A 144,179-nucleotide genomic window follows, 5' to 3' on the forward strand; every position below is an offset into this window, starting at 1 on the left:
CACGCATAATTATTTTAACTTAATTTTTGAAAAAGGATTCTCGGAATATATGTTAAGGACGGTGATTACGGAAAACCATTTTATAAATGCTTTTTATATAAATTTGAATCAAAGTACAGTTATATGTAGCGACAGCTCATATTATGAAATTTTAATTAAAAATATCTTTAAGAAAAATAACATCGATTTCCTATCCATGAATCATGTATCTCTCATTTGAGGAACATTGGCATTCACCTTTTTCGTTTTTAAAGAAAAGCTTTTTAATTTGCTTTATTACATAAGTAATTTGAGATACGATAATCTTTGGTTGTTATTATTATTATTATTAACTGTCGTTTAGTTACTAATTTATTATAATATGGATGGTTATTTTAGTATAATGAAGATTACAATGTAATGTAGAATATTTTTTAGTTATACATTACTTTTAGGAGTGGGGAGACACCGGTATTATATGTAATTAAACATATGTTTTCATTTGGATTATTTGAAACGTATTAAAATATTGATTGTTTATTAAAAAAACAAGCATTTAATACTATTTCTGTTTAACTTCCTTTGCTTTTAATATTATCAGATGCAGTTTTTAAATCTTACATGAATTTTATTTTATTATTGTTGATAAATAACGCACCCTAATTGTAAATTTGAGACAGTAAATTTGTCAAACTGTTAAGTAGTTTTATATGAAGACATGGATAAAATCATATGGTTATATATATATATATATATATTTAAAATTTCACATTTAATCGTTAAAATGTGCGATTTTTAAGTTTTGAAAAAATGTTTAAAAAGGCAGAGAACTACATTTCATAATGCTCAATAAATTTTTGAATGGTGAAACAACACTATTGTCAAATATTACGTTAACGGATTTATACATTAACAGTTTAGTTGTGGGGAAAAAAAACACAACAGTGTGTTTTACACTATTGACAGTGATTTGGCGGATATGTATTAAAAGCTCATATTTTTGGCTTCATTTAATTGCAATAAATTAATATTAAAAGTGACTAGAATAAATTAAACTTTTTTTTTATCCCGTCAGACTATGTAGTTTGAAAATTTGAGTGGATTTATCCTACTGGGCTACCGTAGAAAAAATTCCTCATCCTGTCTTTAAGTGGATTGTTATTATCCACTGGAACATGTAAATGGATAAAAAGAAATAAATATGTATCTTTTATGCAAAATGGTATAGAACTATTTGCTAAATAAAATTGTAAATAAAATAAAATCCAAATTAGTAAAAACGTGACTAGAGTAGACTAACTCTTTTTAATCCCGTCAGATTAAATAGTTTTAAAAGTTTGAGTGGATTAATCCATCTAGGCAACAATAGGAATCCTGTCTTGAAGTGGATTATTATCACCCATTGGAAAATTTACAGGATGAAACGAAAAAAATTGTATATTTGGCTTCATTTAATGGCAATAAATTAAAAATGATAGTGGCTAGAGTCATCTGATCCCCCCCTTCTTTTTTTATCTCGTCTGACAATATAGCTTTAAAGTTCGAGTGGATTTATCCAACGAGGAAACAGTGGAAAAAATTTCTCATCTTGTCTTAAAGTGGATTGATGTTATCCGCTGGATAATGTAAATGGATAAAAAGAAATTAAAATAACTTATATGCCAAAGTGATACAGAAATATTTCTTAAAATTCAATTGAATGGAAATCTAATTCAAATTAATGAAATTTTAAGTGATTAGAGTAGATTAACTTTTTTTAATCCCGTCATACTAAACAGTTTTTAAAGTTTGAGTGGATTAATCCAATTGGGCAATAATAGGAATCCTGCTTTAAAGTGGATTATTATCATTCACTGAAAAATGTTTGGGATGAAAAGAAAATATGAATTTTGGCTTCATTTAATAGCAATAAATTAAAATGACTAAAGTAAAACCCACTTTTTTTTAAACCCGTTATACTATATAGCTTTAAAGTTTGAGTGAATTTATCTTACTAGGCAACAGTAGAAATATTTTCGCAATTTATCTTTAAGGGGATTGTTATTACCCACTTTAAGACAGGATGAGAAATGGATATTGACAGGACGTCTATAAAGTGGATTGATTAGTATCATCCACTAGAAAATGTATGGGATGAAAAGGCGAAAAAAAATGCAAGAATAATGTAATATATATAATGATTTACTAAAATCATACTGTTAACCACTCAACTACATTTTTTCTAATTTATGTGTACTTATATAAAGAAGCATTAAAAATATCACTTAAAATGTCAATAGCCTTTCTTATAAATTTTCATTTTCATATAAAAGTTACGAAAAGATAAAAATGAATTGAAGTTGAAAGAGATAGAGTTGCGTAAAATTTTTTATTTCAGACTTGAATTTCTTCATTTCGCTTCATCTCATTATAAATTAGTTTTAAAAATCTTAATGCATGATAGAAAGTAATTCAAGATTTTTTGCTAACTTTCATTGAAATTTTGGAATTAAATTCTTTAGAAATATGAAGAAGTAATTAAATAAAAACAAATATTTACAAATTTCTTAATACTTGTGTTATACATTTCTAAAATTGTCAATTATAATTTGAAAACTTCTTTTTTTACGTTACAGCAATTCCTATTTTATCCGTAGAATATTTTATTAGCGTATTTAGCTTCAAAAAAATTCCCTCATTCAAAATTTTAATTTATTTTAGATTTTTACACACTAGAACTACATTGTTAATTTAGAGAAAAAAAATTAAAAGATTTATAAAAAAAATGGAATGATGTAAGAAAATACTTGTAAAAATGAGCTTTAAAAACTAAAATATAATAGAATAAATTATTAATGTATAACAGGTCACACTACATTGAAAATGTAAATTTATGTGGCTATAGGATAATAAAAATGTCAGCTGTTGCCGGATAAAATAGACGCAACTGTCTTCTGTGGCGCTGAACATGTTAATTTTATGTCAGCCGATTGCAAAGCGGTTGTAATCATCAAGACCAAATGATTATCTTCAAATGCTTTTAATCTGAGTATAAAAGCATTGTTTAATTCCATTGTTACTTTGTTCACATTATCATATGCATTTAAATTTATATTATCATATGCATAAGTAACTTATGCATCAGTAACTTATGCAAGAGAATCGGGAATCACCGTGTAAGTAGCAGGGGTTGGTTTGCGAGAATCGTAGCCTAACGAATCAGGAATAGCTGTGTATCGAACAGACGGTGGGTCCCTCAATAAAAGAGCTTCTTTGGGGAAATGAACGCATTTACGAACGCACCAGAAGAAACCAACTAGACCAAATATAGTGAGAGATGTACCGAAGAATATAACCGATCCAAAGACACCGGTATGTTGGTGCCAAAGTGGGAACCGAGCCGGGGTAATGGAAACTACCTTGTTAGTTTGGTCAGTTGTTTTCCAGGTTATTTCAGGAGAGTATTTGGTGATAATGGGCTTAATAGGATTCAGGATTTCAATCGGGCTGATTTCGGAAGACATCGGTAACTCTGGAGATGTAATCGGTGGTGGTATTACCCTGCTTGGTGATGTGTAGTTGGTATTAAATCTTTCAGATTTCCAAGATCCCTCGTCACTTTTTGCATTCGGAGTTGTAGACACAGTTGTCAATCTTAGTGCTGAATCAAAATTATCGTCATCATCATTCAGCAACATATCATTCTCAGACCAACATTCTGTATGGCTTACGCTGTATTGAGCCGTGCATTCAGAGCTTCGCGTAACAGCACATAGTTGTCCATTTTCTTCCCAAGCAACAAGAACACTCTGAAGACTAGGCAGCTTGCTCGTAAACTTACGATTAGCCCTGCGCCATTTTGTGGTATTATGATTAAATGTCCATAGTTCTATTAAGCTTTTATCATCCAACCATAACCACATATTTTCAGATCCAAGTTTAAAAGATAATGAAAGTCCTTTATCACTTTGATTAAGGTCTGGCCATACAGTAGTCAAGTTATCAGATGCCATAACAACCCAATCTATTCCTGAGGCATTGGTATACATTATTCGGGTGTAAATACCGAATTTTTCAACCATAACTAATTCGCCATCGTCCCATATCCAGGTGTTCACAACTCCAAGAGGAGTTGACCAATTGACATTATCCATTATTGGCATATCTCGGCTTACTGTCCAATGGGCTTCTTCAGAATCCAGCAAATATAGTGTCTCTCTAAGGGGATCGATTCCAAAAAGGTTACCATTCATACACCAGGTGGCATCTTTATCCACGTAACCAAGGCTAAAATCATCAGTGTCAACAAATTGCCAGTGTTGCCACGGTAAGTGGAGTACTAATGATGCATTCTTGCCAACTAAAGCTACATATTTCTTTGGATCACCGCAAGCTACTTTCCAAGGTTCTGAAGCGGCTGTTCCATTTGGAAGGGGTAGTAAAGACCATGATAAGTTAGTGGCGTTGAACCACCACAAGTTCCCATTTCCTACACCCCAAATATTGCCTTGAATGTCTTTGTAAGCTGAGAGGGCTCGAAGCTCACACGGAGATTCAGTGTATAAATCACTTTCTTGTGCCACTGTAAATAAAAAATTTCGAAATTACTATTTAAATATACATAATATACATAAAAAACAACAACAGCAGTATCTAAGGAATGGCATAAAATACAAAATACAATGAAAAATACTCAAGAATCGACAACAAAAATTGAAATTTGCAGTTTACCAGTTATTACGTGATACTTAATAATATATTCCATGCATTTATTTTTTAGATTCCTTATAATCTTTGTTTTTTGTTTTCAATTTATAGATTACTCCAAATTCTAATGAAATTTGGCACACACGTGCCTTGACAGTCAAATTAATTTCTGCAAAGTTTCAGACCAAAAAATAAAAGTTGCTATATTATGAGAGCCATCGTTGGAATTCGAACCTCGATTGCCTCACTGGGAGGTGAACTTCTTATCCATTGAGCCACTGCGTTTCGATGGAAATTGCGAAATTACAATAACACGAGCCGTGATGGCTCAGGGAGTATCGGATTCGAATCCCAGCGATGGCTGGTCGATACGAATTCCTCATCTGGCCTGCACCGATCACAGTGCTGACGTCAAATATCCTCAGTGGTAGACAGATCATGGGTTTGAGTTCCCTTGTCGTCAGGCTAACCGTAGGAGATTTTCGTGGTTTTAGTCTCAATGTAACGCAAATGCGGGTTAGTTACATCAAAAAGTCCTCCACGAAGGCGAATTTCTCCCAATACTTAATCCAGGAGTTCCCTTGTCTTCTGGATTAAGTTCAAAACTATAAGGCTACGGAGTGGAACAGTAGTTGTCGTTAACCCAAAATTTGGGTCTTCTGTTCAACGACGGCTATAAAAAGTTACAATCACGGAATTAAAAAATAGTGAATCATATAATGAACTAAATGAATATGCAGGAGTTCTGTAATCACCGCCCTTGATATAAGTTTCATATTCTTTGTCAAAACTAAACTTAAAAAAAAATATTCTCATTAAAGGTCGAAAGTGTATAAGAAAACGATGAAAAAACAATTGCTTTAAGAGGCTCTCGTATCACTTGTGAGGAAGTTGGAATATAAAACACCAAAACCAGTTTAATTACCTGATGAAACTTAGAAGTCTGTTTAACACTAATCTTTCACCTCTTTTTCTTTCTTCGGTTATTATCATTTGTTATTTTTTGTACTACCTTTCTCAGTGTGATTCGTTATATTTTTATAATGTTTTTTCGATCTAAAATATATTTATTTGCGAATCCTACGGTGTATACTTTATTTCATAAAACTCTTACTCCTATTCTAAAAATTTATATCAATAGCAGTCATAACAGAACATCCTGTATGCTTAACCAAACAATATCACATCTTTTAAATTCATGAAATTTGAATCCAGGAAAATTATAAAACCAAACCATCGCATGCGATCTGGAATAGTTTTAAAAGACTTGTCGAAAATTACGCAAGACTTTTTGAAAAGAATTATTGTAAATAAAACATTGCAAATAAAAAATTCAAAATAAATTAAAAACATACAAGACTCTACAGAAAAAATTGTATTTATTTTGTTTCTTTAACTGTCCTTTTTCACAATTCACTTCCAAAAATTCTCCTCCCCTCTTATTCGAAAAAAAACCTTTTTTATTGTCTAGCCTAACTTTTTCAAAAAATAAATTTTTGAACAATCTATTTTCTGAATAGATTTGAATTTGACAAATAAAGTTTAATTAGTTAAATAATAATCCAGATACATCTAACTTACAGTTAATGAAATCGAATTTGCTTAGACATTTTGACAAAATACCCTTGATTAATGCTAATTCAATACTAATATGTTTTCAATATAAAGGAAATCGATTAATTTCTAGATTCTTTTAGAATTTGTAGAAAGTCATTAAGCTAAGTTTTAAGAATAGAATTTAAAAATAAAATTATTGAACTATTATTTACTTACTGTAAAACTGTAAATTTAAAAACTTAAAATCGTTAAACTGCTAATTAAAAACTGCTTTAAGAATTAACGTGATGTATCCGTTTGAAATGTGTAATCATGAAATTCAAATTAGTCGTCACCTTTTTTTTAAAACTTGAAATAAATTCTTAAATAGTATATAAAGGTTTTTTAAAGAAAATAATCTAAGACGTACTGTTGAAAATAAATTAGTAATTTAACGGAGAGAAAATGTTCCTAATATGAGAACCCAGATTGAAGGCAACCTTACAGCAAACGTTGTATTTTTATTTTCATTTGGTTTTCTAATTAATCCTTTTTTAAACTTTGTATAAATATTAGTATACCAAACTTGTTTCCTTAATGATTAAATAAAGGCATGCAAAAAAATAAACTTTTCAGAATCTCATTTTTCAGCTTTTATTGTAAACCTTGTTTTTGGCTTCTTTTTCTTTTAGCTTTGCTCATGCTCTCAAATGCAACATTTTGCTTGTGTTGAAAACTTAGTGATTAATCAGAACAACCTTTATAAACTTTCTTTAACCTCAAAATGTTAAGGAAAGGCCGACCGACCTGAGTAGGGGTTAGGGAACTGCCCTTGCATCAGAAAGGTTCTGGGTTCGAATCCCGAGCAAGGCATGCATGTTCTTTCCTTCTCCGTGTCTGTACTTACTGTGGGAGCAACGTTGGCCCACCTAATATGGTGCCCCTGAACAAATCTGCCTTGTAAATGCCTTAATTGACGAAAAATGTTAACACAGCTGGGCATTGGAAAAAAAAGTGTTAAGGAAAGTATATAAAAGCCTGTTCAAATCAACCTTGTTTCAAAGATTATCATAAAATCGAAAATAATCCTTGAGAAGATGTATTTTTCCTCGGATTGAGAACGCTTCTTACTTTTGATTTGCGAATGAGGATTCAACCTCGATTTCAGAAGGTTTTTCTGGCCTTGTTTTACAAAGGCAGATTCAACCTCGATATAAAAGGGTTGTTTGAGCAAGTTTCATGTGAACCTCTTAATTAAATTTACCAGCATAGCTAAATTTAATATTGTTTCAAGCTTGCATGGTTTGTTTACTAATCATTATGGTTGGGTTTTATGATGAAGGTTGTTGCTTACATTAAAATCAACCTTGCACTGTTATCAGGGAAACTCTTTTTAAAATAAAGAGTAGAATATAAGAGTCATTATAATGTTAATTATAATTACATCTAAAATACATGGAACTATCATTAGAAGTCGACCACAGTTTTGAGGAATCAATAGCATTGCAACGTTATTAGACAAACATTGGTACAATTTTATTATTTAAATATTTCTATATGATTCTCTTTGTAAAAATGCAATTAGATTTAACTTCGTAGTTCGGGGTTTATAATTAGAATGCTTTTAGTGTGTAGGTACAATAGCGTATGACAAAGTTATGTAGGTAACTTATTTTACCTATTCACTTCCCTCAATCGTTTTTTTTTAAATTTTTAACCAAAGTATACTATAAAAGGGAGAAATTTTAGTTTTAACTGTGTTGTGATAACCGATTATATTATATCGAATATATATTTATTCTTCCTAGAAATCAAATAAAAATGAAATCGCTTTGTCATTATTATTTTTAAAATCCATAAAAATAATTTGAATATTGTTAGTTATTCTTTTACAATGAAACCTTAATGTAATTTGGATTCAGAATTTCGAATTTATGAGTATTGGCGAAAATTTCTATGAGAAAAATTTAAGTTATTAATGATTTTTAATCAGTAATTTAAAAAAAGAGCGAAATTTTTATTTTGTCTTAAAGTAATTCTTTTTTATTATGTTTTCGTGTCTAAGAGCTAAAATACTTTAAAAAACTAAATCTAAAACTGAAAAGGTAAAATAATCGAACGATAGTTTATTTAATTTTAAAACATTTAGATACTGAACTTATGTTGTTTCTAATGACACTTGGACAAGCCAAGCTCGCCAGTCACTGGCCACAGCAGGGGTGAAAGTGCGTCTTTACCCAGAACCCCACGAATAGATAGAAAAACCACTCATTCGTGCATCCACTTCTTCAATTTAGACACAGATATGAAGGGGAAGGAAATTTTCATCAGTTCCCCAAATCCATAGTGACCGACAGATTTACAGATTTAGACCATATATTAAAGACACCACATATTACAGATTTAGGCGTACATTGAAAATACTTGGTAGGTCTTAGCGGAGTCGAGGATCGAACCTAGGTGCCTCCGGACCAGAATCCGGTTCTCTAATCAATGTTCTACCGCGGACCTAAAACAAACTCAGAAATTTTAAATGCATTAATCTAATAATCTTTAGTGAATATCCGTCTGATACAAATACGTTAATTATTTGTTTTGTTAAGAATTATTTTTCGTTACCAGCTTTTATAATAATTCAGCGTAGTATTCATTATGCAAAAAAGTATTCAAGAGAATTTTTTAAAAATTACTGTTATATTCTCAATGCTTTGCTTACTAAGATTGTTATTTTTAGTACCAAAACTATTTATTCTTCAAGTTTTTAAAATAATTTAGTGATAAATTAGCTTATCATTAAAATTACTGTAAATAAATAGGAAAAAAAACTTTACTCTCAAAAATCCTACTGCAGTAGTAGTAAGAGAAATAAAAACGTTTGGAAAAAGTTCGAAGAGCCACTATTTACTAGCATTTGAGATAGAACAGACTGATCGAATAAGGAGAAACTTAAAAATGCAAAGCAAACGATACAAAGTTCTTTTTAAAACGCAAAAGGCCATTTGTGCCACCTGCTGCCATTCAATGAAATTATAGAAATGTTTTGTAATATCGATTTCAAATAATGACTGTGGCATTATTCCTTTAAAACACATTTTGTTCCAATTTAAAGGAACAGCAGATTATACCTTTTGATTTAAAAAAAGGGGTTATTTGTATGATATTTTCTTTGAATTTAGATTGTTATAATGTAGAAACAAATAAATGAGCTTTTATTTTTGTTACTAAAGCAATCGCTGCAGCTGCTTTTCCTGAAAAAATAACGGAAAGTTGATGCAATATTTATCACATTTGAAAAATGTGTTGCTGCCATGCGTATTATTTTCTAACACACACACATATATATATATATATATATATATATATATATATATATATATATATATATATATATATATATATATATATATATATATATATATATATATATATATATATATATATATACATATATATATATATACATATATATATATATACATATATATATATACATATATATATACATACATATATATATATATATATATATATATATATATATATATATATATATATATATATATATATATATATATATATATATATATATATATATATATATATATATATATATATATATATATATATATATATATATATATATATATATATATATATATATATATATATATATATGCTTTCATTTTTTTAACAAGTAAACTTTTGAGGTTTTCATAAAGAAGAGTAATATAATATTCCGCATTTAATTTGTGAACTGATGTTTACTTAAAATATGGGTATTCTAATATGTGTAGAAGATCAGATTTGGCAAAAGAAAAATAGATTTTTTTTTGTTGATAAATCACATAATGCGATACGTGGTCCTTTTTTTTCTTTTCTTTTTTACTGTTATTAGGATAACCTTAAAAATTCCAATAAATCTGCTTGTTTTTCATTTTCAGATAATAATTGAATCGTTTTCAGTTTTTCTCTTTTTTTGAAGTAATTAGAGTTTTTTATTTAGAAAAATCAAGCTCCACAAAAACTATTTTAAAATTAATAATCTCTAAAATATGAATTAATGTTTCAAAGACAAATTATAGGATTAGCTACTATTCTTTTATTTTTTTTATGAAAAAGCACATACGTGCATTTTTTTTTAGCTATTTCACTATAATCTAATAAGAAAGCAGGATAATTCCTATCTTCTTATGGAATAATTGTTTTCATTCGTAAGAATTTGGAATTTAAAAAAAAAATTCAATTATTCAACTGTAATAGATTTTTTCCCAACAATATATATTCCTCAGAAGTGATAGTTAATGTTATAAATAGCAAATACATATGACTTGCAAACAATGAAACTTGGTACGAGAATAAATTTACAAACCTTGTTTTATGTAAATTATGATTAAGAAATGATAATGATGATTAAGATATATGATTAAGATATATGATTAAGAAATTGATTAAGAAATTGATATAATTAGAAAAAGGAAATTCATAGAATGATTATGATTCAAATTAAGAAAATTCATAGAATGATTATGTTTTTTTCAATTTTTTTTATATTTCCAATGAGCTGCACAATCGGTAAGTAGACCTAGTGTGTTCTCCAGAGGCGATATTCACTCTTTCAGGACCACCACAATTGGTGAGACACCGATGGTCTTGTTAATTTGGACGTCTAGTTTCTGCCACACTAGATGGCAGCACCAAGACGTTTTTGGATGCTAAAGTGCACTAGGAATTTAATTTTGCCGGAAATGCCAAGAGCCAATAAGGCCCTCCTGGGATCTTTTACATGCCGCATAATCATACTACATGACTTCTGCATCCAGAAAATCCGGTGTCTGGGGCGGGGATCGAACCCGCAGACTTGGGCTCAGAAGGCCGACAACTAGAATGATTATGTCTTTACCATAATATTTCTAACTATATAAATATTAACAAGACCATGTTTTAATTTGAATCCAAATTTGAATTAAAAAAGTTTTAAAATAAATAAGGAAAGAATTAATGATGCAATTTTTATTTTTCGAAAAGCTTTTGAAACTTATCTCGATTTAAGTTTGGATGATGGCGCAAAGGTTGATCACAATTTCTTTTTGCTGCAAATTGCAAGTTCTATAGTGCAACTTTTTGTCATTCTTATTCATTCCAACAATTTGTCCCATTTCGAAGACTGGAATGCATTCACTCGAAGCATTAAAAACGGAAAAATTCGACCACATAATTTTGTTTCTTTTTTAGTCGAAAAAGAAATAGTCAAGGAGCAGTGATCTATAAACGATGAATATTTTGAAAATAAAAGTAACGCATATGGAAAAATGAACTTCTGAAAAGTATAAATCGCTTAAAGATGGGCAATCCCCTCTTATTTCGAGTTCAGTAAATAAAAGCTGAATAAATATAGGAAAAAAGCACAATTTTGGAAACATGCACTGAATATTGACATAAATCACGCATTCGGAAAAAAATCATATGGTTGGGGCACAGGAGAGAAAATTCAAATAGTACCCATTCTTCATTTTTGTAGGAGGGGTTGAAAAAAGAAGTAAACAAAATAAGTTCACATAGAAAAGCTTGGAAAGAAAAATATAGAACCTATCTGTCAAAGATTCTATGACTAAAGGATGTATATTTTGAGTTTCAGTCATATAGCATTCAAATATTGATTTCGAACATTTATATTCCATGCAGAAACCTATTTCGAATGGTAATGCAGGAAATGGAATAAAGATTTCTAAGGCTTATTAAATGGCGAAGAAATAGAATTTTAGCATTTTACCACATTGAAATGATTTTGGAATAGCTTAAAGTAATATATATGGAATAGCTTAAAGTAATAATAATTTCAAATTTCCTTCGATATATTTTTTTTTATTTAAATGACAAAAACTAGAACATATTATTTATGCTAACTCACGATTCTGTTTCGAAAATTCATTTGCAATGTATACACTGAGAAAAAGTGTATGGTCGAAACTGTCAGAATATGGTAAAATTTATTTACCGTGATTCTGGCTCTATGGGAACACCAAAAACTCGATAATTTTTGTCATGATTTGTGGTATTATTAACAATTCTCGGTCATGATTTGTGGTATTATTAACAATAAAATATGGTTATATGATATGTGATATAATTTGGTATACCTTAGAGGATTCATAAAAACCATTTAGCCTGAAAAATATACTTTTTAGTTTAATATATTTTACTGAATGTATGGTAATACGAACTGTAATTTTGAAACCTAGAATTTTTGAACAACGGTTACCACACGAACGGAAAAATTACCTAGGGAATGGTTTAAATACCGATATTTTGATTTCATTAGCAAGAGTTCATTAACATTTTTTTTGCCAGAATTTTTTTACATGTAACATAAAAGGCGATGGACCATAGGCTGCGGATTGAACCATTGATGATTATAGAATATTGATAGAAAAGTTTTTTTTTATCCTATTCTATATATTCTACTATAGAAAAGGTCTTTTTATTCATAGAGATAAAATTTTTTAGACGAAATGATTTAAGAACTTGACGTAATTTGCAACTAAATAACTAATAGAAAATTCTTTTCCTCATGAAAAAATTATTGATTTTGATCAGAACTAGAGTGTAGATGTACAGTATGAATCTTTTTTTACTGAATATCAAAATTTAAACAGAGCAAACAAATGATCAAATTTGCAGTTTAGTATTTAATATTTCTATTAATATTTCTGTTTAAGGAAAAAAAAAACTTTTGATTTAGGAAAACGCCCTAAACTATCTAAATTTTAAACACTGGTCAACTGAAAAAAAAAAAAAAAAAAAAAAAAAAAAAAAAAAAAAAAAAAAAAATATATATATATATATATATATATATATATATATATATATATATATATATATATATATATATATATATATATATATATATATATATATATATATATATATATATATATATATGTATTAGAAAATATTAATTCCCTTATTCCAGAGCGAGCTTTTACATTTTTAAAAAAAAAACTTTGATATAAGACTTTTTTTTTAAAATGATAATTATTATCTTGTTGCCAAGTTAATTTCAAAAGCTCCTTTTTTCTGACACTTTAGATACGTATTTGCAAGGTAGAGAGAAACATAGAGTTTTCATTTTCCTGAAAAACTTGTCACGCTTTGTTTGAGTTCTAAAAACGATTAAAGTATCGTTTTAGATACGACAGATGTTTTTGACAACTTTTCTCTTCATTTACTAAAAAAAAAAAAATTTTTTTTTTCAATGTTTCGTTTGTAAAACAATTTTTTTAGTTTAGTCAACTAATATTAAAAAAGAAGCTAACACACGCTATTATTATTATATTAACTGCAAAAATAAGTGAAAACAAATCTAGATATATTTAAATGCTCGAATCAGTTTAAATAATTGTGTAAAATTTTTAGATTTTATTTATAAAGTCAAGCAGAAGAAGAAAAAACATTTGTTTTTAAAATTGTATTAATTTACTGATGGCATTCAAAATAAATTACAATAAGGATTTCCTATATGCAAGAGCAAAAAAAATTTCGTTGCTGTTTTAGAAAATGTTATTTTTCTCAAAGAAATATTTATTCTTGCCTTGCAAATTTCTCAAAGGAAATAAAATATAAAAATATAATTTATAATTAATGCCCATTTGCATATTTAAATAACGAAGTCTTTGTTAATCAAGAAAATTATTAGCTTAATTGAATTTGCATATTTAAATATGTGACTGAAATAAGTTAGTTGTTAGAAAGTTTCATAACTAGAATAATATTATTACATTATTAGAAACGTAGTATACAGCTTTTCCTAATTTATAGATTGGATTGGAAAAAAAATTATTATTAAAATAAATGTTTTTGCTAAAGGATATGACTAAGCTGATTTTTGGTATTTTCTATTCATTCCTAATAACAATTTTCCTTACACTTTAAAAAGAAATATATTAGCAGTCTATTGTACTTTTTTCATTTTCAATAGCACTTATCAATGTAAATTATACTAGATTCATCTGCATATTAAACTTATTTTAATAAAATTCGTTATTTGTTATTTTAATAAAAAATACAATGACAATTTTAGTATAATAAAAATTTTGCTCAGATTAAAAATTATACGAAGCATTTTAAGACGGCGCTCAACTTTGATTTTAAGAGAATTCATTCAATTTTAATAGCTAAGAATCAGTTTTAGGTAAAAACGGATAACGTAAAATTGATAAGTTTGAATTTTTTCAATAATTTTTATCATATTGATAAAAATGCAAATTACGAACATGTTTCTCATTGCAAACGTTAAAAAAATAATTAAGCAAATAAAAATTTCAAAAGCACGCATAAAGAATAGATTAAACTTTTGATTCTAAACATTAGCATAAATTTATTTTGAAATATTATGTACAGTTTGCAAAGAAAAAAAAAGAAAACAACGGACCACCCTAAATAAGTTTTGATCTAATCATCGAATCTTCAAGGTTTGGAACTCTATCTCAATGGTTGGAGTGGCTTACTAAGTATGCTAATTAATTCGTGCAGAAGTTATTTTAAGTTACGAATTCGGATTTCTGTTCCCTATATATGGGGAGTAGACTCAAACTGGTCAATATGGTCATGAGTCAAAGTCAAAGTCTGGACTCCTTAATTTCAATTTGACTTTTTGCGTATTTAGTCATATCCTGGGAACTTTTTAAGCAAATTGGAAAATTTTTATCCAATTATAAAGTTCCTTTTTTTTTTAGTTTGCTGTATTCTATTTTTTCCAAAAAAAATAAAATAAAATATTTTTCCTCATAAGCTTTTTTCAAAAAATAAGAAGATTTCTTTAAATAGCCAAATTTGCTTAACACTTAATTAAAAAATATTTAGGTTTTTATTTTGAAAACAAATCTCCGTTTTGTTCTGATATAATCAATCCTAAACAAGTTTATTCTAATTTCCACTTTTCCCCCAAAGCAAACTATTAACTGTTTGCTAAAGAATTGTTCAGAAATAAATAATGATAATAATTAAAAATCATCCAAAATTGGAAAAGAGCCAAATGAAACGTGTAATCAAAATAAATATCGATATTTTCAAATCTCCTAAAAGTGGTAATATTTCTTTTCCCAGTTAAGAATGATATTTAAACGGTTGAGGCTGTAGTTGTTATCAGCCTTTTTTTTCCCACTACCAGTCTTCAAGTGAATGTTTGGCAATTAATCTTCCGTCAGAAGTGATTATATATCTCATGACGGGTAATTACTGTCAAAGGAGGAAAAAAAATATTAAAGTTTTCGAATCAAATTAATTTTCGAAGGAAAATATTGTCTTAAAAGTTTTGTGGTGTTGAGGTGGACATAATCTAATAAATCGTCTTTAATAAATAAATTCTCTTTAATAAATCTTCTGGAAATAAATTACGAAATTAATGAACGAAATTGTAAGTGTGGTTTCTTTTATAAAAAGTTTTGTTTTCCTACAGACTTGAAGAATGAACAGATAAATAATATTTGAATTAAAGCTTTTAAATTAAAGAGTTTATGAAACTCTCACGATTGTCATTGAGAAAGTTGCGATTAAAAACCTTAAACGAATTTGCTTTAGATTTCTATTTTTTTAATTTATTTTTTAAAGCTGAGATAGATAACTAGGTAAATGTGATAGGTTGTGATAGGTCAAAACCGAATTCCATAAGATATCATTACCTTTCGATATCAATAGCTTTAAATTACCTTCTTATACTTATCATTTCTAAATTTATTAAATTCAAGACTTTGTTCTTAATAAAAAATGAGAGCAACTAATATTTTGTTGTTCAGCTACTAGTTAAACGAAAGATATTGAGAATTTAAAATTTATTATTCATCATTCGTCGGCGAAAAACTTACATACTGAAATGTAACTTAAAACGTTCAATTCTGTATCATTCATTATATTTGATAACCGGCGTTAAATAGCTGATCCAATTCTGAGTTTACAACTATCAATGTTCAACACCGTAAACATGTAATTTTGAACCCAACCTAGAAGACAAGGGAACTCCTGGATCAAGTATTTGGACAAACGTGGAGGACTTTTCAGCACTTGCGTTGCATGAAGCGGAAAACCACGAAAACCTTCGAAGGTAAATCCTCCGGGAACTGTCTTAAAATAATTTCGGTAAAAAGAATTTTCTGCGATTACTGGATGAAGCAAGAAATTGCTTCTTCTCAGAATTTTTCAGGGTTCCAAAAATCCCATTTTTCGAAATTTTGACACAATTGCCTTGGTTAATGGTACTTATTTATAAAAGCTCAAAAATTTAATATATATATATAAAAAAAACAGGTTCAAACACGTAAATAAGTTATTTTCCACAGTACAGAATAAAATATATTATTTCGGTAAGATTAGAAAACTTTCTTTCAAAAGAATTCCAAACCCATCAACCCTTTCTTTTTCCAGTAATAATATATATAAATAGATAGAGTTCATTAAATATTGTGTATTCACGTCTTGAAAAACAAACTATACGTAAAGCAAAGATATTGCTCTAGGGATATTTTAGTTTTTATGAATACTCCAAATATTATTTTAAGGAAATTCTACTGCTGAGTTAACTAGAATCCCTTTCAATAGGGATTTCCATAATTTACCCCCTCACTGAATACGATGAATCGAAATCTATCTTATCGCGAATTCAGCGCTCCATTCTCTTTTAAAGAAGGATTTTCATTTTATCAACTAAGAAACCTTTAGCTGAAAAGATTTTTTTTCTTCTCAAACATAAAAAAACAAAACAATTAGAATACTTTTGATTGGTTATTTTAAACTATTAGATCACATTGAATTGTAAATTACATAATTTCGAATATAAAAAAACATTAAATACCAAATAAAATGTAATTTCTTATCATAATTGTTTATAACTCGAGTGATATTTTAATCAAACATTGCTACTGGCAACAATTTAATTACAATTAAACACGTAAACGACGGGATTTTATGCAATATTTTGGTTATTTCGGTACATTATATACAATAAACTATCACGAAAACATAGTGATCAGTAAATAAGTACTTGAAAAAAATTGTTGTTTAAGAGAACCATCTCTCCTAAGGAATGACGCCACGATATACCAACTACACTGTTAGAAATTTCTGGGGAAAAATGGTGAAATAACAATTTATTGAATGGTTATTTTACCATATTTAATCAAAACAGTCAAATAACCATACATAAAATGGTAATCAAACTGTTAAGTTTGAGAAGAACTGCTTATTAACTGTTTCACCTAATACGGTTTAATAACCTGAATTTTATAGCATCAACTAAAACCACCTAATGAAGTTATTTAGTTCTTTGAAATCGAGTACATATCATAGCCGAGAGGGCTTATCTGTCAATCTCATAACCAGCAGAACTGGAGTTCGAGTCGTAGTGTTGACACCACAATATTTCCTCCATTCCCTTCAACACATGAAGAATTTCCAGTGTCCGGCATTCTCCAATGCTCATTCCCTTACGACAGTGTTTCCCAAACTTATGAATTTTGTGTACCCTTTCCAAATTTTTCGTAACACTGTGTACCCCTAATAAAGAAATTAATGTATTTTTTACTATAAAAAATGCACAAAAGTGAAAAATCACAACTGGCTGTTGACACCACTAATTATTAACTGTTAACTCTGCAAAAAATAGCCAATAAAAAAATACGTAATCGTAAATTTTCATGGCTAGTTTTGTTTATAAATATAAATTTTTGACATATGTTGCAAGATATTTTGCATAACGCGTACCCCCGTTAAACTGTTCCCGTACCCCTGGGGGTACGCGTACCACACTTTGGGAAACACTGCCTTACGAAATGTCGAGCTCCTATGACTAGTTAGGTAAATATTTTTTTTCACGTTTTTGAAAAATGCTAGTTGTAAATGGTTAAAAAAGAATATAGTTTTGCATTCATGATTTTATAGTTGTAGTTGTAGTTCATTTACGTCGCACTAGAGCTATACAATGGGCCATTGGCGACCGTCTGGGATTCCTGAGGATGATCCGAAGACATGCCATCACAATTTTGATCCTCCTGCAGAGAGGATGATCCTCTACTGGATGATAGGATGAGAGGATGATACTTTTGATCCTCCTCCGCTTCGGTATCCCGACGACCTGCACGCGAAGTCGAACACTTTACGGTAGAGCAGTTTAACGAGGTTATACCGCACACCCTCGGTCCCTACGCAGACTGATCCAAGTGGTCACCTACCCGCACTATAAAACTATTAGACAGTATAAAAAACGCAACAACAAAAAATGCTTTCAAAACTCTTTGGGACTAAAAAGTATCTCAAGTCCATACATGGAGGAAAACATTCATTTAAAATTACAGTACCTACTGAACTATTAGAAAACACGAGCTCTTAATTTTTTTTATACCTGACGTTGAACAGTCGACCCAATTCTTCTGGCTTAAGACTACTAATGGTCAACTCCGTAGCATTGTAATTTTGAACCCAATCCAAAAGACAAGGGAACTTCAGGATCAAGCATTGGGAGAAATTTTGCCTTCGTAGAGGACTTTTAAATGGAACTAACCCGCATTTGCGTTACATGGTGAGGAAAAGCACGAGGTTAGGCTAACGGCAAGGGGACTCTAACCCATGATCTGTCTACCACTGAGAATATTTTACGTTACCACTGTGGTCGTTGCGAGCCGGGTGAGGAATTTGTATCGACTAGTCATCACTGGGATTCGAGCCCGATTCAACTCATGAGAAGGCCAACGCCTTATCCCCTGATATACCCCGGCTCCATACACTTTTTTGCTTTTTTCACGATTATGTTTGAAATAGCAAAATGTTTATCATGTAAAATATTGAAAGATTAGAACAATTTTGTTACATTATTTGGCACTAACCAGCGTTTTTTCGTAATGGTGGACAAAATTAAAAGTGATAAATATCTTTAAAGGTAGGTAGGAACTTTATTTAAGTCGCACTAAAGCTGCCCAATGGGCTATTGGCGACGGTTTGGGAAACATCCCTGAGCATGATCCGATGACATGTCGTCGCCATTTTGATCCACTGCAGAGGGATAGCCCGACAACCTGAGCACGAAATCGAGCATTTTACAGCAGAACAGTTTAACGAGGGCCTATACCGCTCACCCTCGGTGCCTGCGCAGGCAGCTCAAAGTGGTCACCCACCCGCTTACTAACCGCAGCCAGTGATGCTTGACTTCGGTGTTCTACTGGGAACCATGAATTTACGATCAGACCACTGAAGAGTTGGTTGTAAAATAATAAGAAACATAAATGTTGATTTTGAGAGCTAACTGAAGAAGCTTTGTTTAGCTCATCTCAACAATAAAAATATTTCGAATTACTTGAAAATAGTTTTAAAAAAAGATAGGCAGTCATTTAGATGCTACAATAAGTACCGCCATGTCTACTAAACGAAGAGAAGTTCACGATTTCTGTGTACCATTAACACAGATGATGGCACAATAACTACTTTTAGCTCTGTCTCAGTAGAGATGATAGTATTTCTTATAGTACCAAAACTGCTGTCCATTTTGTTTTTAAAAAAATTCCGGTTTTTTACGATGTTTTCTACTTTATTGTTTAACTATTGATTATATACTAACTAAAAACCAAAATTAAATTTAACAAATTATGAATTTTATTGTGGCATAAAGAATAAATATATTTTATTTTTAATCATAACTATTCATATATGGAAATTAAATTAGGAATTAAAATGAATAAAGCGGAAATACGTATAAAAGCTTTGCAAATGTGAGTTTTATTTTTATTTCTTCATTGATTTCCGCAGTAATTATTGAGAAGAATTTTCAAGCAGCAAACATAAAGAATCAAAGAAGATTTAAAATAGAATTCTCAAACTCAATTATTTCTTAAGAACATAAAAGATGAAGGAAATCTTATTTATAGCCTTTCCGAATAATACTCATTCGGTGTGTTTGAAATTTTCTGGCTACCTAATGAGCTTAAGTTTTACTTTGAAGGCACGCAAATTTCCTTTAAAATATGATGATTTATTGGAAATTTATAAAGATAATACATCCTATTTAATAAAGAGACTTAAAGCTTAGTAATGTAAATATTTTAACGAAACCACTACTGAATATTATTATATGGAGAAGCTTAATTTTATTTATAAAGGCTTAGTTATTCATAGAATATAAAGCATGAAAAGTTTTGGAATAAATTACGAGTAAATTTAAATACAATATCAATAATGGAACTTCCCAGAATATCTAGCCAGTAGTGGAGTAAACATAAGCAGAAGGATACACCGGAAGTTTTCAAGATTCCGTTCCAGTTTTAAAATCTTTGTTTTACACTCAGTTAATATTGCATTGCCACCCAAAATTCACCCACGCCAATGACTCAGGCTAATTTAGTCCTACACGTTGATTCCTAGTTACACTAGAGAGATTTTGCATGTTCACGCAGCATTAGGCTCGTTCACGCATATACGTTCTGCGCAAGCTCTATTGATAGAACCGAGTTTTTTCAGCAGTAACTGCTCTGTGCAGAAATTACGTTCGTGAACGTACGAGATGTTAAACAAAAAATGATACAATTCTTTTAAGGAAGATATTGTGAACAAGCCGCATCATGTTTGATTCAGATCCAATAGAATTCAAAAGAAAGATCCTAATTTATTAACATGAATTCATTATTTATTACTCATTATTCATCATTCATAATTTCATTTCGTTTGATCTTTTAATTAAGTAATATCAATTTATCGCATATTAAAATTTGACGATTTAGTTGATTTTTTAAATTGCAGAAGAAAATGCTTAACTGACTTTTTTTAATATTTAATTAAACTAATTGATAAGCTTCATTTAACTGAAATTTAATTTACAAATGAAGAGCTTGCAGCAATATAATCATGTGTCTCATTTTAAAATTGTCCGAAAAAGAATATTTGGCAACAACAAAAAAATACCACGTTTCTATGATGACAATAATATTTTTATGTAAAATGTTCTGTTATGCAGACAGTAAAAAATTCTGGATCAAACTGCGGTAAAAAGTACCCGCCTGCCGATATTTTTTACGATGAAATCCATTTTTACCGTAACATGTTACGAAAGAAAGAATCTAACATGAATCCCTCTAATTAAATAAAAATTTCTGTAAAAATTACGGTATAATATCTTATGGTAAAAATGGATTTTACGGATGAAGTACCCAAAGTGCCACCGGAATTTGATCCGAAATTTTTTACTGTGTAATGGAAATATCGCTAACTTACAGTACCTGTCTTGAAACAACATTAAAAAGCAGTTTGGTGTAAAAATTTCACTTCTGGATAAGGTCAAGCTCATATTACTGTACTGCTTCAAATCCTTCAAATGTATCAGTGTTAAAAATAAAATACATTAAATAAAAGAATTGAGAAAATCTCTAACATGTGTCTTAATAGTTTCCTTTCCGTTTTTTAACATTTTCCTTTATTAAACCTTGAGCTGTACAAGAAAGCGTCTGAAAAATATTTTCTTCTGCAAACGAAAATAAAACAAACGGAATAAAATTGATAAAATATGCCAAGGCATTTTTAAAATTGAACAATAGCTTATACATTATGAAAACATGATAAAAAGAAGATGAACATGGAAAATATTTTACACTTTTAAAAGAAAAATGTCCAAACTAATATATAGAAGACCACAAGCAGTTTCAAAAGAAGAAAAACATCTTTTCAAGCTGCAGGAAATGGTAAGACGGATGGCATCGCTTTTTTTCTGACGCGTTGAATCCATCTAGTTTACCGGGAAAATATTTCGCCTTCCCTGTACTAGCACGATTGTTACATCGGTTCAATTTTCGTGACTTGGTTCAAGCTTCTTTGCAGTCCTGTTCAATCAATCACACCATTTCGCTATAAATAATTCGAAAAAAAAATTTCTATCTCGCGGATTCTGGTAGTGGGGAGTTTTTGATAAATCAAATTTACTAGAAAGCTGGAAAAAAGGGTAGTTTTCTTTTTTTTTTAAATATGTTCTTTATAAGATCGTTAGTTTCAGAAACGCCACTTCGCAGAATTTAAGGAATACATAAGAATTCTTATTTCTAAATTTTAGACAGAATTTATTGTAATTCAAGCATCTAAACTGTAACTTGTTGCAATATCGTTTTTCTGCTCACATTCAACAATTTCTTCAAAAATGTGATTGTTGTTGTTTATTTTATGTCACACTAGAGCTGCACAATGGGCTATTGGCGACGGTATGGGAAATGAGGATGATCCGAAGACAAGCCATCACAATTTTGATCCTCAGCAGAGGGGATGGCAGCCCCGCTTCGGTAGCCTGGCGACCTGCACGCGAAGTCGAGCACTTTACTGTAGAACAGTTTAGCGAGGACCAATACCACCCACCCTCGGTCCCTACGCAGACTCATCCAAGTGGTCACCCACCCGCTCGTGCTTGACTTCGGTGATCTGCTGGGAACCGTGTCTTAACGATCAGTCCACTGCGGGACTCAAAAATGTGAATAAGCAATTTTATTTGAGTCAATGTAAATACAAGTGTCTTTTGATGAAGAAAAGGCGAAATAAAGTTCCTATATGGTAGATAAAACTAAAAAAATAATATAAATGTTTATATATTCCTCGTCTTCTTTCAAGGCACTACAGCCTATTACAGGTCAAAGCTGTGGCAAGTAGTCTTTTTCATATAGTCCTATCCGTAGCAAGACTCTTCCAGTTTCACTTATTGTCTGTATGAGGCATGATGGCTCAGGGGATAGAGCATTCGCCTTCCAATGAGGTGAACCGGGTTCGAATTCCAGTGATGGCTGGTCGATACGAACTCCGCTCCCTGCTTGCACCGACCATAGTGATGACGCAAAATATCCTCAGTGGTAGACGGATCATGGGATAGAGTCCCCTTGCCGACAGGTTAATCTTGGGAGGTCTTCATGGTTTTCCTGTCCATGTAACGCAAATGCGAGTTAGTTCTATCAAAGTCCTCCACGAAGTCTAGTTTATCCTTATACTCGATCCAGGATCCCTTGCCTTCCGGGGGGGGGGTCAAATTTAGTTAAGTAGTTGAACATTGATAGTCATAAACTCAGAATTGGGACGGCTGATCAACGCCAGTTATAAAATAAAATAAAATTGATTATAATTAATATCTTTTTATAAAATGTAAATATTTATTTAATATGTTAATAATGAATTATTATATTAATATAATTAGAATGCTAAACTAAAAACTTTCACAATTTATATTTTTTAATATTACCCGTCAAAAGCTTACATACGTTTCTCGAAAAATCTTTCGCTCTATTCTTATTTTTCTATTTTTAAGATCTAAAATAAATATGGCGAAAAAAAAGAATTTCAATTTAATAACCATTTCATCAAATAACTTGAGTGTTTCGATAAAAAAATGTAATCAATTTATAATATACTAACTAGTAGTTTATCTATTCAAATTAAATGAACACGATAGTTTTAACTAGTACATTAAAATAACCATCGTATAAAGGGCACTTTACATAAATTTAAATAAAACTTAAGTTTGGCGAAAGATTGAATAATGGAAAAACTCAAATAATATATAAAGACGAATACACATTAAAATTTTATTCTATAGATATAATTATTTCTAAAGCCATTAGTAAGAACAACTCAAGAGTGCTAGTTATGAATAAAAAATGTTTGGGATTGTTTCTTCAAAAAAATAAAAATAAAAATAACTAAAGCTTCTTTAATTTATGCGCATCATCGAGAAAATAAAAAAAGGTCTAAACTTATAAATGAAGACTTATATACCTGAGTGATTTTTTTTTCTTCTGAACAACATCTTAATGGCATTATTAATTAAGAATAATATTTTCCTTTTAATTTCTAGTTGAACACGAATGAGCAGTCATTAACTAAAAAGTCCGTTCGTAAAGTATCATAAACATTAATTAGATGAGAGCGAAGAAAGAATAAAATGTCAAGAGGCTACGATGAAAAAAAAATTGTAATTGGAAAATAAATGTTTTTAAATAAAAGTATTGTCGGAAGTGGTTTTTAGCCCTTTAACAGGCATTTTTCAAACATCTACTTTTGTTTTTTTTTTTAATTTAAAAAATAACCTTATGAGAATTTTTTTAACCTTTTTTAAAGTAATCAATACTGTACATACTACTTAAGAAATTTTTTTCTTCGTATTCTGACAAAATAGTACAATCATATAAATAAAACAGAATAAATAAGAATAAAACGACTTAATAAAAGAAAAGTAATAAATACATAAGCAATTTATTTTCGGAGCGCAATGACATTGTTTTGGAAATAAAGCAGTTAAAAATTGCAATCCAATTCTATTTAGGCTTGTGGCATTGGCAATGGTATTGCCTATGGCATTGGCTATAGCTCGGGGGGGGGATTGAAATAAAGAAAAACTTAGTGCCTAATATTTTCATTAATATGAAGTAGCACATGGACAAACATAAATTTAAATAATTATGAGAATAATTAACAGAGATGTTCGCTTGTGTTTGCTGCTGGCTTATTTCTATGAAATTCGAAAATGTTACCTTGTAACTGTTTATGGTTTTTCTTATTCGGTTAACATACGTACAAATAGCACTGTTCAGGGTTCTCCACGTAAAAAGTCGAATTTCGACCTCTTGTCTTCTCCACATAGCAAAATCAGTTTTTTCATGCTATTTTATAGAGAAATAGTGTACTAAGGAGAAACATTTCTGAAATTTTGCCCACTTGCAAAACTGCCAATGGGTTAATTTGCATATTTACTAGCTCATTCTGTGCACTTAAGCTATACGATGAGCAGTTAGAACTTTTTTACGTTACAAGATAAAGATCTAATTGAATAGCTGTTGTATCTGAAAAAAAATCAGTATGGGCTGAAAGAATATACCTGTCAAAAAAAACTGTTAGTGGTTAGAAGAAAATTAAGTAAAAGGTTAAACCAAATATGCAAAAATAATATTCTTTCATTAATATTGTTTTAAAGAAACGAATATAATCTTTAGAATTATTTTGCACTGTTTCACTCTTAATTTTACTGAAAATAATTAAGGAAATATTTGTACAATATTAAAATTTTTAGAGCTCAGGTTCAGGTTTTGAGTTTTAAAAATTGATGTTTGCAGTTTTTGTTAGGTATGTTAGATAATATTATATCTTAGTAATTTTTTTAAAAAGATATACTTTGAATAAAATATTCATACTTTTATACGTCTACAGTAGTTTTTCATAACGAAATTTATTTTAGCTCTTCGAAGTCTAATTAAAGTAAAGAAAAAACTTGACGAAATTCATCATGCATTTATCGTTTATAGCTTAGGAGAATAAAATTTTAAAATTGGAAACAAAAGCATGAAAAAAGATAATTAATCATTTGTTACCAAACATATAAATATTACTTCGATAGAGTTTTATGTTTGAAATACGTTTTACAAAGAGCTAAACTCAAATTTAATATTTTAATAGAGGAGTACAGTATCTTTAGCATTTGCCTAAAAAATTTTAATTTCAAAATATGCTGTTAAATATTTTAATTTTATTTAAAAAGCACAAAGTTTTGTTTTGTCATGTATTGGTATCTGACTAGGGCAATAACATTATTTTCGGCAAAGTTTTCGAAATTGAATTCATTAGAAAATTAGAAACCATATATTTCAGCTTTCTAAAAATACTTTACTTTTGATTGTACTCTAATTATTTACCAACTTAGAGCAGTTTTTCTGCAATGTGATAACAGTGGATATTCTAATGATTTTAAGTCTTTAAAAATGCGTTTATCTCAAACTCAGATTTTTTTTCATATTTTACACCACCTTGAACGCAATATCTAATGTTGTTTTTAAAATAATTATCTACACTTTTTATGAGTGTTTATGATTATAGAATACATGTTTTGAACAAGAATAAGAGGAAAAAAAAGCAGAATTTCATTTTTTATGTATGTTCTTTCGTAAAGACAAGCGCAGAAACTTTTAAGAATTTGCTTTTTTAACTACATTGATTCCTAACTCAGTTGTATACGAACTTGTTTTTAATATAATGGCTTAAAATATAGTTGACAGTTTAAAATATAGTTATAGTTCTAAATAAAATTCTGAAAGATTTTTTTGTTCTATCCGGTGCAAATTTTTTTTACAGTGTTTAGCGTACATACAAAAAAGTGCATATTTTTATCAAAAAATGGCCGTTTAAAAAATAATGATATTTATTTGCCAGTTTTATAAGCTTTTACACACAATAAGGCAAACAAATTAGTTTTTTTAACATCTTATATTAATATGTAAAAAAAGAGTTGTCGAAAGTAGTCAGATACCTTAAACAAAATGCATTGAATCTAAATTTCACGCTTTGTACCAATAAGTTTTGAGACGATATTGTAGCAAATATATTTCAAATACAAAATGAATATTCTAAATACGTTTAGCCGCATACTTATTTATGCGACTTAATAACTTTCTTTTTAAATAGTAAGGGCAACAATCCTTTTTATGAAGACCTGCCTGATGAAATATCATTATCGAAGAGTTTTGACAATAATCTCCTGCATATTGATGCGGCATACACGTACTCTGACATCTATATCAGTTATTAATACTCTTCTCAGTCTGATAATAAAACTAATACAGTGGTGATAAAGCTTTTCAGGTCGATTTGCCTTGTTGCAACTTGAATATTTATAAAGGAGAATGAATAAAGTTTGGCACAGGATAGCGATGAGTCACTTTTGTTCTAACCGTGATATTTTTATTAAGCTGTTAATAAGTGCTGTTTTCATATAGATACTTTACATAATAATACTATAAGTTATTCCTCTAGGTGATAGCACAAACCATATAATTATTTTATTACCTATAAGCACTAATAAAAAACGTATCATCAAAACTACAAGAATATGAAAAAATGTACCGTAGTGTTGGCTCCATGGGAGCACCAAAAATTCGGTAATTTTTACCGAAGCGCTTTGGTAATGATTTAGGTAAAATTAATGATAAAATTGGTTTTCATAACATACATAGTAAACTACAGGACCACATTGTGTACCCCCTAATAAGCCTATAATTATTTCCTCTGTTAGGGTACACTAGTACCCGATAATATAATACGTGGTCCAATATAAATATTATGGGTCAATATTAAGGTAAGATATCAGACGATGCGTTGAAACAGAATATTAATTTCGAATTTCCTCATTTTAAAGTTAATAAATACACTATTATATATACACATACATATTAAACTTGATTGTCATATTGTGCACTCCTAATAAGCCTATAATTATTTCCTCTAGTAGGGTACACTAGTATCTGGTAATATAATACGTGGTTCAATATAAATATTATGGGTCAATATTAAGGTACGATATCGGGTTATGTGTTATAACAGGAAATGTGATAAAATTTGGTAAATCTGATAATTTCATCATGATACCTAGGAGCATGGCATTAAGAACCATTTTTTCGGTTAAATTAATTTTTCAAGTTTGTACTTTTTACAAAATGTGTGATATTAAGAACTATAATTTGAAAAACCAGATTTTTTGGTAAACCATTATTATATGGATAAAAACATTACCAAATAAATGATTTAAATACCGTACATTTTATTTTTTAATACCAGAATTGTGTTTTTTTTACGAGAAATGTCATTACTATTCTGTACGGCAATTTTACCGGAATTTTTTTCTCCGTGTTATATTAAGACTCAGGTTGCTAGTCATACACCACAATATAACTACGCACGAAACTGAGTATTAATACATTAAATGCTAAAATGAATAATTTGTTTAATTATTATCAGTTTAGTTCACCTCTATAAACAAACATTTAAATACTTTTGGGTTTTTGAAAATTAAGTTGTATTCAAATCAAAATTTAGTAACGTTTTTGAAAAAATCTTCATTACATATATTTTAATTTGTATTATCGTTCTTTATAATAATAAATAATGGAGAACAAATAATTATATAATAGAGGGTAAACATTGTAGTAAAACAATTATTGAAAACAGTAGCATGACATGAGATAAAAGCAAAGGTGTTAGTAAATGCGTAATAGCTTGCTATGTTTTTGTTTCAACTCTGTTTTAGACTTCTTTGTTTGATTAAATTTAAAGCAATAATTTATTTCACACATACAAACAAACATGCCAAGAATTAATTTTCCCTCAACAGTCTTTCAGAAATGAGGATTGTTATTTTCCAATTTCTTTTTAGCTGTTTCACTCGCAATCACTGAACAAATTTTTGTTAAATAGATATAAAAATATTTTAATAACAGAGAAATTTTTTAAATTGTTTTCGATAATTTACAAAAGTATCGGCACTAATTTTTGAAAATAAAAGTCCGATTTTGAATCATATGTTCATTTAAAGCACCGAGAAATCATTTATTTCACTTTGAAAAAAAATCTGCCTATCAAACCAGACTGTAAAAAATTCCGAATCAAATTACGGTAAAAAGTACCAGCATTCAGTGTGGTGGACTTTTTTGCTGTAAAATCTGTTTTTATCTGAGCATGTTACAGAATAATTACAAGGAAATTACTGAATTATTATAATTAAATATCACTGTAAAAATATATAATATTCTACTGTAAAAACTAATTTTGCGGTAAAATGAATTTTACGAATGACACACCAAAAGTGTCGGTACTTTTTACCGTAATTTGATCCAGAATTTTTTACAGTGTAGAAATTAAACTCAAAAACAATATTACTTAAATTATTTGTGTTTATAAAAGTGGAAACAACAACATTCTTTGTTTTGGTACTTTCCTCACAAAATACATGTTACCTCTTTTTTGAAGTTAAGCGTTTGAATAGTTTACTTCCAAAAAAAAAGCACTTTTCTATCTTTATTTTACAAGGTATTTTCCTATAGAAATCTTGTCACGATTACCGTAATTCTTCCTTAATTGCTTTCATCTCATGCACTTTAACGTGCTCATAATTCAGAATAAAGCCTTTAAATTTGCAGTAATGAACCAAGAGAAAATAAGGTCTCTAGAGCAGGAACTGGATAAGCTTTGCTAATTTAATAGTTGTTGGTTATTCTATTTGTAGAGCCTGCTGTTTTCTTATGGTTTGTGTTATTTGAGTTGGGAATAAACTTGAAAGTATATATTCTGATAAGTTTGGATTTCCTTTTGCATAAAGTTGTACAATTTTACTAGTTTTAGAGAAAAGTAAAATTAAATATGATTCCTTGCACTAAATGTAGAATTGATTTATTTAAATGTGTGGGGATGATGAATATTTCTATTGTTTCCCTAAAAATTAATAAATCAAACATTCTTCTTGAGATAGAAAATCATGGTAGCTATCTTGATTACACAAAAAATACAGAGGAAGAACACTGAACCTACTACACTATTTACAAGAATATCATGTTTTAATATACAGGAAGCTCCCGTGCCACAGGCCCTGTGTTCGATCCTCGGGCCGGAAAAGTTTGACTTAGCCTTTCATCCCATCAGTGGACCGATAAATGAGCATCAAGCATGCTTGGGAACTAAGCACTGGGGGTTCCGCTTTCGGCTACCTGACTGGAACATCTGTTCCTGCACCCCAGAGCCCAAGGTCAAGAAAACTGAGATGGGTACAGTAGACCTTGGCCCTCTATGGGCTGTCGCACCACTGAGTTTAGTTTTAACATATAAGAAGGGTAATAGTATTACCACAAGGTTAGTAATTTTGAAGCGTATTCATCTATAACATCGCACTAAATTCAAGAATACCAGTATTTATTATTCAATATCACCACATTGTTAGCACTTTTGGAGCGTATTCAACCATAATATTGTACTAAATGCAAGAATGTCAGGTTTTAATATTTAAGGAAAGAAATAATATCACCACACAGTTAGAAGTTTTGGTGCGTGATTCATGTTTTAATATACTAGAGGAGTAATAGTATTACCACACGGTTAGGAATTTTAAAGCGTATTCATCTATAACATCGCCATAAATTCAAGATTATCAGTATTTATTATTCAATGATATTAATAATATCACCACTCTGTTAACATTTTGGAGTGTATTCAACCTTAATATTGTTAAAAATGCAAGAATGCCTGGTTTTAATATTTAAGAAAGGAAATAATATCACCACACTGTTAGAAGTTTTGGTGCGTGTTCAACTTCAATACCGTATTCAATACAAGAATGTTAGTTTTTATTATTCAATAATGTTAATAATATGACCACACTATTGGAAAATTATGATCATATTCACCCTTAATATCGTACGAAACACAAAAATGTTAGGTTTTGTTATACAAGAGTTATAATATCACCATTCTTTTTGAAACAATGGCGCGTGATCAAAAAGAATATCGTTTATAATCACTACAATCTTAAAATCGTTCTAAGTTGAATGCTTTACTATACTTCGTTCCCTTTGTAATCTGATAACGTTGTTCAACTTTATTCGAAACATGGTTCAATTTGACACACTGTTAAAATTCTCTCAAATTTGCATCGTATTGAGATTTGAGGTACGACACAGTTCAGCATTGAACCTACTTTTCAGAAAATGCAGATGAAAGTGACATGATAGGGCTTGTATATGAGTGATTCTTCTTTTAAAAAAAGAAGAGTGGGTGATCTAATTAAATGATAAAAAAAACCTTGGAGTAGATTGTTTATAATTCATCGATAACTCTTTCCACTGGACTGAGTCCTTTTCTTTCCAATCCAAGTAATGTTCACTTAGAAGAAAAGTTCATGCGCTATAAGAGAGTTCCTTTGTCTTTTGAGTTGCTTCAATTTTCCAAACTACGGAATTGGACAATCTCTGTCAGATGAATGATTTGATAAGCATTCGTAATAAAAGACAAAGGAGTAATAAAATAAAACAATAGCATCAAATTTATAGTGCAGATAAATTATTTTATGCTGACATAAAATCTAAAAGAGGATAAGCATTTCCCTGCGCGAAGTTATATATTAATTTGTTGCCTGAATGCGACGACATTAGAATCTCTGCTTATTTGGATCGATGTGAAGGCTGTGATTTGTTTAGACACCTGTGCATTTCTCAAAAGCTATATCACACTAGGGATTGTGTTACGAGGAAAATACATTTATCCATTAAGTATTGGTCTACTTCTGAATGGCTTTATATTATCATACTTATTACTCTAATTTGTAATTCTTTTAACTGAGAAAAATATTGTAATAATCGAGTAATGATCGAAAAAATTAATTATAGATTTAAAGTTTTAATTATAAAAATATGTAGTTTAAAATTAAAATTAAATAATTAATTAATTTAAAATTAAGTTCATCATTAATAATTCACCGATAAATTCATCACTAATAATTTTTCATCTCTCTTAGCTAACTTATTTTTGCACTATTATGAAAAAAAAAGTCATACACTTAACATTAAATTTGTTTTTAGGTTTATTGATGATTTAATTATCGTTAGTTTTCAGGATTATACAATTTTATTAAATAATATTTACCCCGAGGAATTAATTTTGCTTTGTAATCGTGAAGATAATATTAATTTTATTTTTTTTGGATTTGGGTATTATAAACGATATCTGCTTTGTTGATTTATACGATAAAGGAAATGATTTTAATTTTAATATAAATAAACTGATTACTTGGAATTCTAATGTTTCTAAAAACATCTATTTAAATATTATTTTTAATCAAATGAATAGAATTAAAAGAATATGCAGTAACGTTTAATTATCCGAAAAAGAAAAAAAATCGACAAACTCTTTTGAAATTTGATAAAAAAATGGATCCCAACTAAAGTAATTAAATTCTACGTAAAATTATTGAGCAATTGTATGTTATTGTAAATAAATTTACTAAAAACTTCTTTGTTAATTTATATAATATTTACCATGTGCAAATCCATTTCGGGCAAATCCATGGCTAAAAATATGCGCAAAAAAAGCAATTCATGTTTCTGTTACGAAAATATTTTCAGTCTTGAATATTTTCCAGTTCACGTAAGTTCATTTGAATTCGCTATTCGCTTTATAGATTTCGTTTTATGTTTTTTTCTTCTCTTTTTAAACATTTTTTTCTGTTTTTTACGTGATATTTATTATTTAATGTATTCTATTCGATTTTGTTTCAAAAAAGTTTTTGAGTGCTCCTCACACTGTTGTATTGATATATTTTGCTTTGGCTATATTGATGCAATATTAGAAAGCACTCTTTTTTGTGGATATAATCGTGTGAGCTGATGAAGAGATTATATCATTTTTTAAGGATTTTTATTATTTTTTTTAAATAATTTTGTTTTTCTCCTTTTTCATTATTCTGTAATTTTTTCCATGTTTTCTCTACATTTTATATATATTACATTTTATATATATATATATATATATATATATATATATATATATATATATATATATATATATATATATATATATATATATATATATATATATATATATATATATATATATATATATATATATATATATATATATATATATATATATATATATATATATATATATATATATATATATACATACATATTATTACTATTATTATTATTATATATTTGGTCTTAGCGATTATATTTCTTTTTATTTTTGGATAAAATAAAGTTACATTTATTGCAATTTTCAAACTTAAACCAATTGCAGTATCATTTAAACATTTATACTTTTAATTCACGTTTTTTAATATTGCGCTGAGAAAACAATTCCATTAAAATTGCCTCAATATATAGTAATGGCATTTCTGGTACAAGAAAATTCCAGTTAACAAAACAAAAATATATGGTATTTGAACCATACATTTGGTTATTTTTCCGTTCATATGGTAACGGTTGGCTGAAAATTCTGGCTTTCAAAATTATAGTTCCCATCACCACACGTTTAGTAAAAAATTCGAAACTGAAAAGTAAATTTAATCGAATAAATGTTTATTATGTCACGATTTATTGTATCATGAAAAATTTAGCAAATTTAATCACATATTCTAAAACTATATTTCATCGTTAGTTTTACCAGAATCATTTCCAAAACGCTTCAATATAAATGATAATACTGAGCTTTTTGGTGTTCCCATATGGGCAGAGACACGATAAATTTGAACCATATTCTAGTAGTTTTAACCATACTTTTTTTTCTCTATATTTTAAAAAGTTTTATAATTCCTGAGCATCACACAATAAAAAAAAATACAAATATAACCTTGATTATTTACTTTTGAAACGTCATTTAAGATAAAACTCTTAATTCAATAACCAGCAACCAGGTACGCATTAACTTCATTATTAAGTCCACAACTCGTAATTTAAGCTTTGTTCTCAAGTAATTTAATCTACAAAGCATTTTTAATCAAGCAGAATATCGACGGCCAATTTTTTTCAGCTCAATTTTGACGATATTTAATGGCAGTAACAATTTTAACTTGACAACTTCGTAATCTTTTTTTACCGACAAATAATCCCTTTAGACTTTTACTATATAGTAGTATGGGTTCTTTGTTGGCAAGTGATTTACGAGGGTGTTGGTGGAAAGTAATTCTTCGTGAAGGTGATGTTTCGAACGAAATAAAAAAGAAAGAATCTTTATATCCCTTCAGGGTACTTTAACACGATAATCAACTGCCTACTGCACAAAAGGCGTAAAGAAAGTAATTGTCTGTAACCGTGTAATACTTTTAATCTTCTCAGTTTGATTTATTTTTGTTATTTTGATCGATAAATTATACAGAAACGTAAAGCACTCTTCACACAATGGAGAATATGATAAAGATCGCTTTAATTTTATTTATTACAACATTTATTAAGGAGTTAATTTAATTCAAGTAAAATATAATATAAATTAATAAAATAATGTTCATGATTCTGAGATGCTTTTAATGTAGATTCATGGATCGAAATTATATTGGTTTTCTGTAGCCATTTTGTAATATTAATATATAGTGTGATTTATTAAAAATGAAAAATAACTGTCATAAATTAATATGAAATATTATTATTTTAGTAATATTAATAATAGAATTATTATTTATTATAATAGTAATAATAATAATAGTATGAATATTAATAATAGTAATAGAATTCTGGTAAAAGTGCTGTACTGTATGATAATGACATTTCAGGCAATAGCAAAAAAACTATAATTCCGGATAATGAAGCCAAAATATATGTTACTTAAACCATTCATTTGGTAATTTTTCAGTTCATATGACAGTGATTTACCGGAAATTTTGGTTTATTAAGTTATATTTTTATTGCAACACATTTTACAAGTACCGTTCCGAATCAATGATTTTACAAGTACCGTACCGAATCAATGATGAAAATTACGATACATCAGATTTTGTGTAACGTAACATGCTCCGGTAAAAATATACTTAACGGTGGAAAGTGCTGCTGGTACCCAGATTGCTGATACTTTTTACCGCAATCTTATCCAAAAACTTTTACCGTGCAATAGCATTTGCAAAGATTTACATTTCATGAAAATAATAAATTATTTTTATTCGATATTTAAATTTTTTTTCCAATTCACTGAACTCATCTATTTATTTCAAGAAATACATTTATGTAATTTTCACTTTAACCCACTTGTGAAGCGTGTTGTAATTGTCATGAATAATTTATTTTTAAATTTTCGAAAAAAAAATACGTTAGTCTTAAAAATTAATGAACCATTTCTATTTTCATACACTAAAAACACACTTGATAGAAGAAAATGTACTACACTTGACCATGGAATCATCCTACTATATTTTTTTTACTTGTTCGCGTTATAGATTAGGTTTATTTAAATTGAAATTTAGTTTTACACATATTGAAATTATAATTAAATCTGTGCATATAGGGTGGACTGTGCTGAGAAAACTGTATGGTCAAAACTAAAAGAATATGGTAAAAGTTATTGTGTTTCTGGCTCTATGGAAACACAAAAAAGCACGATAATTTTTTCTCGAAGCTCTTTTGTAAAGATTTTTTATAAACTTAACAATAAAATAAAGTTTTATTACTATGCAGTTTGATAGTAAATGTGGTAAAATTTGAATTAATCTCAGAATGATACTATTAATAACTGAATAACTATAAACCAAATGAATAACTATTTATTTGGCTAAATTTACCTTTCAGTTTTGTATTTTTACTAAATGTACGATAGTAAAGATTAAAATTTTGAAAATCAAAATAATATTAACCGTTACGGTAAACCATTATGACAGGACCACTGAAATTACCAAATGAAAGGTGTAAATGCTGTGTATTTTAGTTTTATTACCAGAAATATGGTTTTATGCCATACAAGTACGATAAATTTACCAAAAAATTTCATTTGTTTATGATTCAACATCAAACAATATTACTAACAAAAATTAAAGGATAAATGCATATGGGAAAATTGCTTCCTCATTTTATTATTACCGAACACTATTTTCTACCTATTTTGATTTAAAACTTATTTATATCCCTTATCTAATCACGAAATAATTTATTGTCGAACTTTTGTCGATTTGCTCGAATTTACGTTATTGTTTAATATTACGTAAACTGAATTTTAGTTTGATTTTGTATATGACAAATTCATTTGTAATCGAAAAATATCTATTCATTTAAGCTACACAGGAAAAACATCCACATGAAAAAAAAATATCTCTAACAAACAGCAGGATGAATACAAATGGAAATTTTTTTACTTTAATTTATTATTTATCAGACACTATTTTCAAAGTATTTCAATTCAGAATACACTTATGACCCTTGTTTTATCATATTTAAATTATTTATTGTTAAGCGTGCGATATGCTCGTGTTTACGTTTTACGTAAACGGAAATTCACTTTGATTACAAACGTGATAAAATCTGCGAATCTGGGCTATATATATAAAACAACAACATGAAGAAAATATTTCTGACCAATAGAAGGATAAATACAAACAACGGACTAGAAATGAAAAGTAACAGAGTGAAAAAAAGTATTTCTAACAAATAGAACGATGAATACAAATAATGGGCTAAAAAGTAACAATAAGAAAGAAATATTCCTCACAAATAGGAAGATAAATACAAACAATGACTATGCATGAAATGCAACAACGTGAAAAAATATCTTTACAAAATAGAAGAATAAGTACAAATAATGAGCTATACATGAAAAGCAACAGCGTGAAAAAATATCTTTACCAAATAGAAGAATAAATACAAATAATGGGCGATAACATGAAAAGTAACAGCGTGAAAAATATCTTTACGAAATAGAAGAATAAATACAAATAATGGGCTATACATTAAAAGAAACAAAGTGAAAAAAATATCTTTACCAATTAGAAGAATAAATTCAAATAATGAGTTATACATGAAAAGCGACAACGTGAAAAAAATATCTTTACCAAATAGAAGAATAAATGCAAATAATGGGCTATACATGAGAAGCAACAACGTTAATAAATGTTCCTAGCAAATTGAAAGATAAATGCAAATAATAGTCTATGCAAGCAAAGCAACAACGTGAAAAACATATTTATTATATTAAAATATATATTAGGCAATATTTTCTATGTATTTTGATTTTTAACACATTTATGACCCTAGTCGCATCATATTAAAATTATTTATTGTTAAACTTGTGATACGCATTTATGAGTCATTGAAGTTTTATTACATATCAATTTTTAATTTTGTGAACGTAGCACAGATATTTTATTGGTTTATTCTCGACAGTTCAATAAAAGAAAGAGACAAAAAATCGTTGCTTTTAAGTGTTCTTAAAAAGCAGAATTCCATCCCTAAAATAGAAGTAGAAATAGAAGTAAATAGAAATCAATGATTCATCACTGGCTTCGGAAAAGGGTTGTTGATTTGAAAAATAGTTCGATTTTCTAGAACTGGAGTGATAAGCAAACTAAAGTTAGTTTGGTCCTTTATTACACGTACTGAATAATTAAAGTACGTAATCTGAAAGCGAATTTAATAAACTAGAGGATTCTTGAACCATCCTGTCGAATTTAATAAAAATTCTTCATTGATGCATGTAATTTAAATTTTAATTAAAAGACAAAATGAATTTTTTTCTGAAGGAAAAGTGTGTGCTTTGAAATAATTTACCTATGTAATATTTTTTTATTTAAGCCTACAATGATGTCATATATGGTTTATGTTAATTATTTGGAATTTTTAGCACATGTGTTATTTAAAGACAAATGAATGGCCGTTATTCTCTTAGAGGAACCATAAAAATTTGGTATAGCATTATTATCTCCTAATAATTATTTATTTTTAATTATTTATGGTAAGAGGTATTACTGGTAGTATGGTAATTGGTGTTGCTTTACTATATATCAAATAAACTAATATAGATACCTATTTACACTCTATAGATACTGTGATAATATGTATTTTAAGGACCTTCAAAAGGGATAAGTACTAGAGAAAATTGCTTGATTGTAGTAAATTTTGAACAACAACATCATGCCAAATGATTCTGAACACAATCTTTGGGATGAACTTCAAAATGCATTTAGATTAATTTAGTAACGTAAAGCCACCGGGAAAAGAACAACAAATAGCAATAAATAAATTAAGTTCGAATTATTAAAGCTTTATTAATCGTTTCGATTTATGTCTTGGGCATAATTTTGAAATGAAATGTTGAAAATTATAGAAAAATAACAATAACATAAACAACATAAACAACATAAACATAAACAACATAAACATAAACAACATAAACAACATAAACATAAACAACATAAACAACATAAACATAAACAACATAAACATAAACAACATAAACATAAACAACATAAACATAAACAACATAAACATAAACAACATAAACATAAACAACATAAACATAAACAACATAAACAACATAAACAACATAAACAACATAAACATAAACAACATAAACATAAACAACATAAACATAAACAACATAAACATAAACAACATAAACATAAACAACATAAACATAAACAACATAAACATAAACAAAATAAGCGTTAGCAACATAAACATCAACAACATAAACATCAACAACATAAACATCAACAACATAAACATCAGCAACATAAACATCAGCAACATAAACGTCATTTACATACATACATACATACATACATACATACATACATACATACATACATACATACATACATACATACATACATACATACATACATACATACATACATACATACATACATACATACATATCAATTTGTCTATTTACAGGTATCTATTTACAGCAATTAAACTGTTTAAAAAATAAAATAATATATAGCTGACTCAAGATTTTTCAAAATAAAAATAATTTCTGTAAATTGGATTCGGTTTGTTCACATAAAAAAAGAGAAAAAAAGTTTATACAAAACGAAAAACGCAATAAATATTCATAACTTTTCGAAGAGTAAATTTTTTCCCTCCAGAAATTAGATTTCATCAAGTTTGTTTCTACCCATGTATTTATAGCAAAAAATAAAACTTTTGAACAAAATGAAAACTATTCTAAAGATTCATCGTTTGTCAAAATGTAATTATATTTCTGCAAAGAATTTCATCAGTTTTCGCTCATGCCCCTCATAAATACCATACATGAAAAAAAGAAGAAAGACACCATACAATTAAATTAAAGTTTTCGTAACAATAATAAAAAAAAAACTTTTTTTTTCAATTACTTAAATAAACTGAAACGTAGATGTAGTTCTGAATGTTTTTTAAAATTATTCTTGTATTTTTTTATTCAAAACTAGTATGTGGACTTCCAAAAGCCACTTTACATTTACAGTATATGCTTTTTTCCTAAATAATCAAACTATCATAAATTTTTTACTAGATTCAGGTATGGAATCTTTGCTGGCTAATCAAAGAAATTTCTTGTATTAAATTTAATATGGATTTTTATACTTTTAAAGGTGATTTTTTAAAAAAAAATTTAAGGAAAAGTTTTTTTTTTTGTTACACCCAGGAGCAATTCGTGAGATAGCAGTTAGGGAATCTTCCCATAACATTCTAATAAATTTATTATATTTTATTTTGTAACTGATGAAGCATTTTTTGTTGTTGTTTTGTTCTTTGAACTGTAGTTTTGTTTGTTGATAAAACGTTTCAGATGCACTGTTTGAATTTTCGTTCTAAAAATATTGTAAAATGACAGGAGTCATATATCATTTCTGTAAATTGACAGGAGTCATATATCATATCAACTGGAAAGTTTAGAACCAACTCTTAACTTTTATGGTTTTGAAGCCATTTACAACTGGTATGGTTTCAAAACTGTAATAATAAAATTTAGGCAGACATTATGATTAGGTTAAGTGAGACGTATTGTTAGGTTATGGACATTGGAGACCAGTTGTGGTTGAATTGTGTTTTGCCAAATTAACCTGGTAGTGCCCTTTGTCATGAGTGATGGGAAATATTAGACTTTTTTGTGTTAAGTGTACGTGAAGGAGAGTTTTGTATTTCAATTGTTCTGGGTCGCCAATTGAGGAATGCAGGACAATGTAAACGCTTCATGAGTTAACGAATGAAAAAAATACTGTGGTGTCAATTCTGGGATTCGAACTTCCGTTCAGCCGGTCATGAGATTGACACATTAGCCCTCTCGGTAATAATATGTACCCTGCTGCCATGAACTAAGCGGCCACATAAGATGAGCCTGATTGATGCAAGTAAAATTCTGGCTGTTTAACCGTATTAGGTGAAAACAGTAAATAAACGATTTTTCTCACCAGTTTAAATACCATCTTTTTTATAGTTATTTGACTGTTTTTGTTGAATATAGAAAATTGTAATTAAAAAAATTTTGCAGAGTATTTTCTAACTGCGTGATACACCTGTAGAATCGTAATTGGAATTTTTTATGTTTTGTGCAGATAATATCATGAACAAAGTATGTTATATAATTCTTGATTTTAATTAGTTAATAACTAATGTCAACTAATTCCTTTAAATAACTAAAGCCAAAAAATGTTAGAAGTCGCATATACTAAAGAATTAGAAGCAAAAACGCTTACGTATAAGTCATTTTAATTATTAATATGGAATAAGGAAAGCGGAAAAAAAAGCATCAAAACGAGTTTGATCGCCGGATGAAATTTGGTGATGTTTAATTTCTTTTCTTGATTGATTGATTTTTGAAATTTTGCAATGTTCAAGCAAATTTTGATGTCTTCAATCTTGTCCTCCTCCTAAATGAATAAGATTTCGATATCGTTTTCGTTTTTTCCTAAATTAAATATTAATTTGCGATACCAAATAAGCACGCTCTTTTTAATTCAAATTTAGAAAAAAATTATATAAAGTTTAAAAAAAACATAGATAAAGGGTTTTGATTACAGATTATCAAATGTAAAATCAAATAAAATTTTTTTTGACAGACTGAAAGAAATGTGCTTATTTTATTTTATCTATCTTTAACTTAAAGAAATTTGCTTATTTCATTTTGTCTATTTTTAAATGAAGGAAATTTGTTTATTTTATTTTATTTATTTATTGTACTTCATTTTTTTAAATTCATTTTTATCGCCAATTGGGATTGTTCTTGTTAATTTGAAAGAAAAGTATTCAAGTCTTACTATTCGTCTATCTATCATCAGTATTTTGATTTATTCATTTGATTTTTATCATTTATTTAACTTTTGTTAATTATAGAATATAATAAATAATATTTTTTTCCTTATTAATCGCCAATTATTAAATAACTATTTTAAAAAAGATTAAAAGATTAATCGGAAGTTTAATTATAATACTAGCATTCATTATTTTTTAATATGCCGAGTAAACGTATTTAACTAACTAAAATACATTTACCATAGCAGCTAAATTTCGAAGATTGATTTATCTCGCTCAGATTTTATCTTAAGGTTATTTTCGGCGAAAAGTTTTTTCCAGCCAAACATCATCATCCTTCCTATGAAACTCCAATATTGATTCCGACAATATTTGCTGCGATCCAAATGGTTTGGGACATATTTAGCTCAGCATTTACATGTAAAACAGATCTATATTTAAACTCGCTTAATGACCGATCTAGGATCATTTTCAAGGAATAAATTCCAACTTAAATTTATTAAAGATCCAATCGTCTGATAACTCATTCAGTTAACTTAATTAACATTCTTTTCTGCGCCGTGATATGTTCCGAATAATTTGGGAAATTTGCGGTTTGGTCGTCATTATTTTAAATATTTTGTAATGAGCCATTTATCGTCGCCAATAGCTATTCATTTTTCTCCTATTTGGATGTAAAAGATTGCCATTCTTTCTAATTGGGTTTCATATTCTAAGTCAAATTGTGTTTGTACTTACATTAACAAAACGATATTCTTAAATATGTTTGGAGGAGAACTAATTATCTAAAATAACTTTAAAAGAAGAAATTTTCATGCAAAGGGAAATTATTTTTTACGTATGTTCATAAATTGTTATGCTTTCAATGAAACTATATCCGTACAAACCTTTATCTGATTCTGATAAAATTAAAATAGAATAGTGAATCCAATTTATGATAGTGGGAAGCAGTAACTTTTTAAATTCATATTTTTGAAGTTAAATGTTTTGGTATTTAAAAGAATTTTGTGTTAAATTTAATGACATTTATTATTTTTAAACACGGAACAAGTAAAAAATTAGTAATTTATATTTTTTGATTCAGTAAAAGAAACTCAAAATTAAATTTTAAATCTCGAAAAATGTTCAAATGATCAGAGTTGAAAATAACAGAATTCATTCCCAAAATACTAAATTCCAGTCACAAAAATATACTTGGAAAGAAAAAAATATCCTCAGAAATTTGAATTCCAGTTTTATGAATTTATTCTTTTAGTTTTGTTAGATTGAAAAAAATAAAAGAATTCTCAGGAAAATGAATTACAGGTTTATGAATTTATTCACTTAGTTTTGTTACATTGAAAAAAATAATTCTCAAATTGAATTCCAGGTTTAGAACTTATTCTCTTGGTTTTGTTATATTGGAAAGAGTAATTCTCAGAAAATTAAATTCCTCGTTTATGAATTTATACACTTGGTTTTGTTAGATTTAAAAAAAAGAATAATTCAAAAATTGAATTCCAGGTTTATGAATTTATTCACTTGGTTTTATATTGAAAAAAAGAAAAGAATTATCCGAAAATTGAATTCCAGGTTTATGTAATTATTTATTTTGGTGGATTGAATTACTGATTTTGATTCGTGGAAATAGGTTTTCTTTTAAATTTCATTATTCAGTAGATTAGGTTGAGAGTTCTCAGAATAAAATATTTCAAATTCTCTCCTTCAAAGGCACTTAACTTAAAAGATCAAATTGAAAATTTAATAAATAAAAACAAATAAAAAGATAATATATAATTATATTTCACAATTAACCTTAAAATTTGTTACACCATTACGTGAAATTGTACATTTCGCATTCTTTTTTCAATTACATTAGGTAAAACTCAAAGGCAAAAAAATGTTTAATGTGAAAAATTATAACAGTCAAAATAAGAATTTTAATTAAGATAGAATAAATATTTCTTCTAATTGAGTTTATATTCAAAATAAACAATTGTTTTATAGAAATTAACAAAGAAATATTTGTAAATGTGTTAAGTGACCATTGATTATCATTGAATTTTAAAAATTAGTACATAAAACAAGCTTGAACAAAAATTATATCAATATCTGTTTATATGTTTCGAACAAAATTATATTTGATTAACCCAAAAGTTTTTATACATTTCTAAAAAAACCAAAAAATAATATATGAATATATGAATTGGGATGCAATAAATTTTGTAAAGTACATTTTTAAAGAATTATTTGCAACTATTGATTTAAAATTTACATTTTCTTCCGTTATGTTTAAGATTCCAAAGCGTAAATCAATTCAAATATAATCAATTTTAAGGAAAAAACTGAAAGATAAAGTTTAAATCCTGAGGCATTTTCCAAGAATCAAAATTAAAAAATACGAAAATCCCAGAGCGAAATCAAATTCCATACTTATACAATTATTTGATTTGATTTTGTACCATTGAATTACGGAGCAAGGAAATAGTAATTTTCATAGATTTTATAATTATTTAAATTAAGCTTTTTTGTTTTAAAATGCTTTGTATACCTCTGATTTTAACAACATCAGATATAAACTCCAAGAATAAAACTTTTCAATATCAAAAATTAAATAGACTTAAATAATATGCTTAAAAATTTGTGTTATTTTTTTTTACTTGGATTTAATATTCAAAACTAAGTAATTCTCTATTTAAATTAGGAAGGTGATATTTCTAAATATTCTTTCTTAAAAAGCAAAAATATATTTAACATATGTTTATATAGCTTTATGTTTTTAATAACTGCACCAGTAAAGTTAAAATCATGGTATTTCGTTCCAAGCTAAAATAAAAAAAGAGTAATGATCCCAGTTCATGATAATAAAAATATATTTTTTCTGAAAGTATGTTGTAGAAGTTTCATACACGACCATTAAATTAAAATTTTATTCACTCACATTTAGTATTTTAAAATATGAAACGCTTGAAATTATAATGCAGATATTATATACAAAAAGTTCTGTCAAAAATTCATTCTAATTTAATTTACTTTTTTAATTGAAAATATTTTAAAATAATAATTTACTTTTCTATTTTAAGCAATAATATTTTTTAAAAATGCCTGTAATATAGCAGCCAGAATTTTCGGAAACTAACAAAACGCATTTTAAAATCTTTGTTATTTCTTAGTTTTTTTTTCAAAATTCTTGCTTAAAGAAAATTAACTGAATTTGTTTAAATCAACTATTTTCTTTTGCGTATATATATAACAAAAATGACTAAAATAATTAAAATTTGTCTGCAAAACTATCACTGCCAGAATCTGTTATAAAAACTAAACTTACCTAACATAATCAAAATCTGGATGTATAATACAGATAAAAACTATTTACAAAAAAAAATCTGTTAAAAATTCATTTTAATTTAACCAACTTTTTCAATTGAAAATAATTTTAAATAATATTTATTTTAAAAATTTAAACGCTACTACATTTCAAAAATGTAATTAATCCCTATACCGCCTGTTTTATAGCAACCAGAATTTTCGGTAGCTAATTAAACACATTTCAAAATCCTTGTTGTCTTTTGATTTTTTTTTCAAAATTCATGTTAGCATAAAATTAACTGAATTATTATTTTAAATTAATAATTTTCTTTTGCTTATATATATGCAGAACAATTACAAATTTTGTTTAAAAAAACAGTAAAAAGCTTACAAATTTTGTTAAAAAAAAAAAGACTGAAATAGATAGTAAATGAGTATATTTAAGAATTATAAATGACTTTTCTGCTTTTTCTCTCAACAAAAATGGGATGAAAAATAATCTGCAGATACTAGGATAATCTGCAGTGCCCTTTACCGGTTTCCAGAGTTTCTACTACCGGTATCAAATGCAACCGATTTACATTTTTCAATTTCAAACAAAATTAAAGTTTAATTCCAAATCTCTAGACGTTCTTCGAATAACCGAAACTCAAAAATCTTAATATAAAGAAATATATTTTTGTTACGAACGAAATTAAGAAACCTGATAATCTTGGAAAGAAATTGAATTTCAGGTTTATGAGTTCCTTTATTTGATTACGTTGTACTACTGAACTTTCCAACTTGTGGAAAGTTCAGTTCGTGAAAGTCTTTTCTATTCGTATGTTTTGTAAATTGATTAGATTCACTACTTTTTATGGTAAATAATTCTTAAAAGACGTTATATTTTAAATTATATTAATATTGCTATTTTAGAAATAACATCAAAAAACTTCAATATAAATAAATTTTTGAAAATTATTTGCAACTAAACTACCTATAAAAATAACATATATATTATTTATCTAAAGGGAAATATTATATTTAATTTCCAGGTTTCATATAATTTGAAACATTCTTAAAGTATTGAAATTTTCCCGTATCATAGTAAAATTGGAGCATGTTTTTTGAAGCATATGTTTAGATTGAAAATTACACTGGGGGACAAATTTTTTGTTGCATTTATGCGGGAGTGGATAATTCGGGAGTGGATATTTCAAATCTGCAATCAATTTTGCTCCTAAAGCTACAGATTTATTATGAAATGATATTTTTTGTCTGTTTTTTTGCTGAAATGTCTCAATTTAAAACTATTATATATAACTATTATATATAACAAGAGATAGTGCAGATGATGGGACCAACTTCTAGAGAAGTTAGGGCTCATCATCAGGATTAAAATTGCATATAAACCCATGCCTGAAAAGTCAGGATACGCGGCAAAGGGCGCATTCCTATTATGACTCATTCAAAAGGTACGTAGAAAAATTTCAAAATAGGAAGGGTTCCTAGCGGCGTATAGGACAATTTAATCCTCAATTGTAACCCTCATGATGTGCCCTAACTACCCAAGAAGTTTGTCATGACATTTATGAGACCACTTGTTATATATAGCGTATTTAAACTTCTACATTTCGAAAAAAAAGACTGAAATTGGCATTAAAAAACTGGAGTTTAGAGAAGGAAACCGCCTTCAGATTTGAAATCAGAGTTATAAAAGTTCTTTTTTCAAGTATCTAAGATCAGTTAAAAAAATCTCAAACGACAAAAAACGAAATAAAGTTGTTTCCCTTTGTTACTTGAAAAAAGAATAATATTTTACTGAAAAATAGCTACAGAAAAAAAAACTTTGAGGAGATCGCAAAAACCAATTTTTCATAATTTTCAATTTTAACAAGAGCAGAATGGAGTATTTGATATTACTCGTGTTGAAAAATGGTAATTAGGAGGAATTTTTTTTTTGGATTGAAGCAATCGTCAGAATCTTCATTTCGAAATGTTTTAAATATACTCACTCTTACTATAAAAGGCACTTTCATTATCAACATTAAAAAAAGAAAATTTTCTGACAATGAAATATCCAAAAATATCACTTATTTTCATCAGACGTAATTATCAATACTGTGATTTTTACATTTGTTAAGATCCTGAGTTAAAATCTAAAACAACTCTTCATTTTCTTTCTTCATGAATTGATTATTCCCTCATTAAGCTTAAAGAGCTTATCTAATACTTTTTTAGTCGAAATAGAACATATCTTATTTACATCGAGAATAAACGTATGGTTAAAACTACCGAAATAAGGTCAAATTTACCATGTTTCTGGTTCTATGGAAATACCAAAAACCTCGGTAATATTTACTGATGCGCTTTGGTTTCGGTGAAATTATCAATAAAATAAGATTTCGTAATAATTTATTAAATTTTGTAAATTTGGTACTTTTATTACGATACCTTAGAGTATGGCATACAAATCATTTGTTAGGTCAACCAGAATTTCTGTTAAACCGTTACCATATGAACGAAAAAACTGCCAAATGAATGTTTTGAATATCGTATATGTTGGTTTTATAAACTAGAATCGTTTTTTTTTTACCAAAAAAATTTTATTGCCATGCAGTGAGATAATTATACCAGAATTTTTTCCGTGCATCATTAAGCCTAAAATAAAAAAATAATATGCATTTGAATTTCTTTGCATAATTAACTTTATACTGAGTATAACTTTTATAAGAGACGTGGTGACTTATTTCTTAGAAAAACAACTAAAATAGATGGGTTGTCATTAGATTTTAAAGTCTCTATTAGTGTCAAATAGCTGGAATTAAAACGTCTTACCAGAAATGCTTCGAATGCATTTTTGCTATAATTTTGCGTTAAAGCTATATTTTCTACTGATTGTTAATATCCTGTCAACTTGTATTATAAATTTTTTGAATTACTAGGAAGTTCGACTCAAATGAAAGTTCAAATTTAAGAAAAAAATCTTTTAATATTGCAAAAACTTTTGAAGGAATATGAGTTTCAGTAACAACTTATGCAAAGTTATGTATAGGGGCGAATTATCACTTCAATTTACAACTCTATAGCTGCATTTCTGTGAGCTGTGGTTTTTTTTATAATTGCGTATCTAAAGAAATTTGTTGTCTTATAAACGTGATTAAATAATATTACTCTATATATTTTTTAAGGAATACCAGTTTTATATTGTAATAGTAATTCATTGCATATATATTCATGTGTCATTCAAGTAGCAAAATATTTATAACCACACTGTAAAAAATTCCGGTAAAAAGTACCAGCACGTGCCGGTACTTTTTTATATACATTTACATGTCTACTGGAACATGTTACGAAACAAAAAGTCTGATGTACCGTAATTTTTACAGTATTAATGACTGAATCTCTGATAATTAAATAAATATTACAGTAAAAATTACGATTATAATATTTTACAGTAAAAATGGAATCTACGGTAATATGGATTTTATGGATTGGGCACCAGAACGCGCGTATTTCAGACTGTTATTTTGATCCAGAATTTTTTTACAATGCAATAATTGTGTGCAATTTCAACTAACAACTTACCACTTTTCTTCCAAAATCTTAATAACAATCTCTACACTGCAATATTCCTGTAATTTAATATTTTATATCAATAAAGTCCATGACGACAAGAATGCCAAATTACTATTAAGTTAGAGATGCATTAAATCAATTTAATCATCTCAAACCCATTTCATCTTGTAAGATTGAAGTGAACATAGGTTTTGAAGTAATCACTTTATGATCAATATGGAGTATTAATGATGGTTAATAACCACTAAGAAGGATTGTGAAACTTTCAGCTTGATGAGGCTTAACTTCAAATGATATTCCGTTGAGAGACGAAAGTGACTATGAAAACGAATTGATAAGAGGCATGGATTTGATTCCAGTTGAGGTTTAGAATTGTGGTAACGGGTTGTTACGAATATGATTGATGCACGTTAATTGTCCACTAAGTTGCATTATTCAGTTTCAAACTTAGTAATCATCTATGAATATTATGAAGCTTGCTTATAAATGATGATTAGGTTGTGAGTTAGAAACTTTCGGGAGATTAAGCTCTAAGCATCTGAAGATTTTTGCGTTAAAGGATTGTTGTTTCTCTGTATGACATGTTTCAAACTGTTTTAAAAGTGAGTGAATGTTATTTCTTCATGAAATTTTGTTATAGTCATTTTTTTTAAATAAAAAGAGGAAAATGGAATAAAATTAAAATAGAATGAAGGAAAAACAACAATAATTCTTATCACTCTATTATTTTGTAATTATTATTTTATTCTGATTAAATATAACATTAAAATCTAAAATTTATTCTGTAATAAGAGCATGATTTATCGTGCTAAAGTGGTTATTAAACCAAAACGTATCTTCTTGTAGTACACTATCGTGTTAAACTATACAAGCCTAAATTTAGTATATAATCTACCGTTTCTATATAAGCTCAGAACATCTGCGATCATGGCCAAAGCATATTTTATTTTCTTATTAAAAAATGATTATAAAAATGAAATGAAAAATATTAATTTAAATTCTAATATTTTCAAAATAACTATTTTGAACGTTTTTTGTTGTTGTTAAAATGTATGTAAAATAAAGTTTTTGTTAAAATACATATAAAATAAAGTGTTTAAATCAAAGTATGGGCTATTAAATCATTATTACTGTAGTAAAATTTAATTTGATAAATATACTTTAGTGATATTCATTGTAGTGCGTTTTCTTGCCCAACATGTTTGTGTTTGACTTTTAAAATGTTTCTTTTTTAAAAAAAATTGCTGAATCTTCTTAAATTTCAACATTGTAACTTATATATTAATAATAATTAAAATGATTAGAACTTAGTTAAATTGATATAATTCATATGTATTTTCAACATACTTTGAATTTTGAAGTGTCTTTAAATTCAATGTAATAGTTATGCTATCAGCCTCTTGTCTGACAAAATCAGTGTTTGGATAATTTTGCTTTTTTGAGTGTTGAATCATTATCATCTTAATTTTAAATTACAATTCATTGTATCAAGCTCTTACTATATTTATAATAATTTCAAGGATAAATGGTTTAAACAATTTATCATATTTTTTCAGCATTTTTGATGTCTTCAAGTAATATTAACATATTTGTTTTTATCAGGATATGATATATTTTTGCGTAAGCGTACAAGATTAATATTGTTAAATGGTTTGAAATAAATATTAAATTATAGATATACATTTCTCAGAATGGTTAAAGATACAAACGGATATTAAATTGTTCATATTACTAAATTATTAGAAATAAATATTGAATGATTCATAATGGTTAAAAGTATTTGTAAATGTACATTAAATTATTTATATTTATACAATATAATTCATGTAGATACGATTGATACATGGATAATAGGATCAATTTTTGTGCAATATGACATTCTCATTGGTATTATATGATTCCAATTTTATCACACTTAATTTTGTGTTGGTCTCAATATTAATTTCTAAAGATCTCCTTTGTACAAAACCATATAATAATAAGTGTCTTCATTATGCGGAGCAGAAAGTCTTCTTATAAAATATAAGACAGACTTTCGTGTTTAATTTATATTATTTTTCTTACTATGATTAATAATGTTTATAAATCTTACGCAAATGTATACAAGTTAACCAAAAAATCTACGATATCAAAAACCATTTAAAGAAGGAGGAATAATACAGAAATGTATGATATTTTAGCTTTTGATTGAAAAACCAAAATTATTATTCTTACAAAATTTTAAAAAAAATTACTGAAAATTTACTAACTATGGAATTGCTAACCAAGCAAAAACAAGAAAATAATGTTTTCAAATAACTACCATAAGCGATTTTCATAGAAATATTTCAGTCGGAAGGGTCCAGCAGTCGAGAAAAATGTATGTAGTTTTTTTCTAATCAGCAGTGCCACCTACTGAAGAACTTCGTAATTAATTTTAAATTTGACAAGAATAAAAAACTTGTTTCCTAAACAGATTTCAGCAAGCAGTATCGTCATGACATTCACTCTTTCCGTTTTTCTTGAATTTATTTTTCAAATCATCCCTTCTCTTAGTTTTTTATAAAATACGCATAAAAAGGAATAAAAGGCTTTGAAGGTATTATTATTGATAGTAATAAATAGTTTCAAAAGTCTGTAAAACACATTAGTTTTGCTTGTTTAATTAACTAAATAGTGCTTCATTTATAGCATGAATTATTAATCAAAACTTACTTTAATACTTTTAAACAATGAGTAAAGGAGCTTTAAAAACTGACTTTTCTATCAGATAATAAAATATCTAATTACAGAAATCAGGAATATCCATTTTTGCTAGCAAAAGTTATTTCAATTTAGAGTAATTTAAATTGACTGATAATTCAAATAGGATTACACCATCATGGCACTTTAATCTTTTAAGTTCTAAAGGGACAATTACTTTCTAAACACACTTTTAATGATTCCCTAAGGGAGACAATAGAGTAATTAACTAAATTATTTTCGTTCGCTTTTGTAATGAAAACTTTCGTAAACATTGCTTTTCAAAAAGATACAGAGACAAAGTTGGTTATAGTTGCAATTCTTTCTGCTCAAAACTCCCTAAAATAGTCCCTCAGTCATTTTTATTTTTTGACTATGAGCGGAAAAAAATTATTCAATTAAAAGTTTTTTAATTGCATTAACACTTTATTAGAAGAAGAGAAAGATTAGTTTTCACAAATATTAATTTTATTGGGATAAAATTTAAACATAAAAAGTTTGTTTCGTCTCTAACAACAAACTTGTTTTTTTTTTTGAATTCTAATTTAATTCTTAGTTACTATAAAAGTTAAAAATATTCTGCCAAAGAGATTATTTAGCAATAGTAAGAAAGAATATTTCTTTATTGACTTTAGAATATTAAATAGTTAATTAGTATTCATTAGTATTTTCCTATATAAGCTGAATTCAGTTTTACATAGAATTATTATAAAAGCAATTTTTACCTACTCTGTAAAAATTAAAGATCAAATTTCGATAAAAAGTACCAGTACTCAGAGTGCCAGTACTTTATACCATTAAATTCATTTTTTACCGGAACATGTTAACCTTATACCTTATGGGTTAACCGTATACCTTATGGTAACAATACCTTAGGGGTGAATCGGGTTCGAATTCCAGCGATTGCTAGCCAATACGAATTCAGCATACGGCTTACACCAATCACAGTGCTGACGTGAAATATCCTCAATGGTAGACGGATTATGAAGTCCGCTTGCCGTTAGGCGAACCGTGGGAGGAGGTTTTCGTGGTCTTCCTCTACGCAACGTATACCTCTACGTGGTACAACGTATGGCAACGTATACGCAACGTATGCATCAACGTCTACGTGATCTTCCTCTACGCCATGAATGCAAATACTGGTTAGTTCCATCAAAAATCCTCCACGAAGGCAAATTTTACCCAATACTTGATCCAAGAGTTCCCTTGTCTTCTGGGTTGTATTTTAAGTTACAAGGCTACGGAGTTGAACATTAGTAGTCGTAAAACCAAAATTGGGTTGGCTGTTCAATGACGGTTGTATTATTAATACAATACTTAATGAATTAGACAATACTCTGAATACTAATGAATACTTAATGAATATATTGAACTTAACACATTCGTGCTAAGTTCAATTCAAATTCATATAAATTTTTAAAAAAATGCATAGTGCATTTTACATGGTTCACGAACAGATAAAAACAGTGTTCTAAAAATTTACATGCCATTTTTTTTAAAATAAGGAAGTTTTAAGAAAAGAGGAACAGCAATTACGATAACTTCTTTTGCTATCATGCAAATCACTTAAAAACGTTTGAAGTTAAAAATAGAGTATTCCTTGCTCATTTAAATATTTTTTGGTTTCTCTTATTGGTTTTTTCGGCATTTTTTGTATATTTTTCTTAAAAAAAAACTTGTTTGCAAATTGTGTTGTTAGCATCAATTCTAAAGAATTTACATGAAGTAAATTTGATAAGTTATCGTGTCCCAATTTTCAGATGTTTAAAAAAACTATATTATTACATGAATTAAATAGCATAATTAAATCTATTGTAAACTTTTTCTGCATTTTAACATATTTTGACAGTACATGCTTTTGAAAAACATTGTGCTATTTCCTATAGTCGAACGCATTCTTGATAGAGAGAACTTCTTATTTGCGAAGAATGAGAAAAAGCTATCTCAAAATTGAAATACATGTGCATGCAAATGAAAAAAAGCTTTCTCAAAATTGAAGCTGCATTTTCACAAAAAAGCTTTTTTCCATACAAGTACGCACAATAACAACTTAACTTCGATTTTTTATTCAAATTTCTTAAACATGTCAAAGCATGTATGCAGCTCATTCAATTCTCATTGCACATAGAAATTTGGGTGCATTTATTGTTTTGAACATTTTTATTCAATTTAAAGTAATTTAATCCTTTTTTGTTTGAAAGATCTCTTAATTACGTATGCATGGTGAATAATATTAATTCTAAAATCATTTAATCGGATGATAATTGATGGAGATAAGGAGTCCCCAACAAACAATGTTACTCTATCAAACACGAGAGCACTTTGTTTCATAAACTGATTTTAATGTTTAAATTATGTTTATTCAGAACTTATAGAATAATGTAAAAATAAATGATTCAATTTTAATTTACTATGTGATCTATAAATTTGATCAATCAAAATATACATCTTTGAAAGAATCAATGTAGATTTCTCCTATAAATTAAAAGAAATAAAAAAATCTAATGAAAATAAAGATATCAATTATCTATATATAGAAATGTTTCTGAAAATGACTAAGCGCTTACAAACAATAATTCCTTTTTCTTAAATACAAAGCGATATACGTTGTTTTGGGCTACGAATTTTTCTAATAATGTTTATAATTAGATGCTCCGTAAAAAATTCTAGATTAACTTACAGTAAAAACTACCAGCACTCAGGGAGTCAGTATTTTTTATCGTAACATTTCACGAAAAAAAAATCTGGTAAACAATAATTTTTATAGTAATATTTACTGTAAAATAATAGAATCACTGCAGTTAAATAAATGTTGCGAAAAATATTACGGAATAAAATTTTACAATAAAAAGAGTTTTTACGATAAAAGGGATTTTATCGCAATTATTGATTGATTTTGGAACAGATGCTGTAATAAGGGTGCCAGTACTTTTTACCGTAATTTGATCCGGAATATTTTGGATATTGCATTCTCAAAAAAATTCTATTCCACTTTGAACTATAATACAAAACAAAATTTCTTCAATCTTAGTTAGGAGTTAAATTAAACTATGTTTTTGTCCAAGTTGAACCATAGTACCGTGTAAGGAAGTTTAGAAAGTACCATTACGTGGTTCAACTTTGCATCTCACATTTATTGTAGAAAATTTGAACCACATTATGGTATAAAGTGCCCCAAAATTCCAATAGTACATATAGTAAAATAAATAGTCCGTAAAGTAAGGTAATCGCACAGTTTAACTTATAATTCGGTTCAATGTAAATAAGCCCAACCTGATACAAGTTAAATAAACAATTCAAAATGATGGCAAGAATTAAAAATTCAGTTTAATAAAATGAATTTCGCTACATATGTAATATACCTTAAGTATTTTATGCATTATAAAAACATGAAAAACTAGTTTAGATGAGGACAGAGTTATGCATATCATGTTACTTATTTAAAATCTTCAATCGATTCAAAAATATATGGTAAATTGGAAATAGCAGTCGACATGTTTCAAGAGCTCAAAAATAAACGCATATTTTCAAGACTTGCCAGACATGAAAGAGAAGAAATCCTTTATGTCTCCAAGTCGTGAAAATGGGTTTCTGTTTTTGAGCGCTTCAACTTAAAACGTGTCGATTGTTGTTTCCAATTTATATATTTTCGAAATGAATGATGTTTTGATCAAGTAATATCATACCACTTTATTTTCTTGGGATTATTCATTGTAAATATTATGGTTAGTATAATGGTTTTCATATTATGGTTATTAATATTATGGTTTTTCATAATATAAGAGACCAATATCTAAGCTTTAGAAGGTAATTAAAAGGATCCTAAACATTTGATTAATTAAATACTTTTTTACAAAACAATGAAGATTAAAATACATAATAATTTAAGACTGCACATATAACATATAGTACAATGGCTGTGTAAATGTTTGATGAAAGAAAAATTTAAGCGAGCCGTATTAAATCTTTCATTCTAAAATAAGAAGTATTGAATTTAAAATACGATTATAATACATTTGAAAGCGAATTTGAAATAATTTATTTACATTATGGTTAGTTGATATCTTTTTTTCATAATATAAGTGACCAATACTTAAGCTTCAGAAGGTTATTAAAAGGATCCTAAATATTTAATTATTTTAATACGCTTTCACAAATTAAAATACATAATAATTTAAGACTGTACATATAACGTATAGTACAACGACTGTGTAATTGTTTGATTAAAGAAAACATTTAAGAGAAATGTGTTATATCTTTTACTCTAAAATGAGAAGTACTGAATTTAAGATACTATTATAATAAATTTAAAAGCGAGTTTGAAGTAATTTATTTTAATTAAATTTTTAAGGCAATTTTTAATTTTTTTAAAGGAATATAGAATGAAAATTAAAGCAAAACAATTTCTAATTATAGTTTACAAAAAGGACGATTCTCAGTCATTAATTACAACGGAATGCTAACAAAAAAATCGTTACACAAGTATATTTTTTAAAGATGACATGCGCAGTACAGTTCATCAAAAACATATAACGTATAGAACAATGGCTGTATAAATGTTTGATTAAAGAAAGCATTTAAGCGAGACGTATTAAAGCTTTCATTCTAAAATAAGAAGTACTGAATTTAAAATACGATTAATATATATTTAAAAGCGAATTTGAAGTAATTTATTTTAATTGAATTCTTAAAGTAGATTTCAAAGGAATTTTTTAAAGGAATCTAAAATTAAAATTAAGACAAAGCAATTTCTAATTATAGTTTACAAAATGTACGATTCTCAGTCATTAATTGCAACGGAATGCTAACAAAAAAATCGGTACACAAGTATATTTTTTAAAGATGACATGCGCAGTACAGTTCATCAAAAACAAAACAACAGCTTCTTTAACTTCCCCCGCATTTCGCTCTCATTTAAAACTCCATTAATCAGCCACTAACTTCCAATTAAAATCCCTCCAAGGGGAAAAAGACAAAATAATTCCCTAAGCTTCTTTCTTCTGTTCTTTAACAAGAACGAAGGTGTAGATAGGAACAGCCCAACCAAGTCTTTCACTGAAGCATTGAAAAAAGGGAAAGAAAAAAAGCACAAAAGCATTCCAAATTTTCCCATCTTTCATATTACTTGTATTAGTGTCCATTTGTTTTCCCCAGCTGGCGAGAGATTTTATTGATTGCCGCCAACGAAGAAGCTTTGTACGAAAAGCATGTTGTTCTTCAAGTACGAAACTTCATCTCTTTGCACGTAGGATGCCTAGCTGAAGCTCTTTTCGTTACCTTGGTTACCGACTCGATACCAGCGTCATAGTAACCCCCTCCCCAGAACTTCATTCCACCTGATCTTAAGTCAAAGAAAAGATCTTAAGTGGCATGTGTAGAGGATGTTACCACTCCCATAGATATGCTATGGGAGGATGATAAAACTCACAGTTATTATCCGGTTTTTTTTCCTTCTCTCCTAGGAACGGGATCGGGAAAATGTCATCATTGTTTCCAGGTTTAATGAGAGTTCCAGGAAAGTACTTCTGAAGTCAAGGACGCGTGAACAATAACCTTATGAGTTTCGTGATTGAAGTGGAAGTGAATTCTCGTCTTGTGTTCGATGAATTGAAGCGTCAGAGACAATTACTGATCAAAGTTTAATTACAGAGACAAGATTGGCAGCCAGTTTCAGGATGTATTTCTGTATTACAAGAGTTTAAGCTTAGTAATGCATATATTTGAATGAAGTCTAAAAGAATAATACATTTCGATGAATTGAAGAATCATAAATAATAACATATTTTAAAAAGAATTATAATAATAATAATTATTATACACTGCCCTACAAAAGACACTTTCAGTTTTTAATATTTTTTTCGAATTTTTCAAGAAATACTTGGACTATTTTGTAATTAAGAAGAGTTTAGCTCATGTGTGGTTTTTCATACTTTGCAATAAGGTTTAAAACTTTCAATAAGGTAAAGCATTGCAATAAGATTTAAAGTCTTTAAGATTGAGAGGAATGGATTATTTAAATTACGGAAGAAGACAAGTATTTTTGAACACCAGAAAATCATGCAATAAGCTTGTAACTTGCAAAACTTACTTTAGTTATTGTCATTTGCAATAACTGAATAAAATTTCGTTTATTATAATTTATATTTATAGAGATAATATTTATGGAGATATGAGCATTTTTATAAAAAACTAAGTTTTTTGTCGTATGTTTTTTGCCAAAATTTTAAGAATATTCAATAAAATTTCGAAAAAAAAAATAGATGACTTTATAACGAATTACAAAACTATTGCTATAGTAAAAAATTTTGCTATAAATATTTATTAACTATTTATTATTTTGCTATAAATATTTACTAACTACTATTTATTTTGCTATAAATATTTATTAACTATTTATTAAGTACATAGTAATTTCAGTAGAGATACTAGACTATTTTTTTTTAGAAAGTATACTAAATTCCATAATTTCTCAATAATGTAGCCAAGTTTTCGATCTACATATAAAAAAATATTTTCAAGTCAATTATTTAATTCTGAATATTTTTCTATATGCCTCTGTTAATTATAAAATGACAGAATTTTTCGTCTAATTTGAATAGTTTAAAATTATGTGAGAGTTTCGAATTTTAAAGTATTTACTTATTTTAAAGAAACCGTAATATTTTCTAAATCTATTAAAAATATTTTATCAATAGAAATCTTTCCATTATGAATACATATTGCCATCGCAAACTGTGCAAACCGTGATTGTATACATTAACTTTTTTAAACAAATTTCATGCTTCGAGCACTTTTTGGTATAGAAAGCAAAAATAACAATCATAAATATTTATGAAAATTAAATTTTTACCCCTACTTCAAAATTTATGGGTAATTTATGCCGAGTTCTTAAGCAGAAGAAATAGAACCTGTTGTACTAATAAATATTTAATGAAGTTTATCAGCAAGGAATGCATTATCAAAAGACCTATGCAGCTGTATCGTTATCAATCATAATACTGCCAGCGATGTTATCAAACGATTTTCCTTTAATCAATCATTTAACGTCTGGGTTTAGGGCTATTTATATACTTTACTAAAACTCAGCATGAATTTAATATTCAGTTTGAGATTAATGTGGTGTTTTGAATAAAATTTATCGTATTTTTTTAAAAATAAATTCTGTCTAAATTCTGTCTGTTCCTAAATTGTAAAAAATTAAAAGATTAAATATAGTATTCCCGAATGAATGAAACATGAAATGAATAAAATTACTGATACAATAGAATTAGAAACTAAATATGGTTCAAATATGAAAGTAATATTTATAATTAGGGATAATTTTTCTCATAATAAACTCTTGCAAAAGCCAAATAATCATAAATTTATGTTCATAATAGTTTATTTCGTACCAATTAAAAAATATTCCAGTTTAAAGGGAAAAATCTGAATTTCTTACAGTTCTATCTTCAGAATAAATTTTGCGATCGATTCCAAGAGATTAGTTTTTAAATATCTTTATCATGCACAATAATTCTGACAAAATAAGTGCCTATTATTTCGATTCTGAGAATCTTTCTTGAAATTTCGTTTTTCAATTCATATCGAGTTTCATACTTTCATGATTTTGGTGACATTCTATCCTTTTCCATTTAAACCATCTCATCATTCGAGAAGCTTTCAATTTAAGTCAGAGTGAAAAGTGATTTTGTCCGAGAAAATGAAAAGGGGAAAAAATGGAGAAAAAAAAATCGCAGGTAAAAAATTTTTTGAAAGGAAAAAATATATGAGGTTTTGACATTATCCCTTTCCTTCGACATTATAATTAATCTCTAATGAACAATAAATATGGTTAATGGCAATTAACACAAGAATAAAAAAGAAGCATTGTTTTTTTTAAATTAAAATATAGATTACTTAAATACTTCTTCAAAATTTGTCACAGAATTTTATAGAGAAATTCTTTGTTTTCAAAAAACTGCGTCAGTCTAGAAGAAGTTTATATATTTTGCCATTACTATCCGAAATTCTTTTTTTTAAGTGAAGTTACATCTATTATTTTAAGCAAACGTGTGTGGGCAGTACAGCTATGAAAAATTCTGTAAAATTACTGAATGATAATGACTTTTCGGATAGAACGACCATAATTCTGATAAGGAAACCCAATATATACAATATTAATCCATTTACTTGGTGATTTTTCTGTTCATATGGTAACGGTTTACAGGAAATTCATTCTGAATATCTAAACACAGTTCTGATTACAACACATTTAACAAAAAATACAAAATTGAAAAGTAAATTTAACTGAATAAATGATTTTATGCCATTCTCTTAGGTATCAGATAAGAGAACTAAATTTTATCACTTTTGCCAAAGTTCATCGCAATTTATAAAACCATACTTTTTATTAATTTTACCAAAATCATTAGTAAAATGCTTCGGTAAAAATTACCAAGCTTTTCCGTGTTCTCATAAAGGCAATAACAGGGTAAATTTTATCATATTCTGGTAGTTTTAACCATGTTTTTTTTCTTATCAGTGGACTAATAAATATGTTTTAGAAATATTCGTAAATTCGGGCTCAAGTAATTTCATTTCATGGTACAGAGGCTTTGAAAGACCAAAATTAAAATTTTATTTTTGCAATGTGCTAAAACTTAAGTTAGAATCTAATTACATTTAAAACAGTAAGTAACTAAATTACACAAATATCATAAAACCAGTAAATAATAAATCTGAGAATGACTAAAATAATAAATTAGCATAGCAGTGAAACAATCAGTTACAAGATCAAAAGAGAATTGATGAATGCGTAACAAAAAAAAGAATATTAGTGGCGAATGAGCAAATCTACAGTTCTTCAAACTTTTCGAAGAGCAAATTGATGAATTAGCAAATCAATGCATCAAGTAATCAGTTTGTCAATAGAAGAACGAATCAACGATTCAGTTTGTTAACCATCAGTCAATAAATGTATATAGTGAATCACTAAAACAGCAAATAATAAATTAGAAAGCCATCAAATCATTCTATCAGTATAACATTGGAAGAACGGATCAACGAATCAGTAAGTCCAGAAATAAGCGGAGAAGTAAATCCTTGAAGCAAAAAATTGACGAATAAGTGATTCTTCGATTTGCAAATGCACTTTGTCAATAATTCATTATTTAAATCTATAATTTACCGATGTTTTAAACATCAAAACTAAATGCTTTCTTTATAAACCAGATTGCAATCCCGTTAAGACAGATATTTGAATAATAATGAAGTTAGATTTTCTAAAATGATACCGAAAAAGACATTTGGTTTATGTATTTTAAGAAACGCGTGAAAAAAGAGTGAATTTTAGTGCCAAAAATGGCACGCAATCGGTACAATTATGGTACTTTCGACTAAACATGTGAAATGGCATATTGCGTGACCTTAACAGAGATTATTCTAGAATTTCATTTACATTTGCACGACACAGTCATAGTCATTGACATCGACTTTGGTGCGCGTGTCTTGATTTTACAAGGAATGAAAAGGGTAAAAAAAGAAAGCAGAAACACGAATTTGAATTCCTTAGAAATCATCAATCACTTTGTTCTGGGCTCCACAGTTTAGTGGTTTTCATTCATATTTTAGATATATTTAAATGCTAGAGAAAGCTTGTTCCAGTTAGCATTGGAAAAAAAATTGTAGAAATCTTGAATTGTCTTAAATTTGAATGTTTTTTTATCGAATTGTATTTTAAGTAGTTTCATTAGAATAAAGTTAGTGAGAATAATAGCGTTGGGTAAAAATAGCAATGAACACACTTATTTTTTCCTGCATTTTCATCTGAACTTATATTGCTTACATTTAATTCTTGCAAATAAATTCTTTTCTGAATTACTTGCCTTTCTCTTAGAACGTAAAAGAACTGTTACGAAAATTTTTTAAAAACCTAACAGGTCTATTTTCAGACCAGGTGATAAAAAGTTCCCACTCCTAATTGCGTATTATATGCCGAAGATTCTTAAATTTTCTATACATCAATATGACGTGAAAGACCAGAGTAATATTGCCGGTGCTAGTTTGAAGCCCACTCGCCTTCAGATCGATGAGTACTAGCTAGTCTGAGAAGCAAATATGGCCCTGGTGTGCAATGCTGATCATATGCCATCCCCATGCCGGTAGTCTTGAAATAGTGAGGTTTTGCTCTTCTTAATAATGGACTAGTGGTTAAAAGTCTTGAGCTATGTGAGGACTCTAAAGTCCTGGAATTCTAACCCGGTGGTGGCTTGAAATCTATCTGTTCAATTATATTGGGAAGCAAAGACAGCAAGCGTGCAATGCTAACTATATTTGCAACACCGTGTCTTGGTGTCGAAATTTTGGAGCATTAGCCACCATGATCCTCGTGATTTCGAAACAGAGAAGCATGGTGCTTACGAAACTTAGTTGTCTTTGCAAAGAGTTCCTTCTACCGAGGCATATTGAAGCACACTCAGTTTCACATCAATGATTAACCTCTAATCTGAGAAATAAAGGCTGCCAGGATGCAATATTGACCGTATTGTTCCCATCTCTTTGGTCTCAAAATTGGTTTTAACCTTTACCTCGGCCTTAACCTTTGTTAATACTTTGGCTTGTAACTAGAGAGGTCTCTATAGTTTAAGGGTTAAGGAGCTGAGCCGTCTCTGCGAAGGACAGAGATGTTATTTTTGATATTGTCTTGAAACTCATACAGATTCAAATTGATAAGATTTCTCGCAATCAGCTGATCGGAGAAGCAAAATTGGCTGGTGTACAATGTTAAACACATTGATATCACATCATACCATTGATCTCAAAACTACGGGAATTTAATGAAACTATGGGACTACTCAGCTAGCCATTGGTTGGTGAGAGACTTTAATGTATAAATTCAGACCTTATTTATTATTTCTAAAATTTGTCTGACATTTGGTAAGATGATAATATTCAGCAAAAAATTACGACATAACAAATTGATAAACAAAAAATTTCGAGACTGATAAGCGAAAAATTACGGCAAGGAATCGGGTATTTCATTTCTAAATTGTTTGAACTAAAAAAATCCTTGCAACTGAAATAATAAGATCATTCTACATTTCTTAGTGATTTATTTTTAAATTTGCTTGCTCTTTGACTATACTTATTTTTTCTCTGATTTAATGCCTGTAAATGTAGTTACATTCACAAAAAATCCTAAAAAGGAAATTAGTATTTTATTCATTGAAAATGAGTTTCTGACGTATGTGTTGAAGATTTGAGAAGTTTGTCATATTGCTATCTATTTCTGTAATCATATATCTGTTAGAGAATATTAAGTGAAATCTACTGATGTGCATTAAGGTCTTACAACTTAAGTTGAACAATGAGAATTGTGAGAAATGACTGAATGTTAATCTGTTGAATTGAGGAATTTAGTCATGGGAGGTGTCATGCGATAGTCTGACTAGTTACGACATTTCGAGTTTAAACTATATAGGGTTTATTTCAGAAAAATAAATAAAAATGGTTAATTTCGAATGATATAAAAAATGTGAAAACAATTTTCGGATAATAAATTGTTCAATAAGCAAGTGATTAGTTTTAGAATTCATGTGTTTTAATTTTAAGAGACAACTTTAAATATGATTTTTGTCTGATACAAGCTGTTCATGGAGGATAACGTTCCACAATTTTGAGACCATTGACATGATGGTGGTAATATAATCAGCAATTTATATGTAATATGATAAAAACTTTAGTCCTTCCTAATAATTTTTAATAATTTTTTAAGAAGAAAATTTTGTGACATAGATAAAATTCACATAAGTCACTGTGACAATTCCATCAAAATTGTCTCCTTTTCCGGATGAACATGTTATACAGTTGTCAAGTTTATAAGATAGCTGTTCAATCATTTTGTCATACTTAAATTTTTTAAGTAGAAAATTTCGTGACATGAAAAATAAAATACGTATTGGTCACAGAACCAATTCTCTCAAAATCGGTTCTTTTACGGAATAAATATTTTCATGCTGTTGTAAACTTTATAAAATAGCTAATCAATCATTCCTGCACAATAATTTTTTTTTGAAATATGGGAATTCCATACGAAATCTGTTGTTTGTAGAATGATTTATAACTCTAAAATTGCTTTGATGCGATTTAACACTAGAGAGAAGAATAAAGCCAATTCGGGACCTCTCTTTCTTTCTATTGCTTTATAATTCAAAAAATAACTTACTGAAAGTGTTGAGTATGTTGGACTTTTCATCATTTGATCCAGTTAAAATGCTTATTTATAATCCCAGATAGTTTTATGTATAAGGAACTCTTTGGCATATATATTAGATACCCCAGTTTACTTAAAAAAGCAAGAGTATTTCTACATATCCATAATTATTAATAGAGAAAAGAAAATGATGAACTAACTCCCTGATGAACTAACGTATACGTATAGTAGAATATCAGTGTTAAGTTTAATCAAATATTTTCGTTAACCAAATTGAATAAAATACTACAGAATTTCGATGATCAAATATAAAATATGTTTGTTTTAAATTAATTATGATATTTTAGAGTTTGGGTGTCCAATTCATTTGCACACAAACAATCTAGAAAGTGCCAAACTGGTTCTCCAGTCTTTCTAGTGTTAATTTTGATCACCAATGTAATTACAAATATAATTATTGATGCAATTAAAATTACTTAGACAAATAATTAATAAATAAATTTCGTAAAAATTACGCTGCAGAATTACAATACGTTTATGAATTAGTTTTTTTAAAACTTCAAACGTCATGAGTTCTAAAAATAAAGGAAAAAGTTTTTAACTGAAAATAAACACTTTAATTCATTAGACATTGTAAATATCAGAGATTTACAATCAACGATCTGTGATTTTTGATCTCACACAAACAATTTGGGAAAGTTGATCAACACATAAACAATCCGAGAAGAGCCAAACTAACTCATTTAGTCTTTCTAGGCATATAGAAATATTTAGCCTTTGTACTGTTAATTCATTCAAAAATAAAGCTTTTTCCTTTATGAAAAAATTGTAAAACCAAAAAATACAATTTAAACCCAAAATGCCATAAATTTTTAGAATGTCACATTGCAAAATCTTCCCTCTAAACTCTTAAATGAACAGAACAACATTAACATTATTCAAAATACTAATTGTTCCACTTAAGTTGGGAGAACTATAAAATACATATTCTCTGTATTTTCAAACAGCTATATCATTACCGAAAAAGATAGCATTATGATAAAGTTCATTCTCCAGTTATATAAAGATGAAGAAAAAAACTTTAACAGCCATTTATTCAAACTATTATATCACCTCCCTTTTAAATCCTTTCTCAATGTTCTCCAAGAGCACATCCCACTCAAGGTGAGTGATTTGAACTAAATGGCTGGTGATTTAGAATTCTAGTTTGAGGAAGGACAATTTCAGTTTAATGGTATTGACCATATATAAGGGTGTGGACTGAAATTCAAAGCTTCCGGAGAGCAGGCAATGTCCGAACATTAGAGATGCCACGGTTTGGTAGAATGTTGGAGCTTATAAGTTATCACTCTAGAGACCTATATTGATAACCATCGCACTAGAGTCTATGAATTTTAAGTAGGAATTACTTGGCAGTAGATAGACCACATCTTGAGTGACAATTCCCATCTCATGGTGTGCGGTATTTAGGCGGAGAAAAAGTTTTTAGTGAAAATACCACTGTATGGTAATAACATGTCTGAAAAAAAAATAATAATTCTGGTCAATCAAACCAAAATATACGGAATTGAAACGATTCATCTTTTTAATTCATCCGTTCATACGGTAACGGCTTACAAGAAATTCTCGTTTTCAAAATATTAGTTCTTATTATCACACATTAGTAAAAAAAAAACAACTAAAAAAGGAAATTCAGGATAATAAATTAGTGGTTATGGTTTATCAGTCTTATAGTAATAGCTTATGGGAAATTTTGTTTTTCAAAATTATAGTTCTTGTTATCTCACATTTAATAATAAATGCAAAACTAAAAAAGTAAATTTCCTCGAATAAATGCCTTTTCATTCCATGCTTCAAAGTATCATGATGAAATTGCCAAATTCTATCGCAATTATCAAAATTCATCACGTGTTATAAAACTATATTTTATTGATAGTTTTACCAAAATAATTATCGTTAAAGTGCTACGGAAAAAAATTTGACAAACTTTTTGGCGTTCTCATAGAGTCTGAAACAAGATCAATTTTAGCATATTCTGCTAGTTTTGACCATATTTTTTTTCAGAGCAAGGTATACGTTATTTACATGGAGAAAAATATTTTGGAAAAATTGTGGCGAAATGGTATTTCTGGTAAGAAAAGCTATATTTGAATACGTAAGTTCTGAATAATATATTACAGTAATGTAAAGACGAAGCTTTCAATCTTTGATTTAAATTATTACATTATACAACTTAGAGATACAAAAAATGTATTTTACTAAATAAGTCATCCATGCAGCTAAAATAAATATTATAAGGAACCAAGCAAATTTATCTTCTCAAAACGCCAATTCACGAATCAATACTTAAAAAATAATTGAAACCTAAGAAATATAAACATAATAATCAAAGCCTCAGTTTGATTTCAAAATAATGCAATCCTCAAGATTAATGCAAATAGCTGAATACTATAGCCTGGACTTTATTTGCAGTACTTTCAATACTTGAAAAAAATCAATTAAAACACTTCCCCGAAAATCTTATCTCTAAATTTAGAAAAATTTTGAACTTTTAATAATTGAGGATATTTAAGTTTCGTTCAAGTTATATAATTTATCATATCACTGTAAGATCAGATATGGATGTGGACCTAGTTTAGTATAATTTATTATTTAAACTATGAATGATAGGTTTTTAGGCTTACAGATATTATAAAAAATCAATGTAAGAAATAGATTTATTAAAACATAGGTTAATTTTTTATAATGCATGCCTGATTTGTACATTGTGTTTTCAATATATTGTAATATTTCTTAAACCTGTTAATGTAGGTATAATTATTTTCTGTTAATGTATGCGTCATGGACAAAATTTGAAATCCGTCATTCTATAGCTTGCATTGGCATTGTATGTAATACCTTAAGATAGCCGGCTATGTATAAAACGATTCATGTGACACACATTTCCTAGGCATCTTATGGAATGCCAAGTGAAAAACCGGCAAAGTATGAGATACATCTCCGATTCGTTTCGAATGTAATGAAATGTAATTCATGTTGAGAAAACGCAGTAAAAAAATCTGGATCAAATTATGGTACAAAGTACTGGCACATTCGATCTATCATCTGTATATAAAATACATTTTACTGTAAAATCCATTTTTATCATAAAATATCATACCGTAACTTTTTCAGTAATATTCAAGTCGAGGGATTCAGTAGTTTCACTGTAATTATTACAGCAAAAATTACGATTTATCTGATTTTCTTATTTCGCGAAATGTTGTAAAAAAGGATTTTATGGAGAAAAAAAAGTACCAACACTCTGAGAAGGCCGGTACTTTCTACCGTAGTTTGATCCGTAATTTTTTTGCAATGAAGAAAATGAATTTTAATTTCTTATTTTTTTATATAAAAATTTTGTTTCCCTTAATAACCAAAGCACAATTTTTCTAGGGCTTTCATTTTACTTACGTATTTCGAATAAATTTTTTAATGGCATTTTTATTATTGTGTCAGAATAACACATGAATTTTTAAGGTATGCACGTCATTCATGTAATAGCCTTACAGAACCTTTTTATATATTTTGCTAAATAGCATTTATCATGTTATTGAATGCCTAGGTATTTTATAAAATGCGAAGGAAAATATGTAATAATTCTCATATTTCATACTTTGCCTAAAAAACATCCAGGATTATATATGTCATGGCCAAAGCCTGAAGTCCACTTCGCGAATTGGCCATACCTCTCGGCCAAAGTGCGAAATAATTGAAACGATCAATTATTTCGCACTTTGGCCGGCCATTTCGCAAAGTGGCCACGATGTTCTGACCAAAACGCGATGTGCTCATTCAGGAATGCCTGGGCAAATGTATATCGGGCAGTGGCCCTTAACTAGAACTAGTATATATTTCGGACATTTACCAAAGATCTAGTCATACTAGGTCTAAATAAGTGCCACTGCCCGGTATACATTTGCCCGGTATATCCTACACTGATTTTTTTTAAGGTCAAGTGTCACTGCCCGGTATACATTTGCCCGGTATGCGCAACACTGATGTGTTTTTAAGGTCAAGTGCCCCTGCTCGGTATGCATTTGCCAGGTATTTATCTTCTAATCTATCGTCAGTAAGTATTAAAATATCGAATAAATTTAATCTATCGTCAGTAAGTATTAAAATATCGAATAAATTTAATCTATCGTCAGTAAGTATTAAAATATCGAATAAATTTAATCTATCGTCAGTAAGTATTAAAATATCGAATAAATTTAATCTATCGTCAGTAAGTATTAAAATATCGAATAAATTTAATCTATCGTCAGTAAGTATTAAAATATCGAATAAATTTAATCTATCGTCAGTAAGTATTAAAATATCGAATAAATGTAATTGTATCCGGTCAATTCCCGAAATCAAGAAAAGATCGGACATTGACCAGCCAATTTACAGCGTTTTTGGCCAATTCGAGATCTGGCAGGCCAATTCGTGAAGTGGCCGAATTCGGGCTTTGGCCGTAACATATACAATGCCTAGACATTTTATAAAATACCGATATTTGGAACATATGCAATCTATCCATTTTAAAATAACGAGCATTTTTAAGCATCATAAAATTAAAATTCTGAATAAAATATTTCTTTTTTCCCATGCTTTCACTTTTTCTTTCAAATAACAAAACACCCAGTTGTCAAATTTTAAAATCAATTTTTTTTTCCTATGTGAAAGGAAAATTTCACATCGTCACAATATATATTCGAAGATATCGAGTTATCTAAAAAAACAAGTCAAAAGCAGACAGATAAAAATCTATGTATATATATATCATTTCCAACTTTAACAGATTATTTATTGAAGACAAAATGACAAATTTATGGTAATTCATGATAAACATGATTTAGGTTGAAACTAAAATAAGAATAAAGAAGCCCCATAGTTTCAGACGAAGTTGGCTTCTCCGTCATATAAGTGCCCCAACAGAGAAACAACATTTCCGTTAAAGACAAAACTACGAAAAAACGAACGGAAATGTAGCGAAAGGGCGGTCGCGGAGTTTCTTCAGTTTTTTTCATTTCATTTATTTCTTTTTGTGACAGAAGAATTTGCGAAACATGTAGTTCGATTTCTTCGCCACACGTTCCAAATGTTTTGTTCCAAAAAAATTTCAGAAAGAATTCTCCAAAGAAAGTTATTTCCTTCACAATGCTTTTTTTTCCTTCTTTTCTTTAGTTGCCAAAACTGAACAAATTACTTACAAACGAGTTTAGAATAAAATCGATTTTGAGAAATGTGTATAATTCTGTTTCTGTTTTCACCACAATATCTATTTAAAAACTGACATATTTTCCGAATATATTTAAATTTATGTCGAAAATATGTCAAGAAACAAGCCTTTGGAATTTCATTTTGTTAAGTGATTTCCCTTAATGTGAAAATCGATAAAAGTTTAAAGAAAGAAAAGAAATCTTTTATTGCTGTTTGTGAAAGATTAGAACGGTGTACGAAAAGTATTCTGCATGATACTTTAAAGTAATTACTATATTTAAAAAAAATATGAACTGGGTAAAAAATTTGTTTATAAAAACTAACAAAAGATAAGCATATTTTTTTGGTAAATGTTTTTTTGAATATTTTGATTTAAGCAGTTAGAAGTAAATATTATTTACAAATATTATATTTTATTTATAACATGTGTAAAGAGTTCAGATGATAATTTAATTGATACCACAACAAAAAATATTTTAAAAAATGGATATGAAATCGTGATGTATTTTATCACCTGATAGAGTTTTTATTTCTCTTAATTTTAATTCAAGTTATAAATATTTGTATTTTGGAAGATTATTTGCTGTGTTTTGATAATCAAAACAAGGTTAAAATACTTTTTATTTACGACAATGTATTTATCTAAATTTTAATTCAATTTAACGACATTTCAATGAAAAATTATTGATATAGATACAAAAACTCTTCAATTTTTTTGGAGTAAACGATTTTTCTCAATCTAGTTCCACCCAAAATAATTAATTTAAAATCAAATATATATTAATCCGAGTTAAACAAAATTACTTTCCTTTTTATATTTATAAAGAGAAACACTGAATAAAAATTTAATTAAAATATTTAATTATTTTTTATTGCAATAAATTGAAAAGAAAATGAAAAAGGATTAATTTTTTATGGTGTTTCATAATGATAAACTCAGGAGGTTTATATTCATTTAATGATTACATTTTAATTAAAGAAAATGCTTATTTTGATTAAGTCTTATCTCTCACTTAATAATCAATGTGTAGTAAATAATAATGAACTGAATCTTTGGTGCCAAAAATGTCTTTAATGAGTTTTCGTTTTTTGATTAATTTCATTTGAGCCGAAAAATAGAATCAATAAGATTCTTATTAGAAAGAAGAAAAATTATGCAATTTAAAAAACTGGTGTTATACTTCCTATTAGCAAAAAAGTAAATATATACAAGTAATGATCTTGTTTTGTGCCTTGTGTAAATGAATAGTTTATTAAATAACATAATAAAACATTAAGTATACTTGAGGCAATATTTTTAATTAGCAATGATTAATTACCTCCTTTTTCTGTTCATACTTAAGTGAAAAATTTAGTTGATGAATAGTTTTAGAATAGAATTAATAAACAGCATTCAGCATTTGTTTAATTATTATTTATAAATTTTTTTAATGTAGTTACAAGTTCATAGCCTATAAAAAATTCCTAATCAAATTACGATTTACCATAACATACATCTTACGGAACAAAAAAAAAATTCTGACATATTGAATTTTCACAGTAGTAATTACCGTTAAATCGCTGAAACACTCTAATTAAATTAGTACTACAGTAAAATTTACGGTATAATATTTTACGGTGAAAATGGAATTTACGTTTAGAGGGATTTTACGAATGATGCTCCCAAAGCGCTGGTTTTTTAAACCTTTTGATACGAAATTTTTTATATTAATAACCACTTATATAGCTTGCATGATACGATTTTGCTTTAGTACGAAATATAAAAAAAAACTTTAAATGGTTGCTGAAATGTTTAAGTAAATAATAATCCGTGTAAACTTTAAAATATCAAAAGAAATTATTTTGATTACAATGTTTAATAAAAGTATGTTAATTACAATAATTAATTTAACATGTACATATAAATAAAATAATAATGAAGTTATTACAATCAATAATTTAAATGCAGATATATTTAGCAGCAGAAATAAAATCAATTCTTATAAATATTAGTAAAAGACGTAAATCCCATAAAGATGCAACTAAATTAAAATTTAAATCGTTAACAAAATATAATATATAATGAAAAAAATATTATAATGAAACATATTATAGGAAATAAATAGTTAATAGAAGATTAAATAGTTAACTTTTTTATGGAAGAATTTAGAGAATTTTTAGTCAAATTTTTAAAAAGAAAAAAAAGCATGAAGTATAGTTTCTGTTAAAGCATTTCACGAGAAAAGTTTTAGCATTTTCCTGAATGATATTCATAAAATGTGCTCCGACTTTATACATTTAAAGTTTATGATTCTAAATCTATTCAAATTAAGCCCTAAAGTTATTGACAAAGGCTAATATTTTCAGATTAAAAGAGTTTACGGGTGTGCATATTGCTTTATATTTCAGTGCATTAAATCTTCATCTTTTTAAACCTTTAGCGTGCTTCAAAAGTAAAATACATTCAGTGCTTCATAAACGAGAACATTAAGCATTCATTAAAATTCCATTATCGTGGAAAACTGCTTTTTATCGAAAATAACCAGAGAGCTTTCCTATGTATCTTGACAATTTGAAGAATAAACGACTTTATTAAGTACTTTTTAACAGCGAAGGAACAAAATAATTTGTTTGAAAAAAACATTTTCATGAAATAGTTATAAATTATTGCCTTTTATATCAAAATATTTTATTACTTTGTTAAAATCAAAGTAAATAGTAAAATTCTTAGTGTTTTCTTTTAACGTGAAATCATAATAGCTTCATTAAGTGTAATAAGAAAAGAGTTCCATAAAATTCTAAGAACTGATTTTTAGAATCTCGTGAATTAATACTAAAATTGTATTTTCCTACACATTAAAAACTGTTTTAAATCCTGTGTATTTCCTCATGATCATGAAAATTAAATTTTATGCATATAAGAAATAGCTCTGAAACGAAAAATATTTTTGGATAGTAACTTTTGGGTGAAAATATGGCGAATTAGTAGAAATGCTAGTGGTAAAAAATTAAAATAAAAAATAAAAAATTAAACATATAGCTACCGCATAAGTGAAATAGATGGTTGAAAAATATCCAAATAACCTCATTATATCCTCAGCTGTCGAATTTAATTGTCACGCATTGCTTACGTTATATTTTTAAACCTAATGGGAAAGTATTTATAAAAACTTTTTCATGCGGCATTAACTTTACTTAAATAATATTTATGAAACTATTAATACAGTAAAACAAAAATTTTTGTAATTTTATTTTCTCTGAAATTAGTTTATCCATTTGATTATGATTGATAATTTCGAAAACCTTACATTTATCAAATTCTTATGATATGAGAAAAAATTTAGCTTCTCTGATCTATCCAATCAAAACTTGCTTGTTTTAGGTGTTCTATTAAACATTACATTTTGTTTTGCTCTTTTGAAAAAAAAAGAAACTGGAGCTTAAGAAACTAAGATATTTTAAAAAATGTTCAGAAAGTAAGATGAAATTAAAAAAAAACATTCTATTATTAAATAGTTGCTGTTGGAATTACTAAGTATTAAACATACTTATGAGTCGTTCTGAAGCCCACTGAATTGAAGATAATGAATAAAAGAGATGAATTATTGAAATGGCCAATTTTTGTTCAAGACACAGATTAGACGTATTGAAAAGGCCACTTTTATTAATGAACAAATGGTTAGTTTATCCTGAAATACTAATTCGCTGGAAAGTTTTTGCTACGTTAAATGTTTTATTTTTTAAATTTTTTCTCACTTTTTTTTGAAAAAAATTATTATTTATCTATAATTGATTGTTAAAGGGAGTCGGTAGGATATATCAAAGGATAGGATATTGACTTTATTGATGTATCATTTTTAAGAAACTATTTATGATATCGTTTAGACATTTTTTGTGTATATTTGAGATTATATCAGTTGTATGCTGTGATAATGTTTTAGAGTTAACAAGAAAACATTTTAAGTAATTAAAGATTTTTGCTCAAAAATTATGAAATTTTTAAAGTTTTTAGTTCATTATTTTTTTTTAAAATTTTTGAAAAAGAAATGTATTGGCAAATATCACAGTATAAACATGTATATGTAAATATTCTGTGAAAATAAAACTGTAGCAAAATTTGGTTTAGATGCTGAGAAAAGGTTCATCAAAAAAAAATCAGCATTATTAGTTTATGCCCTACCAATTCCGCTTGAAAAAACTTATTTATCTCTCTCTCTAAATATTTGATTGAAACTTGTAGCTATCCGCCTGCTCATTTACGTACACAATACAGTATTACTGTAGTACAAATATCTGGCATTACTTAGAGTAAGTTACTCCTTCTCATGCGTTCTCTCTCCTGCAATTGTTTGAACGTAATCTCTACGACCGTGCAATTACTCCTAGTTTTACCTTTGGCAAATTAACTTTTTTTATAAATTCTACATAAAAAACCCTTAATATCAAGAATTGACTTAAATAATTTTTATACTTTATGAAAAATTCCGGTACAAGTTACGGTAAAAAATACTGGTACTCAGGACTTTATTTCTACTCTACTGGTACTCTATTTTTTTCGGAACATGTTACGGAAAGAAAAATCTGATCAACCGTAAATTTCAGAGCAATAATTCCCGTAAAATTACTGAATTACTCTAAATCGATAAATACTACTGTTAAAATTACGATAAAACATTTGATAAAAAAATGGGTTTTACGGTAAAAAGGATTTCTTGGATTATGCACCCGAAGTACCAGTACTGTATGCCGTAATTTGATCCGGAATGTTTTACATCGTATTTGAAGTTGCTCTTGTGATCTATCATACACTATAAACCAACTAATTGAACTTAAATGATGCATTTCAAAATTGCTAAGTAAATTTAAGCTAAATAAGTAAATAAAAAAAGCTAAATTCTCAAAGAATTTTAAGTGCATTTATTTAAAAAACGTTGAGGACAGATTTTCGGGATCATAAAATTTACCTTTTTTCTGAAAAAGATAAATCTCCTGCTTTATCTGTTATCCGTTCCACAATCTTTTCACATTTAGCAATTTACTTAATTTATATTTTTTCTCATTTAAATAAAAAAAATTTGTTATCTTTGCAAACAGAGAGCAAAGTCAAACGGAAAACAAATTTCTAAATAAAAAGAATGCTAAGCTAATTTTATTTGCTTAGTAAATATAATTATTTTTTTTTAGTAAAGTTAAATGAATTTTTCTGCATGAAATCCTGCCCAATTAACAAAATAATGGCAGTGTTTTTTTTTCCAGTCTCACAAGAGTAGACGAACGTTACATCAGTTCTTTTGTCATTCTCTTAAAAAAAAATGCTAAATATAGGCTAACTTAAATTGCAGGGTGGCAAAAATATTTCTTTACTTTTCTCTAAATAGGCAAAGTGCCAGAAATACAGTTAGTATCAGAAAAACCATCAGGACGTGATAGTAATAAGTAATATTTGTGAAGTCATAAATTTAATAATTTCCGAAAGACAAAAAGTAAAGACATAAATTAATTTTGTATGAAACGTATTATACTTTTCAGTAAAGGATACAATTCATATACTACTAAAAACAATATAGATAATTATTTTTAAACTAATTATTATGTATTAATTATGAATTATACAAAATTTAATTATATACTTATTATTATTTATTGATTATAAAAGTTAATTATATATTTCAAAGTAAATGTAAATAGAATATCTACATTTATTCCAACGTTAATTAAACGTTATTCAATTTAAATTAGAATAAGTATTACGGTTGCGCACATACACCATTTAACATTAACAGAAATAAATGTGTTCCTTAACTCTTCAAGAAAACGATCAAAAAAGTGCCTATTTTTTTAATTACTGAAAATTGATTAGTGCTGACATTTAGTTTAAAATAAACTAACTATCTACAATTATCTAAAAAAAATCCTGGTACTGCCATCTGGTGTGTGAAATGCGAAATAAAATGTTTTCTGAGAAAAAGAAATGAATTAGTTTTATTCTTATTGGCGTGTTACTACTGAGCATTCCAGCCCGGAAATATCGCGGGAGCGAGAAATAGAGGGCGAAACCTCACCCCGTCATTTTCACGGGAGAGAGTAGGAAGGGGTTAATAACGCAAGATTTGGATAGGACTATAGGGCGAATTAATCGAGGAGCAAGACTTTCGACATCAAATGGTCAGATTTTATTTATTTGTTGACATAACGAATCTGTGTAAGGAACTACTATTGAAGAAAAAACATGTGAAAAAAGAAGATAAACATTAAAAGAAGCCAAAAAGGAAAATTATCATTAGGGCAACTCAGAATCGTAAAACTGATGTTTATTGGAAAATATTTTTTCAAAATATATAAAAATAGCTTTTTACTAATTGCACTTGTCTTTGAAATCATGATAAGCAAGTTAAAAAACAGATATCGCAGAAATATTTTAATTTTTTGTGAATTGAAAATTCTTTGAACTGAATTATAAAATAATAGCTCCTCTTTTTCTTTTTTGTAATGTATGTTGTTACTTTTTGAAGTTTAAAAACGTAATATAACATTAATTTATTTTTAAATTAAACCTAGCATGTAACAAACAACTAATAAGATAGTTTTCAAAACAATATTATTCGTTTCAGTTTTGCTTAAGAAATTAGATTATTACATATTTCGAATATTTGAATCAGTGCGTATGAACCTCGGCCGAAGTCATAAAAATTTAGTTGAGTATAAAAATTTTGTTTGAATTTGTAAAAAACTGTAAAAAATTCCAGCTCAAATTACGGTATAATGTGTCGGAGCTTTGGGTGCATCATACGTAAAATAAACTTTACGGTAAATTTATTTTTACCGAAAAAATTGTACCGTTTTTTGCTACTCTAATATTTATTTAATTAGACTGATTCAGTGGCTTTACAGTAATTCATAAATATTATTTTATTTCAGAAATAACATATTATTTTATTTACTATACAACTATAACATTATTTTAAACTACACAATTATTTTATAGCTGTACTATAAAATAACTACCAACTATAAATGACAAAAAAAAATTATATCAGTTGTTTCTCATTTTTTCCAATTAAACTGAATGCTATAAAGAATAAAAATTCAAATCATTTTTAGAATTCAGAATTTAAGAATTTCCTTCTTAAATTGGAGAAATGTAAAACCAAATTTTTGAGGTGCAATGTATCACAATTGGCAGCGAAAAAAGTGTCTTATTTTATTTAAATATTTTTTATCACATTCAATATAGAATACCAATGGCATGACGAATAAAACTGTTTCCATCTAATATCGGAATTCAATTCTTGGGAGAGTATATTTATTAAACTCTATACCGGCTGTTACGAACTTTGTTCTTTTATGAAATCGGGGTCCGATTCTTTTCTTCGAAGTCTATAGAATTTTATGTTTCATTTTTTCTTTAAATAGAATATAGCTATTTTTATTAGAATATTTTCTTATTTATCACTAAATGGTGAAAATCACATTAAGAAATTAGTTATTATTAGGGGAGAGTCGGGTAGCCCCGCCCACTTAAGGAGTATTGCTTATATTTCAGTATAATAGTGAGTAATAATCAATATTTTTGCATGTTTCTATTGTTTTATCATATAATTAAATAATGCAAAAAGAATAAACCAAAACGAGAATAGTTTAACTTAAAAAAATAGAAATTTACAAAAACATGTTTTTCAGCTCTTTTCAAAATGTGTCGGGTAGCCCCGTCCAGTTACAAAAATTATGTTTTTTGACCATTTTTTCAGATGTAAATGTAAATGACCAATGTATTGACAATAGATAAACCTCATTTATCATTTTTATCACAAAATTATTTTATTTATTACATATTTATATACTTTTAGGGAATTCTATCATTTAATAACAATCACTTAATAACAACAATATTTGTTGTTAAAAATTTATATAACATTCAAATTTGAAGCAATAAAATAATAATCTTTGCAACCGTACTTTTATCGACGAAATAAAATTGGGCGGTGATACCCAACATGCATGTGAGCTAGGCTACCCGAAATCCACTTTTTTTGTAAATTTGTAATTACTCGAACAATTTTTCACATATAAACTTCTTTCCTTGTGCAAATTAAACTTAAGACTGCATACTTTAATGCTGTATGTATGGAAAAACTTATTTTTTTAGTATTAAAATGAAGTTTGATCGAAACATTCAACCAATTTTTCTTAATTTCATCACTACAGTATTCAACATATTTTCAAAACTATTGTTTACCATATTAACAGCTGCATAAATACGTGAAACTCTGAAAATAATCTTTTTTTAATACAACAATTAATGTCCGATGGCCCATTGACTTGAAAAAATATTCTATACATATGAAATTGTCAGTGGGCGGGGCTACCCGACTCTCCCCTATATTTAAATATTTATTTTGGGAATTTCTTAAAGAGCTGCTTTGAATCTTAACATATTATTTTCATTAGAGATTTTGTTATTAAATTTATAACTTTTTCTTAACTATTTCTGTGCTAGTTAGTCTCAAATTTTTTTCTTTTTAAGTAAAATTAAGATTAAATAAGTCATTAACAATTTAAATATATTAATAAAGAATTGAATACTTTAAGGCAAAATCTCGTGTTTTGTTTCTTTAAATTAACTTAATAGGATCATATATTTTTTTCTAATGTAGAGAAGTTTGCTGTGAAAAAAATTACTACTAGTATGCATATATGTATGAATTTTATAAAAACCTGTTTTAAATTATTTTGACAGTAAAGATATGGTACAGTTATTAAATTCTAATCAGATGGGTCAGGTTAACTTTTCCCTTGAGAGTAAAACAAGGGCATATATAAGTTAGAGGTAAATAAATATTGAAACATTTATTGTCCTCATTGACAGTGGAAAGTAAAATTTTATAATCTTATTTCCCAAACATTATTTTTACTGTTGTTTTCCTTTTTTAATGAATAACTGATGAAAAAATAAATATATATGTAGGCGTTTTAAAGTAAACTTCGGCAAATTTTTATTATATAAAAATAGTTATTTAATTAATATTTTTCTTCAGAAATCATATAAAACACGTTACGAAATGCACGGAAAAGATTATTCCAATATGAATTATTTTTTTCAATAATATGCACTATTATTAATGATAAATTAGCATCTAGGATACATTTTAGCTTTAAGCATATTTTGTTTTGTCATACGTATTTATTATTTAATAAAAACCTGTTTTAAATTATTTTAACACTAAAGATATGGTGAAGTTATTAAATTCTGATCAGATAGGCACAATTTAACTTTTATTAAATTCTTACCCGATAGGCACAATTTAACTTTTACTATGTGAGTCAAATACGGGCAAATATTAGTAAGAGATAAATAAATATTGAGAAATTTATTATCCTTATAGACAATAGAAAGTATAATTTAACAATCCTTATTTCTTAAAGATTATTTTTACCCTTGTTATTTTTTGATGAATAACTGATAAGAAAATAAGCAAAAATGTTGGATTATAATTATTACTAAGTAGATAGTTTTCTGTGTTTCAAAAAAAGAGGTTGCGATTGTTACAGTTATATTTCAGTATGCTGACATAAAATATCCCCAGTGTTTGTCAGATCATATGTTAGAATCTCTTTGTCATTGGGCTAACCATGGGAGGTTTTCTTGGTCTTCCTTTTCATGCAACGCAAATGCGGGTTAGTTTACCTCAAATAACAAAATTGTTTCAGTGCTTTTTCTAAGAGTCCCAACGTTTCCTTGGCTGAAGTCGAAATTAAGAGGATGCCGTCGTTAAATATATTCTGCGAAAAAAAGTATGGTCAAAAAACCAGATTATGGTTAAAATTACTTTATTTCTGGCTCTATGGAAATACCAAAAACTCGCTAATTTAATCCGAAGTAATTTTTGTAAGGATTTTTGGTAAAATGTGGGAATAAATAAAAGACAATAAAATTTGATAAATGGAATAAACTTCGGTAATTTTGTCATGATACCTCAAAGCATGGCATAAAGCCATTAATTTGGTTGAATTGACCTTTCAGTTTTCTTCTTTTTTTTTTTACTCAATGTGTGGTAATAAGAATTAAACTTTTGAAAAACCAGAGTTTCAGGTAAATCGTTACCATATAAGTTGGAAATTTCGTAAATGAATAGTTTAAATACAGTATATTCTTGTTTAATTATCCAGAATTACAATTTATTTCACCCGAAATGTCATTACTATGCAGTACAGTAATTTCTTTCTCCATCTTCTGTTAAAACTATTTTTATCATTATTTATGAAACTAATAAACCTGAAACAGAATCTTTTTTAACACACTATATTATTCAATAGGATGAATAAAAACATGATATTTTCTTAACGAATACAATTGACAAAATTTAAGTAACAATGAAAAATGAAAGTTTAAAGAAAGAAAAAAGAAGTAAAGGAAAATAACACAATTGTTAAGTCGAATTCTAAGTCAAAATTAATATGAAAAAAAATATTTTTGCAAGAAGCAGTGTACTTGATTTTATTCAATTTTTGTCCTATTTTAAGAAAATTTCCTGATTTTAAATCACTGACTTGGACTTTACAATAGTTTACAGTAGAAATAAGGAGAATAATAATACTACCAAAATATTCTTTTAAATTAACTACATTTGAATACTATAATATTAAATATCACACTATAGTGGTTAAATACTATAATATTGAATACCATGTGATAATGGTTGAATACAATTGAATACCATAATATCAGGGTTAAAAGTCCTACATATATAAACTCATTTGTTTTTCTTAGCTGCTTAAATGTAGTGATATAGATGTGAATAGTTTTCAATTTAAAAAAATATTTCTAAAAATGTTTTCCAAAAATTATAAACTAAGAATGCCTTTTGTCATAAAATCGCGAAAATTTTGTTCTTAAGGCTTTTTTTTTTTAACAAAAAAAGACTTATTTTTGTTTTTTCTTCATAAATATGGTAATAAAAATAGGATATTTTTAAAAGGTATATTTTGAGGTTGTTATCCTTAACTAAATAATATTGCTTTTACTGATTAATGCATTGTACAAGACGAATTGCGTGAGTTTTCTGCCCAGAAATGCACGATATGACTATCAAATACTAGTAAATTTTTGCTACTTTGCTCACGCTTACTCAACTCAAGATTTGTTTGAAGCAAAAAATATTTAAGTGGATTCTTCCCGCATACATATTCTTTGGTATAAAATTCAAAACGTAGTTAAGGAATTTGCTCACAACCAACAATTTGTTAATTTAAGCAATGATGGTTTTAGACAGTGGAAGAAACAGATCGCAAAGATAGATGTCTAACAAGGAATCGATACAAAATAGAAAAATCTTAAGAATAAAAATACACCCATAACAATAACATTGATCAAAAGAACTTGAAAACTGAAAAGATTGCAATTAGAAGAGGAAGTTCAGAAAGTTCATAAAAGAGTGCAGTTCAGAAAGTTCATAAAAAAGTTCAACTCAGAAAGACATCATTTGTTTCATGAGTAATGATTAACTGATTCATATTACATTTATCCCGATATTTACACGGAGAAACAAATTGTGGTAAAATTACCGTACTGTATGGTATCTTCGGTAAAAAAAAATAATACAATTCCAGCTATAAAAAACAAAATATACAGTATTTAAACCATTCATTTAATAGTTTGTCCGCTTTTATGGTAACGGTTTACTGGAAATTCTGTTTTTTAAAACTACAGCTCTTATTACCACACATTTAGAAAAAAATTCAAAACTGATGTATTGTACTGTATATATTATATACTGTATATATTATGGTATATGTTATATACTGTATAAATTACGAATAATTGTTTTTTTAATCATGCTCTATAAAATTACCACATTAATCAAATTTTATCAGATATTTTATTTTTAATTTTATCGAAATCAATGCAAAAACGCTTCGGCTAATATAATCGAGTTTCTTGTTGTTCTCATAGAACCAGAAATACGGTATATTTTACCATATTCTGATTCTTTGACCATACTTTTTTATCATTAAATCCACATCTTCTTAATTTCGACTTCAATAAAAAAAAAATAGGGACTCTCAGATGAGGCACTGAGACAATTTAGTTATTTAAGGAAAACTAACCCGCATTTGTGTTACATGGCAATGAAGACCTTCATAACCTTCCAGGAGACATATTTTAAGTCAGCATATTGGAACTATAACAATCACAACCTCTTTATCTGAAAAGTAGAAAGCTATCTACTTAGTAACAGCTATAATCCAAATCAGATTTTAATCTAACATTTTTTAATTAGTTATTCACCAAAAAATAACAATAGTAAAATTAGTATTTGAGAAATAAGAGTTATTTAATTTTATACTTTCCATTGTCAATGAGGGTAATAAATTTTTCAACATTTATGTACCTATACCATTTGCCCATGTTTAACTCTCAAGGTAAAAGTTAAATCGTGCCTATCTGATAAGAATTCTATAAAAGTTAAATTCTGCCTATTTGATCAAAATTTAATAATTTTACCATATCTTTAGCTTCAAAATAATTTAAAACAGGTTTTTATTAAATACATAAATACGTATGACAAAAATTATCAAAATATACTTAAAGATAAAATGTATCCTAGATGCAAATGTATCATTAAAGATAGAGCATAATATTGAAATAAATAAAAAATATTGGCATTATATATTCCACGCATTTTTCATTGTGTTTTACATGATTTCTGAAGAAAAATATTAATTAACTGACAATTTTTATGCAATAAAAATTGCCTGGCTTTATTTTACCTACTTATATATGCATGCATTCGCATAAAACAAAACAAAAATTCAATCTATCAACCTTAAATGCGTCAAAAATGAAACATATTTCAAACATGTCATAAAAATACCTTTGCTGCGAATTATCAATTGGAAAATATAAAAATTTGAAGTCAGAAATGTTACTAACATAAAAAAACATTAAAAAAGCAATAATAAAAACTCGAGTGTCCAAAAATGAAAAAAGTACAGTTTAAAATTTTTGCATTATTATTCTATTATCCATTTATTATTATTTATTACAATTCATACAAAGTTTCATATCAATTGTAATAAAGAGATGGGATATTACAATCAACATGAAAGCTGAAGGATTTATTGATACATATTTTCTTACATAATAAAAATTTATTAAAAAACATTGTTTCAGAGAAGTGAACTTATCCTCATATAAAGCAAAAGCTTGATGGTAAATATTACGCATATTGCATGAAAATACATTCTAATTAATGTTAAGAAATTAATCAAAGAAGATTAGTTTAGCGTACGTTTATTGCGAAATTAAAAAATAATCAAGAAAACAAATTCATTAAATACACTTTAAAGGAGAAAAAAATGCATAAACAATAACACAAAATTTATCCTCATATTATTGACTGCAAGAAAAAAAAATTACAACTATGTCAGAAAAATGAAACATATTTTAAACAAATCAAAAAACATACCTTGCTGGGAATTATCAACCGGTGATGATAAAATTTCGAAATGTAGAAATGTCAATAAAAACAATGTCATCAAAAAATTTCCATAGATCTCCATGTTAAACCTAAAAAATATTCAGTTAAAAAAGAATAACAGAAGCTCGCGTATTTCCGGATATGATATTTGGAAGAATTGTAATTGAGAAATACTAATGTTGTCAAGCGGACTAATGTTGTCAAGCTCTATCCAGCGCGAAAGCTGCAGGATTTAGTGATTCCCTCTTCGGGAAAAACGTTGTCACCGGCTCTAGAACCATTGCACTGGGAAGAACATCGCACGCTGATTGGCTGAGGCATATTCACGTGGTCTCTCGTAAAAGGGGTCAATAACAAATCAAGTCGCTCTATGGTACTTAGTTTTATTACTATTTCTTCTACATTCCAAAAAGAGAAGATATTGTCCCTATTAATTATCGTAATGCACACGTTTATTCTTTTATTGTACCATACGTTGGCGATGCAGAAGTTGTAAAAGCAAATGGATATTTATCTAATGATTTTGGAAGAGATTCTGCTGTAGGAAAAATCCATTGCTGAATATTTAAATTAAATTTTAATATTTATAAGTTGCAATAAGGTAATGAAAAAAATAAGGGAATATACGGTTGTTGTTTTTGATGCACACATTCATCTTTTTTACATATTATTTCCATTAGACTATATGAGTATTTTACAAATTCACCATATAAAAATATTCAGCCATATTTTTACATAATTTTATATGGTTAATCCGAACAATTTGGATCATCAAAAGGTAATAGAAGATATTTTTCATGATACACATTTATTCATTTTTTACCTAATATTTTCCTTTTGTTAAACGCGTATTTTGTTAATTACCTTTATGAAAAATTTCTACAAGGTTAGTCCAAGAAAGTATGGAACATAAAAAAAAGGAGTCGTTTAAATGCTAATTATTTACAATATCATTCATAATATTTTCATTTGGTTATACGTGTATTTAGTGAATCAACTTTAAAAATATACGTACCGTAGCAAATACATATTTTTCCTGAGAAAATTTAAATTAATAAAAATTTAATTTTTCTAAACTTGATTTTCTTTCTTTATTTCAGTTGTCTTCTAGGTCATTCGAAACCTGTCAGAATAATTTCAAAAATATTTGCGTGTAATTTATCGAACTTTGATCAGAATTATTTTTCTTCTAAAAACTATAGATCATCATGATTGAAGACATTCTGATGCACACTGAATAAGTCTTTTTTCATTTCAAAATGTGATGTTATTAAGATAGAGTACAAAATTATAATCACAATTCATACGTCCTTGAATAAAATAAATTGGAATAGTTTTCAATTTGAGAAAACGAGAAGTTTTTAAAAATAAACATAATTTTTCAAACATTAAAACTTTGAATGGGAACCAGCAATGTAGGAAATTCCAGCTTCCTAGTAATGTTATAAATGCGTAGGTAGAGTATGAAATATGAAAAATGTTACATAATTTATCTATACTATACCGTTTTATATTATATACCTAGGCATCATACATGGCAACGTTACTTTTAAAAAGTAACGAGTAAAAGTACAAGTATTTTTAAAAAAAGTAACGAGTAAAAAGTAAAAAGTTCTTATTTTAAAAAGTAACGAGTAAAAAGTAGAAGTAAAAGTACAAGTACTGAACAAAAAAAGTAACGATTTAAAAGTACATTTCCAGGAAATGGAAAATTCAAAGTAACCTAAACTGTTATTGAATAATATTATGTTCTTTAATGTTTTTCCAAAATTGTTGCTATTTATTTATTTATTTTTAATTTTGAAAGTTATGGATATTAATTTATTTTTAAATTCGGAAGAATATTATAATATAATTTTATAATATAATCGTATAATATAATTTTATAATCAAATATAATTTTAATATCAAACTTTTTATGGATTTGCACGAAAAAGAAATTTTATCCATTGATTTTAATTTTTAGTTTATTATTTTTATTTATTTAAATTACCATTGATTTAAAATTGTTTTACTTTTTAGAAACACGTTTTAAAAACACAAACGTAAACAAAGCAAACACGGGGTTTCAGATAGCTTTGTGATCTTTGATCTAGTAAAAAATAATTTAATGTGCAGTATAAGTTGAAACAGAAGGTATTTAAACACGAAATTAGCCGTGAATGCATATATATTGCACATTAATTTTATAAATTAAAAAAAAAAAAACATAAGTATTTTTTTTTTTTTAAAGCTTACCGAGTTTTAGAAAGAAGTAACGATTTCATTCGATATTTCCGTTACAAATACTTGTACTTTTTCCCTAAAAAAGTAACGAAGTACAAGTAAAAGTACGTACTTTTTACTTGTACCGGCGGTACAAGTAACGAAAGTAAAAGTACTGCCATATATGCTAGGCATTATACGGAACGGAAAATGCTTTTTAGGCAAAGTGTGAAACAAATCGTATGTTAACGGCAGAACGGTATGTTTTTAAACGGAATGTTTTGTGCGTTCAAGGCAATGTATAAAATGTAGGCATTGTATTCTCCTTCTACCAACAGATGTCTATAGAATACCTATTGATGTTAGAAAATGCCTAAATGTTCTATAGAATGCTGGTTTCAGACTTTTTGGGTAACTTTGTCATTTGTTTAAAATTATGATGGCAAATTTTAATCAAGAATAAAAAACAATAAATTGAATGTTTCAATTCATTGTTATTTATTTTTGATGTGAGATTATAACAACAATATAAAGTTTAATAAAGGAATTTTAATCGTTATCATTCAATGAGCATTTAGTCATATGCCTATCATGTCTTGTCGTATAAATATCTTGTGAATTTCTATGGCTGCCATAAGCTTACGGCGTCTTGCCATATAAATGATATACGCAAATTTTAATGGCTGGGGTCTTTCCGTAGAAATATCATTGAAATTTTCACGCCTACCGAAAGTTATTATAGCATAGGTTTGTATATGACAAATTTTCCAAAGGTCTCTTAATAAATTTAAATGAAAGCCTAAAAGAATATTATACTTATTAAAATATTAATAATACATTAAAAATAAGGTTTATTCTGGACATAATAAAGTTCTAAGAAACTGATGTGAATGATATTACGGTACTTACATATTATCCCTTCGACCATTTGTGTCAACACCCCTCACAAGTCATTTTGGTATCTTCCAAATTTGTTTTTGCATAGCAATTGATCATAATGAAATAAACAAAATGCAAATATATCTAATGCAAAAAGTAAGAAATATTTAAATTTAAACCACAACCAAATTCATTTTCAGATTTTATTTTATTTTATCACCTGTGTTGAAACGTCAACTCAATTCTGAGTTTACGACAAACAGTGTTCAACTCCGTAACCTTGTAATTTTGAACCCAACTTAGAAGACAAGGGAGCCCCTGGATAAAGCATTGGACGTAACTAGCCTTCATGGAGGACTTGTTGATGAAACTAACCCGCACTTCCGTTACAAGGAGAGGAAAACCCCCCAAGGTTAGCCCGACGGCAAGGGAATTCTAACCCATGATCCGTCTTCCACTGAGGATAGTTAACGTCAGCACTGTGGTCGGTTAGAACAGGGTGCGGAATTCGTATCGACCAGCCATCACAAGGGTTCGAACACGGTTCACCTCATTAGAAGGAGAACGCACTATCCCCTGAGTCACCACGCCTACTTAAAGAGCACTTTTATATAACTTTTATAACCATCGCTGAATAGCAGACCCAATTTTGGGTTTACCTATTAATAGTCAACTCCGTAGTCTTGTAATTCTGAACCCAATCGAGAAGAAAAGGGAACTTCTGGATCAAGTATTGAGAGTAATTTGTGTTTGTGGAGGACTTCTTTGGACGGAACTAACCAGCATTTGCGTTACACGGAAAGAGAGAAACCACGAAAACTTCCCACGGTTAGCCCAATGGCAAAGAGACTCTGACCCATGATCCGCCTACCACTGAGGATATTTTATGTGAGCACTGTAGTTGGTGCGAGCCGGGTGCGGAATTCGCATCGACCTGCCATCGCTGGGATTTGAACTTGGTCCACCTCATTGGAAGGCGAACGCTCTATCCCCTGAGCCACCATGGCTCTCTAAAGAGCACTTTATATTTTATTTTATAACCGTAGTTGAACATTCGCCCCAATTTAGGGTTTACGGTTAATATTCAACTCCGTAGTCTCCGTAGACTTTTCGGTGCAACTGACCCACATTTGCGTTACATGTAGATAAAAACCACGAAACCCACCCACAGTTAGGCTGACGGCAAGAGGACTCCAACTCATGATTCGTCTACCAATGAGGATATTTTACGTCAGCACTGTGGTGGGAATTCGAAGTGGCCAGTTTTCGCTCGATTCGAACCCAGGTCACCTCACCTACAAAACACTTGTCATTCTATGGAATAAATTAATAGTAATACAATGCCCCGATAAAATCGACACCAATTTTCGCATATTCAACTTCGCTAACAACGCCAGGCATTCTTTAAGATGTATAGGTACTCCATAGAATTTCGGTGTTTCATTAATCCATAAAAAAACGAATTGTTTTTGAACTACAATAATATTGAAGAAAACGACGAAATGCTCTTATGTGAAAATTGTTCAAAACAAACAGCTGTTTCGGATCTAAAGATAAATACCATCAATCATGCTACTTGATTTCAGTACCGAAACAGTTTTCTTCATTTGGTTTCATATGTTCGCATCCCATAAATGTCTGATTTATTTGAATTTTATATTCGAACTCTGCATAGCAATGTAGGCAAAGATGTCAGAAACTGGCATGTTCATTTTTTTTTTATTTTCTTCAGGCATACATAAAATCAAACTACTGAAAACTTCTTACGAGCAATAATTATTAAAGAAGCAATGAAATTAAAATTTCGTTCAAGAATTTCAGAATATCATGCATAATCAATGAAGTAAGAACAAAACAACGTATATTTTCACTTCACTTTAAGAAAAAATGAATAAATAATTTGAATCATTATGTAAACTGAGAAGACATTATTAAGCCAGAAAAGGAATATTGTGTAAGGCATCTCTTATAATTTTGTTATCTTCTTTAACAAAGCTTGAATGAAAATAAATTGCTGCAGGGGAATCGTAAGGATTTAAATTTACTTTTTTTTTCTCAAATAAATTTGATTATATTTAATTTTTTGATTTTAATGCATTTTAATCTTTTTTTTCATTTATGAAATCTTTCAAAATAATCACACTTTTATTCACTCACAAGTTTAGATTTAATATTCAATAACAGACGCAAAACTCTTTGGTTTGTGAAAATATGTTTCACATAAACTCGAATCAATCTTATATTAAAACGCTTGCAGAGAAATGTAGAAGTATAATTAAAATTTATTGGTAACATGCATGTGCTTTGATCTGTAATCATGGTAGGAGTATATTAGTTAAAATAGTGATTGCATTGAAATGCATTAAAAAAAATGACAAATGAGGGGCGAGATTCCCCCCCCCCCCCTTGACAAGTTAGTCTGTTAGAATTTTCATTTAAAAAATGAGGTAAAATAACCGGCTAAAAAATGAGGTAAAGTAACCGGCAGTTCATCCAATTAACCGTAAAGTCTATGGTAAAAAACATTTTCCACTTTTACGATTTTGAAACTATTTACAACTATTATGGTTAAAAAACCATCAATACAAAACGTATGGTTTCAAAACCGTAGAAATGAAACTTAACTGGACATTGGAGATAGTTTAACAGCTTTATAGTGCTGCCATCAATGCTTGAATGAGAGTATCGTATTCTTATCAACCCAGCGTCACAAATTGGAGCTGCGGGACGATGAAATTTCTTCATGTGTTGAGGGGAATGAAGGAAATACATATTGTGGTGTCAACGCTGGGGTTCGAACCCAGCAAGGAGCTAAGTTGCTTCAATAGGTTGGTCTAGTTACTGCTAAAAAATTCTGATTGTTTAATCGTTTCAAGTAAAAGTAGTTAATAGACAGTTTTTCTCACAGTTATTAGTTTGAATACCATCTTATTTATGACTAGTTGACGATTTGTTTGAATAAGGTAAAATAAAATAAAAGTAATTTGTTGTTTAACGGTTTTTTTCCAAGAAATTTCTAACAGTATATCACAATGACATTTCCGCGGCAAAATGGATTGTCCAACAGCCATTAACCAGGAACAGTAACTCATGTGAACTTATTCAATTACTTTTAATTTATTACTATAGTTAATATTCAGTTCTTTTCATTTTTATTTCTTAGTACACAAAACGTTATTGTATATCTTTTTTTCTGTGCTTCGGACATTATTCAGAAAATAAATTATTCGCCTTATTTGTATTCATAGAATAAAGCTATTGCTGCTGTGATGAATCTCTTATTTGTATTAAAAAATCACAATAACTATATATAATTTCAATGTTGCACGGTAATTGTGTCAGCGATATAAAATTTCTAACCTGCCAAGAATATGCCACCCAAATAACGCGTGCTTGGATTCCTCATAGCGTTTTTTACAGAAGTAGTTTTATGCCTTATATTGTTGTTGTTGCTTATGCCTGCTTAGACAGAGGGGTTAGGCCTGTTTAGGCAGAATTCGACTTCTGCCACACCCATTCGTCGCCCCCGCTAATAGGGCGTACCCATTCATACATCCATTCATTCATCCACAGATCGTAATTTTGACTCGAATCAGAGAATGATTGATCTCCAATCCAGTACCCCCAGAGGTATTGATTTGTTATGGCAACATGGAGGACTTTGCAGCTCGACAGATTTAACGTGCAACAGTCACCATTTACTACACGGGTAGCCTTCGGCCGGCAGATGAACTCTCGGACATGGGCCCAGCGCCCTACCGACTAGGTTATCCCGGCCTTATATATATATATATATATATATATATAGCTAGACGCCTAGAGAACAGCCTTGGAGGTTTAATAGTTGTCCTCAGAAACTTTCAAAACGCACTTTGAGGACAGAAAATTTGCTCAAATTTCAACATATATGCTCAAATGTCCTAGATTTTTTTCGAAAACTCATATTTTAACAATCAAGTATTAAAAACAAATTCTGAAATGTGCACGTCTTTTATATTAGATAATTTTGTGTTGCAGAGAAAACAGTCAAGAGGCAAAAACGCACCGAAAACAAAATGTACAGTCCGCAAAAAAAAAGATATCACCCTGAATAACTTTCGTTCTAATTATCGGATTTTCACGAACTAAGTGTTAATCTTAATGGTTCCTGGGGGTGACCTCAAATATGCTAATTAATTAGTGCTAACTATTAATTAAGTTACGAATTCAGACACAAAAACGTACTTTCTCTGAATAAACATATATTTTTTCTTACATATTTGGATTCTTAACCTTCAAAATATGGGTAGCCGCAATCTGGGAAATATGGTCCCCATAGTTTGGTCAGGAGAGCGATCCAAAGTTCGTACCCCTTAATGTTAATTTCACTTTTTACGTTTTTAGTCATATTTTAAAAACTAATAAAACAATTCGAAGAAAATTTCACCCAATCGTAAAACTCATTTACCCAAAGATAATTTCATGAAAAAAATAATTTTTAATAATTGTTAATTATTTTTTATTATTTAATTAAATTAAGGATGAAAAATTTTTGAATTATAAGGTATGAATTTTTTTATACCATATTAATCTACATATTTTTCAATTGAAAAATCTAAAGTTTCAACTGTTTTTATTTATTAGAAGCTGAGAAAAATTAAAATGAATTACTTTTAAAAAAATAATTTGGCGACAATGAAGAAATGATTAAATGGGGCGATTAATATTAAAATGTGATAAACTTGCGAGGAACTTGACTTCGCGCGCTTAGCATAAAATTTCATTCATATTTTTTTCGCTAATAATCGTTTGCTTATCTTTTCACTTTTATTTTTTTAAGCTATAAAATACGATGTTTCTTTTTTAGTCGTCTAAAATTCTATTTGCAATTTAGTAAAGAAATTTGAATGAAACATTTTATTGAATAAAATACATTTTATTCAGAGAATGTGGAGTTTTATAAAAGCATGCTTCTGATAGAATATGATTATACAACAGATTGTGCTTCTTTAATGTGATTATTTTCTATTTTTTAGTTTTTTTTCTCAATAACTGATAAAATTTCAATAATATACATACGAATGAATAGATTTGGAATAAAATATTCATCAATTTCTTGAATATATATTTTATGAATATTAATAAAAATACGTAGTCAACATTTTTAAGCATCTCTCACAACATCGCAAATTTCTCAAAATCTTATAGGGTAAACTAACCAGTGAAGGAATACTTAAGCTTAGCTTGTCTTTAAAAAAAATTCATAAAAATTTCAAAATTTGTAATTTTAGCTAAATGACGTATTTGTTATTAAATGCATGTCGACATATTTGTTATTAAATGCAAATTATGTAAAAAAAATTTAGATAACTTACATAATATTGTTTTAAGCTTTTGGTGGTTTAAATAATAAGTAGTAAGATAACCAAGTGAAGGAACAGTTCTTAAATTGAATAAACACTAAATTTTCCAGTGAATGAACACTTAATTTTGAGAATGTTTGATGCTCGTTAGGAATCCTTACGCCACACAGATATCTGTCACCCTGTAGATGCCTGAATTGACGGATGTTAACACAGGCGGGCATTAGGAAAAAAAAATCTTTTAAGTTTTCGTGCCCCCATTTCAGTATCTTAAGGGCTTTACGAGCTCTGTTTAAAAAGAGAGTATCATATCAGATATATACATGTATATATATATATATATATATGTAATACAAAAATTATAAATACTTTTGTATTAATAAAAGCATTAAAACTTCATTCCTTTTCATAAAATATCTTTAGTAAAAGATAAGGGTAGAAATTCTATTTTGGGACTTCAAGGCTAAAAACATGCCAATGAATAATAATTAGATTTATACTTCAAAAGAGAAGTTATTTTAAGATCTTTCACTTCCATATAAGGAAAGATTAAACGATTTGCTATGAGTAATAAATAAATTGATGAGGCGTAAGAATACAGAAAAAGGCATATGACTGGGCCTCTTTACAACTAAAATCATCCTATAAAATGCAGGAGCAATGTTTTTGCGTGACTTTTTTGGTGTATAATGTTTACCAACTAAACTCCGTCGGATCTGACTGGAACTTTGTCCCCCCCCCCTCTCCAGCCGGGAGAGCGGGAATGTGACTTCGGCTTCACGATCTATTTAGTAAATAAAATCTTGTGCACAATATGTTCTCATTATTCCTGCTTTCTTGACAAATAAATCCACCAAAATATAGGGGTTGTTGCCCTTATATTAGAAGAAACTTACGCATTTCTATCTCAAAAACTAAGATTAGCGGAGCCCGGCTGGGACTTCGGAAAAATCAGCGGTGAAAAAATGCATCGAAAATATCGAATATCTCATTCGCATGGACAGTTGAAAATTTATCAAGACAAATTTTTCTGCAACTCATGGTAATCAATAATATATATATATATATATATATATATATATATATATATATATATATATATATATATATATATATATATATATATATATATATATATATATATATATATATATATATATATATATATATATATATATATATATATATATATATATATATATATATATATATATATATATATATATATATATATATATATATATATATATATATATATAAGAAAACAAAAATAATCATAGTAGCAGTATTTGGTGGTAAATGTAGCTTATCGTAATTGAAGAATATGCTGTGCGGCATTTTATGGTGAATTTGCGAACGTAAGTTTCAGAATGTATCGAAACATGTGGATGCTATTTGCTAATCATCTTTATCCAAAGAAAACCATGTAACGTAAATATCTAGCAAAATGAAGCAATTTTTTAAACAATGAATCATACATTATGCAACATATTATTTCAATATCTTATTCTTAAACATAACATATTTCAATGTTTTTAAAATGCCACTAAACATTCAGCAATTCACTGAGTTATAGAAAAAATAAATATAGTAAATTATAGAAAACCTTGTGAATGTGCATTAGAATTACTATACAATCTACATTTTATTTTTCAAGCACATTTTTTTTCTTCAAACTTTCATGCCTAGAAGACTCGATTAAAGCTGTAAAAATCTCTATCCCTAACATTTTGTATATAGCTATTATAAGTTATGTTAATTTGATTTTAGTATGAAATCCTCGAATAAACATGGCAAAAATAGCATAAGCTAAATATTATCAGATAAAAAGTTCATGTATTTAAATTCTAAAAACTTATAAATCGATTCAAATTTTCTTTTCAAAGGAGATTAAAATTGTTTTGTTTTTTTCTTTTTTTTTTGGACATAAATAAACTTAAAAATTGTCTATTGCCTAGAAACTTCAAGATGTTTTCTATTAACTATTAATTAAACCTCTCAGAGCAATCACAAAACATTATTTCAATTTTTTTACAGTCAGAAATTGGTTGCCTAGCAACCTAGTAAAATTAAGCGTTTCTCTTTTGGATCAGTCAATGGGTTATCTTAAAATATTTATTTGCGCAGGCGACTTTTTTTGGCGGTTTTCTGGACTATCGCCAAATGTATAAACCTTTATTGCAACCCAATTTACGACCCAATTGTTTTAAAATTTTGTCTACCCCCCCTAATTCAAGTGTCTAGATTCCAAATATGTAAAAAAAATATATGTTTATTCAGAGAAAGTACGTTTTTGTGTCTGATTTCGTAACTTAATTAATAGTTAGCACTAATTAATTAGCATATTTGAGGTCACCCCCAGGAACCATTAAAATTGACACTTAGTTCGTGAAAATCGGATCATTAGAACGAAAGTTATTCAGGGTGATATCTTTTTTTTTGCGGACTGTACAAACATATTCTATATATTTAGTTGCAATAAAGCTTTACATGACATATAAATATTTGCTTCAAATTTTAACTTTTCTACCAAAGTATTGAGCCTTTCTATGAAAATCTTTTTATCGTATATAAAACTATTTACGAAAAATAAATGAAAAAATAAGTAAAAGCAAATAACTTTAAACAGAAATAAATTTAAATAAATAAATCAAAATAAATATATAAAAATAAACAAAGATAACTTCATTTACAAAAAAAGTAACATTTATTGATGTGATCTCTTTTAGTTCGTTTATCATTACTAACAATTAAATTTGGTGTAAAATTTTGCACATTTTACACTGAAATGAAAAATATTTAAAAAAAAAAAAAAAAAAAAACTCAACACTAATAAAAACTTCTACACAAAAAAAGAAACCGCGGTTTAATCAAAGTCAAACCTATACAAGCGCCTAAAAAGCAGTTTTTAATTACAGGAAACTGAAAACGTAGATTATATAGATAAATTAAATTTTCGGAATTGAAAAACGCACTATATATATATATATATATATATATATATATATATATATATATATATATATATATTAGAGCTTTGGTAGCAAAAAGAAAAATTTTAGCTTTAATTAAAAAATAAGAAAAAATAGCTGAATTAAAAATAAATGTAAGGACTTATATCATGACTTAGTTAAATAAAAAATTTCTTTCTTTGAGCAAGATTAAGTGTTTTGATTGATTAGAATGGTTTAAAAAACTTCTTTTTTTTCGTCTTGTATTTCTTTTTTCTGTCAGATACCATATAATATTTTTTTTTATTTCTCTTTTTCTGATGATGAAATCTAAACAACGCTTATGTTTTGAAAATTTATTAACCTTATGAATTGAAAATTTACTATTGAAAAGTTATATTATATTAATGCTATTAATTAAAATTATTATTGTTATGAACTGTGACTGTGTGGCTTGGCTATCACAAAAATATTTTTAACATAAATTGACAAAGTCTTAAAATTCAAAGCTTGTTTGAATAGTTTACAATAGTTTACATATATTTTGAATAGTTTACAATACTTTTCATGTTACCAGAAATATATGAAATAACACCCTTCTGTAAAATGACTGGCATATCTAGCAAAGAGAATAAGAAATAGATTTGCATATATATACTTACTATCTATACTCCTTAGGCTCTCTGTGTATACATATATATATATATATATATATATATATATATATATATATATATATATATATATGTATATATATATATATATATATATATATATATATATATATATGAAATTCTGCGAAATTTGCCGTGCTGTAATTACATTTTTTAAAAAAACAACATAATTCTGGTTAATAAAAGCAAACTATATGGTATTAAAACAATTCAGTTTTTAATTTTTTCGTTCATATGATAATGGTATACCAGAAGTTCTAGCTTTCAAAATTATAGTTCTTATTACCACATTTAGTAAAATGCACAAATATGTAAAGTAAATTTAACCAAATAAATAGTTCTGCTCTAATACCATACTGTAAGGTGTCGTGATAAAATTACCAAGTTTTATTACATTTATCAAATTTTATCACATATTGTAAAGTTATATTTTATTGCTAATTTTACCATAATCCTTACCAAAGTGCTTCGGTAAAAACTAGTAAGTTTTTTGGAGTTCCTTTAGAGGCAGAACGGTAAATTTTATTACATTGTGGTAGATTTTACCATATTTTTTTGTACGTATATGAAAAACGTAAAACAATTATTACATTTAAATCTCAGATTTTTTTTTCTTATTTAGAAGCTAACTTTACAGAATAAGAAAAGTTCCATTTCAATTTAATTCTAAGCTTGCTTCCAGGAAGTTTCTGTAAATCAGAACAAAAGACCTCAAAATATTTTAATTCTAAAACTTGAATTTTTTTTTAATACTGTATACAGTTAAAGAGACTTTCATTTATTTAAAGCAATTGCCTATTCTGATAGATAAAATTTCAGATTTAAAAAATGCGTAATTAAAAGTGTAACAGACAAAAGCATAAATTTAACTCTTATTTTTCTAATTTTTTATAGAAACCAATACATTCTTGACTTTAACTGATCAAATAGTTATTTCATCCCTAGTATTTATATTCCACTGAAAAATTACTCAACTCTTTAAGCTTGATATTAAACTTTTACGAACCACAACTCAGTGAAATACAATCAAAACTTTGCATATTTAACATCAAGGCAAGCAATTTAATTCATGAAAATAATTTTCTCTGGCTACAAACTTATTTGGATGGCGAGTAAAAGTTTCCGAGAAAGGATTCTAAAATATCTAAAATAATCCTAAAAGGGAGTTACTAGTTAATATGAATAAAGATGAAGAACGAACGAAATGCAGAAAAGTTCGAAATGAAAATGTCAAAGTTAAGATCAAATTCGCTTGCTCGGGATGTCGTAGTTAGGCTTAAGAAGTTATTTTATAAAATGAGAAATATTTTTAGAAACATTTGGTGAAGTTAGGAAAGTTTTCTGCTTGAAAAATTATCTGACTAATATAAGATAGAAGTAACTTTGATTACTGCAAATTGCGTTTCATGTTAAATATTTATCGAAATCTTGGCGGTATTTTTAGAATTTTACTGCATTTTTTGAAAGTTTGTGTACTGTTGTGCTATTTAATCATATAAAAATGTTCATCAATGTACTTATAATACAGCATGTAAAAATTTTTATACATAAGCTATATAAAAAAGATGAACATATAAAGATGATATACTGATATAAAAATGATATGTGCTATATGATTTATGTCTATGCAGATATGAAAAATAAAATAAGAAATTTGAATATTGTTCTATATTTTTTTCTTTTTCGAAGTATACTTATTTTTCAGTACACTGGGTAAAAAAGTATCGTAAAAACAATCAGAAAATTTTAACATTTACCGTGTTTCTGACTCTATGGAAACACCAAATAGTTCAGTAGTTTTTACCGAAGTACTTTGATAGTGATCTTGGTAAAATTTGCAATAAAATATGCGATAAAATTAATGTGGTAAAATTTAGTATAAAAATCATATGGCATAAAAACCTTTTAGTCTTCACTAAACTTACTTTTCAGTTTTGTATTTTTTGCTCTGTGCTAATAAGAACTATATTTTCGAAAACCAAAACTTACGGCGAGACGTTACCAAATGAGCAGAAAAATTACGAAATCAAAGATTTAAGTGCCGCATATTTTAGTTTTATTATCAGAATTATATTTTTTTAGCAGAAGCGTCATTACCTTAGAGTACGGTATTTGTACCAGATTTTTTTTTCTCCATATATGAAAAACTAATATAACTTCACAAATAAAATAGGATTTATACCAGGAAAATATTGACGAATGTGAACATTTTTTACTATTTCATACTCTGTTAAAAATGGATACTCAAGAGAAGATTTCGTCAAAATGATGAAATAACTATCGTCACTTCTTCGAGGAAACGAATTTCGTCAGTAGTACAAAACCACATCGTCATTATATTTTTTTCCAAAAAAAGAGAAAAAAAAGTTCTCGCATTACTTACTGTGTCTAACATTTCTAATAATCGCTATATTATAAGCACCATATAGCTGGGCCGCTGTCAGCTTAATAACACAAGAAAGACAAATTGAAAAGAGAGATAAGTTACACCCTTGCCCGAAACTGGATTCGAACTCGAGATCTCCCTCCTACATGGCTAATTCCTTGACCACCACACATAATGGTTGGCTTATTTCGTCAATTTATTTTCGATTGTCTAGTCTTCATCTTAGTCCATTCTAGTTATATATCTCCTACAATGCATTACGCTGAGGTTTCAAATTGAGGAAACCTTTTCGTCATATGTTGGAGAGATTCTGTTTCGTTTCAAATCACGTGTTTTGTGACAAAATAATGCTCAAAATTAACGAAATATTGTTCAAATATTGCTGAATCATAAAAAGTGAGAGTTTCATTATTGAGAGAGTACATTTTGTTTTCTTATAATATTATTAGATATTCTTCTTCTTATTAACATCAATTTCACCTGTATAATCTTTTAGTTAGATGAATGTTAATCACTAAGGTTTGATTTACGGCTATAATAATTAATTTGTACACTACTACCATTCCCCACCAACTATAAATCAGAGTCGAGTTATTCTTAATAGTAAAAGGATCAAGGGTCAGAGTACTATTACCATTGATCAAAGTGTGGGGTGTTTTCACTTCTCCCCTCTCCATATAAAGCAAACTCGGGTTTCTACAAAATTCTCTTCACAAGGGCTGGTTTGCCTCGATTTTTTACTCAGAATTTTCTTATCCTTTCGAACGATTTGAAATTACTTCACCCCACAATTGAACATGAAAAATCTACCCTCCGCTGTTCGGATATCGCTTAATGAGGCAATAAATACAATCTGTTAATGAATAAATAGAATAAAATATAATAAAATATAATAAATGAAATATAATCTGTTAATCTTTTGATCCGATGTTGTATGCAAACTAGTTTTTGTTCAAATCTATTTTGTATCGAGCAGCAAAACGATATTATTTAACATCAGATAGATGAAAAATAATACTGCTTTTCCAGAAAACGCTAGAATCCTGAATCCTACTAATATTAAAGTTTCATATAAGATTAAATAATATTCTATCTTAAATTTTAACTTTCGATCTCTTCCTTTCGATTTTCAGTCTTGCTTCCTTTTCAAATTTTGATCTCTTTCATAAATTAAGGACTAGGGGCACATTTTTAGGAAAGGTCACTTCATATTATTATTGAATAAAAATTTATTTATAAAGGAAAACAATAAATTAAAACATTCCATAAAATATAATTTTTCAACGATGCAATTTTACATCAGAAAACGCAAAAAAATATTAGCAAAAGTAAATTCGGTTGGCGAACGATAAACTGGGAAAAAATGGGAAATCTAATATTATATAGCATCAAAATCAATGTAAAATAATAATACGGTGAGCTCTAGATAATATTAATTGATACAGAATTTAATGTTTTATATAATACAGAGAAAACAGTGACCTTTTGTGTCTTTTCAATATTTGAAAGTTGTACAAAATCACTTTAGATTTTCTTGTTCTTTTGATGTTATCAAATATTATGTGCTACTTTACGGTGGTCTGTAAGCCCTGAAAACATTATTTCTTTCTTGCACTTCCTTCCTAAAATTCAAAAGTGTTTGCCTTAAATCCATTCCTCTATTAACTGATAACGTCAAAGTAATAGTTTCATATTTCTGTGGTAATCAGCCTTCAATATATCTCACTAATTCTTTTTCTGTTACTTGCTTGCCTAGTTCATTTATTTGCCATGAGATGCCAATACTTTCACTTTCAGACATCTTCTTGAATCCAATAATAAATCTATTCATTCTTCTTTTACAGCAACGATTCCTAACTTTTTTTCGCCTACGGAACCTTAAATGATCAACCTTCTTCCATCGGAGCCCCGATTTTATAAAATATATAAAGACAACTATGAATCAATTAATTAATAAAAAAACTGCTTTAGATTGAAACTGTTTAGTACGAAGAAGGAACTTTTTTCCCAGTTTTATAATTAATAATCTTCTTTTCAGTTAGGTTTCATGTCCAACGGTTGAATTTACAGTCTTGGAGTTTAACGTAGTCTAGTCCTGAATTTGTTTCTGGGGTATGTACATAAGCTGAAAATGGGTGAGGTAAGCCGATTGTTGTTTCTCGTTGAAATGAATACTTAAAAAAATCTTCACAGAGAACAGCAGAAAATGACAGTTTATTATTATCAAAACATATTTCTTTATTAACGAATTTAATTATTTTATTTTGATTTGAAATGCATGATGCGAAATAATAATGCAATTTTTCACAAATTCACGTTCTTTTTATAATTTATTCAGTAAAATGTTGCCAATTTTTTTTTTAAAAAAGGCCATTTATTTTTATTGGCATTTTGCTTTAAGTAATTTGGTAAAAACAACCTAAGTCTTAGGTTAACAATAGTTTATTGATTGGATTCCAATATAATAGCAGGCTTTAAAAATGTTTAAAGCAACTGTTTAAAAAAAATTCCTATTTTACATCCTATTATTCTCCTTCATGGAACCGTAGGGTTCCGTGGAACACTATTTGGAAACAGGATCTACAGGATCTTCAAATCGGGTTCTTAGCTTCCCTGATATCTTTGACTTTCTACATTCCCTTGTAAATTACCTCGTTTGCTCCATCGTTAAGCGAAGAACAATATTTCTTAAAGCTTTTTTATTCTTCTTTCACAGAGTTTCATATTCATGTACCCTATTTCATTTTTAATTGGTTTCATTTTGCACCGTTTTCGTTTTTAATCGGAACATTTCTTCAAACAGTTCTTTAGCATATAATAAAGCTTCTAGTTTCATGCTTCACATTACATAATTCTTTTCATTTTGTTGCTCGACTCCAACTGAAGTAAAATGATCCATAAACGTTACCAATTTAATTTATTTCAACACTAAAAAATGTTCCAAACATGTGTTAACATGTCGTTCGAAATTAGGCTTACCGTGAATTGGACTAAGAATTAATCTAAAAATATATTCTTCTACAACCACGCACTCAGCCACCAATTTGAGGAAAATTACTTTTTATTAATATGCCTAAAACTTCTAGAAATCTGCAAATTTAAAATTATATTTCGTTTTTAAACGTTAGAAATTTTAATTTTAAAATTTTAAATGATGACAAATTTTCAATTTGGGAAATAGATATGCATAATCAAAAATTGAGCATGAAAGTTTTATTTTAAAATATATTATGATGAACCAGTATCTTTACAGTGTAAATTATATTTATACAAACATTATTAATTGAAAAAAAATTTTTCATACAAAATTTAAAAAATAATAAAATTCTAGAATTTTTCTTTATTGCATACTATATTTCAATCAAATAAAGCATACTTTTTATGTTTTTAAACTTAAATACTAAAAAATTTAAGCTTAAATGGTTTTTAGTAAATAGCCTTCGCAAAAGTTTCCAAAAAAGAAGTTAAGGACAAAAAATTTTTTTTTCGTGAGTAAATTTCAAGAAACACTAAAAAAAATATAAAGTAACGATATCTTTCGACATTTTAGTTACAAATAATCTCCCGATAAAAGTAACAAAAAACCAAGTAAAAGCACTAAATTTAAAAAACGAAGTACGAGTAAAAGTCCGTATATGCTTTTTACTTTTACCTTTCGTTACAAGTAACAGAAGTATTGCCGTGTATGAACTAAAATAAGCAACATAATCCTTCTGCCTACACACGATCTATTTTTACTTTTCTAAAGCAGCCTTGTTTAACTTTATAACATTCAAAATTTTTATACCATTATTGATTAAACGACCTCCTCATCTTTTTAAAAAAGAAAAATGAATTGCAATAAAATGCTTCTATTAGTAATTGCCATTTTTATTGTTACTTTTGAGAGCTTCATAAAAAATTCTTAATGAAATAAATTTCACTGCAAATGTATTATTAGAAAGCATTTTAGCTTTCAGTCCTAATTTTTACTGCTCTTTCATTTCTTCATTTTACTAAAATGATTCCTTTTTATTAAAAGAAACCATTTTTCAATTATATTTCCTCTGAAGCTTTTGTTTAATATCATTTCCCATTTGCATGCAAATAAATTTAAAGCTAGTTAAATTTTTTTTCTGGCTAAATTCCAATTAGGTTTTACTCATTCCAAGTTCTTTTAATGATATCCGGAGTTCTAAGTAGGGCATCTAAGGAATTCCTATTTCCAATGCACTCTGTGTTTTAAGCAAAAATTTTAATTAGAAAAATAATCTGCAAAATACCTTTGCGAATTCATAATTATTGGATGATCTCACTAAATTTGTATGTATTATGGTGGTGATTGTTGTTAGAAGTTGTTGGTCAATGTTTTATAATGTAAAAACTCAATAATTTAATTTGTTGATTAATTTCAATTTAATTTTTTTTAAATCCTCTCATATTATTGATTTTGAATCTCACTTTAAGAAATCTTTTATGATTCGACATCCTTTATGATAGCCAAACGGAAAATTATATGAATACTTTTTTTACTCAATTTCCCCAATTAGTTAATATGTTGTTTATCCCCTTAACGATCGGTTAATTTTCAAGAAAACTGTCATAAAAGTGCCTATTTTGCAAAATACACATATTTGATTAGTGCTGACATCTAGTTTAAAATAAACTAGCTATCTACAATTACCTTAAAAATATACTGTTACTGCCATCTGGTGTGTAAAATGAGAAATAAATTGTTTTCCGTGCAAAAGAAATGAATTAGTTTTATTATTATTGGTGCGTAACTACTGAACACTCCATCCCGGAAATTTCACGGGAGCGAGAAACAGAAGGCGAAACCTCACCCCGTCATTTTCACGGGAGCAAGAAGGAAGGGGTTATACTAAAATTTCAAAATTAGTAAAAACATTAACATTCATCCCGAAATTTTTTGTTGACTATAAAACAAAAAAAAAATCTACCTTTGTTTAACTATTAAACTACATCAACAGAAATATTTACTCGTGAAATTTTATCATCAGATGTTGTTGCTGAAAAACGAAATTTACTTTGAAAACATTGCTTGATAGCTTTTAGCAATTAAAGTGCCATCTGTCAATGAAATTTTCTATTAATTTTGAAATTTGGCGAGAATTAATTCTTTTTTTTTTCTTTTAGCGTAACATAGAAGCAAACCGCACACTTCGATCTCCTCGTGTTATTTATTTACTCGAATATACCATTCACAAGTTATTTTTGTGAGATATCCGACAGATCATTTTGCGTCCGAGAAAAGATAAAATTTCAGAAATATATTTTTTCGTATTATATTAATATATTAGCTATCATGAAATGCAAAATGGAAAAAAGTCATGTTTCGCCAAAATTTATAAATTCCTTAAAATAACTATTTTTTTTAATAAATAAATAAAATCGGAGCTTTATTTGCTCGTTTTATAGAATCCTGTCCATGTCAAGAGTAGAGTGTATTTTCTGGAAGAATTGTAGATTTTGCAATTGAAAAACCATTTCTGTTAGTAAATGTTTCTTCCTGACTCTCAGCGACATGAAATTCAAAAAACCATTGAGTATATTTTTGCAATATCATCTATATATTTTTTAACGAATTTGAGAACTTTTTCAAAAAGATTTTCAGTGTGACTTTAAACATTTAAAGATGTCAATGAACAAAAAAAAAGCAAACGTTCTTTCGTTAAAAAAAAAATGATTGTACTTTTGTTAAAAAAATAAATAACATAATATTAAGCGATTCCCATATAGTTGCTTTACTCTTTTAAAAATAAATACGAAAGGATTCTATATAACAATTATAATATTAGTGTAGAAATAATAGGAATTGAGAATTGCATTGCAACACATGTCGATAATTTCCATCGAAAAGAGTGATTTCTTATTCTTAAATAGCTATTCGTGCTCATTTGAACCGTTACTTTTATTTAAATTACCTTAATTTTACGTAAAATGTTTGTTTTCTAACATACATCATTGAGCTGCGTCATCGTAGTTTATAAATTTGGCGATTAACTTGCAGAGTTCACCAATTTCTCAGACAAATCAGTAAATGACGATAAAACAGCTACTTCTATAGTTCGTTCGCCAGGAGTTGGCACTTGGCTCCACCTCCTCGGACGCAGAGTTTATTTCAGAGCGGGGGAAGGAGGAGAAAAATCTCCGCACTTGAAATTGAAACAACCCTTGATGCTCACCAAACACAAGCAGGGAATTCTTTTTCAGTCATTTACAACACTTTATCATATGCTAGCTATAGTATCTTTCGATTCCCTAGCTAATTAAATATATTTTAAATTAAAAAACTGCTGTTTTCCCAGCAAAATATCTCAAAAAAGGACAAACGATTTATGCAAAAGAGAAAAAATGCACACAATGGTTGTGAAATAAGCAATTCCGTCATACGATCGCCAAATAGCTACCTTGTTCACATCCTTCTCCCAAAAATGGCAAAATAGTATCGTCGCATACCACGTGATGAAGGCGGAGCCAAGTGCCAACTCCTGGTGAACGAACTATAGTCCAGTTTGAATGCTTTTTCGATAAAATTGTAAGAAAACATGAAATTGATATAATTTAAATAAATAAACGAACTGGTTAAATTTTCTTAATTCTACGTTTTCTCCTGTGCTTCCCCTTTTCTTGGTTCCATAGAATAGGGAAATGTCATGTTAATGAAACGTACGAGAGCATTTCTGGTCATGCGCCATTTTCGGTCATCTGGTCCTACGCTAAGCAAATCTTAACCATTCTGATGTGCCTTACTTCTTTTCCAAATTTGTAACTGTTCTACTAAATTCTCCACGACATTTTTTTCGATATTGAAATCATATTAATATACCAAATATTATTTTAAAAAAAATATTGATTAATTATTTATTAGAACTTTTTTATTTATTTATTTTCTACTATTGTACTTTCTTTATTTTCATTACTTTCTTCATTTCTATCGTTTCTTTTATATTTTCTTGTACTGTTTAGTTATTAGAACTTTTTATTTATTTATTTACTTACTTATTTACTTAATTTATTATTTTTTGAAATGCTGCTTTGCCTGTCTCTTCCTTATGTTCTGAGCGATGGACTGCGATTATCTGGTTGAAACGCTGCACTATATATTAAAAGGTTAAGCATTTTTATGATAATAAACAATTTTTGGATATCTTATAGCACTTCGGAATTATAAATAAAGTAAAACTATACACTAATTTGAATTATGCATATGTTTATTACTAAAAATTTTATTTCTAACTGCTAAAAATCTAATTTGAGACGCTTTGCAGTATTAAAGAATATTAAATTAAACAAAATGATACAGTATTTAAGACTTCTTTTTAAATAAAATGGTTTGCTTCCGTTTAAAATTTTAAAAAATTTATTTGACTTATACGTTTATAAAAATTAATGTAAATAAAATATTTAATGCACTAAATTTAGAAGATATAATTTTTTATTCATTATTTCATTTAATTAGAACTGTAAACTATTTTAGTGTATAGTTGCCACCATTTTTGGTGTTGAGAAAAACTAAAATTTTTTACATAGTAAACAGTCCCATTTTTTATTTATTTTTCACCGTTATAGTTTTATTTATTTATTTATTCATTTTTTGTTTGGTAGTTTTAAGAAAATTTTCACGCGCATTAGCTCCACAATGGGCTATTGGCGACGGTCTGGGAAACATCCCTGAGGATGATCCGAAGACATGCCATCACAACTTTGATCCTTCGCAGAGGGGATGGCACCCCCACTTCGGTAGCCCGACGATCAGCACGCGAAGTCGAGCACTTTATGGCAGAACAGTTTAACGAGGACCAATACCGCACACCCTCGGTCCCTACGCAGACTGATCCAAGTGGTCACTAACCCGCACACTGACCGCAGCCAGTGATGCTTGACTTCGGTGATCTGCTGGGAACCGTGTCTTAACGATCAGTCCACTGCGGGACTTTTATTCATAAAAGAAACTCTGATTCGTTTAACTTTAATTAAAAGATTTACTGCGTAGGATTTAAAAAATGGAATTTTGATTTTTGCCTTACTATTGTTTTTCAAAGCTTTAACTTCTTTCATTACTCGTTAAAAGAAACTTGATTCGCATTGACAGTAATTTTCATAAATAATTTACCCCCTGAAGCGTAACTGAAAACTCATAAAAAGGAAAAATATGTGGCGCATTTCTAATCGATTTGGAAATAGCTGTGCTACACTATCGCAATCTCAATCAATTCTTCAATGTTTACTCATTTTATTTAAAAACTTTGTAGAATATAGTATTAATAGCTTACGCTGACAGTAAAAATTTTTAATAAGTTTGTAGTCAATGTTAAACAGTGTTTTTTAGAGTTTTTTTCGTTAAGGTGCCCGACTACCCTTGTAGTGCAATCAACATACTAGACTCAAGTGCCAAAGTTAGTGACCAGTCAAACCTATAAACTTCTATGAGTAGTAAGCGCAGGCATCTATGCGGCGGAAGTGATGGGAAGTCAAGGGGTGCTTATTTCTGCCCCAACCGGAAGTTGCTTATTTCTGCCCGACCATAAACCGGAAGTTGCTTATTTCTGTCCGCCCATAAACCGGAAGTTGCTTATTTCTGCCCGCCTGAAAATCGAAACTTCGTCTGCAGCGTCATGGGGAGCTTATTTCTTTTTTTTCTTAAGCCTAATATATTTTTAGTTTCGGTTTCTGTTTTTAATTTAGTTTCGTTTTTTTAATATTATTTAATTTATGAGTTTTTTGAGGGTGGCAACACTTATTATTTTTAATATTAGTTTTTAAGGATGGCAACACTTAGAAACTTTGTTATTTGGGGGAGAAATTGTGTATTCTGAAGTTATGACGTCATCTTTTATTACATAATAAATAAATGATATCATGCTTTTGATCTAGTGGTGCCATCTATGTGGGAATAAAATAACTTTAAATCTATTTTATTATTTAAATCTGTTTTTAATATTATTTATTAAATATAATTAAGGCTGAGGATCGAACTCACGCCATCAAAAAGCCTTCGTGGGTCAGTAGTTGGATATCATAACCACTGACCCACGAATGCTTGGTTAGATATGTGTTAATAAGTTAAACCTTTGTATAGTGAACACGTGTATAAATAAAAACTGTTTGATATCGATATCTTAATACAGTTTAATCGATATAGTTTCACTTAACCTTTGACAGTTATTAAATATTTATTTCTGCACCTCTTAATGTTATTATAACTTTCTCTGGATGGCAACGGTACGGACCATACACGTGTTAATTATAACATAATAAATACATGATATCATATTTTAACTCTAGTGGCGCCATCTGTGTGGGAATGTTAGAGATAAAATAACTTTAAATCTATTTTATTATTTAATTTAAATATAATTAATGCTGAGGATTGAACTCATCATGTGGTGATAAGAGATAACGATAAATAGAGGTGGCGAGAGTAAAGTTTTTCATTCATCATGGATCTTTTGAAGTTCAAACATCCCTTTACAGCTGTCCTCGCAGGTCCAACAGGTAGTGGTAAAAGTTATTTCATAAAAAATGTGATTGAAAACCAAATGATACATCCTTTTCCAAAACATGTGGTATGGTGTTATAGCGTTTATCAAAAATTATATGATGAGATGCCTAATGTTGTTTTTCAAGAAGGACTTCCCTCCGATTTGAATCAATATTCAGATGCATTAATTGTGATTGATGATCTCATGAGTGAATTGGGAAATGATCCTCAATTGACGAAATTATTTACAAAATTTTCCCATCATAAATCTCTTAGCATTATTTTTGTGGTTCAAAACATTTTTCATAAAGGAAAGGAAATGAGAGAAATATCCTTAAATGCTCATTATCTTGTATTATTTAAGAATCGAAGAGATCAATCGCAAATTACACATTTAGGACGTCAATTGTACCCTCGTAAAGTTAATTTTTTTCAAGAATGTTATGCTGATGCTACATCAAAACCCTATGGTTATTTACTCATTGATTTAAAGTGTGATACGGAAGAATCTTTACGCATGCGTACTGGTACGTTTCCTGGAGATACTTATTATGTGTACCAACCTCGATAATTTCATTTCAATTGTGAATTTCAAGGAAATTAGATGACAACTTTAACCATTGTTTTTGAAGGTTTTCAACTTTTATCAACACCTATAAATAGGACAGACACTCGAAATTCAAATCATTTGAAAGTAAGATGTCCGTATGTAATGAGCGAACATTAGAGCTCATGAAATTGATCTCTAAAACTAAACATTGCAAGTCTCTTTTAAAAAAGTGTTCAAAAAGTGAAATAAAAACTTTGTGTGAGTGTGTATTGAATGTATTGTGTGGTAATATACCACTCACGAAATCTCAGAAAAATAAACTAGCTCCTCATAAAGAAAGTTTAAGAAAACTTTCTAAGAAGAAATTGCCATTGTATAAGAAGAAAAAAATTCTTGTACAGAAAGGAGAAGGATTTTTATCATTTTTATTACCTGCAGCTATTTCTGTGATTACTTCTTTAATTCATGGAGTACAGTAATAAATTTGTGTTGGTTCCGGAGGATAGAGTACAAGTAGCGGAACACTTATCACAATTGGATCAACAAATGAAGAATATTCTACAGAAAAAGGACTTAGCAGATGACGAGAAAGCAACTCTGTATTTACAAATATTGCAGAAGTATACGCACTTTTCAATTTCGAGACCAAAAAAGCCAGAACCTCAAACCGATCATGAGGAAATTACGAACATAGACAATCCTCTAGTAGAGTCTGCAGAAGAGATCTCTTCAAATATCAAAAAAGAAACTGAAGACTTGGAGGGAAAAATTCTAACTGCTGTTCCAGTTCGATTTCAAGAAAAAGCTAAAGATATGTATCAATTCTTAAAAAATAATGAATCTCTCCTTTGGAACGCTAAAGGTGAAATTATTCATGAAGATAAAACTGTTCCTGGAAGTAATATAGTAAATCTTATCAATGACTTTTTGCGAAATAGAAAATCAGCTCCAGTGGGGAGAAATGTATTTTTAAAAACATTAAATGATATTCAATTACCATCACATTTAGATGTAAATAAAAAATTGTATAGTAAAAATAAAATTGTTAAGAAACCTATGATGTATGCCCGCAGAAGTGCTTGGGTGAAACTTTGAATAAAATTTTATTTATTTAATTAAAATGTATTTTGTCTTTATTGATCATTTTTTTCACAGGTGAAAAAGTTTATATTATCAAGGAAAAATTTCACCCTTTATTAATTAATACAAAAAGTTTTAGAAAGAGGGATAGAATTTTCTGAAAAACTGGACATTTCCTTTTTGCAAAAACATAAATATTTTCTTAAAAGATAGAAATTTTTTTATAAAAATAAAAATTTTTTCTGAAATATTAGAAAGTTTTGTTTAAAAGTTAGAAATATTTTTACGAAACTAGCAAATTTTTAACAAAAAGTAAAAATATTTTCTTAAAATAAAAAATTTTTGTGTAAAAACATAATGTTTTCTTAAAAGATAGAAAAATTTTGTTAAAACGTTTGAAATATTTTTACAAAAACAAAAAAATATTATCTTAAAAGAGAAAATTTTTTGCAAAAAAAAAATATTTTCATAAAAGATAGAAAGTTTTCCTCAATAATAAAAATATTTTCTGAAAATTTTGTTAAAAAGAATTTAAAATGTTACACTATTGCCTACATAACAATATTTAAATGTAAAATTTTATAATAATGACATGAGAGACACTAGATTTAGTTTCATTCCTTTTTTATTTTCTAAACACAAATCTTACACCATATTTTTTCTTTACAAATTGATACATCTGAAAATCATTTACATATAATTGATTTGAAATATGATACATAGAATAGCCTTGACAGCGTTTGAGTAAAAAGTAAATACAATATTATCCACATACATTGGATGTAGGTGATTGAAACACTTTGGAATTCCATAGTACGTCCGTGTAGGAAGCGGTATTCACGTTGTAAAATCCGGGAGGTTTCCCATATGAGTCATAAAACTCTAACTGTCTTTGATCATTCACAAATAACGCTAGCCAGTGAGTTCCAGGTTGTGATGAGTCATCTGAATTCGTGATAGCACATGTGTTTTCTCGGAGACTCGGAAGCGTATCTCTTGAATATACGCCTTGAAAGTAAGGTGTTGTTATCTTATCTTGCGATAAAATGTAGAATAGTTGCAATCCATCCATTCTTCAATTTCCGAAGTCGAATAAAATATTTCTTGACTTGTTAATTTCAATCAAATTTTCAAATTCGGCAAAAACGATAACGCATACTGTTTTTTCCAGTGATTTGGCAAATTTCAGTTCTAATCTCAAATTGCTATGCTTAATCAGATTTAAATGTTCTCCTGAACATAGATCTGGGGAGAGATTAAATCCAAATAATGTATTTCCGTTCCTGTAGTCTTCTCTGGAAATAAATATTCCTCTATCTTGACCCATTCGTTCCGTTCCATCAAATAAAGTTTGATAGGCACGAATGTATTGATTTTGTGAAAAGTTGAGTTCCAATGGATTATGGGGGACAGGTTGTCCATCTACATACACTCCAATAAAATTTAAATCAAAATGTTTAAAATCAAAAGGAGATTTTGTCAATGTTCCATGAAAAGCTTCATTATCTACACAACCAATAATAACCTTTTTAGGCATTTGACCCGAAAATATATTATCTTGAATAAAAGACATGCTCCCTTTAGGAATTGAATACACTTTGCATAGGACTCGATTAATGGGGTATTTTGCACTTGTTTTCTCGAGTGCTTTAGCATGACCAAGAAGCACTCTAGGGTTCACACGAACTTTTCGAATGAATAAAGAGACATGATCCAATACTACTTTAAATCCTTCAGATCCTTGTAGACAAAATTCTGGTTTGCTTCTTATTAGTTTTATTTTCAAATCCACTAAATTGAGTAAAAGACGTTCTTGATGAAATAAATCTGAATGAATGCAGCCAATCATGTCCACTGTTGCGCTTTCTTTGAAAAAAGCAGTTCTTTTATTTAAACCATCCTCAGAATCTTTATAAAATAACTCAGCAGTTAATTGAGATGTTTTGCTATCATATCCATGGTTTAGGAGAGTTTCAATATAGGCCCTATAGGGATAGGTATTACTTGAATTGGAAACTGTACGATCGTTTAAAGACACATCTACTTGAGAAAATAATGAATGTAGAAATAAATTCACAGGTCCTATAACATCATCTTTAGTGATAGCTGTATTGTTCGTTTTTACTATTTTCGCTTTCACATACAATTGTGTTTGACTGAGATCTATGTAATCTTCTACACTTCCAGAGACATGAAACTCTACGGGAGCATTATCAAAAACGTTAGAAAGAGGATGAAATTGTATCCATTGACCATCTTGAATAACTGTTTGAGTTCCAGGTAAAGTAAAAAGTTCCAATTCCGATTTTACGCACTCAGGAGAATCTTTCAACAAAAATGCCATTTTATGGATCAAAAATATCACGTCCACTCACTTTGCGTGCTTTAGATGAAATGAATCGTTTTTGCTTCTTACGCTTCCTTTTATAGTTTCCTTTCCCGACCATAGACTGCACTTTATCAATAGCTTTTCGTGCTAGATTTTTTCCACTTTCTTTAGTTCTTGTTTTGACGGCTTCCTCAAAGTTTTCTCCAGATAATACATCAGATGCTACTCGAGTTCCTGTTTTTAAAACTTCTTTTCCAATAGTTTTACCACCTCTTACTAAAAAGGGTAGTGCTGCTCTAAATAATCGACGAAATATACCACCAAGTCCATAGCCCTTTTGGAAATTAACACCTTTATAATAGGGCAAACCCGAGCCAATTTGACTCGCATAATGATCTTCGAATTTTTCAGCACAACAAACGTACGGTACACTCATCTTGACGTCTTCTATTCAAATGAATGATTCAAAAAACGCATCGTACTATTTATAGTATTTGTCTCATGCGGAAATGTAAAACTATAATCACTTTACCACTTTCAAAAGGTACGAAATCACCTGAATTCAATCTGAGCTCCACATGGATAGTTTGAAAGGAGTGTCTCGTTAAAGGTAAGTATTGTGGTCTATCATAATACTGGCTAATTGTTTCACCATCATATCCTTTTATTCGAACGATCCGCAGTAAAGGAGCTTGCGTATCTCCGACAATTTGTGGTGAAATTAAATCTGAGTAGACGTAAAAAACGGAAAAATTAGACCACGCGCCAGCCACAAATTCGCTTTTCTGGTTACCCGTAATGATTGCATCACGTTGAAATCCTAACAATTCACCTAACTTGTCTAAATGAAGGCTGCAACCTTGAACGGCGTTAATTTTAACTCGTTTCGTAGCTTTATTGTAATTTATTGTAAATCGACTAGGATTTTTAGGTAAAGCAAGTTGTATAGCTGATACAATATCGAACATTGATTCATAACAGCCCACATCAATTGTTTGCTTAACAGTCGATATGATATTACCGTTACTTATCTTGTAATGAAAATAATTGTTACTTTCATTTACGTTCAGCCAAGAATGCGGATAGATGATTTCAGATAGGCCTACTTCCCGTTCCCCTTTTAAATCCACTGGTATCGGTAACTGCGTCTTAAAATGGGAAATTTTGTTGTTAGGAAAAAACTGCATGGAGCTATCAGAGGGTAGCGTCACATAGAAAGACATTTTTGAGAATGAGTCTTCATAGGTTAAGTTTCACTATTTATACTTTTTGAATATCACTCACCCAGGCATTAAACTTTTCAGGATAACCTAGAAATTTAACAAAATATTCCGTGCTTCCTCCTTTCTTTCTCTTTTTGATAACTTTTTCTACGGGATAATAGCCCGAGTTGACTACTTTTTGTAATTCTTCTGCATAAAAGGTACCTTCGATTGATTCATTCATTAAATCTTTCAATTTATACACTATAGGATTTCGTGGAATTATTTTATCTATAACAAATAATTCTCGTGTCCAATTATTTTCATATCCTTTCTCAAATGTAAGTTTTGATTTACTAATGCGAACAGTGTCACCTATTTGAAAGACAGGCTTATCATTATTCACCTTATCACTATATAAATTATTCCATACTTCTTTTTGATTATCGATATTCACTGAGGCTGGTTCCATTTTTATACTTCTGTGTTTGGTATGATTATAACTATGGACTAATTTAGAAATGACGTCAATATATTTTTTCGTATTATATTCTGTAAAGTATTTCCACATCTTCATTTTTAAAGTACGGTTAAACCTCTCAACAATACTTGATTTAGTTTCATTATTCGTTGTAAAGAAATGAACTCCTAAATTTTTAAGATACTGCTGTATAAGTTTATTAGTAAATTCTGTTCCTTTATCTGATTGCAGTTTCTCAGGTTTTCTTTCTCTAAAAATAGTTTTTAAAGCTGGCAATACATTTTTGGCTGATTTGTCTTTAATAGGAATAGCCCAAGCATACTTTGAGAAACAATCTATACAAGTTAACAAATATTTATATCCATTATTAAATTTTGCTAAAGATTGCATGTCAACTAAATCAATTTGAAATTGTTCATCTATACCTCCAACAATCACTCTATTACGTTTAAATTTATGCCTCACAGGTTTATGCAAAGTATAAGAATCTTTAGTCTCCAACCATTTCTTAACGTCGCTTTTCTTCACCTTACCTTTCACAGAATTATAAATAGCATTTACACCTCCAAAACTTCCTGGATGTCCAGGTTTCGTATAAACAGATGAAAGTAAACGATTCATAATCTATTTCAAAAAAATTTTTGAAATTATCAGATTTTTTTTCTTTGATAACAATTTAATTCTAAGAGTTAAAATTAACACTCATAAACATTCTTAAAAAATAATGGTATACAATAATTTCTATAAAATTAAATAATAATACCTATTTAAGTATAAAATAGTTCTCCTTATTGTATTACAGCAATAATTTTTTCTTCTTCTATTTTAAGAACTTGAAAAAAGTATTATTTTGAAAAAGAAAATTCATGCCTGCTGAAAGAAAGAAATCTCGTTTCCTCTGAAAACAAAAGTTCACAGTAATTTTTACAAAATATAAAAATAACAACAAAATATTTTAAAACTTAAGTTATTTTATTTGCAAAAATCATTTTTAGCAGCAGTTAATAAAGTATCCAATTTAATTTCTTTTAAAAAACCTTCACACAAAAAGTCTTTAAGGGGTTGTCTAAACAACCTTCGTTCACTTAGTTCATTATTAAAATCCAGAGCAATATTCTCCACATGTAAGTCCAAACAAGATTCATTGAAATCGTGAACACTGCACACAACCTGGTCTAGAAAGTCAGCAGATCTGTCTACTGGCTTCAGACCTTTCTTCAGTCCAATATGTTTATACAACACAATTTTCAGGCAATCTTTCATAACAGGACCCGCTTCGTTGATGTCTGAATTCTTTGGCACCACTGGACACTGTTGATGGGTGGATTCTTGAAAAATGTTCAAAAAGTCCACGGACCTGTATTTTAAATTAATATAGCCGAATGTCACACTATCTCGACACTTCTGTAGTTCTCTCCATTGTTTGAAACTGATTTCCGTCTCGTGTTTGTATACGCGGCCACTTCTGCAGGTATATTCGTCCACTAGCAGATACTTTCCCTCGTCATTCATCAGCACATAAAATTTTTCACGGGGATTAGCTGGAGGGATCTCTTCCAAAGCCATGTTGATGTCTGCAATGCCGAAGATACATGTCGGTGGACCATGACAGAAGCAAGTATTAAACTGTTCAGGCTGTAGAGTTATACCATATCCTGAAGGATAGTATGAGTCTCCATATCTGTTAAACCTTCGTATGTGAATGGCTGATTTCTTGTTATACGTGCTGGCCAAAACGAATAAGTCCTCACCAATTGGATAGTAATACTCTGGAAAGTTTCCCTCCTGGAACAAACCTTTCCTCTTTGGTTCATCCTAATAAAATAAAAAGAAACATTTTTTTGAGTCAACAAGAACAACAATAACGTTTAAAATAAGTAACAACTATTAACAGAATGTAATTATGCTTTAAATTTAACTTAATTATACCTTTCGATTCAAATAATATTAAAGAATTTTTAAAGTTAACTAAGTTTTGCCACATGCTCTGCTTAAAAAAGAATTAATGCTAGAAGTTACAATAAAACAATTCTATTAACAATAAATTTAAAAGCATAGTAAATTACAAAAGAAATCAATAGTACTTACTTCAGTTTCAACGTGTTTTCTCTTTAAATATCCGTCCATAACAACTCGGCGAATCAAAACACTTTTAAAAACTTAATCGAGACACAACAGAAGAACAAGTGAAATACTAATATAAGAGGGGGAGGAAATTTAGTCACTCTATCCTTCTAGTTGCCAAACCAAGAAAGTATAACTTTAACAGCCAATCAGAAAAATGTTAAGCTGTCACATGCTTAACTATTTACCAGCGCAAGTGAAAGGAACTGAATTCAACACACACGTCATAGACCAAGATCTAGCTTGTTATATCTTATCAGAATGGCTCGCTCTGTAATCAGTAGTTGTGCTATCACACAAAACACGTCAAATCTGAACACGTGTATGGTCAGTACCGTTGCCATCCAGAGAAAGTTATAATAACATTAAGAGGTGCAGAAATAAATATTTAATAACTGTCAAAGGTTAAGTGAAACTATATCGATTAAACTGTATTAAGATATCGATATCAAACAGTTTTTATTTATACACGTGTTCACTATACAAAGGTTTAACTTATTAACACATATCTAACCAAGCATTCGTGGGTCAGTGGTTATGATATCCAACTACTGACCCACGAAGGCTTTTTGATGGCGTGAGTTCGATCCTCAGCCTTAATTATATTTAATAAATAATATTAAAAACAGATTTAAATAATAAAATAGATTTAAAGTTATTTTATTCCCACATAGATGGCACCACTAGATCAAAAGCATGATATCATTTATTTATTATGTAATAAAAGATGACGTCATAACTTCAGAATACACAATTTCTCCCCCAAATAACAAAGTTTCTAAGTGTTGCCATCCTTAAAAACTAATATTAAAAATAATAAGTGTTGCCACCCTCAAAAAACTCATAAATTAAATAATATTAAAAAAACGAAACTAAATTAAAAACAGAAACCGAAACTAAAAATATATTAGGCTTAAGAAAAAAAAGAAATAAGCTCCCCATGACGCTGCAGACGAAGTTTCGATTTTCAGGCGGGCAGAAATAAGCAACTTCCGGTTTATGGGCGGGCAGAAATAAGCAACTTCCGGTTGGGGCAGAAATAAGCACCCCTTGACTGCCCATCACTTCCGCCGCATAGATGCCTGCGCTTACTACTTCTATGTATATTCAATGTATTCTCTACAATCTTCTTGTACCGCAGTGGACTGATCGTTAAGACACGGTTCCCAGCAGATCACTGAATTCAAGCATCACTATCTGCGGCTAGTGTGCGGGTGGGTGACGACTTGGATTAGTCTGAGTAGGGACCGAGGGAACGCGGTATTGGTCCTCGTTAAACTGTTCTAAAGTAATGTGCTCGACTTCACATGCAGGTCGTCGGGCTATGGAAGTGGGGGTGCCATCCTTTCTGCAGAGGATCAAAATTGTGATGGCATGTCTTCGGATCATCCTCAGGGATGTTTCCCAGACCGTCGCTAATAGCCCATTGTGCAGTTCTAGTGCAACGTAAATGAACCACAACAACAACTGTAATCTTCTTCCTGAAGTAAAACGAACTGAACTGAATTTCAATTGAATGAAATCCATATATACCATTGTACAATTTTGTTCTCTTTCTCTCTTTTGTGCTTTGCTTTACATCGATTCTTTTGTTCTTCGTGTTTGATTACGAACCTAGATGCTTTTAAATTAGTTGTTAAAATGTCATTAAAGTTATGTTTACATTTCACATTTCTCCTTTTTTATCTTTGACGATTGAACTATCTAAAATGCAGAATTTAATACACGCAACCTATCTCGCCAAACCCTTTTTAAAGCCAATTTTGACCAAAATATCATCCTTCTATTCCTTATACGAAATAAAATTATTCACCTTTCCTTTAAAAAAAAAAACTGTTGGAGTCAACTAAAACAAGTTACGATTACTTAAAAAATGTCTATATTAGCTATTAAATTGTTTTTTTTTTCTTTTTTACCTTTTTCTCAAAATTAATTTTTTGTTTTTTTACCCCCCTTCATTCAAACTGCAATATCTTAAAACATTTTAGTTCAAATTATTTGAAATTTTGCATGAATGTTTTCTATTCATATGTCTAAGGAAAAGACTAATTAATGGAGTAAACCATTATTTTATATTTTGCAGCTAAAATAAAAATAAGTAATTGCTTGTTTTGGCCTTTTTACCAAGTAAGTTTCTATATTTGCTACAAAATATCTAAATATCAATATTATGTCTAATACTTAATCTGGTCCCTAAGTTGAGTTTTTATGACCATTATAAAGCAAGAATAAGCCAATTTTAATAAATTTTAATGAGTTATGAGATTTTGAAAAAAGGTTAATTTTTTATCTTTTTTGACCAGTTTTATCAGACATTTTTTAAAACTTTTTTTTCTCATTTCCATGTATGCATACTATGTCTTAGTTTATAACACACACCTAAATCTAAATAAAAAATTTCTCATTTAAAAATTTTGCCTCTGAAGGTATTTAGGTGTCTTAATATACGAACACTAAATCCACTATAAAAATTTTTTCTTCTTTCTTATCTTCTCAGTAAATTAAAGCCGTTGTTTCCTTTAAGCATATATTTTTTTTCTGCAAATTCTTCAGAAATGAAAAGCGCAAAATAAAATACTTACTGTACAAAATAGGGGTATTTAAGTCATCGTATAATTAAATAATACACAGTGACTTTTAGGACATTTTTCTATATGCAATCCATAAATGAACTTGAAAACAAACTTTTTTTTTCTCCCCTTTTTCTACCTGTTCCTTCTTTTTTTTGTGGGGAAACATAAATAATGGTTTCTCATAAGCATTAATTTCCTCCCATGTTCTTCAATTCATCATAATAGTGGAAGAACTTAAATTTAAATAATATGCAATAACTAAGGCACTTCTTTAATAAAAAATCCATACAGGCTTTTTTCCTTTCTCCTGGATAATATTTCCTTTTTCTGCCCACTCCTTTTTCTTTTTTCTGGAAAAAAAGGAACAAAAATTATGATTTCTTTGAAGCATTTATTTCCTCCCGTATTCTTCAATTCGTCATAAAAAGAGGAAGCACTTAGAATTAAATAATATACCTTCCGCCATTTTATTTCAATTAGTTTAAACTCCGTGTAGAGTAAATGCTGTACTATATCAACTAAACCCAAGAGAGAGAATTTATCTTCATTTGGAATTGCACTACGCTATCAAAACGGGCAGTTTGCTTAGATAAATAAACGAGCTATGGAGAAATCCTTTATATGAAGCCGTGGAATGCACTAAAAGTCAACTTGATTTGTAATTTAATGAAAGTAGTCTTCTTTAAAAAAAATTAGATTAGCCGTGGTTATTTACACGAAGAAGTGCAGAATGGTTTTGAATATACAAAATTTTTCTGTCGTTCAGATTTTGTTTTCGATTAAAATAAATAGTATAATTTTTAACATACGACAAAACAATTATTTCACTTAAATTTAAAAATAGTTATGGTTTGACTTATCATTGAAAACTTAGATTGTTTATTCGTGTATAATAATTACATCTTTATCGAAGCAAGGAAATAGTTAACTTTTCGTTATAAATAAATAAAACATAACAATGTAGAGAAAGCAATACCCGTAAATAGTATAATTTGGATTGTAAAAAAAAGAACCTTCATCAGATTCGAAACGCAAAATTAAAAAGAGAAGCTCAGAGAGGCAGAAAAAAATTGCAAACAAGTTACAACAAAGAAGGAAGATTGACTGATATATGTGTAACAAGCTTGAACAAGATAATCAAACAAAAGGCATGTAAAACTCAGGGGTGGAAATAGAGGGAAATCCACCAGGTTTTGCAAGATGTAAATAAGAGTTAAAGTTCATCAACTAATATTATTTCTTTTTCTTCTCTTTTTTCTTCTAGTAACTTCAACTGAGCTGCTCATCCAGAATGTTGGAAGTGAAGAAGTAACATATCATCTGCCAAGAAAAGTGATCTTCCTGACCAAACTCCTCAACTGAAGATTTTGTAGTTTCTTTTAAGGGTAGTCATAAGAAAATTGTATTGTAGACCACAAGAAAATATACGTGTAATCTATTAAAAAATTTCATTTACTGATATCAGCTGCTTTTAGCTTTGTTAAAGTATCTATATTTGTTTAAAATAATAGTTTTTATTCTTTCATTTTTTAACTGGCGTTGAACAGCTAACCCAATTTTAGTTTTACGGTTATCAGTGTTCAATTCAGCAGCCCAGTCATGTTTAACAAAATCCAGATAACAAAGAAACTCCTGTTTCAAGCATCAGACAAACTAGCCTTCATGAGAAACTTTTTGGATGGAACTAATCCACATTTGCGTTACATGGCGAGAAAAAAAACCCCAAAAAATCTTACATGGTTAGCCCAATTTCAAGTGCATTCAGATCCGGCGACTGCTGAGAATATTTAACGTTATTTCTGATTGTCTTTACGAGATGAGAGCAGAATTCGAATCGGCCAGCTGGAATTTATTTTGTTACCTCACTGGCAGTCGAGAGCTTTTTTCCCTGAGCCACCGCTGCTCAAATAAATTAGTTGTTGTTGTTTCCAATGCCACTTGCTACAAGGGCAACCTGCTCGGTGAAACAGAGCAAATTTAAGGCAGAGTGTGTGTTTCTTGTTTTTCGGTGGCGCCATCTCTGGCCAAGAATTCGACTTCTGCCACACCATGCGTCGCACCCGTTTATAGGGTGGACCCATTCATACATCCATTCATTCATCCACAGATCGTAATTTTGACCTGAATCAGAGAACGATCGATCTCCAATCCAGTACCCCCCGAGGTATTGATTTGTTATGGGAACATGGTGAACTTTTGCGACTCGACAGATTTAACGTGCATCAGTAACTTTACTACACAGGGAGTCTTCGGCAGGCGGAGTTCGAACCCACGAACTCTCGGAGATGGGCCCAGCGCCCTACTGACCAGGCTATCCCGGCCCAATAAATTAATTTGAAGTTTGCTTCTGTTTTCTTAAAAAATATTTTGTTATCTTTGCTGTTGATGGCTCTTAGAGCCAGATTTCTATTTATCATTTCAGCAGGAGTTTTTAGCAAAATACCCACGAGCTATTTTTCCTCACCCCGGATCACAATAGTTCTTATAACTATATATTTGTGATAAGCATAGCACATTTTAAGTATCATTAAATATTATAATTGTGTTCTTTAGGTTAATAATAAAGATGATTCTTTTTTTTAAATATTTAAAGATAAATTCTTTAATTATCCTAAAAATTAAAAAAAAAAAAAAAAAGAAATCTGGAAACGAAATTTTCTGCTAAAAAAAATCCCGTATTTATATTTGCTTATCAGCTTTCTTTTGTTATTTAAGGCATGAATTTAATGTTTGACGTCAGTCTTATACGTAGGGAATATAACAACGGTTTAAAGTTTTAAAAAATACTGCTTTTTGAATATTAAACGTTTTTCTTTTCCCCTGAGAAGTTAGACGAAACACAAACCCAGATTACAGCTTTGTTTTCCTTCATTTTAAATCAAACTGAACATTTAAAAAACAGTAATGAAAGTCTGCATTTTGTCTCACAGTCTAAGTTGACTTTACAATTTTTTTTAAATAGGCTTACACATTCATTAAGTGATATTTATTTAGTCTACTTTTATAGTTTCTGTTCTCAACATTTTATTTAAAGCATAAACCTAAATTAAAAACCCGTCTGTAAAATTATAAAAAGCTGCTTAAGAAAGTGTAACATTAAACTATTTGTTAGATTTAGCATTATTAAGAAAATGTAAACGAAAGCAGTTTTAAAATATTTCAAAAAAATAATAAAACAGTAAAAAAACTGTTTTGGAGTAAACATAAGCTCTTTGAAGAAAGTAAAAACTCACTAAAGATGCCAAGCAATGTAAAACCGATAGTAAAAATTAAACACTTACAGAAACAAAATATTTTTTAAACATAACTAAAGGATAGCTTGAAATATTATATTCTTTTTTGTAATATTTTACGAATCAATCAATAAAAGCAAAAATTGCTCAGACATCCTATTTTTTTAAATTCATCACCTAAAAAAGCTCATTAATTTTTTCTCGTTGCCACCACCTGAATATCTCTTCTTTTTTTTCTTTTACTTTCGAAAATTATTTCGTTTTAATCAAAATCTTCTCATGCCTGCGATAAAATTTCCTGTTGATTGAGGTAATATTTTATTTTTGATGCAAAGGTAATGAGGAAAAGCTTACCATGATTTTATTTTTAGAATAAATTTTTGCATTTTTATAAAAGATGTTCAATTATTTTATGGATCAACTCTTTTTTCAACAGTCAAAATTTTTTCATAAATTTAATAATTTCGAAAATATTCTTTTTCTAATGGTTAATCACACTATGTTTTTATATTTTTAGAAGCAATCAATGCGAAAGAAATTATCTATTTTAATTGTCTCCATGATCCAGAATAACAGGTTTTTTTAAAATAAAGATGAAGTCTGCTTAACAATTTGATAACAGCCTTATGATTAAGTTGTATTCATTATTTTGGGTTTTTTGCTTTTAACAGTATTCTTATCCAAAATAGTTTCTAGAGAATAATATATCTTTCTGACTAAACTTTAAAAAATCTTTCATCTTTATAAAGAAAGTATGATTTTACAACTATTAATGATTTTTAATAATTGCATTTTTCAGATTAAATAATAATTCCTTAAAAATAGCATTATTTTCTGTAACTACAAAAATTTTTATTTTTCATTTAAATTTTTATTTAAACTTTATTTTTTAATTACCAAAAGTTAAATTTATTTTAAAATTTGAAAGATTTTTTTAATATAAAAAAGTGGAACGACATAAATACAGCTTCAAAGTTCCAGACATTCCTTGTAATATTTTATAACTGGAAATCAAAATCATGAAATTTTTAAATTTATTTAAGTGACATGAACAAATCATCATTCTAAAGTGATCTTGATCATTATCTTGATAATGCAATATATTGCATTATCTTGATCATGCAATTCATTTTATGAATAATAATTCCATAAAAATAGCATTATTTTCTGTAACTACAAAAATTCTTTTTTTATTTAAAATTTTATTTAAACTTTATTTTTAATTACCAAAAGTTAAATTTATTTTAAAATTTGAAAGGTTTTTTAATATAATAAAATTGAACGACATAAATATCGCTGCAAAGTACTAGACATTCTTTGTAATATTTTATAACTGGAAATCATAATCATGAAATTTTTAAATTAATTTAAATGACATTGACAAATCCTCATTCTGAAGTGCAAAAAAAGTCTTAAAATTAGCATAATAGAAATTAAATTTAACAATTTGAATAATTCATATTCTGATTATATTGCACCAAAATTCATTTCAGATTTATTTTTAAACAAGTTAGAGAAAAGAAAAAATAAGTTTCGATGAGAGTACTATATTTCATTTCCTTTTCAATTTTAAAATCAATTCTCTAGAATACAAGGCAGCAAATTTCCCTATGATAAAATATAGCTTTTCTAACTATTAATTTAGAAAAATGATACTAATTTGCCTCAGGAAGAAGATATATGATAAGAAGTAAAAGACTAAGATGACAAAAAATTAACACTACAAATGGCAGCACAGAAACATCATATTAATAGCTCGCATATATGCTTGAAATCAATACAACATTATTATATTTATTATGGTCAATAAATATTTCTCATATTAATATATCTGATGCTAACATACTTGTTTAAGTGCAAAAATACTGACAATTGCATACTATTTAAATATTGCTTTGATTATAAATATTATCATTGAATTTATTAGACCATCATAACGATCAAAAATATCTTTCAATTTTTTTTAAATAAAAATAATAAATTTTAGATGCTATATTATTCAAACAAAATGGAAAATAATTGTTGCCTAACTAAATTCTAAGTAAATTGTTTATATTTTTTGAATGAAAAAGTTTTTATGACAATCTTAAGTAAACATTTTTGAGATACGACCTTGTAAAACAACACAAGGAATTGTTGAACAATGAAGATACGATAAATGATTCCCCATTTTATTAAAATTTCATGAGCAAAGATACTTTTAAGAAGACCTGAAAATAACCACTTGCCACGTGACGAGTCACCAAGACAAGTGGCGGATTAAATTAAATAAAAAACGGGTCACTTTTAACCATCCCTTTTTTTTAAAGAATTCTTTAATGAGGAAAGTACACCAATGTAGAAAAAGATTCGGGAAAATAGAATTTTCATTACTATGTCACTACAGTATTCAAAATTTTGATACTTCAGAATACATTAATTTGTGGGGATGAGTGTTTATGTGGAAGGAGAGCTTCTTCACACATTTCAAACTGTGAGTATGTTTAACTGAATTTGGTCGCTAATTTATATTATTTTTATTGATGAATTAACTTTGAATAATCATAGATTATTTTTATAATGATTTTTTTTTTGAATAAAATTTAAAACAAACAAAAAACTCTTTGTAAAAAGTGGCTATTAAATTAAAAGGAACTATCGATATCAGACACCGACTTGTAAAAAGTGATTACAATGTCATAAGAGTCTACCGTCCACTGGCTATTAAACGAAAATTTAAATTTTCAGATCTACCTTGAAATTAGAAATTAAGTGTGAAAAAGTCCGTCCAATTCCCGTTTTTTATAGAAATATAAGAATGCGTGTTTGGATGAAAATATTTGAAAAGCATTACCAATTTTTTGAGATAATTATTTTTGGATAGGGTCGTTCTTAAATTATGTATTTAAAACTATGTTATCAAAGGAGAGGTATTTTAAATTGGCATTTAATCTAAACAAAAATTTTCTTCTAAATTAAAATTCTTTTTGAATCGAAAGTTGACAAATCTGAAAAACAAATCTAAAAATGGAATGGTTAAAATTGTCAGATTTATTTACTTTTTATTTTAATTTTATGACTTTAAAGTAATTACCATTAGTTTGTCTTGAAACAAAATTTAATCTATGAAAACTTTTTGTGCAAAATTTTTTTTCTTCTAAATTCTAGCATTTACATTGTACTAAGCTTGGATGCTTACTTAAATATAGAAAATGAAATGATATATTTAATATAAGAAAGAGTGCATGCAACAGATTCTATATAATATCAACTATAATAATATCCCTAATACCAACATAAAAAATATATATGTTGCTATATTTATATATTATAATTTCAACCATAAAAAGAATTGGAGGTGCGGGGGATCGAACCCCGGGCCTTTCACATGCAAAGCGAACGCTCTACCACTGAGCTACACCCCCTTCATATCTACTTGAGAAGTATTTTAATCATATCTCTTTGCGTAAAACAGGTAAAAGATTTATCGATTGAGTAAAACAGGTGGGAAAAGTAGGTCAAAAACTTAAGTTCCTCCCATTGAGTTGATTACGTTGATGATGTGTTCTTTTTTTCTTTTTAATTTTTAAAGAATGAATTTTATTTAGTTCTTGTAATTATTTTTATTTTATTTTATTTCTTTTTACTTATTTACTCGTTTTATTTTTTAATACGTAGTACAATCGTGTATTTAATAACCTGTTCATCTTTCAGCAGATTTTCATTTAGTTTAAATTGTAATAGTATTTTTCTTTGAATTCTATGTTCGCATACTTTTTTTTCTTCCTTTTTTCGTTGTGATTATTTATTTTTATATAATTTCTTTTATTATTCATCTTAATAGTAAATCAAAAGGTATAGACTCTCGTAAAAGTAAATAAATGTATTGTTTCAAAACATCCTTCATTTACTTTTCAACTTATAATATTGTTTTTAATCACTGTAACATGAAAGTTATCGTTAACGTTTAGTTAAAGTTAAGTTTAAAAATGTATGCTCTTTTTTCGTAAATTTATTAAAAAAATTCTTAAAAATGTTTCATTGCAATAATTTAATTGCTTCAAAAATTCGGTATATATTTTTGAATAATTTTTTTTTTTACGTCCATTCAAACACCTTTTTTTAATCAATTATAATGTAATACACAATCGTAATAATTCGAAAGTTCAAAAAAAAAAAAAAAAACACATACTTCTTTTATAAATCGTGCTACAATGAAATACTTTAATATTCGAAGAAATAATATAAAGACATCGGACACATTGCCGAAACTTTCTTATTTAATCGTTTGCTCTTTAAATAAGATTCTATTATATGATCACTCGCCTTTTTTTTTTTTTTTTAATAAATAGCGAAATTTTTAAATACTTCTGAAAGTTCGTTAGAATATATCTATACTAATTCAAGTAAAACATGTAGAAGTATCTAGCTTTGTTTTTACACATGTACCATTTTATAATTCTTAAAATTAAAAAAAAAAAATTACTTTAGCGCATTAAAGCTGGAAAACTAAAAATTAACTATTTATTAAGTAGTTTTTATTTTACGAAAATAATAGACGCAACCTATGAGGATTTCAGAGACATTATAGTTTAAAAGAATGATTCAAACAAATTATTCGTTTACATATGTTTGAAATCTACGTTAGAGCATTGCAAAAAATACTAAAACAGCAACACGCGAGCAAATCAAATATTAAATTATGTTAATAGCTAACGCTCAAACAAATGTTACACGAAACAATATTAAAACAAAATGAAAGTTAAAAATCTCAAAATCTATCCTTACTTAAAATATATGAAAATTTTTTTAATTCTGACGATTCTTCAACTCAAAAAGTTGCATCAATCTCAAATGTATGCATAGGAAAATCTTGGAAGGAAGAAGACTTTTTTGCTTAACAAGACCTAACTTTTCTTGAAATAATAAATTTTTGTTTCTTATTCTGGTGAAATTTAAGGAGAGATGTCATAAATTATTAGAATATGTTTTAAGCTTAGAGAGTAAACATAAAATTGATTTTAAATTATTTTCTGTTGTTGTGGGTGACCCGACAAGAGGTACAAAATGGGCACCTAAATACCATTTCCATTATTTAAAAGAAACTATTATCTATAAAACTATACTATACTGCAAAAGTCGACACTATACTAAGAAAGTTGAATTCTATTATGATTTATAGCCAATGAAAAATATATTTTATTCCGTGATTTAATATTAGAGAAAATAAAAAAGGAACTATGGTCGATTTTTCGCCTTTGAAGAATCAGTTTCTTTAGTTGTCATCACCATAAAATTATTGAAAGTTATAAAAGTATTGTTATTTTTTACTTAATTGGGTACCTACAACTCGAGAGGAAGAAGACCTCTGAAATCAGTTAGTTGCGCATAACCAAAATGATGTGCTACTGTTAACATTGCAGTCATTAGGTTTGGTTTCGCTAAATCAACTTTCGGATTGGATTTTGCTTGGTAACGGCCATAATTCGGCAGCCAATCATGCTTGAAGCCGACAAGTGCACCTATTAAAAGTATTTACTTTCAGTTACTTTGATTTTGATTATTATTCCAAATGAAAGGCTTCAAATTTAAAGCGAAATTTCTTTTTTATAATAGACTAATCCTTTAAGAAAAACTTATTACGCAACATTTTGAGATAAATATATGTTTAAGTTGGTATTTAAGCTTATTAACTATTTTACAACTATTAAAAAGAAGCAAGATATATTTACTATTATTATAAGCTTCGTGTAAAACTATGTCCAATCAAATAATGCACTTCGCATAATCAGGGGTTGAAATTAAAAATAAAAAAAATATTACTTATCCAAAGGACCAGTACATATAACATATTGATTTTCCGTACACCTTTTCACTGGTCTGTTTACTTGTCTCTGCACGATTTTATTATTATTTTTTTTTAAATTAGCGAACTAAATTTAAATCAAACACTATAGTCCAGATAATGCGTCGTAATATTCATGATCAAGAGGAATTATAATAGTTGGGGAAAAAATTACTTTTTAAAACATGAAACTGAAAACCAAAAATTAAAAACAACTTACCATCCCCTTACATTAATTGCTGGTCAGGTCAATCACTAATAATTATTTCATGATGTTCCCAGTCACATTTTAGTGGTGCCAGATTAACGAACCACTGTGAGTTCCGCGCCCTAAATATAATGAATACCGTCAGATGGGGTTACTTTGTGCAAAGTGGGATGACTTTGTGCAATTATTAATTATTAAATAACTGACATTACGATGATTAAAAACAAAAAATTATGCATGATTTTTTATCTCAATTGATAAGACTTTTAAAGTATAACCTACCTTCCGGGCCAGGATAACTAGAACTTCTTCAACCGAGCAGACTTTCAAGCCTCCAATGAAAGTCTGCTCTGTGACTTTGAAACTGCTTGTAACTTGAGCTCACAATTTTCCAAGAACGATGATGTTTACATTACCACAATAGGAATTCTTAGACAACTCAAATCAGTTGATACCGAGGGTAAAAAAAATATCCCTAGATGGCGCGACGCAAATAATAAAAAAAATGACAGTTTGCACAAAGTCACTCCTCGTTGCACAAAGTCACCCCTCGTTGCACAAAGTCAACCCATCTGACGGTACGAAATTGTGAAATATTGCAGGGAAATAACTTATCGCATTATTACTAAATAAATTGGTTGAAATTATTTAACGAATTTTAAGAGCAATGAAAGCTGGTGTTATTAAACAGAAGTTTAAAAAGCAAAACTGTTGATGAAGCTATCACAGCTTCTTTAACAGTTCAACGGTAACCGTCCGATGACAGTAAAGATTTAACTTTTAATGTTATCTTAATCCATTTTCTGTCACAGGTGCGCAAACTCACCCTTTAAATAAATATTCAATAAATAAACACTGTAACGTATATTTTTCACTAATTTTATTTTTCTGATATTGTCAAGGGTTGTTAAGACACCCAAAAATTAATGGAAATGCAATTGTAGTAAACACTTTCTGTTGAGAAATTTTCAAACTATTAAAGTTTTTTAACTTAAAACGGTTATTGACAAATGAAATTTTTTGAAAATGTATAATTGTTCCTTTTGAGATTTATCATTATATTTTTATGATGGATTAAAGTTGCAAGTCAGTCATAAAAAATAAGAAAAATAAATAAAAAAAAAAATTAAAAAATTCCTAAAAAAACAAGCGTTCGACTAAATAGTTTGTTCATTGATTTGGTGAATGGTGCCTATACGCACCAATTTATTTCTTAAATAAAATTTTGTTCTTTTGTCTTAATGAATGTAATGTAGGCTTATTTCAATGAATATTATAATACCACATTTTATTTGGAGTACAAATTAGTTCGGTCCGTTTCTTTGTTAAAAAATGCATTTATTTCAGAACAAAATGAATGGACAGATTAATCAAAGCATTGTCCATCGCTGGCTACTACTTTTTCCCACCTCTCAGGCGATTTTCGAATTCCATTTCGAAAAAATGTCCCGTCTTTTGAGGCGATCCAAGTTAGGAGCCAATTTCCGATTTCTACGAAAGAAGTGAACTGTTGACCTGCCAAATCGTGCTGCATCCGTCGGAACAACCAATAATCAGAAGGAGCAATGTCCAGCGAATACAGCGGGTGTGGTAAAATATCCCACTTGAGCATTTCCAAATAATTTTTGGCGACATTAGGCCGACCATTACTATGCTGAAGAATAACTTTGTTATGTCTTTGCTCATATTCCGGCCGTTTTTCTCGTAATGCACTGCTCAAATGAATCAATTGTAGTCTATACCGATCGCCCGTAATGGAATCACCAGGTTGTAGCAGCTCATAGTATACAACACTATTCACCATTCTTGAAACATCGAAACCATTCCAATAATTTCAACTTTCAATAGAAAAAAAAGGAAAAACCATTATGAGTCAAAAATTATTACGAAGAAACACAACCTCTTGTTCACCCACTCGCCAAATGCAAAGTAAATTTGAGTAAGGAGTACTTAGCCCAAGGTTCTATCTGCTCCTTCATCGAAAAGGGAAATAATAAATTTTTACTAGTAGTTTCAATCAAATGAATTTTCAATTTTTGTTCATTTTAGTACACGAAGCTTGGAGCAGCAAAAATGATCTGATTCTCCCGATCACCCGGTAACAGAGGCTCTAGGTCAATGCAACTAGTAAAGATTACGTCTACTTTTTGAATTGAAAAAAATGTAATGGAAATATATTACATAGGGTTTGGAGAGTGGCAATGAAATAAGACAGTTGCCCCCTGTTATTTAATAATAAAACAAAAAGCATTTTACAATAATTTACATAAAAAGAAAAGAGCAAGTAAATTGAAATAAATTACAAATTCATTTTCTCTATACTTTTACTATTGCTCGAACTAAAATTTCCTTTTTACTTCTGTTAACAATCGCAACTACGGAAAACTTAAAGAATTTAAATGCAGCGTTGTTTGTTTACAATACTCGAAAAAAATTTATGGAATTATTCATTCTGCTTCGTAATTTATCGATTTTATCTGTCCTGGAATATAACTGGAATAAGCATTTTCAATAGGAATAGGCTACAATAAATGTTTCGTGATTGTGAAAGCTGAGACAGCAGAGATGCCTGGATTATGTTTTCCTATCAAGTCAATCGAATTCTCCCTCTAGGCTAGAGAATGCGCAAAATCTCATCTGCGCATCGCGGAAAATGTTCGATTCTTCGAATACTTGCGTGTGGAGGCATTTCGAATTCTTTGATACATTTTTTTCTGTACTTTTTTTTTTTTTCAAAATATACATGATCTTTTGCAGAACGAATAAAGATTCTACGGATGAAAAAGTAAGGAGGAAATGTGTTGATATTTTTTTTTTCTTTTTCCGGTTTTAGTATTTTCTTGGCGTTTCTCGAAAATAGGAATTTTTGTGAAATGTAATATCATGTATTCCGGAATGATTGCAAATACTTGCAGTAGTTCTGATATTTATGTGGAAATGCATTTGCATGTATTAGATGATTCGAATATTGCATTGATGGATAATATGTTACAATTGTTGCTCTCTTTATTCTAATTCTTTTCGCTAACTTTTTTATATCTTTTCTTTTCTTATTTTTGTTGAGGGGTAAAAAAAGTTTTTTTTCGAAAGATAAAGAATTTGAAATCACATTGAATGAATCAGTCTCAGCAACATGTTTAGAAATTAAATTTAGAAAATGTGCTAAAAGTTTAAAACGGAATGCTTCCAAGGAAAGAAACACATTTCAAGATAACGAACTTAATTTACATTAACATAAACATTATTCCCTCCTTACCCAGATTACATTATTACAGTACATAAGTCGAAGTTTCATACAATTCACAATTATTAAGGTTTAACAAGGCCACTATTCTTACCCACTCAGAGACATAACCGTTTAACAGAGTTTTTCCAAGTTCCTCCACCAAGTAAAAGAAAAAGTCAAAGCTTAAGTGCATTACACTCAAGGCATAGCTATATTTGTAAACTATTAATATCATTTTGTTAAAAAAATTATCTGTGCATTTTAAAATTTTTTAAATCTATTTAATTTACACTAACATAAACATTATTCCCTCATTATACTGATTATATTATTACAGTACACTAGTGGAAATTTCATACAATTTACAGTTTATTGAAGTTCAACATGGCCACTCTTCTTACCCACTCAGAGACATAACTGCTTAACAGAGTTTTTCCAAGCTCTTGCACAAAGTAAAAGAAAAAGTCAAAGTTTAAGTGCATTACACTCAAGGCATAGCTATAGTTTTAAACTATTGATATCATTTTTTTGAAAGAATTATCTGTGATTTTAAACATTTTTAAATCGATTAAATTTCTTTTTTTTAAATTGGCAATTTGGCGAGTACTTTCCAGCTAGAGTAAAACTACCAAAGTCAATCAATAATTCTCATTTCTTACAAATTTTCATTTGCTAAGGTAACGTAAGGTAAGGCAACGTTAATATAACTTTTTAAATATTAAAAGATAGAATCATAAACGCTTTTCATTTTCAAAACTGTAATTTTTTCTTCAAATTGATATTTTGTGCCATTTTCATAATTCACAAAGAGAGCGCAGGCTAAAAATAGGCTAAACTTTTAACCAACAGTCATGAGTAACAAACTCACGGTTAGAGGTCTACACTATCAATTATTAGAATCTCCTTGCTGGGTTCAAAATTATAAAGCTACGGAGTTGAACACTGGATGTCGTAAACCCGAAAATTGGGTCGGAACAAGAAAGCGGGGAAGGCCGCGTTTGAGATGGACTAACTCGGCGGAGTCCGTTTTTCTTGCAATTAATGGAAAGAATTGGAGATCAAAGAAAAATTGGAAGTCATTATGGAGAAAACTTCAGAGGAAGGCATTGGCTCACATTGGGCTGTCTGGCCAACTATGATGATGATGTTTTTGATAAAAATTTCTTCATTTAGAAAGTGTAAACTCTTCAATAAGAATTAATTTTGAGAATGATTTCATTTAAATCCATTCCTTTTCGGAACAACAAAAGGACAAAATTTATTATTTTTCTTTTTAAAAAAATTAAATTGCATTATAGCAAGTGTAATGGTCAAATAAATTAAATAATAATATTTGTAACAAAATAGTATTTATACAATATACAAGTAATAGAATTTTAGTCTTTAAACATATGTAAGTACTTGATGTATTAAAATGAGAAATAAATATTTTATTTAATCTAGATTTATTTTTATTTTGAAAGACGACAATTGTTGCCTTATGGTTGTTTTCAATATACATACGCACTACTAATAGTTTCTGCTATTGTTTCATAGCTTCCAATACTTCTTAGCATATATATTTCTGTCGTCTTAAAGACGGTAAGTTTGGGGGGGATAACCTGGTTGGAAGGACGTTAGGCCCGTATCCAAGTTGTCGTGAGTTCGATCCTCACCAGCCGAAGACCCCATGTACAAAATGGTGACTGGTGCATGCTAATTCTGTTGGTTCACAAAAAGCCCTCCAAGTTCCCTAAACAAATCAATGCCTCTGGGAATAATATTTATTCTTTATTCTGTTCAATCTTTCTTGAAAATATTTAAGGTTGTTATTATGATGTGTCATAAAAAGTAGTAGTGCAATGAGTATAGGTTGTTATTTGTAAATTAATAGAAGATGAAACTTGAAAATGCAGAAATAGATATAAAAAATATGTTTTAAACAATGTAAATAATATATTTATTTATAATTTATAAAATATAATTAAATGAAATACAAATAAATAAAGGAAAAGTAAATAAAAAATATTAATGGAAGGCAAAAATTCTTTGGTTAGGGATCCAGCAAAGAAAAAAAATTGAGGTGAAATTTGAGGAATTGCCGTTCACAAACAATGCGAACGCTTTAGCTACTCTATTTTCATGCCTGAAAACGAAATATATTAGAATATTATCTTTACAGTAAGTAACAAAATAAGAAATGCTGGTCAATAAGTAATCTAGTTATGGGATGATACAGTGCTTTGATTTATTTACTTTCTTTTTTCTGTAATTTGAAAGGGTTTTCTTTTCCTTTTTCTTTGTTCTATATTTTTTTTTAAAAATATTTGTTCGATAAGAACTCTAAATTATCTCCAACTACAGTCTTAGGCCTAATTAATAGAGACACTATAAGATTCTATGCAAAAAACGGAATTATCAGGTGATACTATACACCTTTATTGTTTTTTCGCGACTGGAACAGGTTTGCAGTTGAATACGTTCGTGCATCAATTAGTGAAATTAGACGATATATAATATAAATTAGACGATTGGATAAATTAGACGACACATTATATAACTATAGAATATTTATTATATCAGGTATTATATTAGTATATTATAATAATTAGACCAAATTATTAGACGCACTGTAGTGTTTTAATGATTGCGTGTTTTGCACGAGTTTATAGGCAATACTTTTATATTTAAACATACATATGATGGGCTTTTATAGAGGAGATTTTTCTTTATATACTTCCTATTTGTATTTATTTTTACCGTATTGAATTACAATGATTACCAATTGATACACGAACATAAGCAAGTTTAATCCGGTTTCAGCCGCTTAAAAACGATAAAGTTGTAGAGAATTACCTGATAATTAAGATTTTACATAAAATCTTACAGTACGTCTAATAATTTGGTCAGGCACTGTAGTTACGATGGAACTAATGAATCTGAAAGTAAAAAAAAATATTAAAAAAAATATATTACTTATTTTTTTTATATTTTAATTTACCGACATGAAAGTAATTATTGCATTATTATTCTTAACTTTTTGTACAAAATACAGCCAGGCACTGTAGTTACGATGGAACTAATGAATCTGAAAGTAAAAAAAAATTTAAAAAAAAATATATTACTTATTTTTTTTATTTTAATTTACCGACATGAAAGTAATTATTGCATTATTATTCTTAACTTTTTGTACAAAATACAGCCAGGCACTGTAGTTACGATGGAACTAATGAATCTGAAAGTAAAAAAAAATTTTAAAAAAAATATATTACTTATTTTTTTTATATTTTAATTTACCGACATGAAAGTAATTATTGCATTATTATTCTTAACTTTTTGTACAAAATACAGCCAGGCACTGTAGTTACGATGGAACTAATGAATCTGAAAGTAAAAAAAAATATTAAAAAAAATATATTACTTATTTTTTTTATATTTTAATTTACCGACATGAAAGTAATTATTGCATTATTATTCTTAACTTTTTGTACAAAATACAGCCAGGCACTGTAGTTACGATGGAACTAATGAATCTGAAAGTAAAAAAAAATATTAAAAAAAATATATTACTTATTTTTTTTATATTTTAATTTACCGACATGAAAGTAATTATTGCATTATTATTCTTAACTTTTTGTACAAAATACAGCCAGGCACTGTAGTTACGATGGAACTAATGAATCTGAAAGTAAAAAAAAATTTTAAAAAAAATATATTACTTATTTTTTTTATATTTTAATTTACCGACATGAAAGTAATTATTGCATTATTATTCTTAACTTTTTGTACAAAATACAGCCAGGCACTGTAGTTACGATGGAACTAATGAATCTGAAAGTAAAAAAAAATATTAAAAAAAATATATTACTTATTTTTTTTATATTTTAATTTACCGACATGAAAGTAATTATTGCATTATTATTCTTAACTTTTTGTACAAAATACAGCCAGGCACTGTAGTTACGATGGAACTAATGAATCTGAAAGTAAAAAAAAATATTAAAAAAAATATATTACTTATTTTTTTTATATTTTAATTTACCGACATGAAAGTAATTATTGCATTATTATTCTTAACTTTTTGTACAAAATACAGCCAGGCACTGTAGTTACGATGGAACTAATGAATCTGAAAGTAAAAAAAAATATTAAAAAAAATATATTACTTATTTTTTTTATATTTTAATTTACCGACATGAAAGTAATTATTGCATTATTATTCTTAACTTTTTGTACAAAATACAGCCAGGCACTGTAGTTACGATGGAACTAATGAATCTGAAAGTAAAAAAAAATATTAAAAAAAATATATTACTTATTTTTTTTATATTTTAATTTACCGACATGAAAGTAATTATTGCATTATTATTCTTAACTTTTTGTACAAAATACAGCCAGGCACTGTAGTTACGATGGAACTAATGAATCTGAAAGTAAAAAAAAATTTTAAAAAAAATATATTACTTATTTTTTTTATATTTTAATTTACCGACATGAAAGTAATTATTGCATTATTATTCTTAACTTTTTGTACAAAATACAGCCAGGCACTGTAGTTACGATGGAACTAATGAATCTGAAAGTAAAAAAAAATATTAAAAAAAATATATTACTTATTTTTTTTATATTTTAATTTACCGACATGAAAGTAATTATTGCATTATTATTCTTAACTTTTTGTACAAAATACAGCCAGGCACTGTAGTTACGATGGAACTAATGAATCTGAAAGTAAAAAAAAATTTTAAAAAAAATATATTACTTATTTTTTTTATTTTAATTTACCGACATGAAAGTAATTATTGCATTATTATTCTTAACTTTTTGTACAAAATACAGCCAGGCACTGTAGTTACGATGGAACTAATGAATCTGAAAGTAAAAAAAAATTTTAAAAAAAATATATTACTTATTTTTTTTATTTTAATTTACCGACATGAAAGTAATTATTGCATTATTATTCTTAACTTTTTGTACAAAATACAGCCAGGCACTGTAGTTACGATGGAACTAATGAATCTGAAAGTAAAAAAAAATTTTAAAAAAAATATATTACTTATTTTTTTTATTTTAATTTACCGACATGAAAGTAATTATTGCATTATTATTCTTAACTTTTTGTACAAAATACAGCCAGGCACTGTAGTTACGATGGAACTAATGAATCTGAAAGTAAAAAAAAAATTTAAAAAAAAAATATATTACTTATTTTTTTTATTTTAATTTACCGACATGAAAGTAATTATTGCATTATTATTCTTAACTTTTTGTTCAAAATACAGCCAGGCACTGTAGTTACGATGGAACTAATGAATCTGAAAGTTAAAAAAAAAATTTAAAAATTTTTATTTTTTATTTTTAAATATTACTTTTTTTTATTTTAATTTATCGACATTAAAGTAAAGCATTTACAAATTATTTTCGTCTTAAAAAAACTATTTTATAATCCATTGTTCTCACGATAAAAAATAACGTATAGCAAAACTTAGACAATAATTTCAATATTGAAAAATTATACTTTATGTATGTTTAAACGAAATTCATGCGACAGGAACCCTCTATTTTAATGGCAAATGATGGACGCGCAATTATTAAAAAATAAATAAATAAAAAATTATAAAGATTCTGAAATAAAATGTATCATTTAAAACTCTTTCAGTGCTAAAAACCATTTTATGGCTATATCATTTACGTTGTACAAACTTGGACTCCAATTTTAATTTAAAAAAAAAAAAAAAAAAAAAAAACGCTTGCAGCAGAAATCTTCTATTGTAACAATAGTAAAAGAAATGGAGGTGCGGGGGATCGAACCCCGGGCCTTTCACATGCAAAGCGAACGCTCTACCACTGAGCTACACCCCCTGCACGTTAACCAAATGGATGATTAAATGATACTCCTGCAGTAGATAAAATAAATGTGGAATGTAGGTCAAAAACTTGGCCAAAGGAGCTCTTTGTTTGCCAAGGTCGAAAACAAGTTGAGTTCTTTCGTTATAGTTGATTCGATTACATACATGCGTTCCTTTCTTCTTAGCTGATATCTACTTAAAGATAAAAATGTGCATGATTTTTCTATTTTTAATCCCTGAAAGTAATAAAAAAAAATTTCTTATTTTTTGTAGCTGTTTTTGTTTTAAAATATATGTTCAGTTTAAACTTTTATTGTCACTAATTTCAGGTATTGTTGTTTAAGAAAAATAGTTTTTATAGCTTTTATTTTTATGGTATTTTGTCATTTTGTTTTATTTCATTTTTATTTAATTTTTTATTTCATCTTTATTTTATTTTATTTTTATTTTATTTACTTATTTATTTTTCATATTATTTTATTTTATTTTATTTTTATTTTATTTATTTATTTATTTTTCAATTTATTTTATTTAATTTTATTTTTACTTTACTTTTATTTTGTTGCTATTTTGTTTTATTTTTATTTTATCTTCATATCATTTCTATTTATTTTAATTTCTCTATCTTTTATTCGTCGCGCAGTGGACTGTTCGATAAGACACGGTTCCCATCAGATCACCGAAGTCAAGCATCACTGGCTGCGGTCAGTGTGCGGGTGGGTGACCACTTGCATTAGTCTGCGTAGGGACCGAGGGTGTGCGGTATTGGTCCTCGTTAAACTGTTCTACCGTAAAGGGCTCGACTTTGCGTGCAGGTCGTCGGGCTACCGAAGCGGGGGTGCCATCCCCTCTGCAGAGGATCAAAATTTAAATGGCATGTCTTCGGATCATTCTCAGGGATGTTTCCCAGACCGTCGCCAATAGCCCATTGTGCAACTTTAGTGTGACTTAAATGAACTACAACAACTATCTTTTATTCTTATTCACTAATGTATTTATTACATAACATCTCAACTCAACATCAAATTTCGAAAAACTATATTTTCCTAAAAGTTAAAACTCATTTACTCAAATGGAATGGTTTGGGTAAAAAAAATTACGCTACTCATTACTTATTACTATGTTACATACGTAATTTCTCATACGCGCAGAATTTCTTAAAATTGAGTTCATAAGCTTTGATAAATTAAAATAACATTATTTCTTGGAATTTATGTTTATTATTTTAATAATTCAAAATATGCAAACTGGCGTAAAAATAAATATGTTTATTATTATCAAGAAATTTTTATTAATAGAAATGCAAATCTTTAAAGCAATTACATAGTGTGGTGTTTAATCATTATTTAAAAAATTAGTTTATTTATTTATTTTTTATTTCATAAATTTTGTCTTAGCTGCTCTTTGAATAATGCTTTGATTTTTAAGGAAAAATAGAAATAGATTATAAAATAAAGTAAGATAAGTATATACAAATAAGTGAAACAAGATTTTCCTTTTTTTTATTTACGTTTTAATCAACTTGAAAACAGAAAAAATCATTTATACCGATTTTTATGAAAGTCGCTATTTTTTTTTCCATTATGGACCTCAAATTATGAACAAGCAAAAAATTAACGAAAATGTAATAAAGCATTTTATTTATTGTAAAATGTATTGTATACTTGTTGAAACGACACATAATATTTAATATGAATTTTTTTTAATTTTAAAAATAGAAAGTTTTGATCCAATTCTGCTTGTGTAAAAATTAAATGTTTTATATAAATTAGGCATTCATTTTATCTAAAACCCATATTTTTAAACATATTATATTAAAAAATGAGTAACAATTTATTTAAATAATCATGTTATACACTGTTTGAATTTTCATTCTAAAATTACGGTAAAATAACAGGACGTAGTCTGTCCTTCTAATTAACCGTAAAGTTTACGATTAGAAAATTTTTTCTGGCCTATACTGGTTTTAAACCATTTATGACTGTAATTTTTTAAAAATTGTGAAGGCATCAATGGTTTTAAAATCATTTAGCCAGTCATTGGAGTTAGATTATGTTAGGCTTTTCCTTAAGTAATGAATTTTGATCTTAGGTTGTGGTTGAGTTCTGTTTTGTCGAGTAAACCGTAGAACATGGCTTTAATAATTTAGCTTGTGGTGCCATCTGTCGTGAGAGAGGGGTAACATACTTTTTTGTGCTAAGTTTGCCTGCGATAGCGTAATCTATTCGTGAATGAGAATTTCGTATCTCAGTAAGTCAGAGTCCCCATTTGAAGAGTGCAAAACAGCAGAAACTCTTCGCGTGTTTAAAAAAAATGAGGTAAATATTATAGTGTCAACACTGGAATTTGAACCCCCGTTCAGCCGGTCATGAGATTGACAGATTTAGCTCAAGGTGTTCATCACACACTTATTAGAATGAGATTATAAGGCATGTGCTGTTGTGCTGGGATATATATATATATATATATATATATATATATATAAATACAAAGAGAGAGAAAACATGGAAAATAATGAAGATTAAGGAAAATAGAAGTAAAATTAGTGAAATAAAATACTTTTTAAAAACATTAAAAAAATATTTTTGTTAAAAAAATAAAAAAAAATTTTTTTTTTAAAAAACATTTACATTAAAATGCCGGAAAACAAATTAATGAAAAGATATAATTTCTTCATCAGCTTACACAATTATATCCGCAAAACGGAGTGCTTTCTAATATTGTATCAATATAGCCAAAGCAAAATATGTCAATACAATAGTGTGCGTGAGGTTTCACCACTGACAACAGAAAGGCTCCTGTGTGTTAGCGGGCAGTGTGTCCCCTGATGAAGTGCTGTCCTGCTAACACACATATCTCAAATTTTTATAATTTTTGTTGTTTTCTGCTAAAATTGTTTTTCTGCCTCAATAAATTATATATATATGGTTATTTATATTTGAATTCATAAAATACAATCATTTTAAAAATACTCCTAAAAAAACCATCGATAATTATTATTAATTTTCGATTATCAAATGCAATTCGATCCAATTCCTTTTCTCTATAATAAACTAAATATTTTTATAGCCTAAAATAATATTCGATCTTTTTTGAAACCGTATTTTTTACTCGTTTTTCATCCAAATCAGAACACTTTTTTTTCTTTCTAAAGTGGAAATATGATCACAAAAAATTATTATCTGAAATTCTATGATTCGTTCTTTAACATCCACTTTCAGTATGTAAAAAGATTTCTCTGAGAAATCTAAATCACGAATATTAAAAAAGAGAAAAAAAATTGCACTTTTTAAATATTATTTAAAGAAAAAAAGAATGTGCTCTCGTCCTAAAATAGAAAATTTTGCAATAGAACATTTTCAAATTTAATTTTGCTACAGCTCTAGCTGCCCCTGAAAATCCTTTTCCTAAGAAATAATATTCATTTTTAAGCTAAGAATATTCTAATCTTAACGTAGCTGATTTCCTTTTACTTTAAGACAAGCTTTTGCGCTGCATCACAATTTCTTTCATTTTCTTCGCGCTTGAGCCAGGTTACCTCCCGCTATATAATCTAATTACCCTTCAGAAATATATTTTTCATTGAAAATGTCTCCGCTGTCCAGAATTTTGATATCTGGAATTATTTCTTTTATTTTCTTCCAATTTTCTCTTCAAAAATAAGCCTGTTTCACTCATTATAATTAAAGTTGCTGATGTAAGACTTTGAAATGGATTAGGATTTTTGAATTTAGAAAGAACTTTTGATGTTAAGTTTTTGTGTGCGTATACATGTGTGAATTTTAAATAAGAGTTATTAGCATAAATTTTGTTTTTTGTCTCTGAGGAATCCATTGTAAAGTTTCTAATTTCAATTTAAGAAATATTGCATACCAGTGGTCTGCGCGCCCTGCTCGCTAACGATCGCCAACCTCAGAAAATTGCTGCGCAATCTTATATGGTTTGCTTCGCAAACCAAGCTCGCTTCTCTCGCTACTAGCTTAGGTTCTAATTAATTCTCTAATAAATTCTAAGAATTCAAAACAATCATTCAAATACATATAAAAACTTTTTTTTTTTTTAAAAATTACATGTTTTTAGCAAATACTAAGTCATTAAAATAAATTTGAATTCAAATAAATGACATGTAATTCATTAAACCTATTAGAAATGTGCTATAGTATAATTCGTGATATAAATCAAAAATCGTCAAATAAATCCGTAATATATAAATTCGTGAAAAAAAGCGCTTTCGACAAAATACTAAAATAGAGATCCATCGACAAAGACTACTCACTTCTGCCTAGCTTAAAAGTATGAGATTGCCGCAGCTTATGCTCTCTGGTTATTTCAGTCTCCGTTTTTAAAATCCCTATATGTTGAGCCACCTCATCTAGATTTGGCATGTGACATTTTTAGCGGCAATCATTGGTCGATTCGCCGTGTAAGAGAAACAGTAACGTAAACAAAACAAAGCAAAAGTTGCCACCGGCGGAAAAAAAATACAGCCAAAATTTGGGAGCCACGTAAGAGAATTATATATATTAGATGTGCATCCTAAATTTATGATTGTTGCTTTATGTTTGCATCGTAAAAGTTACTGAATTTTGTGTGTTGTTGTTGTTGTTATTGTTACTTATGCCAATACCAGCAGGCCTGCATGAAATCAACCGAATTTTTAAGACATAGAGTACGTTTCTTATTTTTTTTTAGCGGCACCATCTATGGCCAAGAATACGACTTAAGACACACGTCACAGCCTGTTTCACAGGGAGAACCCAGTCACACTTCATTCATTAATCCACAGATATTAATTTTGACCTGAAGCAGGGAACAATCAATCTCCAATTCAATACTCTCGAAGGTATTAATTTGTTGTGAGAACTTGGAAGACTTTGTAACCCCGACAGATTTAACGTGCACTAGTCACCATTTAATACACAGGGATGATTTTTAATCGTATCATATCTTACTGTAATTATAAAATTTAGTGTCACAGAATAACAAGCATTATTTTAACTTCCGAAAACACCAATGTTGGCTCACTTAGGATATCATTAATAGTTTGTTTGCAAAGGACAATGTGTTAGCATGATTTTGAAATTGTCTTCTACGCATATATACATTTACAGAAACAAAAGTTTGCATTATGTTTTTAATCCTGTTATAGGGATAATTAAATTATAAATTTTAAATTTTCGTGAACTGCATTAGGTGGTTTTAACATGTTGTATAATTTCTATCTGCTTCTCTTCTGTTAAACCTGATTTGATTTCGTCTTAAAATTCTCACTGTGCTACACGCATTTTTGATCTACAAATTTTATTTAAAGAATTATAGTGTACTTATTCATCCTAAAAAATGATTCTTTCTCTATATTGTATCGTAAAAATTACTTTTTGATTCTTATGTGTATAATACCTTACTGTAATTATAAATTTTATTGTTACTGAATAACAAGCATGGTGGCTACTTTACTCCAAGTAGTCTAAAAGAACATATGTGTTTCACTATACCAGGAACTATCCCTTGTTTTGCATCCTAACTATGCGTCCTAAAAAATGATTCTTTCTCTATATTGTATTGTAAAAATTACTTTACTGATTCTTGTGTGTATAATATCTTACTGTAATTGTAAATTTTATTGTTTCTGAATAACACGCATGGAGGCTACTTTGCTCTAAGTAGTCTAAAAGAACATATGTGTTTCACTATACCAGGAACTATCCCTTGTTTTGCATCCTAACTATGCATCCTAAAAAATGATTCTTTCTCTATATTGCATCGTAAAAATTACTTTACTGATTCTTATGTGTATAATAATATCTTACTGTAAATATAAATTTCATTATTACTGAATAACAAACATGGTGGAGGCTGCTCTTCTCGAAGTAGTGTAAAAGAACACAGATGTTTCACAATACCAGGAACTCTCCTTGGTTTTGGAGTAGTGTAACACTTAGTGAAACACCACTTTATTGTAAAGTAGTTGCTACAGTTTTCGGAGTTCAGATACACGAAACTTTTTTAAAGTGTAAAGTATAACGTCTTTCTCCGAACTAAACTCCAAAAAGTTCAATCTTTGTTTAGAAAAATTACTAACGCAAAAGGAACTATTCAGTTGCATGTTATTGTTAATTATGGAATCTTAAAGTATTGTTAAGTTAACTAAGATAAAAACTATAAATTTAAAATTTTTCTATTCAATAAAAAAGTACTTATTGTAGTGTCAAGATCATTTTATTTACAAGAACGAGCATTTATGAAAAGGAAGATCAAAAGATTATGCACTGAAAAAAAATGCATTTAAATCTGTAATATTTTACTAGAAATGAGTTTGAGAATTAAGTTTGTCCCTCTTAATTTTTGATCATTCTTAATTTATATAACCGTTTTATTTCTTTGCATTGAACACGTACAAAGGGTGGGTATGGCGCAGTATTACCGGTACTTGTGCTATTAAACTCTGCATTTAATAAGAAGGAGTACTAAGCAACATAAAGTTATCGAAAAGGCCGAAAATATTTAAATAATTTCGGTATATCTAAATATAAATGTATAAAATACCAAAAATATCTGAAATACTGAGAAACAACTATGAACAGGAACTGAAATTTTTTAAGTTTTCCGATTAATAAAAAATTAGAGCAGCTGTTACTTCAGATTTGTTTTCCTACTGTGGCGTTGCGGTCTGAAATGCAAAGTCCGAATTACGAATCTCTGACGTTGGACTACGTCGCTCGCAGCCGATAATTGACGTAAACCTCATACCTGAATGGAGATATGCGTGAAGGGCGAAATCAGCAAAATGCGCACAGTATGTTTTGGATATAACTTGGCCGCATCCTCACAGATTGTTCTCTCTCTCTCTCCCCGTCGGTTCTAGCTAGCAATCCGGCATGTTCTCGCCGGTTACCTTTTCGCAGTTTTTTTCTATGCTGCCTCAATGTTAAAGTGGTTAAGCTTTATATATGTTAAAATGTTTTAGTTAAATTTACAAGTTTCCTAAATGTTAATAAAGATAGTTATTTATTTAAACTTAGTGTTATTTATGAGGAAACCTATAACCCGTTCTCGGAAACATTTTCATGTGGAACGCTTTCCTAGAGTTATATTTCTTTTTAGAGTTTAAGTGGGGACTCTAACAAAGATACCAAATCAACCCCACAAGTGGTGACCCGGACTTAGAAGTAGTGATATCCTTCTGAATCAAAGAATGTGTGGAATTATGGATTACTATTTTTCTTGAACTTGGCTGGCCTACCTGGTACGCAGTGAGTAGTTACTTCCTGGTTAATGTTTCTCTTTTTCAGAGCTGTGCATGTGCCATTTTTATAGGTTTTAATGTTTCTATACACTAGTGAAATTTAAATTTTAACGTATTGAATTTAATTGAATTCTCATGGACTTGTAAATAATTTGATTTTGAATTCATAAAGTACAATGTAAATATGAATTAATGCTTACGTAAACTATTCATATTTTTTCTTGAATAGTGTACTAGTTTTTAATACATTTTCAAAGGCATTTAAATTGTTAACTTGATAGTATAATGGCTGAAAACGAAATAGCCAGAGTTGCATTTCGAGCTCCACCCGTTTGGAAAACCGAAATAAATTTATGGGTTCTTCAAGTAGAATCAAATTTTGTGATGTCGGGAATTGAAAAAGAATTAACAAAATTCCACTGCGTCGTTGCAGCGTTAGATATGGAAGTTCTTTCCTACGTAAAAGATATCGTTGAGGTTCCACCTACAGATAATCCATACACGGTTCTTAAGGAACGTATTGTAAAACGTTTTACACAGTCCGAAAGTTCGCGATTGAGGACTTTGTTACAGGAATTGTATTTAGGTGATAAAAAACCAACACAACTATTACATGAAATGAGATCGTTAGCTGGTAGTCAAATATCTGACGATGTGTTAAAAACATTGTTTATTCAGCGACTCCCTATTAATATTCAGCAAATATCATCAATTAGTAAAGACAAACTTGATGATTTGGCTCAAATCGCGGATAAAATAAAAGAAGTTTCTTGTTTCGGTACTTCAAGTACAGAACATAATATTTCTTCCGTTGATTTAAAAGAGTTACAATCTCAAATTTCTGAACTTTCCGAAAAAGTTGAAAAATTGACTTTTCGACAAAAAAGTTACAATGGAAGTAAATTTCGTCAACGGTCTGGTTCTAGGCCTCGTTCGAATTCGAATAATGTCAATAAAACTTCGGAAAAACAGTATTGTTGGTACCATTTTAAATTTGGTAAAAATGCTAAAAAATGTGTCGGTAAATGTTCATACTCGGAAAACTGAATTCCACTGCTGTTTCGGTGACGACAGATAGTGGGTTAAAGTTCAGTCGCCTCCACATATTTGACCGAAAATTAGGTTTTAATTTTCTAGTTGATACTGGCGCGTCAATTTCAGTTTTTCCACGCGACCCACACATTCATAAACAACCGACTACGGAGATAGCAATCTACGCTGCGAACGGAACAAAAATAAACACATACGGTTTTCGTAGATTAACGGTAGATTTTGGTTTAAAAAGGCAATTCAAATGGAATTTTGTTATTGCTGACGCAGTGCGACCTATCTTGGGTGCAGATTTTTTAGAATTTTTTGGTTTATTGGTTGACATAAAAAATCGCAAATTGATTGATAGTACTTCGAGATTTTCAGCTAAGGGTACACGGGTTCGCGGAAAATCGTTAGGTTTAACTACGATTTGCGGAAATACTGAGTATCATAGACTTTTGTCAAAATTTCCCGGTATTACAAATCAATCTTTTCTAAAGAGTCCTAAAAAGCACAATGTTACTCATTCTATCATTACAAGAGGTCCACCGGGTTGTGCAAAGGCTCGTCGTTTACCCCCAGACAAACTTAAAGCAGCTAAAAAAGAGTTTGACATTCTTATAGAACAGGGTATAGTTTCTCCTTCAAATAGCCCATGGTCTAGTCCCATTCATTTAGTTAAAAAAAAGAATGATGAATGGCGGGTATGCGGTGACTATCGAAAGTTAAATTCGGTCACTTTAGAGGATCGTTATCCCATACCGCATATTCAGGATTTTTCATCTGGCTTAGCTGGTAAAACTATATTTTCAAAAATTGACCTGGTAAAAGCTTATCACCAGATCCCATTAGACGCGGATTCAAAATCTAAAAGTGCGGTAATAACACCTTTTGGTCTTTACGAATACAATTGCATGTGTTTTGGATTATCAAACGCAGCGCAAACTTTTCAAAGGTTTATTGATCAAATTCTACGCGGATTAGATTTTTGTTACGCATATTTAGATGACGTGTTAGTCGCTTCCGCAACTGAAAGTGAGCATATGATGCAATTGGAACAAATTTTCGAGCGGTTGAACTCGTTCGGTATTATTTTAAACGTCGAAAAATGCGTGTTCGGCCAAAAGGAGTTACAATTCTTGGGATTTCTTGTTAATGCTCAAGGTATTTCACCTCTACCTGATAAAGTAACTGTTATTCAAAATTTTCCCTTGCCAAAGACTGTTGAGGAATTGCGCCGTTTCTTAGCTATATTAAATTTCTATCATAGATTTTTAAAAAACGCTGCTACTATTCAGGCCCCCCTACACGATCTTTGTAAAACTAAGAAGAAAAGGGATGAAACTCCGATCACTTGGTCAGAGGCAAACATTAAAGCTTTCGACGCTTGTAAAGAATCCGTTGCGAATGCGGTAACATTAGCGCATCCGATAGTCAATGCGGAAATTACATTAATGGTAGACGCTTCAGATATTGGCATTGGAGCAGTTTTGCAACAGATTGATAACGATATTGTACAACCATTAGCGTTTTTTTCACGCAAACTGACAACTACCGAACGTAACTATAGTACATATGATCGTGAGTTACTTGCAATTTATAGCTCTGTAAGGCATTTTAAACATATGTTAGAAGGACGAAAATTTTGCGTTTATACTGATCACAAGCCATTGACGTACGCGTTTTGTAAAAATAATGGTAATAACTCGCCTCGACAAGTAAGACACCTCGAATACATTTCTCAATTTACTACAGATATACGTTTCATTTCGGGAAACGAAAATTTAGTGGCAGACACACTTTCCAGAGTTTCTGAAATTCATATATCTGATAATATTAATTATGAGGAAATGGCACGTGCACAGTCTTCTGGGGATGAGTTGCATGAGGCTAGACGATCAGAGGTTTTGAAGCTCAAACCTTTCGTATTCACGCCAGATGGTTTAGAACTATGGTGTGACACGTCCACTGGCAAGGTACGCCCTTACGTACCTCAAGCATTTCGAAAAGTAGTTTTCGAAAATCTTCATAACTTATCTCATCCAGGAGTGCAGTCAACTGTTGACTTGATCCGACAAAGATTTGTCTGGCATTCCTTAAAAAAAGACGTCTCGGAGTGGACAAAATCCTGCTTGCAGTGTCAGAAGTCTAA

The 144,179-nt window shown here is 28.5% G+C and overlaps 2 protein-coding genes and 2 non-coding genes across 4 annotated transcripts; all 4 read right to left on the minus strand.

Moving 5' to 3' along the window:
- Positions 1-443: 443 nt before the first annotated feature.
- LOC107455063 (uncharacterized) lies at positions 444-81,419 on the minus strand. The gene is made up of 2 exons (XM_016072471.5): positions 81,159-81,419; positions 444-4,540 (listed from the first exon to the last, which is right to left on the minus strand). Exons 1-2 carry the CDS (start codon positions 81,250-81,252, stop codon positions 3,108-3,110), a joined length of 1,527 nt encoding a protein of 508 aa, XP_015927957.1. The 5' UTR covers positions 81,253-81,419; the 3' UTR covers positions 444-3,107.
- A 26,065-nt stretch (positions 81,420-107,484) lies between these two features.
- On the minus strand, positions 107,485-109,065 carry LOC147802487 (uncharacterized protein F54H12.2-like). The gene is made up of 3 exons (XM_087152724.1): positions 108,726-109,065; positions 107,881-108,587; positions 107,485-107,751 (listed from the first exon to the last, which is right to left on the minus strand). Exons 1-3 carry the CDS (start codon positions 109,063-109,065, stop codon positions 107,485-107,487), a joined length of 1,314 nt encoding a protein of 437 aa, XP_087008850.1.
- Positions 109,066-121,995: 12,930 nt separating this feature from the next.
- TRNAA-UGC (transfer RNA alanine (anticodon UGC)) lies at positions 121,996-122,067 on the minus strand. Its single transcript has one exon. It is a non-coding gene; the product is annotated as a tRNA-Ala (tRNA).
- Positions 122,068-133,690: 11,623 nt separating this feature from the next.
- TRNAA-UGC (transfer RNA alanine (anticodon UGC)) lies at positions 133,691-133,762 on the minus strand. The gene has a single exon. It is a non-coding gene; the product is annotated as a tRNA-Ala (tRNA).
- Between the last annotated feature and the right edge of the window lie 10,417 nt (positions 133,763-144,179).

The sequence above is a fragment of the Parasteatoda tepidariorum genome, chromosome 10, assembly GCF_982258835.1.
Source record: "Parasteatoda tepidariorum strain Cologne lab strain chromosome 10, Ptep-v5.0, whole genome shotgun sequence".
NCBI classification, from domain to species: Eukaryota; Metazoa; Arthropoda; class Arachnida; order Araneae; family Theridiidae; genus Parasteatoda; species Parasteatoda tepidariorum.

What these genes read in the sequence shown, in the direction of transcription:
- LOC107455063 (XM_016072471.5), bottom strand. Translation starts at nt 81,252, where the DNA reads ATGGAGATCTATGGAAATTTTTTGATGACATTGTTTTTATTGACATTT. An exon ending in GGTTGATAATTCCCAGCAAG is followed by an intron (nt 4,541 to 81,158) that starts GTATGTTTTTTG and finishes TTTTATTTACAG; the next exon opens with TGGCACAAGAAAGTGATTTA.
- LOC147802487 (XM_087152724.1), bottom strand. Translation starts at nt 109,065, where the DNA reads ATGGCATTTTTGTTGAAAGATTCTCCTGAGTGCGTAAAATCGGAATTG. An exon ending in TCGTACAGTTTCCAATTCAA is followed by an intron (nt 108,588 to 108,725) that starts GTAATACCTATC and finishes CTTTTTTCAAAG; the next exon opens with AAAGCGCAACAGTGGACATG. An exon ending in CCAAATCACTGGAAAAAACA is followed by an intron (nt 107,752 to 107,880) that starts GTATGCGTTATC and finishes TCGCAAGATAAG; the next exon opens with ATAACAACACCTTACTTTCA.